This window comes from Sorex fumeus, unplaced genomic scaffold (genome assembly GCF_029834395.1).
Source record: "Sorex fumeus unplaced genomic scaffold, SorFum_2.1 ptg000008l, whole genome shotgun sequence".
Classification (NCBI taxonomy): domain Eukaryota; kingdom Metazoa; phylum Chordata; class Mammalia; order Eulipotyphla; family Soricidae; genus Sorex; species Sorex fumeus.
The window spans coordinates 20,228,836-20,373,014 of record NW_026606065.1 but is presented as its reverse complement, the minus strand read 5'-3'; positions in this window follow the sequence as shown (position 1 = coordinate 20,373,014).

Sequence of the window (144,179 nt, the reverse complement as noted above, 5' to 3'; positions counted from 1 at the left end):
AAGTTTTGTTTGAGTCTATTTAATTTAGAATGATTACATAGTCTCATTGGTAAACTCTCTCTCTCTTTTTTTTTTAATGTAGAAGTACTGCTATTTATTCAGCCATTGATTAAGCTGGTTGAATTGGGCTTGAACCCCACATTACTTTCTTTCTTTATTTTTTTATTGAATCACCATGAGATTCAATTAAAAAAAAGCTTTCATGTTCAAGATTCAGCCGTACAATGATCGAACACCCATCCCTCCACCAGTGCACACTTTCCAACCTCAGTGTCCCCAGCATATCCACTCCCCTCCCCTGCCCCATCCCAGTCCTCACCCTGATTCCATGATGGGCAATTTCCCCAATACTCTCTCTCTACTTTGGACATTATGTTTTGCTCGAATCTTCCCACCACCATTCAAGTCTATCAGCCAGGGTCAGATGCTAGATCATTTATTGTCCATTGCTCATTTTGAATATCATGGGTGCTGTGGCCACGTGCTTCAGGAATCCTAGATTGTAAATGGTTGGGTTCCAGAGACATTTTTTTTCAATTAGTGAATCACCATGGGGTACAGCTACAGACTTACAAACATTCGTGCTTGCATTTCGGTCACACAATGGTCGAGTACCCATCCCCCCACCAGTGCCCATTTTCCACCACCAATGGTCCCAGCATCCCTCCCACCACCACCGCCCTGTCCACCCCACCCCACCCCACCCCACCTCTGTGGCAGGGCATTTCCTTTTGTTCTCTCCAGAGACATTTCTGTAGGGCACTAATCCATTTTGGGATTCAACTGGGCGTCTCTGGACCAGGGCTGTTGGTGTGCAAAGATGGCGTCTGGAGGCACCATACCCCAGGTAGATTTAGATAATTGAATATAATATTTGTTGGTGGCTATGTTAACTCCAGACCCTCAGAACTCCCTATACAAAATGTACGTTTAATTCATAATCTCATTGAATTACTGTTCTAAGAGTGTTGGTCTGGAGGCCAAGGAGATGACTCAAAGAGCTAGATTGCAGGCTTTGCATCTGGGAGGCCAAGATTTGGTCCCCTAAGTGCTACTGAGAGCTTTCACTAAGCCAGGAGTAGTTGCCAAGCACTGCACTGGTTGGCATGTGGACCCAGAAAAAAAACAAACAAACAAAGGGAAAGACTATTGCTATTGGTCTGATTTCTGGACCATGAGAACAAGGTTACAAAACAATATATGTTACAGCACTGATGCCTTTTGAGAGGGCTACAGAGGACAGAGGCTGTTGACAGTATGTGGGGGACGAGGGGGATCAACGGGAGATGGGGAAGGTGGGTTAATGGTCTTAATACTGCCAACACTTCATATTGCCATTTTACATATAATGAAATTGATGCTTCAGAAATTAAACAACACAGCAGAAACTGATTTGCTAGTTATTAAAAGTTTTCCAAGCTCACATTTCTTCTTCTTTTCCCCCTTTTTATCACTTTATTTTATTTATTTATTTTTTATTTTTTAGTGAATCACCGTGAGGTACAGTTACAGACTTACAAACTTTCAGGTTTACGTTTCAGTGATACAATGATCAAGTACCCATCCCTCCAACAGTGCCCGTTCTCCACCACCAATGTTCGAAGTATCCCTTCCCTCCCCCCACCCCGCGTGGCAGACACATTCCCTTTTACTCTCTCTGTCCCTTTGGGTGTTGTGATTTGCAATACAGGTATTAAGTGGCCATCGTGTTCTGTCTATAGTCTACCTTCAGTATGCATCTCCCATCCTGAGCGGGTCCTCCAAGCATCCTTTCCTTGGTGTTCCCTTCTCTATCTGAGCTGCCTTTCTCCGCCTCTCCCCCTCCCCCAACCCGCAGGTGAGGAGGGCTTTCAAGCCAGGGAGCAATCCTCCTTAAGCTCACATTTCTGCTTCTTAGACACAAACTTGCAATCTTTATTTTATTTTTTGCTTTTTGGGTCACACCTGGCAATGCACAGGGGTTACTCCTGGCTCTACACTCAGAAGTTACTCCTGGCAGTGCTCAGGGGACTATATGGATGCTGGGAATCGAACCTGGGTCAGCCACATGCAAGGCAAATGCCCTACCCGCTGTGCTATCTCTCCAGCCCCAAAACTTGCAACCTTTGGGGCCTTTTACTGTGTCTTAGAATGAAGCTGTAATTATTTACATTTTCCCAAGGCTTATCTGATCTGGCTTTTGCTTACCTTTACAACTTCATTCTGTAACACTGACAATGCAGGAGGCGGGGCAGGTCTGAGCTGGTTGATGTGTCCCAGGTTCTTCAGTTGGTTTTCAGTTGGTTCTTCAGCTAGTTTCAGGGATGAAAACACTGAGGAAATAATGGTTCCGGATTTAGAGTTTGAAATGGATAGGAAAGTTTAAGAAAAGCAGAAGAGAAAGAAACTTCCTCCCAGAAGGAACTTAGAGAGCTAAATTAAGAGTACAGGGTCCTTTTTTCCTTTTTAGAAGGGAAATTGGGTCTTTGTGTTTCTTATGAAGTGATGGGGTTCTTACAAAGTATCAGAGAAATTCCATTCCCCTCGCCCCCCAGAGATGTTTGGTTCATTTAGGACCCTTTCATAATGCTAAAACAAGATTAACATTTCCTAGTCCTGCCTAGGCTGCTAGTTTCCTCTGTTCTAATCGACCTTTTGCATTAATGTTACTTATTTGGCTGTTTACCTAGGCAAGATATATCTTCTTTTCAGTTTCCTGAGAGCCAGCTCAAGGCTTAGAACATATTTGTAGCCTTGAAAAACTGGGATCCCAGGGTTTTAAGAAGACCCCTGGGAACTAGCAGGAATGTTTAGGATAGAAGATGATGACTACTAAAATGGAACAAGCTTGGGCAGCTGGCAAGGGAATACTGAGGCCTTCTCTTTCAATCCCATCTCCCATTCGAGGCATTCTGGCTGCTTTTCTCTCCTTGAAATACATAGCATTATATTTCCGTCTCTAAGTTTGGGTTCTGCACAGAGTTCTCCCCTATTCCACCCTCCATCCTACCTCACGGCTAATTCATAGCCTTTCCAGACCATCCTACTGCAATATTCTCTCCCAATAACTTTTCTTTTCTTTTTTTTCTTTTTTTGCTTTTTGGGTCACACCCGCCGTGCTCAGGGGTTACTCTTGGCTTTGCACTCAGGAATCACTCCTGGTGGTGCTCGGGGGAGCATATAGGATGCTGGGAATCGAACCCGGGCAAACGCCCTACCCGCTGTGCTATTGCTCCAGCCCCTCCCAATAACTTTTCAGCTCCTGTTCTCTTTACTTCTTTCTGGTAGATGTTTCCCAACTAATGAGGTCTATACCCCCTTTTCAGAAAAAAAATTATCCCCTGTTCCTCTTTGATATACCTATATTTCTATCTGAGCCCTACGATAGAGTAAAGAAAGATGATGTCAAAATTTGAGATTAGAGAGGGTTATAAACATCAGTCATGGTAACTTTCACATTACACATGGTACATTAGGATAACGAAGGATGATTAATATTAAAAATTATGAACGGTATTGGAAAGAATTCTGAGAAGGATGAACCTGGTGTGCTCCCAATTTTTTGACATGTCAGGACTAGTACTGCAACATGTGCTAATTAAGTCACATCCAAGAGGGAGCCATAGGTGGTTCACACCTCTATCAACTGGCTAATGTTTGGCTCTATTTATTAAAAAATTTTTTTAATCTCAGACTACACTTTTATTTTTATTTATTTATGTATTTGCCATTTCAATCGGAGTATTGGAATTTATGATATTGTTGATTCTACTGCTTATGCATACATTATTCCAATGCCACACTCATCCCTGGAGTGTCAGCTTCTCTTTACCAGTGTCCCAGGGGCCCCTTCCAGTCACTGCGCCTCTCCATGTAAGCTCAGTTCTATAGACAAAAATCTCTAGTTCTAATGACTCCAGTCATTTGTTGTTCCCTGATTATGCTCCTTTATGAGACAGATTTTTTTAAATTGTAGAGGTGGTGACACCTACACACGTAGATGATTAAAGCTAAACTCCTGAAATTCTACAAAATTGTATATAAATTGTAAGTTGAAAAAGATTTGGGTGTGGGAGGTCACACCTGCTCTGCTGTTGCTCTGGCCCCCAGGGACACAGTGACTTATATGGGATAATGATTCATAATTTATCATTGGAGAAGCACAATTTCCATTGCCAGAACCAACTTTTTTGGCACTAATTATGTTATTGGATTAGCATTCATGGCATCAGATATAGAGTAGTTTTGAATAAGATGGCAAAAGGAAATATAAAGTCTTCTTAAAATTGATAAACTGGGCTCTACTTTCCTCAGCATCAGATGTGTGTGTTTGATAGTAATTGTCAAATATGATAATAATTTTTTTCAGGAAATAAGTCTAAAATATATCAACATGTGATTAAAATCAGCTAGTAGTTTTAATTTAGTTTTTCCTTATTTAAATACTTTTTCCATAATTTATCAATTAACACAGATGATTCAATAGATATAAATAAATGTTAATGGTTAGCAGATTTTATGATTCTCCTGTTTTTGTTGGTATTGTAGTAAAAGACTGAATATATTGACTGCTACTAATCGTGTTGTACCAAACACAATTTTATTAGTAGTAAGCACTAGAAAACACAGAAACATATGGTAGGTATGTAATAAAAATGTATAAAAATACTTTATATTCTGTAGTTTTATTGAAATAATAATATAATTTGCTATGTATGGGATACACAACTGGCAAAGATAAAAATCTTAAAATATGAATGAAAAATTTAAATACTTATTACCATTGTTACCTGCTTGTCATACTTTTCAGAACCAGTATTAGAGTCCATGCGTGTCTCTTATTTCCATGCTGTAAACAAGTCAGCACACACTCCTGTAATCCTGCCCCTGTGTGCTGAACATCCCTGCAGTTGCAACACGCTTGCCTGCCAGCACTTGCTTAAGTCCTGCCGACACACTTGAACGCGGATAGGCTAGAGTTTGCACTTTGACATTTATTTGAAAAAGAATCTAATCACTGACTTTATGTGAACACAGGAAAAATGCGCAGATTTTCAAAATTTTCTTCTTTCTTTATACTGCCTCCGCCCCCCATTCCTCCAATTGCACCCATGGATCTTCTCATGCTCCTCCCCCATCACTCCGAAATCCCCCAAGGGGCAGTGTTGTCCACCTCAGAAGATCTACCTCATTGTTATCACTCAATCTATATGTTTCCACTTAATTGGTGTGTGTGTGTGTGTGTGTATGTGTGTGTGTGTGTGTATGTGTGTGTGTGTGCGCACATGTTAATTTCCCCACCTCCATCCATTAGAAAATATCTTCGAAAGTCTTAAGAGACAGATGCAGGGGCTAAAGTGCTTGCCTTGTATGCTGCTAACCCTGGTTCAATTACTGGTCCCCCAGACCTAGAGGTCCCTGAGCATTACTACTGGCACAGAAGGACTGAGCAGTCACCAGTCTTCACATTGAATCAGTGGTCAGGTTGGCTGAGAATCCCTGGAAGTGGACCACAGAGCTTCCTGAACACAGCTTGGAAGGGCTTTCCTTCCACCCCATACCAAATAACTTCTGTGGAGGAAGGTCACTGATGTGTATTATTAATGCTGTATTCCTAACTCTTGGTCCAGAACTAGTAAAAAACTTAATGAATTTCTGAATAATTCATATAGTTACACATTGCTCCAAGGGGAAAAGAAAGGAACAAAGAACATTACAACCAGACTGAAATTCGAGACAAATGACACCCTTGAACCACGGTTTCGTATACTTCATTAAATTTGTCCATCAAATGTATTGGCTTCTTGTCGCTCGGAAATTACAAATATGAGTTTTGATTTATTTTAGGAAAAGGTGGCTCCTAAGCCCCTCTCAAGGGGTCCAAGGCCATCTGGGCCTGGTGGTTCAATGCTTGGGTTCAGTGGTGCAGATTGGCTCAAGGTAGTATATGGGGCCACCAGGGCAACCTCTGAGGTACTCAGGGATCACTAGGGCCATACTGGGACATTCTTTTTTTTTCTCTAACTTTATTTAAACACCATGATTTACAAAGTTGTTTTTTAATACAGTTGTTTTGGGCATTCAGCGGTTCAACTCCAGTTCTCCCACCAGTGTGACTTTCCCTCCACCATTGTCCCGAGTTTCTCACCCACTGGTACTGGAAATTTCTTTTGGGCAGAGGGTCCAGCAGGGCTGTAGTGGTGCTCAGGGAGATCATATGGTGCCAGGGATCAAGTTTAGGTTCCTGTGTATGCAAAGCATTTGCTCCTGACCACAGAGTTACCTCCGTGTCTCTGAGTTTAGTCATATCGTAAGTGGGACTTAATCATATAAAAATGTTCATTAAGCTTGGTAGCTGCAAAAGCAATGGAAGTGTGAAGCTCCAGGTAGAGTCAATCACTTCCTTTCAAGAGCTCAGATTTCTTTGACTGGGGAAATAGAGGAAGCTGAAGGGGGAAAAGCAGACATATTAGGGGTCTATAAGTTTAAGGATGCTACTATTGAATTTCTTGGTAGTTTATGTACCAGTTTATAACTCTAATAAAAGTGAATTGGACCTGGGGTTTTTCTTTCACATTCTAGGTGCACACAACTTGATCTATCTAGTAGAAATTATGATTGTGTGTTCATAGATTCCTACTGGTTATAACTCAATTGGGAGAAAATTGTCTAGAAATAAGAAAAACACAGCCATTGACAAGACCCAGGGGCTTAGTGCTCACTCATTTCTGGCCTGGTTGCTCTCTCATTTTTTTTTAAATAGTTTATTTCTTTATTGAATCACTGTGGGAAAAGTTTCAGAGCCTTCGGGTTTAGGTCTCAGTCACGTAAGTATCAAACACATTTCCCTTTACCAATACTTATTTTTAACCGTGAACCCCAATAGAACCCCACTTCCCACCCCTCCCAATTCCTGTGAGGCAGATGAGTTCTAGTTAATACTCTATCTACTTTGACTAGATACATTGTTTCGATAGAAGTTACACAATTATTGTTTAGAGTTTACGACCCCCCCCCAATCAGATATGCTGAAACAGTGTTGTGAAATGATTTGCTTTCTACAGCTTGGTTTAAGAATAAAATGATGTCGCGCGGCCGCTATTGTGGCTGCGCGGTTTTGGATTTCTGCTGTTTCACTTATTAACCCTGGAAGTATTTCTATTAAAAGTTAGATAGTTAAGAGATTGGTTTCTGTGCTCTGGAGTCGTGGCCGTGCCAGAAAGCCGCTCGTGGGGGGCAGCTGGTGACCTCGGTCGGGCGTGAAGGACGGACCAGAATGACCCCCTTCCCATGAGGTTTTAGTCGACCCCCCGCCCCCGGCTCAAACCTGCTGTCCACAAGGCTCCCGTGCGGCCGCCATCTTTCTTTCCAGAGAGGAGCGGGCGAGCGGGACAACACCCTTTCCCCTCCGGGCAGGCTTGGTGGCGCGGTTTAACACATAGTCCATTTGCTTTTCTGCTCCAAGCGGCTGGTTCTCTGTGCTAAGTCCTTGTGCCTCCGGGGCCGTGGCCATGCTGGAGAGCCGCTCGTGGGGGGCAGCTGGTGACCTCGGTCGGGCGTGAAGGACGGCCCAGAACGCCCCCCTTCCCATGAGGTCCCTGCCGCTCCCGCCAACCCCGGCTCAAACCCGCTGTCCACAAGGCTCCCGTGCGGCCGCCATCTTTCTTTCCAGAGAGGAGCGGGCGAGCGGGACAACACCCTTTCCCCTCCGGGCAGGCTTGGTGGCGCGGTTTAACACATAGTCCATTTGCTTTTCTGCTCCAAGCGGCTGGTTCTCTGTGCTAAGTCTTTGTGCCTCCGGGGCCGTGGCCGTGCCGGAGAGCCGCTCGTGGGGGGCAGCTGGTGACCTCGGTCGGGCGTGAAGGATGGCCCAGAATGCCCCCCTTCCCATGAGGCCCCCGCTGCCCCCCCGCCCCCGGCTCAGACCTGCTGTCCACAAGGCTCCCGTGCGGCCACCATCTTTCTTTCCAGAGAGGCTGGCCTGGTTGCTCTCAGTTCTGTTTTTGTATGTTAAATTAAACTGGTCTTCTGTGTTGTCAAATTGCAAGGTCATTGGCGATAATGATGCATTTTAGTTGACTTTAAGGCTTTTTGAACATTTCTGACCAAAACTTCATTATAAATATTCACTACAAATATAGTTTATAGTTTTAGAGGGGAACTTGATTAAAAAATACTATAGAAAAGTAACTTCTGATTAGGGATATAAAACTATAATTCCAGCTCCCCCAAAAAACTTTTCTCCATGAAACAAACCTGCATTTATGATATAATTTCCTGTAATATTTTTAAAGGAAACAAATTTTGTTTTTAGAGAATAGTACAATAGGACTGTTTTGCATTCAGAATTTCTGATGGGTGACAACTTTTGGGGGCACCTTTTACTTAAGTTTCAAGAATAACTTTATTATCGTTTTATTATGGTTTCAAAAATAATTTTATTGTTGTCTCATATCTATTGATCATCTTTGTGTATAAGCTATTGATATGCTAATGCATACATATACATTAGTATATAAATATATTGATTTGCATAAGTACACATGGACTTTGGATTAATTTCCCCAATTTTCATCTTTTGAGCTTGTAAATGTCAAAAGTCTGACTTGCCCTAGCATAACATCCACAAGCCTTTATCCTATTATTTCTTTGCATTTCTAAAAGTTTTTGCTATGGGATTAATAGACATTCACATTTCTGGTAATTTTTAAAGTATTTTGTTATTCACTAAAGCCAATTTTTCTTAAAATATTTCTAAACTACTTTTGTTATTACAGATATATTAAGTTAAAATTATAATTTTTTATTGGTTTTTGAACCACACTCAATGCTGCTGAGGTTTTACTCCTGGCTCTGTGCTCAGGAATCACTTCTGGCGGTGCTCAGGGCTTGAACCACCAAATGTGGTGCCTGGGATTGAACCTGAATCAGCTACATGAAAGGCAAGTGCCCTAAACACTATACTCTTTCTCTGGCCCAGAAATCATAATAGATTGCATTTATTTATTTTTTAAAAATTTATTTGAGGAGAGTTTGGATCACCTGTTAGTGCTCAGGGTTACTCCCAGCTCTGAGTTCAGGGGTCACTCCTGGTAGTGCTTGTGGACAATATGCAGTGCTAGAGATCAGACTGGCATTGGCCTTATGCAAGACAAGTGCCTGAAGTTCTGTACTATCTCTTTGCCCTTTATATTTATTTACTTATTTTTAACTCTGCACTTTATGATGATTTCTAGAAATTCAATCTCTGTCTCTGTCTCTCTCTCTCTGTCTCTCTGTCTCTCTCTCTCTCTCTCACAAACACACACACACACACACACACACACACACAAAGCTAAAGACATTATCATGAAACAGAATCAGGGAAGCAAGCATCTTTCAGGAAATAATGTCTGAGTTAAGACTGAAGGACTATTAATTGTTAGCTGGGTGTGGCAGGGAAGGTGAGACCATTTTAGATAGAAGTAGTCTGTGTAAAATTCTTATTAGCGGAAAAATTGTGGCATCTTCCAGGAACTAAGAACCACCATTTCTTAATAATCAAGATCTTTCTGTAATGTCATTATGGAATTTTACTGTCAGTACGGAATTTCTTATGGGGATTTCCATCAGCCAGTGACAAAATTTCACCTGATTATTTCATAGTCACATTTTTATGACATAATTAAAAATTGCTAAATCACATCACTAATATTCTAGCTGTTAAAAGTCTCCTATTTACCAAAATTCTGAGTTTGGGAAGCGTTAGACTCCCACAGAATCTCAAAGATATTTAGGATTAAAAATATTTGTGTTTCTGAGCGGGATCGATAGCTCAACAGGCTTTGCTTGTGTGCTTTGCACTTAGAAATCCTGGATCTGATCTCTAGCACAAAGAAGTCCCCCTGAACCAAGAGAGACGCGCAGAGCATCTGAGCCAGGAGTAGCGCCCAAACAATGCTGGGTCTCCTCCCCCCAATCAAACAAAAGTTGTTTACATTTATAAAATTGGTAAAGTAATATGAGAGAGCTTCAATTTGTTCTTGCAATGCATATGCCTGAGGCATTCAATAAAATTTCCAAATTATGCAACTGGCAATAAGCTTTTTTATACTACTTCTATGCAGTTTTAGTTCAATAAACAGTGCAAATAAAATCTAACCCCTTATCTTCAGGGTGGAGGGTAAGACAGGATAGAGAAAAAATAATTATTCAGCATTAGGAAGCCAGCAGATATTAGGGGGCTTTCCTATCCTTCTAGTTTTTTTTTTTTTTTGTCAATCTCTCCAGATTCCCTAACCAGATATTTGTGATATTTAGAATGAGACCAAATATGACCAATTCAAATACAAAGTACTTATTTGGGAACGATGCCTGACAATAAACAGCATATACTTTCCTAATTTTCTTCATAACCCTCCTTTTTGTGTGTGTGTGTGGGAGGGATCAGGGGTGGGGATGGTGACTAGTGAGTTTCAGGTCACTCTGCGCATTCTCAGGGCTTACTCCTGGCTCTGTGCTCAGAGATCACTTCTGGTGGTTCTCAGGAGACCTGTGCGGGTGCCAGGGATTTGAATCCCAGTCAGCTTCATGCAAGGCCAGTGCCTAAACCCCGTGTACTACCACTCTGTTCCCTAAAAAGCTTTCTTTTCAGGAAACCAGCACACTTTCTTAAATAAGACATAAATACTAAATTATTGTTCTAGCATGATTTTTGAATGTGATGTTCGAAATCTACTAAAAAAGCCATTGCTATATTTTGCCAGCAATTCTGTGAGGCCCGTGTTTCCCCCCTTAAAATTGGCAACTGCAGGGGTTAGGAGAAAACAAGTTCGCTTTAAATATAGCCTGGCCTAGGGAACACTCACTGATCAGCCAACAAGGATCACAGAGATTATTCCAGAATGTGGTTAGGGCCCCGGGTCAGAAACCACTGCAGCAGGAAGAGTGTTTTTTTTCTCAGACCTTCCACTCCAGAGACTGACGGGCTGCATCGCAGTCATCTTGGAAAAGTTCAGTATGCCTTGAAGAGGAGGACCCAGTGAATTAGTGAACTGAGAGTGTTCCTGTGAATTAAAGTATGCAACTGTCACGCAGACCTCCTCCTGTTTCCACCCACAGTAGGAAAAGGGCGACTCTTCCTGAGTAGATTCACAAAGAGCTAGTGAGAAATGAAAGGAGACTGCATTAGGAAGAGATCCTGGAGTCCCTGCTCACCCAAAGCTTTTCTCAGTTCTTTCCAAGTGACTTTGCAACTAAGCTAGTAACCGCACGGCTGCAGGCGAGAAGCATCGCGCCAGCAGTACAATTCACTATGTGCACAAAGCAAGACAAGGCAGGCAGGAAAAAAGAAAAACTGAAAAACAAGATTAAAAAAAAAATCTGTGTTTTTTTGGACGCTGGGAGAATCCTCACACATTTCCAGGAGTCGAGATAGTTCTTATTGTCTCCTTCAGGCATATCGCTTGCAAGGACACATTGCATGTCACTCTGTGGAGGAGAGAGGAACAAGGAATACTTTCTGCCAACTTGGAAAAACCTCCATTATTTTAAGGAAACAACAGGAAAGGGCTTTGGGAGATGAAATTAAACATCAAGATGAAAATCGAAGCATTTTAAAAGCTCTGACCACGAAGTAGCTATTTATCACCGAGTATCTCTCTTCTCATTACTTCCCCTTAGCAAATTTTGGAATTAAAAACGCTTTTACAGTGTTTTATAGCCCTTTGTTTAAAGGCATTTTATTGTGAAATCCACCATACACATATAATAAGCATTATATACATTCTCGAGCAAATCGATGAACAACGGGATGACAGTGATGACAGTGATAACATTCTCTTATAGATTGTTATATAAGATATATTTTCTATGAATATGCTTATATGTATACATAGTTTAAAATTAATGATAAAGAGACTACTTTTGAACTGAACACCTCAAAAATATAGGATTTGCAGGACCTGAAAGTCACATGTGAGTCTATCCTGATAAACTCTTACAATTTTTCTAGAAAGCTGGCCACCATCCCATCCATAAATTTGATGCTATCATTCCTAGGTTTTCCTTATAGGTTTGGTCTTACCAATTTTTAAACTCCATATATGCAATAATACCGATTTTGTTCTTTAATAACTGCCTTTTATTCTGGATCATGTTTTTAGGATATTAATGCATGCAGCTGTTGCATTAATTTTCTGTGCTTTGTAGAACTTGGTTAATAAGTGTTCATATTTTTAGGTGATTCAAATTTCAATAATTTATAAATTGTATTATTTTTTACTTAAGAAATTACTAAAGAAAGATTTCTCTACTCTGTGGTAAAAACATGTTACTTTTTACTGTCTTCCAAAGCCATTGTGCTTTTTTCATATACATTTAAGAATTAATACTCTAAAATTATTATTCATGTCTGATACATGCTAGAGATCTAGTTACTGTTTTTTATATGGGTAGCCAGTAGTCTTTTATGTTGTTTTCTTGTTTGTTTTGGTGGGTGGAAGTGTGGACTTGGCTGTTTCAGATTCTGTGCTCAGGTGTGACTCCTGGTGAAGCTCCAGTGATCATAAGTGAAGCCTCGATTAGAATCAAGTTTGTGGCTACCACAGCCCCATGTGATGCACTAGGTACTTTATCTCCTGTATTAACTTTCTGGTCCCCGTCTTTACTTTTTAAATAAAATATTTATTTTATTGCTATTATTTTGTTATTATTTTGGCAAGGATTAAATTCAAGTGCAAGGCAAGCTCTCTTACCACTGAGTCACATTCACACTCACAGCCCCAAGCATTCTTTATTGAATATTTTACCTTTACCTATTGATGAACCATGTCCATTTAGGCATTGACTTGTGTGCCTATTCTCTGTTCTGTTAGTCTCTGGGGCTTCGGCTTGTGCCACTATCACATTGTCTTAATTCATCAGTTTTATAATAGGCCTAGATAACTATCTATAATGGCAAATTCTGTTGCCTCTTTTTTCTTCCCAGGGGTATCTTGATTGGTCTTAGTCCATTTATTTATATATATTCAGATATATATATATATATTTTTTTCTCCCCTCTTTAACAAGTTTCAGTTTCAAGACAGGCAACTTTCTTCGCTTTCTTCTTTTGTTAATTAATTTTTCAGAAGTGAGTTAGCTTTGATTTGCAAGACCGTAAGTGTTTATGGGTACCATGCTACCATACCATGCCCAGAAACAAAATGTCAGTATCCCCACCCCTTACTGTCCATAGGGCCATTTCAGCCCCTTCTTTCCATCTTACATAACCTCAATTCTGTGATCAGAGACTTAGAATTGAGTCAGGTTTTTCTTCCTATTGTGCTTTGTTTCTTTTCATGCCAGATATGAGTGTGATTTATCTATCATCTATCTTCCTCCTTTTGGCTTTACTTAGCATGAGCTCTTCTAGTTCCATATATTTTTCTAACAAAAAAGGCACGATCTTATCTTTCCTTACAGCTGATAGTTTTTATTTGTGTATAGCATATTCAAACTGTCACCAGGCACTGAATGTTATTCCAAATCTTAATATAAGTAGTGCTTCAGTAAAAATAGGTATGCACAGATCTGTTTTTTTATAGTAGTGGTTTCTTTCATCTCTATTAACTTTTTGTTGATTTTTGTTTGATTTTGGGCCACATCTAGCTGTACTTAGGTCTTACTACTGGCTCTGTGCTCTGGTGTCAGTCCTGGTGGTTCTCATATAGTCATATGTGGTGTCCAATAATTATTAAATTAAATGTGATTTGGTGGTGATCAGCCACCACCATGCTGAGACCACTCTCCGCACACATGAAGGTACCAGCAGAGGGACAAAGGCACGCGGGTCCCGGGGCTGAGATCTCCAAGTCTACTCGGATCGGGGCTGAGCATCCTCCACCCAGATCCTCCATCTTCCAGTAGGCAGGGCTCACACCCACCAACTGGCCCCCTGGCACCATATAATCCCATCAACGGCCAAAACTCAGAGACTATAAAACCCAGCTCCCGGAAGCGCGCGTCATCTTATTATCTCATTCCTACTTTGGACAAACTGGCAGGCTACCGAATGTAACCTGCCCACATGGCAGAGTCTGACAAACTCCCCGTGGCGTACCCAATATGCCAAATACCAGTAACAATGAAGGGTCTCATTCTCCTAACTCTGAAAGAGCCTTGAATATGGCACTTTTTAAAAAAATCTCAGGGCTAGGCCGAAGGAGACGTTACTGGGGCCTGCTTGAGGCAATCGACGAATAACAGGATGGTTGTGATTGTGAAATGTGATTTAGTGTCTGCCTAAACACTTTTATGAAGAATATACTTATTAGTTTAATTATTAAAGTCTTATTTGGAAGCCTAATAAAATTTATGCTTCACAAAAATTTATTTTTTTAGCACCTAATTATTTTGGGTGTCTGCTATGGTCATACAGATTGGTCAGTATGTGTAAAGAGTGAGTCTCCTTCCTTCTGAATAAAGTGTCACTGTGTTGTTTGGTGTGAGGAGCAGAACACAGTGGCAAAGACCACAGGCTACAACATCCTGGCACCAGCCTGGAGAAGAACTTGTTATTAATGTCATTAACACATGTTTAATATATTATTGGAGGAGTTCCAGGAGGGATATAAAGAAAAATTTATTTGGAGTTTTATAAAAGACATTTGCTCGAGCAAATGTCTTTTACAGCGGGTAGGGCGTTCGCCTTACAAGCGCCAGCATGGCCGACCCGAGTTCTATTCCTCCGCCCCTCTCGGAGAGCCCGGCAAGCTACCGAGAGTATTCGATATGCCAGACACAGTAACAACAAAGTCTCCAATGGAGACGTTACTGGGCCCGCTCGAGCAAATCGACGATCAACGGGAGGGCCTTTACCTTTACCTTTTAAAAGACATAAGATGTATACATAAAAGGTGACAAATAAAAATAATGAGGATATTGATATTTCATTAAATACGGGATTTTGATAAATCATGATAAAGGGAATGAGTGAGTTAATAGTTGTTTCAAAAAAGGACAGAGAAGTTGTATAAGATTCTCCAAAAGAGAGAAAAACAAAAAGCAGAAATAAAGTGCAACAAAGTTTCACAATTATTTTGCCGATGTTTTAAAGATTAGAAAAAGGATAAGGGTTGGAGAGATAGCACAGCGGGTAGGCCATTTGCCTTGCACGTGGCTGACCCAGGTTCGATTCCCAGCATCCCATATGGTCCCCTGGGCACCGCTAGGAGTAATTCCTGAGTGCAGAGCCAGGAGTAACCCCTGTGCATCGCTGGGTGTGACCCCTAAAGAAAAAAAATGATAATAGAAAAAGGATAAAATATTATTTATTATTTATTTATTTATTTAGGGGCCAAACCTGGAAGTGCTCAGGGCTTATTCCTGCTTTGTGCTCAAGAATAACTCCTGATAATATTTAGAGGACCATATGCGGTGCCAGGGATCAAAATGAGGCCAACTTCACTGTAGCACTGTCCTCCCATTGTTCATCAACTGCATGCAAGGCAAATACTCCACCGGCTGTCCTATTAATCTGGTCCCCAGGAAAAATATTTAAAGACTAGGAGTTCTGTTCTCTGCCACTGCAAAAAAAATAAAATAAGGAAAGAACTTTATTAAAAATGTAATTTTTAACCAGTTTCTTAATCACTTCACTTAATCATTTAACTTCCCGTTAGTCGTCGATTTGCTCGAGCGGGCGCCAGTAACGTCTCCACTTGTCCCTGTCGCGTGCTAGTGTAGCCCAATGGCATCTGTTCCCTCTGGGATCATGAAGAGCCTCAAACCGATTGTTCATGATCTTCACGAAGAAGTCTGACCATCTGGTAGGTGGGCAGCCACGTGGTCTTTTGACATCCCGTGGAATCCAGTCAGTAACAGCTCTAGTCCAGCGGTCGTCTTTAAATCTCATTACGTGACCAGCCCATCTGATTTTTGACACCTTGGCAAATGAGACAGCGTCCCTGATTCAACCAGTTTCTTAAAGGACATAAAACTATTGAAACTTCTTATCAAAGCTTTATATAAAAACAATCCTGATATCATTATATTTTTAAAAAGATGATTGTGCCATCTAGTGGTTCGTTTACATAGTTTAGGGGAAAAAAAAAACCAAAGCCAAGTAAACCCAAAGCAAAGTAAGAACAAAATTAGTTTCATTGCCTTATTGCAGATGTAGTAACAGTAAAATATTTATTTACTTTAAATCACATTAGACATAATAAAATAGATGCCATAAATTTATTTGAAATATAACATTTTATTTATTTATTTATTTATTTATCGAATCACCATGATATGCAGTTACAAAGCTTTCATGACTGAGTTTCAGCCCAGTGTATATTTTCCACGACCAATGTCCCCAGTATCCCTCCACCACCCCCAACTCACCCCATCCCCTGCCTCTATGGCAGATAATTTTCTTCTTATTCTCTACTTTTGGGCATTATGGTTTACAATAAAGATATTGAGAGGCCATCACGTTTGGCCCTTTATCTACTTTCAGCACACATCTCCCATCCCGAATGATCCCTCGAGCCATCACTGACTTAGTGATGCCTTCTCTATCCCAGCTGCCTTCTCCCCTAGCTCATGGGGCAGGCTTCCAACCATGGAGCAATATTCCTGGTCCTGTCTCTACTATCCTTGGGTGTTAGTCAAAATATAACATTTTAAGAAAATAATTTTTACATATTTTCTCTCAAAAATTTTAGATCTGAAGTAGCTATATATGATACATACTGCTTTCTTATATTTAAGTAATTTTTTGTTAAAATAATTTTTGCAAATTTAGATTTTTCTTTTTGTTTTATTCTTTAGCATTCTGTGAAATGTGGCCATTAAGTTCTCAAAGCTTTGTTGCTCTCTACTTAAGGTGATGATATTTTTATAACCCTCGAAATTAATTCATTAGCACTTTTTTTTTTTTTTGCTTTTTGGGTCATGCCCGGTGATGCACAGGGGTTACTCCTGGCTCTGCACTCAGGAATTATCCCTGGCGGTGCTCAGGGGACCATATGGGATGCTGGAATCGAACCCAGGTTGGCCACGTGCAAGGCAAACGCCCTACCCGCTGTGCTATTGCTCCAGCCCCCAGCACTTTTTCTTTTAACGCCATATATACACTTACTGTTATCTGAGGAAGAGTAGATTTTTGTATAGTTATGTTTTCAAGGTAAAGTTTTCATATAGAAGGAAGAAAAAAACAATGAACACAGGTAGAGGCTCATGTATGAGAATATTTATAATTATCTACATGATAGGTGCTTAGCATTAAGTAGTTAAGAATACATAAGGTCCTAGTCCTGGCATCATGAACTTGCTGTATTGGGGAACAAAATAATTATCTGTATATAGATTATTTTAATGAAATATAAGAGGTGTTAAAATGAATCCCATGGCAGCACTGTACACTGTCCTCCCATTGTTCATCGATTTCCTCCAGCGGGCACCAGTAACATCTCCATTGTGAGATTTGTTGTTACTGTTTTTGGCATCTCGAATATGCCACGGGGAGCTTGCCAGGCTCTGCCATGTGGGCGGGATACTCTCCGTAGCTTGCCAGTCTCTCTGAGAGGGATAGAGGAATCGAACCCAGGTTGGCCACATGCAAGGCAAACGCCCTACCCGCTGTGCTATCGCTCCAGCCCAAAATGAATCCTGTGGTAGTTCATAAAGTGGGAACCTAAACTACTTTAGTGTTTTCAGGGAAGGGTTTTGAAGTGAGACTTGTCTACTTGGATTTTTACCGTGATAGTCTATAGAAGATTATTCTGGAAAAATAGAGTGGTGCTCAGGAGTTTTGCATGACAAATTGAAATAGTTTAGTTTTTATGTGATGGATAATTAGGGAGGGGCATGAGTAGTGAGACAGAGTTTCAGAATATTAGTTTTGTATGAATGGAATGTTCCTGGAGTGTAACCACAGCTCTCTAGTGATGTGACTCTGCCTCACTGAGATCTTTGTTTTTTGCCCCTAGATACGTTTTGCAAGTTTTGGCAGCATACAATTGGTTTATGGCTTATAATTTATACAAACTGATGAAATAATTGAACTCTGCTAATGGTTGAAGGCAGCCACTACAGATGATACACGTTCAAACAGGCATGGCTATATTCCAGTAAAATGATGAGAAAGGGTTGGTGGGGCAAGTCTGATGCACAGACCATCGCGTGCAGACCTGCGTATCACATCACTGATTCCCCAGGAACAGAGAGAAGGTCTGTGTTGCTCTCTGTTGTACTCCCAGGGCCTCAAGCAGCTTCTGGAATATTGGGGTTTTCATTGCACAGCTGGGGTCTGTGAATAAATTAGTGAGTAAATGAGAAAGCGAATGGATGTGATGAGAGCTGAACAGGGAAATTGCTTTTAAGGTGGAAAGATGGAAACTGATGAAAGGCATCTGGCACGTGTGCTGATACGGAAGTGGAAAGATGATAGCAATGGCGAACACTCACTAAGGCTTACCATGCATCAAAGGCTGCTAATAACATTATTCTTATTTGATTTTTGAGGGTTTTGTGCCATACCCGGTGATGCTCAATGGGTCTGCTACTAAAATTAAATGAATTAATTTATGAAGGCCTCCCTACAACTCTACTAGAACCACACGATTATCATTTTCATGTTCCAAACCAGGAATTTGAGGGAAAGAGAAATTAAACAAATTATAAAAGCTTGTAATGGAGATGTGAGTCCATATAGGCAAACTATTCTCTGTCTCTCAATTTCTTAGTAATTTTGACATTTCAGGCTTCAGTGACAAAGAAACATAAGACCACATTGTGGCTAGAACATGGGGGTCGTGGGGAGGATAGGGTTTAAAAGGAAGATTAAAAATATATATATATTTTGCTAGACTGAGTGCAGGTGATAAAAATATTTTTATTTTCTTTCATTTGGGGGCACAATTGGAAGTCATTTGGAGCTACTCCTGGATTAGTGCTCAGGGGCCGCTCATCTCAATGTGGTGCTCGGGATCAAACCTGAAGCCTCTAGTATGAAAAGCACGTGCTCCAGCTCTTTGATTATTTCCCCAGCACAGGGTTTTTATTTTTATAGAATCTAACGAGAGAGTTACTTGATGAGAGTTGACGATGCAGATTTGTGAATTATGTAGAACAGAGGACTGAAGCATTTACTGGTTAATGGTTACGAACAGTCAAAAGTTACACTAATTATACATGGAACTATTTCCTTATCTGAAGTCCATTCCCAAAGTATTAGCTGCCTCCAGTTGTGAACACATCAAGCAAAATTTATCTGTTCTTCTGCTTCTTGACATAGAAAATAACACTAAGAAAATGCTAGACACTAGAAATACGAGTTCCAGCTGGTCACACTGGCAATTGTGAGTTGAGTATTAGAGTGTGTTTTTTTCTCTTTACTCATTCAGTAAGTTATTTTAGATCTGTGTACTTAAAATAAAACTTATTTAAATTCCTAAACTGGAGATAAATAGCTTGGCTTTTACTGTCAAACTTATGATGCTGAAACGTCCATAGATTAATTTTTCTTGATTCAGTAGATATTCAACGTGAAGAATTAAATTTTTTTTGTAATTAGGTAATTACTTTTAGAGTTTAAAATGATCATTGTCACTGTCACTGTCCTCCTGTTGTTCATCAATTTTCTCGAGCAGGCCCAGTAACTACTCCATTGTGAGACTTTGTTGTTACTGTGTTTGGTATATCAAATACGTCACGAGAGGGGTGGAGGAATCGAACTCGGGTTGGCCATGTTGGCTGCGTTCAAGGCAAATGCCCTACCGCTGTGCTATCGCTCCAGCCCAAATGATCATTGATATGTAAAAATTAACTAAAAATGAGATCAATCAAGTTTTGATATCACTTATGTATTATTCACTTGTTTGGGAATATTCATCAAGAAAACAGTAATGTACATCACTCTACTTTTTTAAATTTAATTTTTCTTTTTATTGAATCACCTTGAGACGCACAGTTACAAAGTTGTTTATGATTGGGTTTCAGTCATACATTGTTCCAACCCCCTTTCCTTCACCCAACCACTTTATTTTGTTACCAGGATGAATACAAAGCAGAAAACCTGCCCCCAAAGAAGAGAATGTAAATCATTTATAACAATGCTTGTATAGAGTGGGAGAGATAGTCTAGTGGGTAGGCACTTGAGTTGTTTACATTTGCCCCGAGTTCCATCCTGACCACTGCGTACAATCCCCCAAGCACCCTCAGGAGTGATTCCTGAGTGAAGAGCCAAGGGGTCTATCCCTAAACACATATGAGTGTGACCCAAAAAGAAATAAACAAAAAAGTGAAACAAAAAAATTACAGCTTTAAGACACCTCTCCCACATCCATACCAAACTTTAGAGATATGTATCATAAAATTGCCTTCTGCATTTTAGTTACTTTTTTTTAAAATTTCTCCATTATTTGAAGCAAGTTCTATTTATCTCTCTCTACTATAGTATGTTACTCCTGGTTCTGTATTTAGGAATCACTACTGGCAGGCTCAGGGGCCCATATAGGATGCCAGGGATTGAACCCAGATCGACTGCATATAAGGCAAGTGGCCTGCCTGCTGTACTATCACTCCAGCCCCTATAGTAGAAATTTTTATGAAAATTAGGCTCAGACTTCAAGAGATAAAAATCTACTCCAAAATTGTATCTAAAGTTAAGTTTGTATACTTGTATACTGACAACTGAGACCCAGGAGAACTGTTTCTTTTCAATAAAAAATTTCTCCCCCCTGGCTTTTATATTAATTTTAGTTCTAATTAATTTTGTCAAGGATGGAAGAATAGTCATGATTACCCAAAATATTTGTATCCAGAGATATGACAGTTTATGAAGAATATTTTATTTTTAATTTGATTCCTCCACCCCTCTCGGAGAGCCCGGCAAGCTACCAAGAGTAGCTTGCCCGCATGGCAAATCCTGGCAAGCTCCCTGTGACGTATTCTATATGCCAAACACAGTAACAACAAGTCTCAAAATAGATATGTTGCTGGGCCCACTCGAGCAAATCGATGAACAACGGGAGGATAGTGCTACAGTGCTACTATAATACATATCAATAACAGGGCAGACACTTTTAGAAATAATCAAAATAACATTATAAAACTAGACACATTTTATATTCATTTCTTATACTGCCGACTTTGTGTGTTTAGTTAATTATGACTGTTTTTAAACCAAGTTTTGTTCTGTTTTGTTTTTGATAGTTATTGGAATCCTTATGCATAGTTTCTGACTTAAGGATTATTATCTAGTTAAAAATTATTCCTTCCATCATTTCTTTCCAATAATATATATATATATATATATATATATATATATATATATATGTATCACTATCACTCCTGTTGTTCATTGATTTGCTCGAGCAGGCCCAGTAACGTCTCCATTTTGAGACTTGTTACTGTGTTTGGCATATCGAATATGTCACGGGTAGCTTGCCAGGCTTTGCCGTGTGGGCGAGCTACTCTCGGTAGCTTGCCAGGGTCTCTGAGAGGGGTGGAAGAATCGAACCTGGCTCGACCAGGCTGGCTGTGCGCAAGGCAAATGCCCTACCGCTGTGCTATTGCTCCAACCCATATAATATATATATATATATATACATATATATATTAGAATTTTCCACATGTTGTATCTGGCTGTTTATACACTTCAATCATCATATTGTTGTGTCCCTGATCGACAATAATTTTCATAAACTTGTAGATATAGTATCTTTTTATTATTAAAAAACTTGTTTATGTATGTCTCTGTGTATCTATTTTTGTGGTGCTGGGGATTGAACCCATAGTATCATAGACAAAAGGCAAGTTAGAGATATACCACTGACCCACACCCTCAGTCCTCACATACATGTACTTAACTTAAACATTATGTTTTGGCCTAAGATTTTATTTTATTATTATTTTTAAAAATTTTTATATTTTAGGTTAAATGTTTACAATAATGTTAACATTTACAGTTTAAATGTACAGTTACTGTACCTCACCATCACCAAAGTGCCTAATATTCTGCTTCACTGTCCATAGGTTACTTCCTGTCCACAGAATCTTGATTAGATTCACAGTCAGAGTTTTTAGAGATTTATAGAGGATGCTACATAGTTCTCACTAGACCAAACCAGAAGGCATATATGTTTGTTCATCATTTCATTATACAGTGACTAATTAGTTGGCTCAAGTATCTTACCTTGCTTCAACCATCAGATAAATGTTTTATTCAGCAACATTTCATTAAGGTTTAAACACATCTATCTTTCCATTTATCAGATTTCTTAATAAAGAATGATGATACACTAACGACCTACGTAGATTGGCAAATAATTTCCCCCTGAGGATGACGGAATATCATCAAAGCTCTGAGTAATTTCTATTTTGGTATATTTGAATTCATTATAGATATTGTTTGTCGTGATTCATTGTCCCATTTTTGGCTGGTAAGAATCTCTTTAAGCTGTTCCCCAGTCTTCTTTAGATGACCAGTTGTCTTTGATAACTTAATTCATCATAGAAAGACATCCAGGCTCATGCCATACATTTTCTAGCCCAGAACTGAATGTTCAATTCTTTTAGAAGCTCTGATTCATTTTTGGTAGAAAATGGTATTTGAAGATGAGAAATTTGGCAGTAAAGCTATGCGTTACTACTGGGTCATACTTTTTTTCTTACTATATCTCTTTAATGGACACAGCTAGCAACTCAGTTTTCTAGAAAGAGAAAATTAGGTCATAAATTCGCACATTATTTGCAGTTCAAATTAAAGATGAAAAAATTTTACCTTTTTGGTTTTATCTTTCCTTTCTATGATGAAAATTTTACTTTCCTTTATATTACAAATATTAACACACTTGTTCATGTGATTTATAGTCATTTATTTATTAATTCATTCATCTGCTTTACAATCTATTTGTTGTCTATAGTCTCAAAATAATAACATCAATGCTTAACACTAACATCAAGACCATAAAATACTATGGGATGCAATTTAGGATGTTTACACATCAAAAATTTTTTTTTTTTTGCTTTTTGGGTCACACCTGGTGATGCTCAGGGGTTACTCCTGGCTCTAGATTCAGAAATTACTCCTGGGTGTGCTGAGGGTACCATATGGGATGCCAGGGATCGAATCTGGGTTGTCTGTGTGCAAGGCAAACACCCTACCTGCTGTACTATCACTCTGGCCCCCACCATCAAAATAATTTAAAAAATTATTTTAATTAAATCTTTGGGCTGGAGCAATAGCAAGGAGAGCCCGGCAAGCTACCGAGAGTATCTCGCCCACATGGCAAAGCCTGGCAAGCTACCCATGACGTATTCAATATGCCAAACACAGTAACAACAAGTCTCATGATGGAGACGTTACTGGGCCCGCTTGAGCAAATCAATGAACAACGGGAGGACAGTGACAGTGACAATTAAATCTTTACTGCTAAAAAAATCTTTATTGCTTCATTATGCCACTAACCTGAAACACAGTTGATTCACTTATTTCCTTATTCCGCTCTCAACATTTTAGATTATTCTTTTTCTTTTTGATTTATCCATCCTAACTAAAAACAATAAAGTCTATTGCATTTTTAAAAGTTGAGCATTCATTCCTGACCCTTCTTGTTCTTCCCAACATCCAACAGATAATTATTTATATTTTTCCTGTAGTTTTGCATTACTTTTTTATTAGAAAAATATGAGCATGGTTATCCTTATATATTTATTTATATCCTATTTCTACTATATACTTTATTCTATTTTTATATTTAATATGTACTGAAGATCTCTCAATAATAACATATAAATATTCTCTATTTTTAGATTTTATTTTTGGGATCAGACCCACAGTGTTCAGGGGTCGCTCCTGTTGGTGCACAGGGGATTGTACTGTGACCTCCCACATTCAAAGCATCTTTGACAAGGAAAGATGAAGGAACAAAATTTTGAACAGAAATGTGGATAGGAGCAAAGAAACTTATAGGAAGATTCAGTATGGCTCAGGGGAGAGAGAGTTTAGGGAGCAGAACACCACTTTTCTAGGTTGGAGAGATAGCAGAAGAGTTATCACCTTGCATATGATCTGACCCTGGTTTGATTTCTAGTATTGTACATGGTCCCCTTAGCACCACCACGAGTGATCCATGAGTACTGAGCCAGGAGCAGCCCCTGAACTCTGGATATGGCCCACACCTCTGAAAGAAACAAAGCAAAAAATACCAAATTTTATCTAATGTAGCAAAGGAGTAGCACTGTAGCACTGTAGTCCTGTTGTTCATCGATTTCCTCGAGTGGGTACCAGTAAGGTCTCCATTGGGAGACTTGTTGTTACTGTTTTTTTTATATCAAATATGCTACGGGGAGCTTGCCAAGCTCTGCCGTGCAAGTGGAATACTCTTGGTAGCTTGCTGGGCTCTCCAAGAGGGGAGGAGGAATCGAACCTGGGTTGGCCACATGCAAGGCAAATGCCCCACCCACTGTGCTATTGCTCTAGCAAAGAAGAGAATTAAATATTGTTGGATAATGTAAGTAGAAAAGGACAAATTGGACAAAGAATTTTCCCTGTCTCCCCTCTGTCCCTTCCTCCCTCCCTACCTCCCATACCCCACCCCACTCTTTTGGTAGACCACACCCAGTGCTGCTCAGGGCTTACTTCTAGTTCTATGTTCAGGAATCACTCCTGGTAGTGCTGGGAGAATACATAGGGTGCCAGGGATCAAAACTGGGTTGGCAATATACAAGGCAAGTGTCCTACCTACTGTACTATCTCTCCAGCTCCAGACGAAAAATTCTTAATCTGAAGAATTTGTGGAACACTAGATACTCTACGATTAGGTTTTAGGGAATTTGTAAACCTCTATAAATTTAGGCAAATTTTTGTGTCTTAAGTAAGTTCATATTTTCAGGAAAAATATTTTTTAGTTTCTACCTGATTCTTTCTTTCTTTCTTTCTTTCTTTCTTTCTTTCTTTCTTTCTTTCTTTCTTTCTTTCTTTCTTTCTTTCTTTCTCTCTCTCTCTCTCTCTTTCTTTCTTTTCCTCCCTCCCTCCCTCCCTCCCTCCCTCCCTCCCTCCCTCCCTCCCTCCCTTCCTTCCTTCCTTCCTTCCTTCCTTCCTTCCTTCCTTCCTTCCTTCCTTCCTTCCTTTCCTTCTTCATATCCAGTGGTTCTCAGGGACAACTTCTGCTTCTGTGCTTGGGGAGGGATTGAGGCTGGATTTTCCCACATATACTCAGCCCTTTGGGCTATTTCTCTGCCTCTTACCTGCTTTTTTTTTTTTTGCTTGTTTGCTTTTGGACTAGACCCGGCAATGCTCAGGGGTTACTCTTTTCTGGCTCTGAACTCAGATTTTATTTATGGCAGTGCTTGAGGGACCATATTAAATGCCCCGGATCAAACCCAGGCTAGCAAGACAAGAGACTTACCTGGTGTAAGCCCCTCTCACCCAATTCATGAAGGCAGTTGTGAAACAAAAAATGTTTAATTAGAAATCTGGGATCAGCAAGATTTTGTGTTCACCAAGAGACCCATATTATAAGAAAACCTCATTTAAGAACTTAATAAAAAAATCATGACTCATTTCATATTTCACACCTACGTTCACTAAACTCCTACTGCACTTAATGTCTGTACTGTTCATTTTGACATCTAATTCATTTTTAAGTTTTAGTTTTTCTACACTGTTCTTTGGGGTGTGTGTGTGTCGAGGGGGTAGGAGTGCCAGGTATGCAACTTAGGACTTACACATATGAACCCTGAACTCTGCCACTGAGTCAGATTCCAACGGCAGCACAGTATTTAAAATTTTTTTTTTAAAAGTCATCCATCTACCGCATTGCTCTCAGTCACAGACAGTACATGCCTATTAGTCCAAGCAAAATTCAGTTTAATGAAATAAACTCTGCTTTAAGACTTGGACCAATACATAGGGATATAGGGCTAAGTTGGAGCTAAACAGGCTTTCTCTCTCTCTCTCTCTCTCTCTCTCTCTCTCTCTCTCTCTCTCTCTCTCTCTCTTCCTCTCTCTCTCTCTCTTTCTTGGCTACCAACTACCAAGAAATCATCTACTGTTTTTCTGTTGCATCAGAGCACATCCCAGGAGCATAAAGACCTGACGTGAACTCAGCCTTATTACACTCTCATTTGGGAAATTGCATTAGAATACAGCTGGATCTTCTTCTGCTGACGTACTTTGAGCAGGAAAGCTGGGGGTTTGGCAGATTATTGGAGCGCAGTACTCGGTTTCAACCTTATCAGGCCTCACTTCCTCCTTACTTGGCACGGAACTTTCCCTTCTGCACCAAAACAATGGATCACATCCCCAGCTGTGATGCACAGAGCTGCAGAGCATTTCGTTTGGACCCGAAGAACATTGCAAATTCTTTTTTTTTCATTATGCTTTAAAGCTCTGCATTGCTAAGACACTTTAACCAGCTTTCAGGTTTTGCTTATAAAATTGATTCCAGTGTCATAAAATTTGTTTCTTGGGTTGAGACTTGCCTCTTGAGCTTTTTTTTTCCTTTTTGGGTCACACCCGGCAATACACAGGGGCTACTCCTGGCTCTTCACTCAGGAATTACTCCTGGCGGTGCTCAGGGGACCATATGGGATGCTGGGAATCAAACCCAGGTTGGCCGTGTGCAAGGCAAATGCCCTACTAGCTGTGCTATCACTCCAGCCCCTTGCCTCTTGAGTTTAAAAAATTATTGTGTTATTAGTTACTTTTCAGGAATAGATTGAACTTTAACTTGGAGAGATCCATAATGTTACCTGGAGATTCAACTTAATAGTATTCTGCTCCAGGAAAAGTTTAAAATAGGTAGTCGTTGAAAATTAAGAGTTGAGTGTTAGAACAAGAATCAAGAAAAACATTTCAACATTGCTGAAAATGTTTAATAAAATATTAAAAAATTTAATACATGATTGAAAATATAAACTTTTTTTCTTTAAAAAATCATTTGACTGGAGAGAACATTGAAAGGATTGGTGTGTGCATCCTATGGAGGGTTCAGGCTTTCATCCCCTAGAGTCATGAATATTCAGGAGTGGACCCCACCAAAAACCCAAATTCTGATTGGAGAGAGTTCTAGGAATTGGAAAAAGAGACAAGACTCTTCTTCTTCTTCTTCTTCTTCTTCTTCTTCTTCTTCTTCTTCTTCTTCTTCTTCTTCTTCTTCTTCTTCTTCTTCTCCTTCTCCTTCTCCTTCTCCTTCTCCTTCTTCTCCTTCTTCCCCTTCTTCTCCTTCTCCTTCTCCTTCTCCTTCTCCTTCTCCTTCTCCTTCTCCTTCTTCTCCTTCTTCTCCTTCTCCTTCTCCTTCTTCTCCTTCTACTCCTTCTTCTCCTTCTTCTTCTCCTTCTCCTTCTCCTCCTTCTCCTCCTCCTTCTATTTCTCCTTCTCCTCCTTCTCCTTCTTCTTCTTCCTCTCTCTCTACTTTGATCACATTCAATATTTCCGACAACAGTCTCACCATTGTTATCTGGAATTTTCCCCCTACACTCATATCTACTGAAAAGGCAACATTAAACACATTGTATTCAATTGCTGGTTATAAATAACATATGATGTTATGTGATCTTGGAATTCTAAAATTTTAATAATTAAGTCTGGAGATATTTCTACCAAGAGTTGCTCAGTTCCGAGATTCGTTTGTGTGTCTCTGGGATTATGGCTGTTAAGGAGCTTAATAAGTAGCTAGGGGCCATTCGTGGGTGGCATCTCAGGGTCCCATTAGGGTGGGGGAGGAGAAGGACCGGCTCCTCCCCTATCCTGTGAGTCCTAGCGTGTGTTGTCACTGCTGGCCTGTGTTGTCACTGCTGGCCTGGATTTTCCAGTGAATTATGGAAGATGCCAGGTGCCGGGATCACCAGAGAACAGGTGGAGGGATAGCACCCACTCCCATCTGATGTATCCTGGTGAAGTGGCCTAATGCAAAGTCCAGAGGCATTTCTGCCAAGAGCCACTTGGTTCTGAGATTCATTAGTGTGTCTCTGGGATCATGGCAGTTAAGGGGCTTAATAACTAGCTGGGGTTCATTTGTGGGCGGCATCTCCAGCAAGATTCTTTTTAAAGAAACAACTTTAACATGAGCAACTCTGTAGCACAGAAGAAGCAACAGGATGAGGGTGATCTCTGAATTCCTTTTTGCCTGGTATCCTTGAATCCTTCATACTTTGATTGAGATTGAGACTCAGTGAAAGATGGCTGGTTGGAATACTGCTTAACCCACGTATCCTGCTTAACCTTTTGCTACTCCCAGAATTGGATATCCATGAGTGGGAACCTTAATATTATTAAATTGCCTTATTGAGTTATAATTTTGAAACTCTACAAATGACCTCTTTTAAGTTCAGGGAGTCATCATTTTAACTTCATTACGTAATAGTTGCAGGACCTCTTTTGGACTTCTGCAGTAATGCTTCACACAGACAATAGAGTAAATATTTTGTTGTTATGCCAATAAGACTATCTCAAATATTGGTCACAATGTTGAGAAAAACTTTAAAATCCTGGAAGAAAACTTGTCCGAGCTACCATCACCATCATGTGCTATTACTCAAGTCTTTTTGTTATTCTAATCTGGGCTCTCATGTTGGACTCTGTGCTAAAGTTTTCCAACCATACAGGAATTTAGGAAATCCCAAGGGTGTTATGAAGCCAGGTACTTCGAATTTGGAGAAAATTAAAAATACTAATGGACAGTTTTAATAGTTTAAAAAATTAAGAAATAAATAAATAGAGTATATCCAGCAGATAAGGAAGGACTTTCCCCTGATTCTGTGCCCGGGAATTACCCCTGGTGAGGTTTTGGGGATGATACATGCTACCAGGACTCCACGCCCCCATCAGGGCTGCATGCAAGACTAGTAATTTGCCTCCCATACTGTTGCTTTGCTCCCAAATTGTGTTACTTTTGTTAGTTGCTTTTAATTTCATTTATTAATATTTCCATTCTGGAAGGAATTATATGCCTTGTGAAGTAAGGGAAATATTTGGTTCTTATTTTTTGTAAGAAATAGGAATCTCTAATAAGCATCCACTTGCTACCTCCCAATCTTTGTGCACCAGCTCAATACATTATGATTAGCAGCTGTTTGAACTTTGCACTTTACTTTTGATCATTTTTTCAGTGAGGAAGTGGAGGGCAGTTGTTCAGGGAGGGTAAGGATTTTTAAACTTGTGTCTTTTAAACTATACTGTCTTCCATCTCCGTCTGTCAGAAGAGACATAGATATCTCTCATTCTCAGCTGCCTTGAAAATATAACAAATGGTCTTCCGAGCCCTTCCAGGAGTAATCCCTGATCAAGAGTCAGCCCTGAACACTGCCAGGTGTGGTCCCCAAACAAAGCAAAACCCAAACCAAACAAACTCGCCCACCCCTATAATGGATTTTATTTTTAAAAACATTTCCAGAAGTTAAAATTTTTTATGGTGAAGAGGATACAGTTTTGAAAGTTGAAGAATTTACTTTTCAATTTAATTTTCATTGTCATTTTACTGAAATGAGATGCAGCATTTTCAGCATGAATAATTTTTTCTCATTGTAATAGAACTGTTATTATTTTTCCACAGCATAATTTGATTCTCCCTCTAAGTACTGCCACATGAATGCACACACACAAACACACACACACATACACACACTCACACACATACCTACAAACACACATACACTATAAAATGCTGTACTGAATGAAGAAATGAGTGAATGAATTATACTGCTTTATACTGTACAACCAGGTTGTTTATCCAACAAAGAGAGTTTTGTATTTCGTTTGCAGTCCTGTTTGCAGAGTGAAATAAACTCAGCAGATAGAAAGTTTAGGTAGGTGATGGAATTGGTGTCTGTGGTGTGTGTGTGTGTGTGTGTGTGTGTGTGTGTGTGTTGTGTTGTGTGTTTGTGTGTGTGTCTGAATTCAATGACAAATTTTGCCATATAATGGTTAGATGATTCAAACTAAACTGAATACCAATATTTTCACCTTTAAAGGGGACAGAAAAAAGCTACTCCATGTATTAAAAGGAATAAGATAATATCTATAAACTGGTTCACACAATGCCTGGCAATTAACAGTTTTGTATTTTACTCCCTCACTACCACCCACTGCCACACTCAGAAATCCTTTACATCCTTTATATAAAATGTTCTTTTTTAGCAAAAGCTGTGGGATGCTAATATTAGTAGTTTTTATAATCATGTACTCAAAAAAAGCTGTCAAATGACTCAGTGTATTAATATCTGTTCAACTTAAATGTTCAAGTTAAAACTAGTTCTCTGTTGGATATATAAATGAAGTGCTTTTGTTTTGAACAATTCCCAAAACATACTTTTGACCCAAAACATGGCAATAATATATTTTGGAAAAAATAAAGTTAAAACAGAGAGATCCTTTTCCTGTGGGTCTATATGAGCTTCACCCTAAGTGTTTTGAGTCCTTCAACTCACTCTGCATAGGTGGAGAGTAATGGAGAGAAGAAATAAAGAAGAGAGAATACAGTCTACCATTAGTTGTAAGGGTATAGTTAATAACTTCAAATTAGTAGTGATAACATACCCTGAGCAATTATAAAAATAAATTTTTCTACTCTCCTAAAATTAGAGAGTTCAATGCTAATGCTAGGTTATCTCAATTGTTTTGATCTTACCAATTATTAGAACCATTCCATTGTGAAGTTTTACAAAGTTGTAAAGTGCGCACTGAACTTTACTCAGATTTTATTTTAAGTTTTTTTTTTTTTTATCCCAAACTGTTAGTCATTGACTACTCCCTGGTTTGATCAGAACCCTGTGGCATCATGAAAAGCTCTTAGTGCTCAGATAGTTTCTGGTGTATGTCTAATAATACCTAGTTGCACACACACACAGGTGCAGATGGGAGGCTAAAAATCTAATGCACTGGTCTGTAACTGAGAACTGCACAGTAAAATGAAGCTGATAGGCCTCTAGAATTTCCTCACAAAGAGCACGCTTCATGTTCCTTTACATTCTGAGGTGAATCGTGATGACTTCCTGACACTGGGTGACCATAATGGCAGTGTGGTTCACAGTTCCAACCTCAGGTCATAGTGAGTATCAGAAGTTACCTCCTGATCTGAACTTGGAGTCTGCCCAGTTCATCCGAGGAGGTGCTTCCAAATGGGCTAGCTAGAGGTTTCTCTACCATATTGGTGGCTAGAGATAAAATGGTCAAATATCTGCCCTACAGTCTCACTGAGCACAGAACTCTTGCTGAATCTGTGCAACAGAAAAGAATAAATAAGATGCGCAGCCGATGCCCAGGAAGTTCACAGACTAGTTGCAAAGTGAAAAAAAGAGGCAGATGACTAACATACATAAGGTGTAAAAAGTGCAGGAAATGCTTCCCCATAAAAGTTGGTTTTTGAGCATAACTTCAAATCAGTAGTTCAGAAAAAAAGCAGTGTGGTCTACAGAGAAAGAGGATTGGGTACCATAGTTGATTTCCATCATTTGAAAAATGACTCTAGTAGTCATAGAGAGAATGTAGAGGAGAGAGGGACAAGACTGGATGCAGGAGAATCAGCAATCTCCTAGATTTAAATCTGAAAAATTGGTATTTTGATTGAAATGCAAAACCATAACTACTGTATTAATATATCCATGGTAACAGACACCAGCAGAGACACAGAGAATTGAATGGTGAAGCATTTTTTATTACTTCAAACTCCAGATCTTGATAAAATTGTCATGTCCAGTTAATGGGAAATAGCAAAAGACTATCTTAAGAACTGTTAACTGTTAACCCGAAGGAATTCATTCATTTTTTAACAGAATTTCAATTTTTCTCTTTTAAAGGTAGATGATCATAAAAATAAATTTATCATCTTCCCAAGAAGAACTTATTGATCTCAATATCTTGTCAGTTCTATAGAGTTGGCTACACTGAAGACATTCTAGATTTTTTACCTAATGGGGCTGATGATTTTAATGACTTTTGAAATGAGGCATGATTTATACCTGCATGTTTCAAAATATGCTGGGCGAAAAACTAGAAAAAAAATTTTTTTTCTGGTTCCAATAATGTGGATTGTTTTCAGATTGAGTTTGATCAAGATTTTATTTTAATAAAAAAGACATTCATTTGTGTGTGTTTTTAATTTTTACTTATTTCTTAAGTACCAAGTGCCTAGGCTACTTAAGAGCAAAGCAAAGATTCCCAGATGTGTGTGTTGACATTCTAGTTGTACTAAGAAGGAAACAGACAAGAAACATTGAATATGATTGATTATAGAGTAATAGGAAGTAGTAATTCTGTGTGGGAAGTGGAAAAGCAAAACATGAAATGCGGGTATCAAGAGTGTGGTGAATTTTTATGCAAGGCGCTTTTTAGTAGAGGGTAAGCCGCATAGGCCTCATAAAGTCACAATAAAAACTGAATCAGTCTAGCTTTGGAATGTGCTTGATATAAAAGATGAGAGATACACTGTAGCCAGTTCAGCTGCACAAGCATGTGTTATCCTCAGACTGCCACAAGCCAAGAACATTATGCTCAGGCAAGTTATTGGAGATCATATTCCCGTGTCCCTGTGTTCATTAGGAACATAAAATCATACCTTCCCAATAAAGCGGATTCACTGTAAAGACATAAAATAAAGGCATTCCTTGTGTTATCATAACAGTATATTTGGTGAAAATGAGATTTTAGTGGATAATTCCAGAATATTTAATCAGGGGATTGCTCATTTCTCAGGTGTTCTTCCAAACCAGCCTACACTCCATCAGAAGTCAAGGAGAGACCCACTATTGGAACTAAGGAAGATTTTTTTCTATCACTGTATCACTGTCATCCTGTTGTTCATCGATTTCCTCGAGCAGGCACCAGTAACGTCTCCTTCGTCCTAGCCCTGAGATTTTAGAAAGTGTAACATTTGAGGCTCTTTCAGGGTCAGGGGAATGAGACCCATCATTGTTACTGGTTTTTGGCATCTTGAATATGCCACAGGGAGTTTGCCAGACTCTGTGGTACGGGTAGGATAATTTTGGTAGCCTGCTGGGTTCTTCACAGTAAGAACTAGATAATAAGGTGTCGCAGCATCATTTGTGACTGCTTGCTTCCGGGAGCTGGGTTTTTATAGTCTCTGGGTCTTGACTGTTGATGGGATTACATGTTGATGGCAGTTGGTGGGTGTGATGCCTACCTACTAGAAGATGGGGGATCTGGGTGGAGGAGACCTTTCTATGAGAGTCAATATTGTAAGTCTTGTCAGATGGGCAGTACACAGGTGGTGAAGGTGAAGGGCTTTTAGAATTGGTGGTTGCAGAAAGTTTATTCACAGGAAAGAAGAACAAAAATATGACACCAGTTTCTGAACTGTGTGTTTATGGAGCTTAATATTGGTACTTGTAGGCAGGTGGCTGAATTAAGGACATCTACTTGAAGGTAGAATGTCAGCACCCAGAAAATAGGCTCTATTGTTTGGTGGTGGTGATGGTATGGGTGTTGGGACACACCCAATGGTTCTCAGGGCCTATTCTTTGCTCTGTGCTTAGAAGTGACCCTGGGTGGTGTTCAGGGCACCACCACATTCAAACCACGGTCGCTGCAAGCAAGGGAAATGTTTAAGTAGGGATTCAATCATAGGAGAATGAGCAAAAATAAGTTTTTAGATATGAACAAAAATTTATTATGGGTAGTACTCACAACAAATTTCCCGTATGCACTTCCAAAGGCAGTGCCTTGTTTGTTCTCTTGTCCTCTATTATTAGGTTGATTAAGATAAAGGAGAGAGATTTGCAGAACTGAAGGATGGGTTTAGATAGTGTAAGGAGATGGGCTGCTCAAACATGGGGAAGTGCAATTAAGAAACATTATTTGATTTGATAATAATTATATTATTTGATGCCCTGTGGCATCATGAAAATATTTCACATGGATCTGCCACAGGTCTTGAATTACGATATTTCTGGAACCTTCTTGGGTGAGTATTAAAAATCAACAAGGATCAAGAGTCACCGTATTAAGTGCCAAATCACTGACTATCCATACTGGGAATTTACAGTAACCCTTCTCTCTCTCTCTCTCTCTTTCTCTCTCTCTCTCTCTCTCCCCCTCCCTCTTTTTCTCATGACTTCTTCCCATCTGTATTATTGCAGTCATTTAGCTAGGTGGTATATTTAAGATGAAAAAAAATTCCCAGGAGGAAACAAGTTCAGTCAGGCAGTTAGGCAGGAAAAGAAAGCATTACTAAGGGGCTGGAGATTATCTTTCAGACAGTCTATTGTGGTGTAGCAAAAATAGGGAAGGAGAGCTGGAGAAGAACTCATGATGAGAAATTCTTCTATGGAAGGAGAGTGGGGATCCCTCCCAGAAGTTCTAGTGGGCATTTGACTTGTCCGTCAAATTGTTCAGGCTGGGCATAAGTAGATAAGTACAACAGGATATTCCAAACCCTGTTTGATTTTTGGAACTGTATCTCCCTCCATCAGAGTGCAGCTCTGAAGTTCCTGGGATGTGATCTGGGGGTCTCTACCACCTGCAGGTGGCTCAGGTAATGTCAATCCCTGGAGGGTCTGCACAACATCATTTCCTTGAACTCTTGAATGACCCAGCAGCCTGGTTAGCTGAGACTCACTGGTACCTCCTCAAACCAACAAGCAAATAAGCAAATGTCTCAGGCTGTTGGAATGGAGACAGACTTCTGCCAGCTGCACTGTTGGTGGAAGGGCAGGTGTATTTCAGCCATATTTCCCCTTATTTCCTGTTCTGTTATCATTGCTCCTTCCGTGAGTTACTGAGAGTTTATTTTATGCCCAGATTATGAATGTACAAATACATTGAGGGGTGGGGATGAGGAAATCCAGGAGTCTATGAGCTGTCAAGCATATTGTAAGATAACATTGGTTTGTCCTTTCTCCCTTGCCACAGAGAGCTTAGGTTTATTGGGTTACACCCATCACAGTGCTCCCAAGTCACTCCCATTCCTCTGTTTATCTGTAAACTCTTCTGTGTGCTCTTCTCCCCAGCCAGTTAATCACCTTTTCTCCCTAATCAGATTCTGTTAGCTTGTAAGATCAGATTCTTCTAAGGACACTGAAGTTGTATTGTAATTTATGTCTTTTGCATAGTTTACCTTTAAGCAATGTCTTCTCTGTATGGACACAGGGAGACAGTTCATATTATGCTTTATAACTTGGAAGTTGATTGACTCCGAATAATATTTACTCCTGTGCATCTGCTTTCTTGACTCAGTTTACCTTAGTTCCTAGAACCCCCAAAGCAGGGTCCCAACGAGGGACTGAATGGACCCAGGGCAAGTTGTGAGCTACCCTGGCATCGAAATGGGCCAGGCCAAAGCGCTAGGATACTCAACTATAAGTTGAGGGCATGAACATGGACAAATGCATTCATGATCCAAAGTAAGTAACAACGAGACTAGGACCTTGCTGGGGCTAGGAAGACTAATCTGGCTTGAGGATTGCAGAATATATAGTGAGATGTCCTCAGGAAGAACCAAATTGTAAGTTTATCTCTTACTGCTAGAAATATTGGAAGTTAGATTTACTACAACTATTTAAGTAGATTACTATCTGAGGAAAGAACATACCCTTGTTGGGATCCCACCCTTGAGCAGATCTCCTAGTAATCTGGAATAAACTCTTTAGATGAGATTTTATCCTTGAATTAATCTCCTCGAGGAGTGGTTTTACCTCTCTTTGCTGATTTGTTAATGTTCAACCCACCTTTGTGTCACCACCCTACATGATTGCTATATAAACTAAGACTGTAAACTGAGGCTGGGGCTTGGGCTCAAGAGAGCAGAGACTGACGCTCAGGAGACTTGGGCTCGGGCTCAGGAGCTCGGGCTCCAGAGGGCAGAGTCAGAGGTGAGAGTGAAGATTGGAATAAACTACAATTGATACCGACCAGCCTGGCCCTCGTTCCTTCCTTCGCCTACTTCGCCGTCGACCTCCCCAGGGTGGGGGAAGCAACGTGAGTCTACTGAACATGAGACTACTGAATGCGGGCGGCGGGAGAGATAGAGCCCGCCGGGCCTTCTGAAAACACACAGCAGATGATATCATCTTATATACAAATGCTAGGTCCTTCAGGGTTCCTTCCTTTGCCTCTGTTATTCCTTCTACTCTGGACCCTTTCCTTAGGGTTAGATTATGGAATAAATCAGAGAAAGAAAAGCAGTGGACTTCTGGGATTTGTGCTTAGAAAGGAAATCATGTTTCAGGAGCTTGGAATGACTCTAGTATGAAGTTTCCCAACATGGAAGTCCATCATAATCTTCAGGGAGCTTGTCAAAGATACAAATGATAGAAACCACCATTAAATATTTGCATAAAAATCTGTGAGGCTAGGTCCTGGAAACACACATACACTTACACACACACACACACTTAAAGGCTACATCTGTTTCATAAAATTAATTTTATTTTTCATTGAGGTGACATTGGTTCACAAAGCAAATTTTAAAGACACCCTTAAACATGTTTTAGCATCTCTCTCTCTCTCCCCACCGCCCCTTGTTTCTTTAAAATGAAGCTTGCCTGCGAATAACTCTAGATGAGGAAGAGCATGGGAACGGTGCTGTGGCTGCGTTTCAGTTCAAACACCCTGATCTTGGATTAAGGCACTGCTCTTTCATCTGTGAACTGTACTTTGAAAGTGGATTCTGTGGGACAATGGAGCAAGAGCAGGGTCAGGGGTGATATCTGCATGTTTGTTGTTTCTTACTGCTCACTCATACATAATGCTTGTGACATCCCATAAAAGAAGAATTCCCACACTACTGGGAGTCCCAGGAAACTCTAAGCTAAGCATTTTACATCCAACTGCTGAGAAAAGGGGCATGTCAACATCTTTTAGAGGTCATCCTTACTGTTTAAACCAGATCTTGGTTCAAAGGCAATGGTGGCCCGAGAAACATCCGTGCTCAAAGAACTTTACTCAGTCAGTGCCGTGATTTACGGTGGAAAATCCAACAGAGAAGAGGAAAAGAGGAAGAGAAGGAAACCCATAGTTCCTTTTTCTGTCGTCCTGTCATTCGTTCCTTACCCATCAGCAAGGCAGAGACAATGTTCACAGAAAACAATTTTGTGCAGAGATGCTATTGCATTCCAGTCCAAAAGCACTATGACACACATACAAGCTATGAATAGCAATAGTGTACATTTGGTGATTCAAATCTTTTTTTTTTTTTTTTTGCCACAACCAGTGATGCTTAGGGTTTACTCCATGGTGGAGGGATGGGGGATTATATTTGGTGCCAGGATTTGAACCCAGGATGGTTGCATGCAAGGCAAGCTCGCAACCCACTGTATTATTGCCCACAATACTTTTATGTTCGCATTTCATTTTATTTTGGGGGGTTGGTCTGCCAAGAAATGTTCAGGAAGCCCCAGGGCCCCACTGGTGATTCTTAGCCAACTGGATCTGTGGTTCAATGTAAGGTCCCAAGGACACGATGCTGCTCAGGCCTTGTGATACTGGGCTAAAGGCCATCCTGACTGTGCTGGGTGCCTCTTGAGATAAACCTGAATATACTTGGGGCAGGATTTGGTGCCAGGAACTGTGTCAGGTTGGGTGCATGCTAAGCATGTTCTGTAATGACTGTACTATCTCTGGGTCCCTATGTTTGTATCCTACTTTTATTTTTATTTTTTGAAGGAAAATTCGTTTTGGTTAGAGAAATTTATTTAATGAAATTGAGAAAGAGAGAGAGATAGAGAGAGAGAGAGAACTTGAGCTTTTTAAAAGAGGAAAAAGCTGAGAATGCATACCTCAGGTTGAGATGCAGGAAAAGTTCCAATAGAGAATGTGGCATAAAAGATATCAGGTTGAGATGTGGGTGAATCTAAGCTCAAACTGTTATGTTTTTACACTGTAAACTTGCATTGCACATGATAAAAATTCATGCTAATATTTAATAATTTTTCTCAACTTTGATATAAATAGCAAATTAAAGATACCATAAAAAGTTTAGAGATACACTGAAGAAAATGTTTTTAGTTTTTTTCTGGGAAGGGCGAGATGCCCAGGGTTTGCTCCTGACTCTGCACTCAGAGATCACTCCCAACAAGCTTGGGGTACCATATGGGATGCTGGGGATTGAACTCAGGTCGGCTGCATGCAAAGCAAATGCCCTACCTGTTATACTATCATTCAGGTCCACATCCTTTTAGTATTTTAAAGGTACTGAAAAAAAAAATGAATGGTACAGAAAATGACATTTTTTCCTTCTGCTTTTGGAACTCTGCATTTTCTTTTTTTTTTTTTTGCCATAACTTTCACAAATTTGTAGCTATACATTTTCTGCATTTTAAAGAAAACCAGGTTAGAAGAGCAAAATAAAAACTAGACTTACCTGCATATTTGTTGCAGCCGGAAACTTCTGTAGGTAAATGAGACTCTGAAACTTGAGCGACAGGAAGCTGTTTGATGGTTTGTGGAATAATCCTGCTGGTCACATGGGACTCTCCTCAGAGCTGTCAGAGAGCAGACAGGCTGATGCCAGGGCTGTGCTCTTAACCATTCTGTGCGGAGAAAGAAAAGTACATGGCTGACTGGAGATGTGACATTTTTCACCACCAACACCCTCTCCACAATGTTTCCCTTTTCAGAATAAGAGGAATAATAATTCTCTTAAAACAGTTGTAAAGATTAAGTGAGCGTTAATGGTGATTTTCAGTCCACTGCCCACCCAGCATATATATGTTATATGTTTTAATAAATGCACATTTTGTTCCCTTTGCTTTTGACTTTGACCCCATACAAGCTTTTTGCGTCTCACTTTTTTCTTTGATTTATTAGTTGAAAGCTCAGAAAGCAGATCATTCTGGCCATTATGCTGGATTATACACTTGCTTTAACTTAATTTGGGGAGGTCAGGGACAGAAGTAGAATTTTTTTTTTTAGAAGTAGAATTTTTTCCCCTTAAAACTATTGTCCTGATTACTTCAGTGCAGTATTCTTATCACCCCACCCCCACACCAAAAGAAAAAAAAGGGATATTATTGGAGGGCTAAACACTGAGGTCACAGAATGTAGCTTGAAAGCAGGCATGCTTATGAGTCAATTTATATGTCTTATTTTGCTTTCTTACAGTTTGTTATAATGCGAATTTCTTGATAAGCACAATAAAATAAGCAATGTTATATTTCAAACAAACAGTAATGCTTAGACTAACGCTTCATTCTTTTTTGATGATTCTCAGCCAAGCGGGCCTGCAAACCAACAGAGACCCCAAGTACATGATGCTGTCTGGAACCAGAGGTGCTGGGATTTTCCAGGCCATATTCGCCTTGCTTGTAGGTCTCCAGAGTTGCTTCTAGAGATGCTTGTAGTGTCAGAGATAGATTCCATGTTGTCAGCATGAAAGCCATGGTCCTTACCCCTTGTACTATCTTTCTGCCTCCCTTCCAATTTTATTCTTTACATCATTGCTCTTGTAGAACAGTATTCTGTGAGTAGCTTTGAGCAATATATGGGCAATCTGCATTTATACATTTGTCAGTTCATAAGTAGTAGGGGATAGTTGGCATTTATATTATTTTGTGAAGTTTTTTTTTCTTTCCACACAGTTCCTTTCATGAAAATAATTGGAATCAAACTCATTTGTCATGCAGAAACAAAGCCACGGTGAATCTTGATGGAACCAGCTTTTGGAAGAATATTTTCAGACAAAGTAAGGGATACTTGTTAGATATTATTTAGGGGGAACTTAGAGAGATTATAGCATTGCTAAACGGGGGAGGATAAAACGATGAGTGATATTCAATAAATAGCATAAGAATAATACGAACTAGGAAGTAAATCACAATGATTTGAAAATATACAGGGCTCAGTAGAACTTTATCCCTGGACCCTCAGAAAAGAAAAGAAAAAAAAAAAAAAGCACAGAGCAAAGGTCAGACTTGGTCTTTTTTTGGCCTGAAAGAAAAGTCACAGTTCAGTTCCATAAATGCTACTGAGCAGAATGTGCTTTACAGAGGCATGTTTAGCATTAATTCATATTGTTGGTTAGAGGAGATTTCATTGATAGAAATGGTAAGATGCTGTGGTCAGAATAGCATCTGGTCCTATTATAGACCGGGAACAGCAACTTTGCAATGGAAGTCAGGGCTCAGGCTAGGCCAACTGCAGGTTGGTGGCAATGGTATTGATGACAAAATATGGAAACACATTGCCGTGGATTATATGGAAACAATATTGGAGGATAGCTCAGAGTTCAAAGGTCATTCAAAGCTGTCTCATCTGAGGCTTCAGAGTATGTGATGCAGGACCTTTGGGATGATCCTGATGTCACTGTCACTGTCCTCCTGTTGTTCATCGATTTGCTCGAGTGGGCCCAGTAACGTCTCCATTGTGAGACTTGTTACTGTGTTTGGTATGTTGAATACGTCATGGGTAGCTTGTCAGGGTTTGCAGTGTGGGCGAGATATTCTCAGTAGCTTGCCGGGCTCTCCGAGAGGGGCAGAGGAATCGAATCCTGATGGTAATACATTCTAAAAATGTAAACACTTGGGGGGAAGTAAAAGAAAATGTGTCACAAACATCTGAGCATAATTACTTTTATGGCATTTTTTAACAAATTTATTTGTACATGTCAGTAACACTTGTTTGTTAAGGTTTGTATTAAACCTGTTTCGTTACTTTTATTAGTTATTCTCCAATCTTTCTGGGCCTTGTCAATAAAGCCTTTGACTGAACTGACAAATAAGACAAGAATTTATAGGAGGGGGGAGAGTGTCAAAGGTCTTAGACAGCAAGCCCTGGAGAAGTTGTCAAGTGAGCTAGACCTGAAGAGAAATGAGAGCAAGAACAAGAGCAAATGAGAGAGAGTGAGAGCGAGTGAGAGAGAGAGAGTGAGAGAGAGAGAGAAAAAAAAGAGAGAGAAAGAGAGACTGAGTATCTGATCATAGTTTTCAAAACTGTAAGGTTTTTAGATTTCTAAAAATAAATTAAACTGTTGTCAAATATTCTTAACATTGTAGTTCAATGATGCTGATACAGGCACTCGAAGTTAAACAACTTTAATTGTTCACATTCTTAAAAGAAAATATATGTTGTTTAATAAAGAAAACTAGGGGCCAGAGAGAGTAAAGTGGATAGAGTGTTTGCCTTTCCATGGTTGACCCAGGTTCTATCTCATAAGTTTCCCAGAGCCTGCCAGGAGTGATTCATAAGTGTAAAGGCAGGAGTAACCACTGAGCAATCACCATGTGTGATCCCCAAACAAACAAAAACAAAGAAACTAAATTAGTTATGAATATGGAGATGGGTGAAAGATTTTTAGAAAACAATAAAGAATTTTATAGAATTGGATTCAAAACTAAACCAATGTAATGGAAAAATTGACAGAAGACAATACACAAGAAACAAACCCTGATATCACCTATAAATAAAAATACATGTTGGGCTTGGGGAGGTGGTTTTGGAGTCAGAAAGCCACCCCTCATTACTGTCAAAGTGATCTTCGCTCTGCCGGTGTGATTTTGGGTCCTGCAATCAAGGGTGTGAGTCCTGACTCAACGCAACAATCACAGTGGAAAAAGAAGGTGAGAAGTCCACCTGGAAGAGAACAAGATTCTATACACTCAAGCCATCAGTGCTCCATATTCAGTAACAGTTCTGTTTTAGTGGGTGCTAAAAATTAAGAGGACTAATATCCTTTTATGAAGCTTACGAAGTATGTCTATCTTACATTTATAGTTTCTAACAATAGTGGCATATATGTTGTTTTTGGTACTGTTGATATGATCATTAAATGATGGCTATTACAGGGTGTTGAAAGCATAAGAATCAAGTGTCGTGAGCTGGCTTCATTAATAGTTTTTCATTATTTGTTATGGACAGTGGAGGCCATACGGTACCTAAGTCTGGGATTAAATGGTTAAAATGTGGGCAATGTAAACTTGTTATTGTTTGAGGCCAAATAAAAACGATATATTGACTTCCAACTGTGCTGGCAACAGAGAGGAGTATGGATTATAAAGTAATAAAAGAAAATGCCACACAGGAAAATGTGATGAAATAACATTTTCTGGGACTTATGTGTGGACACGTATGGCTTATAGAAACAAAATTGTACCTTGAAGAAAAGGAGCTGATATTAAAAAACCTGGAGTCTGGTTCTGGAAAAACTGGTTCTGTCTTGATGAAACTATGAAAATAAAGAATAGAAGAACAAGCTTGTGGGTGAATTGTATTTCCGTAGCATGGAACTATATATGCTCATTGGAAGTGTAGAACAAGCAGTGAAAATGTTGTCTTGAACTTGACTGAGTGTAGTTGGCTCCTTCTCTGGTTGCCCTTTCAGTGTTATCACACGAGACCAAAGTTGCCCACATTGGACTATAATTACATGAACAATGCCTGATCCACATATATTTTCAAAAGGGAGAAAACACTTTGAAAAATCTACAAAGCATGACTAACTTAAAATTTTTCTAGTACTTGTCCAATATGATAATTTTCATATACTTTTTTCAGCCGGTCAATTGAATTAGTTGAATCTCTTTTTGAACTATCGTAAAACAGAAATTATTTAATCACTTAGACAAACTTTGATATTATCATCAAGAATATTTAATTTCATGGAAACTAAGTTGTCGAGTTGTCAAGGAAGAGATTCTCACGATTTCAAGTCACTATAATGTGATTACAGAAGAAAACAATGAGCATTTTTCTGTTGTAAAAAGTTGAATGTGAGCTCTCATTGTCAGTTATATTGATAAACTGCCTTAGCACTGTAGAATTGGGAGATATGTTATATTAAGGAATTGCCTACAGCCTGTTCTCTCATTCATTAGGCATCTTCCTTCTGCTTGATCTGTACTAAGGCTCTATAAAAAACTGACTGAGCTGATTGGTTTTTGTTTCACTTCTCTCTTCAGTTTTCTTTTTTCTGCCCTGTCTATGACATTTATTTTTTTTCCCCACAGAAAAATATCAAACTCTATTTATGTGGTCTTATTTCTGCTACTATGACTAAGGGCTTGAAGTAAACAGGGAATTATGTGGCATGAAATATGAAGTAACCTTTGATAATCACCCCAGCATAGCAGACCTACATACTGTGACTAATAGAAAGCAATGCATATAAAGCACTTAGTCACAGAGATAAAATATCAAGAGTTATAAATATGGTTTTCTTGAAAAGTTCCATATTTTGCCTTTTTAAATAATGACCAAAGTTGAGATTATAACTTACTCTTCAATGATGTGAACATAAGTGATATACATTGTCGGTCCTCTCTTATTCAGGTTCTAACTTCTTGGTATAATCCTGATCAATCTAAGCCGACACATTATCATTTAGTTAACTTGAGAGCCTCTGTCTACAGAGAGTTTTTTATGTTAGTGAAAGAATCAATAAGCATGTAATTATTGATTTTCACACAGCACTCACCAGGTGAATGATACAGTTAGGGATACGAAAGAAGTCAAAGGCATGGTTTTTGAAAAGGAATTAAAGATCTGTCCTGCTGAGGTTTAAGATGATGGTATTGCTACTATTCGGATCTTTTTAAAACTTTCGTGAAAATGGTAACTTGATACAATTTATTTATTTATTTATTTATTTTAAAATTTATTTATTTATTTATTTATTTATTGAATCACTGTGGGAAAAATGTAGAAAGAGATCAAAGAGGTTGAGTGTTTGCCTGTCGTGTGTGAGTTCCTGAGTCTGATTCCTGGCTCCACCTGGTGCCTCTTTATCTGGCAGCATCAGACAGGGCGCAGATAGACCCCATTAACATAGAGACTGAAAAGCTCCACATTGCTAGGTCACGGTATCAAACATTCAGGCATGGCATCACCACAATACTTCTATGGTACCACTGGGAGCACCCTACTCCTCCTGGCAACCCCCCTTTTCCCCCCGGCAAGTCCATTTATTTTCTGTTTCTCAAAGAGATCCAGATGAAGAATTAGAATAAACTAGAATCATTGTTCTCATTAAAATGCAGGAACATTAATTCTTAAATTTTCTTGGAGGTATTAGGGAGTTCAAAGGAGAATAATCCTTTGATCTGAGGCTTCAGGGGTAGACGAAGAGACAGGCAAGTGATGCATAGTGAGGAGGAAGGTGGGATGGCCTATGTAAGGTACAGAAGTGGGGGGCAGAGTCACGTGGTACAGAGGGGCCACCCTGTTGAGCGCCGGGAAGAATGAAGGAAGAGGAGATTGTGCGAAAGCGTGGGAAATGGATAAACATCTGTGTGTATTTTGCAAAAGATTTGAGGTGGTATCCTATGATGAAACATATAGATTAGCCAAAATCTGTTTGGACTTGTATGTTCAGATGATATACTGCAACAGCCTGTAATAGAGAGGGAGACGGAAATCTGAAAAGGAGGCATTAGTGGTGCAATGGTCTGTGACAGATAAGTTAAGGGCAACAAGCACAAGATAGAATCGTAGCACTGTCGTGGCACCGTTGTCCCCTTGTTCATCGATTTGCTCCAGCGGGCACCAGTAAACGTCACCATTATGAGACTTGTTACTGTTGTTACTTGTTGTTACATATTGAATAGCCACAGGGAGGTTTCCAGGCTCTGCTGTGCAGGCGGGATACTCTCGGTAGCTTGCTGGGCTCTCCGAGAGGGACGGAGGAATTGAACCAGGGTTGGCCGCATGAAAGGCAAATACCCTACCCGCTGTGCTATCACTCCAGTACAAGATAGAATCAAGAAAGAAAAATTAAAAAAAAATGGGTGTGTGAGGAGGGAAGTGGGGTTCATTGGTGGTGGGAAATGAACACCGGGGAGGGATAGGTGTTGGGTCCTTGTATGACTGAAACCTGATCCTGAACAGCTTTCTGTGTATCTCATGGTGACTTAATTAATTAAAATTTTTTTTTTCAAATGGGAAAACAAATACTGTCCTCTCGTTGTTCATCGATTTGCTCGAGCAGGCCCAGTAACATCTCCATTGGAGACTTTTGTTGTTACTGTGTTTTGGCATATCCAATACATCATGGGTAGCTTGCCAGGCTTTGCCATGCGGGTGAGATACTCTCGGTAGCTTGCCAGGCTCAAAAAGTCTTGGAATTTGGTAAAACTTAATCACTTAATCACTTAACTTCCCGTTAGTCGTCGATTTGTTCGAGCGGGCGCCAGTAACGTCTCCATTTGTCCCTGTCGCGTGCTAGTGTAGCCCAATGGCATCTGTTCGCTCCGGGAACACGAAGGGCCTCAAACCGATCGTTCATGATCTTCAGGAAGAAGTCTGACCATCTGGTAGGTGGGCGGCCACGCGGTCTCTTGACATCCCGTGGAATCCAATCAGTAACAGCTCTAGTCCAACGGTCATCTTTAAATCTCATTACGTGACCAGCCCATCTGATTTTCGACACCTTGGCAAATGAGACAGCGTCCCTGATCCTTGATCGTCGACGGATGTCAGAACTCCGGATTCTTTCTCTCATTTGAGTGAAACGTGATATTCCAAGCATAGCTCTTTCTATTCTTCTTTGGGAGACCTGAATGGCGTTCTCATCTTGTTTGCGTAGGGCCCAGGTCTCTGAGGCATATGTTAATGCAGGAAGAACAGTGGAATCAAAGAGATGTGCCCGGAGTCGGAGGTTCTTCGTCCTCTTAGCTATTTCTTCGACGTTCTTGAAGGCGTTCCAAGCCGCTCTCTTCCTCCTGCGCAGCTCAGGTGCCAGGTCATTTGTCATGTTGACCTCTCGACCTAGGTAGACATAGCTGTTGCATTCGGAGATGGTCGTTCCATTGAGAGCGAATGGGGCGTCAGGAACAAGGCTGTTTCTCATAAACATTGTCTTTGTAAGATTCAGCTGTAGTCCTACCTTTCCACACTCACGGTCAAAGTCGGCCAGCATTTGTGCCGCTTGGCTGATGTTTGGTGTTATTAAAACAATATCATCAGCAAAGCGGAGGTGGTGTAATTGCCGACCATCTATCTTCACTCCCATTCCTTCCCATTCCAGTCGTCACATGATGTTCTCGAGGGTGGCACTGAAGAGTTTCGGTGAAATGGTATCACCCTGCCGCACCCCTCTCTTGACATCAACGATCACTTCTTTGTAGAATGGTGAGATCCTGGTAGTGAATCCGCAATACAGCTCACGGAGGATCCTGATGTATTGGGCTTGAATGCCCTGATTGGCTAGGGCTTCAATGACCGCTTCCGTCTCAACAGAATCAAAGGCCAAACATTGGGGTAAAATGGAGGTAAGAGGCCATGGGAGGTACAGTGAGTAAGGTCTGGCATGCAGCTTAGCCAGTTTGAATACCCAGCATCACATATGGTCCCTTAAACATTGCCAGGACTGACCCCTGAACACAAAGCGAGAAGGAAGCCATGAGAACCACTAAGTACCCTAAAAAACCAAACCAAACCAAAACAAAACAACAACTTGGATCATAATTTATTTTATAGAAAATTTCAAATTGTGTGGTTAATATTTATCATACTAAAATGTGTGAAATATATATTTCTTTTACTAATAAATTTATTCTATGTAAGTAGATGAATTCTACTACTATGTACTACCATGGGCAATATTTGATATGTATTTGTCCGTCCCTGTGTTTGGTATAATTTAGTAGGTCCTTAGAAGTTGTAAATGATTTCTTTCAAATATAAGTTATATAAGAAATATTTAAGACATGTAATAAAATTCCCTTTTATACATTTGAGAACTCCCGGGTTTGATTCCTCCGCCCCTCTTGGAGAGCCCGGCAAGCTACGAAGAGTATTTTGCCCGCATGGCAAAGGCTGGCAAGCTACCTGTGATGTATTCGATATGCCAAACACAGTAACAACAAGTCTCACAGTGGAGACATTACTGGGCCCGCTAGAGCAAATCGATGAACAACGGGAGGACAGTGCTACAGTGCTACAGTGTTTTTAACAAGCAGTTCACATAATTCTGATAATTTGAGAAGAAATCCTATTTGTGAAATTTTGCCTTAAAAAGCTCTTGAGTGACTACTGCCATTTTTGAATTGGTGTTCTTGCTCCCTCAGGTGGAACAACTATGGAACTGCATGTTTCTGAGTTGCCATTTCAGAGATTAGGTCTAGAAACCTGCCATTTGGGATAACATGGATGAAAGCTTGAGGTGATTATGCCAAGTAAAATAAGTCAAAAAGAGAAAGACACATGCAATACGATATCACTCACATTTAGGACCTAAAGAAACCAAACTAAGAAATACAACCCTGAATTTTACCCACAAAATGCTAGTTACCAGAGGAAAAGGAATTTGGTTGGTTGTAAGGAATAGGTAGAAAGGGTTGCTTGGATGTTGGTGGAGGCATAATTGGAATTTTGGTAGTGGACATATGGTATATTAACCTATATCTGAAGATGCGTAAATTTGTACTCCTAAAACTTGAACAGTTTAGTAAGCCAATGTTAGGTCAACAAAACAGAAAATAGAGCTCCACGGTTTATAGAGTTGTCATCTAGTCTTTATTAAACCAGGCTGTTAGAATTAGCTCTCATCCCCTTACAGAATAGATGATAAGAGAAGACCATAAAAAGTCACATGTCCACCATCTAAAAGTGCTATGATAAAGACATTACTTCTTTAATGAGATTTCAAAGAAATAGGAGAGTACTGAAGATTTTATCTGCTGGTAATAAATATTTATGCTTTGCTGGGTTTCTTCGTTTGCAAACCAGAATTTAGATCAGATTTAAAACAAAACAGACTTAAGATCTGTGTTGTTCATTTGAATTCTTCATTTGCCAGTTTTTGTTTGTTTGTTCGTTTTTGTTTTTTTGCGAGGTAGGAGTGAAGGTGGGGTGGGAGGAACTTAGGCTAATCAGAAGCATGAAATTGACATACATGATGAAAGTTAAGCAGAATGAAGGGTTAGGGCTAAGAATTCTTTTCCTTCCTCTTTTCCTTTCTGCTTTATGGCAGTCATTAAATAGACATATGTTAAAATGACCTGAGAGAGTCTTGTGAGTGGTAAAGTGATAATTGAGGCATGATTTTTATGAACAAAAAGTGTAATCTATTTATTTACTCTTTAAAAATGGATGGTTGTCTTTTAAATCTGAGTTTGACTCTGGGTAAGCATGTGACTTTTGTCATCATACTTTTGGGCATTTCAAGTATTAGCCAGGCTTTTCTAATTATGCATACTCAGAGAAAATAAAAATGCTGTGCATATTCCAGTTCAGACAAAACTAGGGATACACAGAAGAAAGGTGATGAATTTAATGAGACTGTGCACAGAGCGAAGCTAGTACAGAGTGCAGGGAAAACCATTAGATCTGGGTTTTTGTGTGCCAATGTTAGGTCAATAAAAGAGAAAACAGAACATAAAAATCATGAAATGATTTTGTGTGGGCAACAGAAGGAGAAGGTTAATACTCCAAGCATGAGGGGCCTAAGAGAATAGCCTAGAAGCATCATTGAGAATAAGGACTCTCAACCTTTTCCTGACCGTTGCCCCCTTCAGACTGATTTCCTTCCTGTGTTGCCTCCACACCCTCTCCTGCTAGCTGGATCCTAAATCTTGTGCTATGCTCCTCCCCCCAATTTATACAAGCTTTACCTGTGGCTTTCTTTCACTACGGCCTCCAGTCAAGAATGCTGATTTAGGTAGTAATGTCTGTAGGGCAGGGAAGGCCGTCAGTGGTAAGGGGAAGGGGCAAAGGACCAAAGGAGTGGAAGAAAGTAGCCACAGGGATCACCCAGATGTGAGCATCTGTGTTGGAGATCTCTCAGAACAGCCAGCTTTAAGGCCTTGGAGGCAACTCTGTTGCTATTTGCTCCCGTTCTTCTTTTCTTTTTCTCTTCTCTTCTTTCTTCTTTTCTTTTCTCTTTTCTTTTTCTCTTCTCTTCCCTTCCCTTCCCTTCCCTTCCCTTCCCCTTTCCTTCCCTCCCCTTCCCTTCCCTCCCCTCCCCTTCCCTTCCCTCCCCTTCCCTCCCCTCCCCTTCCCTCCCCTCCCCTCCCCTCCCCTCCCCTTCTCTTCCCTTCCCTTCCCTTCCCTTCCCTTCCCTTCCCTTCCCTTCCCTTCCCTCCCCTCCCCTCCTCTCCTCTCCTCTTCTCTTGTTTTTGGGTTTAAAACAGTTTTTGGCTTTAAGCTTTTAAATGTTTTTAATTGAATCACTGTGAATTACTAGGTTATGCCTTATTGAGTTTCAGACATAGAATGTTCGAGCACACATCCCTTCACTAGTACCGAAGTTCCTAGTTTCCCTCTTGTCTCCCAGCCTGCCTCTTTGGCTGTCACTTCCTTTTTTCCTGTTTTCCCTTTGGGCATTGTGGTTTACACTACTGTTCCTGATAGGGTACATTGCAGGTCACTTCATGTCTTTTTAGCACCCACTTCTTGTCCAGAGTGACCACTTCCCTCTTTTATCATCTACTGATCCTTTTCCTGATCTATCCTCCATCTTTCCCAGTGCAAGCTTTCTACAAAGAAAAAGTTCTCCTACTTTTTTTTAATTGTCTTTGGGTATTAGTTATTTCCCTACAAAGTTTCTTTATATTCTACATCTGAGTGAGATCATTCATTCTGTGTCTATTCAGTATCATGCCGATACTCTCCACAACAATCATGCATCAACAAATTACATGACTTCATTTTTCTTTGGTCTAATAGTATTCCATTGCATATACGTTTAAAAGTTTCTTGAACCAGTCATCTCTTCTTAGGCACCTGGGTTGTGATCTGTTCTATTTTTGGGGGAGGGGGACAATATCTGGGGATGCTCAGCGGTTACTCCTGGCTTTGCACTAAGGAATCACTCCTGGTAGTACTTGGGGGACCATATGGAATGCTGGGGATTGAACAGAGGTTGGTCATGTGCCAAGGCAAATGCACTACCTGCCGTACTATTGCTCTGGCCCTTGGGATCGATTCTTATTGTGGCTCATTAATTCATTCAATTCTTATTAAGAGTCAGAAAGTCTGCAAAGCGTAGTTACAGATACTGGTGGAAGATATCCAGGGTCTCTATTCTAGAGCTTTCACTTCAGTTGTGGGAAGTGATAGGAGATAATCATCTACAATCTACATGTGTATCTGCATCTATAAATAGACACATGTGCATTAGAAATTGAGATTTAGATTTTGGAGGAAGTTAGATGAGGTAGAGAGTAACTTAGATGTCAAAAGATCTACTTTTCTGGGGGTAGGTATCCTTGGGTAAAATACAAATTACCATGGTTATTGAATGCTGTATGCTTTGAAGTGGTTTTTAGGTATTTGTTATGTGACTCCATTGGTGCATGTATTATTTTATTCATGCTCATTGGAGAGGCAAAGAAACTGAGATAAAGAGATGTTTTTGTAGCTTGACATTTACTTAGTAAGTGATAGAGGCTGGAGTCAAGCCTATGCTGCCAGATCACAACCACTCAGAAAGCCATTTCCTGCCAAGGCAGGCAAAAGAGCAACAAGTCCCCGGGGCAGGAAGGCACGTGAGAGTTTAGGCACTGAAGAAGATCTATAGGAGAGAAGTACATCAATGGTGAGAGAGACCTTGTTGATACTAGAGAGGGGGACAGGGGCCAGATCACCAGGTCCGTTTGGGAACTTAGGAGATTTGGATTTCATTTTATTTGAAGTGGAAAGGCACAAGTGGGTGTTAAATAAGGCTCAAAGATGATAGGATATAGAGTTTAAGAACTGTTCTTACTGCAGTGCAGAGAATGAACTGCAGGCAGGAAAAAGAAAGAGACCAGGGGCTGGAGCAATAGCACAGCGGGTAGGGCGTTTGCCTTGAACGTGACCGACCCAGGTTCAATCCCCAGCATCCCATATGGTTCCCTGAGCACCGCCAGGAGTGATTCCTGAGTGCATGAACCAGGAGTAACTCCTGTGCATCGCCAGGTGTGACCCAAAAAAGCCAAAAAAAAAAAAAAAAAAAGAGACCAACTAAGAGGAGGTCTCAAGGTACTGGCAATAGTGGTGGGGAAGAGATTCAAACAGATTTGAGATGAATATGTAGGACTCACATGATCAACTGTCCTCATTTTTTTTTTCCTTTTTTCTTTTTGGAGCACACACAGTGATGCTCAAGTGTTATTCCTGGCTTCGCACTCAGGAATTACTCCTTTTGGTGCTTGGGGGACCATATGAAATGCCAGGGATCAAACCCGGGTTGGCCGAGTGCAAGGCAAACGCCCTGCTCTCTGTACTATCGCTCCAGCCCCCAACTGTCCTCATCTTCACAGAGGTGGTTGGAGGCTGACACACATTTCACTTGGGTGTGGGCTCCTTTTAGACATGTGTTAACAGATACCAACAACCAGTGTTAGAAGCAGTCACTGAAAAGAACAGAAGATGCTAGTTAGTTTATCATATTGGAACTATGATGCTGGAAAGTCTTTCCAGGGTAATGTGCTGACTGCACAGATGAGGTCACTGAGCTCAGAGAGAGAGTCAGGAATTAATCACTTCACTGTTCACTGCTGACCTGGGAGTAAACATGTGTGCTTTTCCTGGAAACCAAGCACTTCTTTAATTTCTTGCACCTTTAATTTGAAATGAAATTTATTTTTGAGAACAACCACCATTTCCATTTCATAACACATTGTGAAGAATGCATTTCCTGACCACTTGCCTCCTTTTCTTATACATGGAAAAAGAGAGGAACCAGAGGAAAGTGCTTCACTTTTCATGTGGTCAACCTCTCTGCCCCTGTGTTTTTGCCTGCAGGAATTCTTGCTGTGGATTATAAGAGGCAACTGGTGTGAACCGGAAAGGTCAGGAGACTGAGGAACACTTTGGACTTCAAGAAAGATACTAGAGGCAGGAAACAGGAGGCACGGCTTCTAGGCAAATATCTCCTCTCTGCATGGCCAATTAGAATGTCCCTGAAGAACCTCTCAAATATTCTTAAAGGCTTTGAGCAAGCCCCAGAGGGTTCAATTAATCTTACCATGACCCTTCAGTCCAATAAAAAAAAAAAAATAAATATTAAGTCATTTTGCAGTGCAGAATGCTGTTTGCCAGCTGAAACTTCAGGTGAAATTCATAATTGAAGCTGATGTCTGGGTTCCATGAAGACGCCAAGAAGCAAACGTAGCCAGAGGTATCCATGCCACTGAGCTGGGGCTGCAGCATATTAATAACTGTGGAAAAATCCAAAGCAAACAGTTAAAAATCAATCAGTACATGGACTTGCAGAAGCGAGGTGATGGAGGCTGATGCATCTGGCCAGATAGTCTGTTTACTATCACATTAATTATACTTAAGTGCCCTTCAGCATTGAGCAACTGAGTGACTCAATAGGGAATTTCAAAACCAAAAAGAAGGAAGTGCAGTGTTTGGAGATCCCTTTCACTTATATAACCTTTCTACATAATGAAAAATTTACTTTCACGGCAAAAACCTATATTTTGAAGATTAATTTTAGAAATAGGAAAGATTACTGGGAGAAAAAGTATTTGTCCAGGTGCTTTGTAAACATGATTTGGCATCAACATACAGGATATGACTGAGAGGAACTCGCAGCTGGGAACAAATTGTGCTTTTCTAATCCGGCACCTTCATATGAGCCAAAGTCATAGGTCAGGAATGGGAAAGTTAGACATGGGTAGGAAACTGGTCAATTTCCATTACTATATTGTGAATGATTAGAAATTTCCTTTAAGTAAAAATCATTGTCTAAAGGAAATGTTTTGGCGGGGGAGATAGCTCGAAGGGTTAGAGTACACACAGGAGTCCAGTTCTGATTTCCAGCATTGCATGATCTCTGAGCCTTACTGCAACAATAATAACTAATTAATAATAAATATAAAATAAAATAAATGTTTATCCTTACTCTTTTGAGATGTTTCTTTAATAATGAAACCATGGTTTTGAAGAGATTTCAAACTGTAGGGAGATTTAGTAGAAACAGGATGTGATACATTCGAACAAACAAATGCACAAGGGCCAGTTTGGACAAAATGATTTAGGACATTCTGCACAAAATTTGGAAAAAAGAAATTTAGCTGAGAGGTCCTAGGAATCAGTGTGCCCCTCTTTTATCCTATCTCTAATCTTCTTGAACCAATTTTTCTCTTCTTGTTCGCTCTTCATAAACAGCCCCAACTACTCTTGATTTTTCCCAAGAGGACCACAGGAAACAGGAGGGGTTTTTGACCCTATCCCTGTTGCTATGGATAATATTTCTAGATGAAAGGGTTTACTGTTTTTATTAGTTTAGGACAGCTTGACAGAGAGGAGTAGAGCTTACTGGAGTATTTTATATTGTTCCTTTCTTCTCAAGAGTTGTTAACTCTTCTAAAAGTTGAAAAATGGGTTTTTACAAGCCTTACATATATTTTCACTCTGATACTTTACATTTGAAATAAAAGAGTTTGCTATATCTGGCTCTAATTCCATACATAGCAAACACTGCACTGTACTGTAGCACTGTCCTCCCATTGCTCATCGATTTGCTCGAGCGGGCACCAGTAATGTCTCCTTTGTGAGACTTGTTGTTACTGTTTTTGGCATATCGAATATGCCACGGGGAGCTTGCTAGGCTCTGCCGTGCGGGTGGGATACTCTCGGTAGCTTGCCAGGTTCTCTGAGAGGGGCAGAGGAATCAAACCCGGGTCGGCTGCGTGCAAGCAAACACCCTACCCACTGTGCTATCACTCCAGCCCAACATAGCAAACAATTTGCTTTCTATTAGGAAAAGTGTTTCTAGTTATCAGAGACCCTTATTTATATTTTAAAAATATCCACAGAGCATTGTGTAGAATAAATTTAATAATTCATTTGATATTTTATTAAAAACTCGTCACTTTATTCCTTGTTAATATAAGACTAGGATAAGGATAACTTTTTTCTTGAAACTCATCAGAATTAGAATTTTGAGACATATAACCTCTTATGCTTATTTTTTTAGGGGACTCCACAGTAGGTGTAAAGGAGGTTCTAAGAGCCCCTCCAAGAGGCCCCTCTTCTTGGCCAAGAGGGCTAGTTGTTCAATGCAGGGGCTTGAGGATGCAATACTGCCTGGGCACGTAGGCTGGGAATGCCTGGGCTACCCTGGCAGTGGCAGTTCTGGAAGTCTACAAGACCATACCCAGCGGTGCTGGGGAGTCTCAAGGGTAGCAGTCAGTGATGCTCAGGGGGACCATATGGTGCCAGGAATTGAGTCCGGGTCAAGCATACACCCTAATCACTATCTGGTCTCCAACCTCTACACTTATTTTTGTCTAATAAAGTAATTTTAATTTGTATTCTAGAAATAGTAAGACCTTCCAGTTAGGGGAGTTCTTTTGTAGCAGTACTGATTTTTTGGTTTGTTTATCTTTTGTCTTTGGACTACACCTGGCAATGTTCAGGGATAACTTCAGACTCTGTATCAGGAATTACTCCTGGCGGTAGTCAGGTAACCACATGGGATGCTTAAGATTGAACCTAAGTTGGTTGCATGCAAGGCAGGTATCCTACCCACTGAACTGTTTCTCCAACCCCTTGCAGTGATACTGTTCATAGGGATGTTGAGGGTAATGAAATGTTCGAGAATAAAAATAAAATAAAAATATCAATAGTGAGGCTGGGGAGTGAGCTCAAAGTGGAGTGCATGCCTTGCATGTGTGAGGTTCTAAGTTTGGTCCCAGATGTGACTAGTCCCCTGAACACACGAGGACATGTTTGGTGGCTTCCAAAACTTCAGTGGTGGTCCCCAACACCCTGGGTTCCAAGAACCGAACTGCAGGACTGAACACCACTTACATTTTCCTGTAAGAAAATGCTGAGAGTCACTGAATATACATAGTATAAATAATGAAGATAGTGTTTAGTTAAACTGTGGGCTGGAGTGATAGCACAGCGGGTAGGGCATTTGCCTTGCACACGACTGACCTGCCCAGCCCAGGTTTGATTCCTCTGCCCCTCTCGGAGAGCCTGGCAAGCTACCGAGAGTATCTTGCTCGCACGGCAAAGCCTGGCAAGCTACCAGTGACATATTCAATATGTCAAACACAGTAACGATTGTCACAATGGAGACATTACTGGGCCCTCTCAAGCAAATTGATGAACAACGAGAGGACAGTGACAGTGACAGTTAAACTGTGTCCTAATATAGGAAGAAGAATGACTTTTTTTTTGTGACATACCTTTCTATTAATAATGTATTTTATCTAAAAGTGCAGCATATTTCATTTCATTTATGTATCTCATATGTGTATACTTCATTGTCAGACCTGTGTTAGCTGCTGGTGATACAAAAATGATGTCTCCCCTCATGGAATATGTGGGGTGGATAAATTTACTCAACAGAACTGGACTGAAAGTTAAGCCTTGACAATTTACGTGGCAGATGAAAGTGAATGTTCCTTTCAGGTAGAAAGAGGAACATGTTTAAGATGAGGAGGCCAAAATGGCACGTCAGACTCAGGAACTCACAGAGTCTGCAAATTTTTGAATGAAGTATAAAAAGGAAGATCAGAGTAAAATAAAACAAGATAGGCAGACAGGGGTCAAATTTTTAAGGGCTTGGTATTTTCTCCATAATCTTTGAGGAGTTAGAGAATGATCAAAGTTGCCTTTTAGAAATATCACTTCAGTGATGAACTGTGAAAGTTGGATTAGACAGAACTTTCAACCTTTGCTCAACAATGAAAGTAATGACTTTGATATTATCAAGAAATTTTGCAATGGGTTAAACTTATACTGAGTTGTAAATATGAATAAATGCATGAGCAACTCACTGAAAATGGTAAAACAGGTGGTATTTATCTAAATATTTAGCAATAAAATGTATTACTGCCAGTATTCAGTCAGACTTAATTAATTCAATCACAATTAAGTTCAGAGTTCTGATTAATTTTATACTACTGAAAATAAGCACCATTTATACTGAAGATTGATGATAACTATGCCCACGAGAATGTATCTGTTATGTGGTTGATATTAGTTCTTAGTCTAAAGGAGCTAAGTTTATTAAATGGAGCAAAGAAAGTCTCTTCAACAAATGGTGTTTGGAAAACTGAACCACATATGTAAAAAATGAAATTAGAAACGCATTTCACACCATTCACAAAAGTAAACTCAAAGTGGATTAACCACCTTGAGATGAGATCAGAATTTATAAAATACATTGAAGAAAACATCGGTAGAACTATCCAGGAAATTGATCACAGAGTACTCTTCAATGAGATTCCTGTAGAGGCAAAAACAACAAACACAGAAATAAACAAGTGGGATTACATCAAATTTAAAAGTCATCTTCTCTGCATGACAAAAGAAATTAAAGCGATAATAAAAAAGACACCATACTGAATTACTGAATGGGAGAAAATATTTCCACAAAACACACCCAGTGAAGAACTCATATTCAAGATCTATAAAGCACTCACAAAACTCAACAACAAAAATTCCAGTGACCCATACAAAAATGAGGAAAGGGGATGAACAGACACTTCCCCAAAGCAGACAAACAGATGGCCAATGGGCATATGAAAAATTGCCCGTTGTCACTCATGATTAGGGAAATGGAAACCAAAACAACACTGAGATGTCATCACATACCAATGAGAATGGCATATATCAAAAAGTCTGGAAATATTTTGTCAGGGTTTGTGGGGTTGTAGTGAGAATAGAACTCTCACCCATTGCTGGCAGGAATGTCATTTGGTATAATCTATATGAAAAGCAATATGTAGATCTCTCTCTCTCTCTCGAAAAAGAATAAAACACACATACGACCCAGTGATACCATTTCTTGGTATCTAGCCCAACATAACAACATGAATTTGGAAGGGAATATGCACACCTATATTCACTGTGGGACTTAGTACAATAGCAATAATATGGAAGCAACCACAATGATACCAAATTGGGATGAGTAGATCTAGAAATTTTAGTATGAGTTTGGAGAAGTAGCTTGCTTTGTATGTGGCAGACCCAGATTTGATCTCCTGTTCCCCAAATGATCCTTTGAGCATTGCAAGGAGTGTTCTCTGAAAGCAAGGTCAGGAGTAAGTCCTGTACTTCCGTTGTTCATCGATTTTGCTCGAGCGGATCCCAGTAACGTCTCCATTTTGAGACTTGTTACTGTATTTGGCATATTGAATACATCACAGGTAGCTTGCTAGGCTTTGCTGTGCGGGTGAGATACTCTTGGTAGCTTGTTGGGCTCTTCGAGAGGGGGCAGAGGAATCGAACCCAGCTCGGCCGGGCTGGCTGTGCGCAAGGCAAACGCCCTACTGTTGTGCCATCGCTCCAGCTAAGAGTAAGTCCTAAGTGCAGAAAAACATTTTTTGTAGTATATATGCACACTAGCATGTAACTTTAATACATGTCAAAATCTTGCAATTTGTGGGGCCATGGATGGAACTAGAGGATATCATGCTAAATGAATTCAGTCAGAGGAAAGGGATAGATACAAAATTACTTAAAGATACAAAGCATGTGGCAATAAAAGACCAAAAGCAACACAATAGGGGATATGGAATTGATATACAGAACTGAATTTGTGGGCGGTTCCAGGTGTTGAAAGGGAGAGTGCTACAGTGCTTTAAAAATTTATTTATTTATTTATTTAAACGGATCACCGTGAGTTACAGTTACAGACTTACAAACTTTTGTACTTATGTTTCAGTCATACAATGATCCCATCCCTCCACCAGTGCCCATTCTCCACCACCAATGTTCCCAGTACGTTCCTTTCAACTCTGTGAAGAGTGACAGCATCATCAATCATTGTACCAAGGCCACTGGAGTTGTCAGTCCTGGCTTGACTCTCGATTCCTCACTTCAGATGTAAACGTGGGCATGTTATTTCACATCTGGATTTTAGTCGATGAATAATGGGATGAACAACGGGAGGACCGTGATTTTAGTTTTACAACTAGAAATTGAAAACAGTAAGAATAACTAGCTAACTTTTTATGCAGATTGGAAAAAGTACATGGCTGAAGGGAATGTACCAGCACGAACCATAGATCTCAAGAGGACAAACCTGCTGAACCAGCCCTATAATCCTACCACACTTTCCCAGCCAAGTAACTTTCCCCCTCTCTTTATTGCACACTTCTCCTTCCTCCTTCAACATGAACATCCTTCTGGGTTAGTGATTTTTCTTCTTGTTTCACTGAGATAAATGGGAACAGAGAACAACTCCTTGCCTGCACTCTCAAATCATTTTACCCTCTGTCTTCCCTCTGGTAACAAGCCTCACTCTGCCTGGCTAATAGACTGACTCTTTATCAGCTCAAGGGCATCACTTTGGCCATGTTTTACTCTCTCCTCAGAGACACCAAATTTGTTTTCTCTACTGATCCCTCCCTTCAACACCAGATATAGTAGGATATCCACTGTCCACTGTTCATTGTTCTCCCGTTGTTCATCGATTTGCTTGAGCGGGCCCAGTAGTGTCTCCATTGTGAGACTTGTTGTTACGGTGTTTAGCATATCAAATATGCCACAGGGAGCTTGCCAGGCTTTGTCTTGTGGGCGAGATACTCTCCATAGCTCTCTGGGCTCTCTGGCAGGGGTGGAGGAATCAAACCCTGGTTGCCCCGATCAGCCGCATGCAAGGCAAACACCCTACCTGCTGTGCTATAGCTCCAACCCATTCAAAACAAAACAAAACAAAAAAACAATCACTGTCCTCCTGTTGTTCATCGATTTCCTCGAGTGGGCCCAGTAATATCTCCATTGTGAGACTTCTTGTTACTGTGTTTGGCATATTGAATATTCTCGGTAGTTTGCCAGGCTCTCCTAGAGGGGCAGAGGAATTGAACCCGGCTCAGCCGGGCTGGCTGCGCGCAAGGCAAATGCCCTATCGCTGTGCTATGGCTGGCTCGCCCAACCCATTCATTACAAAACAAAACAAAACAAAAAGCTTCAGGGCTAGGGATATAACTCAAATGGTAGCTCACATGCCACAGGCCTGTGTGTTCTGTCCCTGCTACTTCATGTTCCTGAACAACACTGAACGACTGAGTGTAGGCCCAGTGACCCGTGCAGCTCTGCCATCTCAGTCGATATCTGAGGATGAATCTTTGTAGTTCTATCCATGGGTACTCCAGGACCCTTCTTCAGCTCTGAAGGGAGTGTGCCTGTTAAAAAGACTGCTTCACTCAACAACATATCTTTCCAAATTGTTTGTTTGTTTTTCTCTTTATAATGAAGTAAGATTCTTCTGAAGAGAATGTGTGCACTCTTTAAAGTTTTTCTATCCATTTTCTCAGTTTCATTCCAATCAGATTATTTTCTCTACGTTTCTCTTGAAATTTCTTATAATAAGATCCCCAGTGGCAATTGTCTTCCTAAATTCACTATCAGTGATCAATTTTCCTCTGACCCAATCAGAGAAAAGAAGTAGTTGGCGCACAGCTGGTCATTTCTTTTCTTTTGAAATGATTTCTTGGTTTGCCTAAGTGGCACTCATTCTACCATAAACATTTCCTCCAACTTCTAATTCGTTTGTCTTCATCTACCATCACACCATTTCACCTTAGATATTGTCTGAAGAATAACTTCACTGTGTCTCTATAGCTATCAGCTGAGAGGTAACAGAACTGATTGGTACTGGTAGTGCCTCTATGATATTGACTTATTGAGCTTATGTGTTTCTGTGCAGCTTTCCCAGATGCCTCTGTGTCCAGAGGGTGAATCTTTGCTGTTTACATCCATGTACACTCTCTAAGGGATTAAGTGTTATTTTCTGTTCCTGCTGGTCTTCTGATAATAACAGGAGATATAAATGCATATAGTGTAAAATATATGCTGAAGACCTCCAGAACCAGCTACCACCATGCTGAGACCACTCTCCACATGCATGAAAGTACCGGCAGAGGAACAAAGGCATGCGGGTCCCGGGGCTGAGATCTCCAAGCCTGCTCTGATCGGGGCTGAGCATCCTCCACCCAGATCCTCCATCTTCCAGTAAGCAGGGGTCACACCCACCAACTGACCCCTAGCACCGTGTAATCCCATCAACGGCCAAGACCCAGAGGCTATAAAACCCGGTTCCCGGATTATCTCACTCTTACTTTGGACCACCTGGCAGGCTACCGAATGTAATCTGCCCAAGCGGCAGAGTCTGGCAAACTCCCCGTAGTGTACCCACTATGCCAAATACCAGTAACAATGATGGGACTCATTCTCCTAACCCTAAAAGAGCCTTGAATGTGGCACTTTTTAAAATCTCAGCGCTAGGGCGAAGGAGACGTTACTGCTTGAGGCAATTGACAAACAACAGGATGATTGTGATTGTGATAGTGTAAAATGTGATGAGCAGAGGAACCAGAGCAATAGTTCAGTGCGTAAGGAGTATGCCTTGCATGCAGCCCTCCCAGGTTCAATCCCCACCATACCATATGGTCCCCCAAGTCCACCAGGAGTAGTAATTTCTGAGTGAAGAGTCAGGAGTAACCCCTGAGCATTGCTGGGTGTGACATCCCCCCCCCCCCCCGCAGCCAAAAATAACAAATACATAAATAAAAATGAATGATTAAAAACAATGTGATGAATAGAGCTGTTGTACAGCTGCTTATGTGGTCATGGGGTTTAGGGTACAAGCAACAAGTGTGGAGTGTGGGTCCGGAGAATGAATGAATAAAAGCAGAGTGTGTGGACGGTGGATGTGGGCTTGTAGGAACAGCAGAAATTTAGTGTGTGGAGGCTACTGGGACCTAGGTTAGGAAAAGGAAATCAGAAATTCATGGTCTTGTTTTAAAATTTTATTATGTGAACTTACTGTCACTGTCCTCCCGTTGTTCATTGATTTGCTCGAACAGGCAACAGAAACATCTCCATTGTGAGACTTGTTGTTACTGTTGTTGGCATATCGAATACATCACGGGTAGCTTGCCAGGCTCTGCCATGTGGGCGGGATACTCTCGGTAGCTTGCTGGGCTCTCCGAGAGGGGCGGAAGAATCAAACCTGGGTCGGCAGCGTGCAAGGCAAACACCCTACCTGCTATGCTATCGCTTCAGCCCTATGTGGACTTAACATTTAAAAAAAATTGTTAAAGATTCTTAAAAACGCACAGTGTTTTCAGGTTAGATTGTTTACCTAAATGTGTTAAAAATACAACTCATTCTTTTTTGGACAAATACAAGAAGGAAAACAATCCCAGACCTGTGGTTGGTTTTCATTAGAATTCTGTCTCCTCTGTAGGCAGAGTGGACACCGGGGAGCTGTGAGCTAGTGAAAATCCAATTGAATTCTTCTTCCTCTATTATGTATTTTAATGAAGCAAGCAGATGGTAGATAGATTTTCCCCTGGAAACCGCTGATTTTGAGACTCCAGTAGGCTACTTTTGCAAACATAGTTTTCAGCAACATAGAGTACCTCCGAATATACATTTCACTCTGCCAGGAAAATTAATATCCTGAGGCACTCAGGTAGATTTGCAAGAAATACAAGTCCGGTGCTGGTCTCTCTGGCTTTCTTTTATGGATTTGAGTATAAACATCTTGCCTTGTTTGGTTTCTAACCTCTTCTTACTCAGATACCAAAAGATTTTACTCAATAGTCTGCTCAAATGTTAATTAGGTTGTAACACCATGAACATAACTATTGTTGTTCCTGTTGCAGAACAAGCTTCTTGTGGAGCATGCATCCACTCTGCTGTGTTCAGCCTGAGCACTTAGGAGTAAAAAAATGGTTACCAGCACCCTTTATTTGGTGCTCCCTTCTCCATCTGAGCTGCCTTTACCCCTAAAGTGTGCGGCTGGCCTCGAAGCCATGGAGTGAACCTCCTGGTATTTATCACAGCTGTTCTTGGGTGTTAGTCTCTTATTTTGTTACTTTATGGTCCCCAGATGAATGCAATCTTTCTATGTCTATCCCTCTCTTTCTGGCTCATTTCGCTCAGCATGATACTTTCCATGTAGAACCACTTGTATGTAAATTTCATGACTGCATCCTTTCTAACAGCTACATAGTACTCCATTATGTAGATGTACCAAAGTTTCTTTAACCAATCATCTGTTCTCGGGCACTCAGGTTTTTTCCAGATTCTAGCTATTGTAAACAGTGCTGCAATGAACAAACAAGTGCAGATGTCACTTCGACTATACTTTTTTTGCCTCTCTGGGGTATATTCCCAGGAGTGGTATTGCTGGGTCAAATGGGAGCTCAATTTCTAATTTTTTTGAGAATTGTCCATACTGTTTTGTATCTCATGGTGTTTCACTAATAAAAAAATGGTTACCTATAAGTGTAATATGGCATTTAAGGGCAACGAAAGAAGCTTCTCCTGAGATGTGATAATAATTGGTGGTGGTGGTTTGTGCAGAAAACAACATACCCTAACCCATTTGTTTCCTGAAATAAGAAAAAGGTATTCAGCACATGAATAAAATCAAGCTCTCTATTCAGATGAACATAAAATATGTGATACACCCACAGATAGAAATGTTAAATAAATATTGGTTAATTTTTTTTATTCCTGTTCATACTGAATCAATTGAACAGCCTTTGTAGATATTGGGGCTGGAGTGATAGTACAGTGGGTGGGTGCTTGCCTTATACACCATCAATTTGTGTTCAATCCCTGGCGCCCTTTATGGTCTCCTGAGCACTGACAAGGAGTAATTTCTGAATGCAGAACCAGGACCACTGAGCACAGAGAGGTGTGGCCCCCAAACAAAACCAAAACAAGATTATGTGTAGAAATAAAATTTCCTACTATTTTTGTTCTTCTAGTTCTCAGAAAGCAGTTAAGAAAAAATAAAATTTTACAACGAGAAAAGCAAACTGACAAAAAATATGTCATTTCCACAGCAAAAGAAATGATAAATGATCAGAATATTGAAGCAATGTTGTTTTTGATGCATAAATCTTAGAAATTAGTGCCATCTTCTGGCTTATCAAAGTACTGCTTTAAATTTAAAAGAAATTTTCACAGTACTTTGAAAAGTCAAAAAAAGAAAAAGTATTCCTGAAATATATGGGCTGACAAAATAATATCACTAGCAGGTTGATGCAAAAAAAACCCTCTAAGAATGATAACTTTTACGTATCTCCATAATTATCATTATATAAATGGCAGGTTTTACAAGATTAAACAATTTTGTAGTTTATTGTAATGATATAAAATTTCCAGATATTATGCATAGAGAATAGTCCAGAAGTGATGTGCTTTGAATAGTTTTAGTTTTCTCTTTCAAAACTCCTTATTTTCCCTGTCAGGGCCTTTTCAGCTAAGAAATTAAGAAATTTTGAGAATGGAATTAAAGCTTAGTGAGAAAAATTTAAAATTTTTAATCTGTTACTTTTACAGGCATAAATCTATGGATGTATTTTATATACTCAAAAATAATAAAATGTAGAAATTATAATGTCTGCCATTTGTAGTTGCTCATCACCCTAGATAAATAATTTTATTTCTCACTCTATTAAGATATCTTATATTCTAATCTTAAAGATGAGAAAACCAAGTAGTTTATATGTGTGTGTATAATGTAAGGTAAAGGTAAAGGCCCTCCCGTTGATCGTCGATTTGCTCGAGCGGGCCCAGTAACGTCTCCATTGGAGACTTTGTTGTTACTGTGTCTGGCATATCGAATACTCTCGGTAGCTTGCCGGGCTCTCCGAGAGGGGCGGTGTATAATGTATATATTATATATAATGTATATATCATATATAATTCTGAAGTGATAGAGCAGTGGGTAGAGCATTTGCCTTGCATGAAGCACACCCGGGTTTTATCCCTGGCATCCGATATGGCTCCCCAAGACTGCCAGGAGTAATCCTGAGTTCAGAGCCAGGAAAAAGCCATGAGCACTGCCAGGTGTGTTCCAAACCCAATTTAAACAATACTGACAAACAAAAAACCAACCATGAGCACTGCCAGGTGTGGTTCCAAACCCAATTTAAACAATACTGACAAACAAAAAACCAACCAACCAAACAAAAAAGATGAGGAAACTGACCTGGAGAGGTATTGCCAAAGAGGTAAATAATTTAGTTTTAGTCTTAGTTTTCAGGCTGGGAATCAAACTTCAGGCCTTACACATGAAGGTGTGAACTCTACCACTTTATCACATGCCCACTCTCAAAAGTCAGGATTTAGAACCTGGATTATTTGACTTCAAAGTCTATGTTCACTCTAGAGATGAGTGAGATAATTGTGTTTTATAATATTAATATTTCTAAGTATCCAAAATTGATTTCCCAGGATCTTGCTCTATTTTATGTCAGCTACTGGCCATGAATTCATGAATACCCAAATATTTCCTCATTCATATAACCTATCATATATCACGGTATATCATGGTCCTCCTGTTGTTCATCGATTTGCTCGAGTGGGCCCAGTAACGTCTCCATCGTGAGACTTGTTGTTACTATGTTTGGCATATTGAATACGTCACGGGTAGCTTGCCAGGCTCTGCAGTGCGGGCGAGATACTCTCCATAGCTTGCTAGGCTCTCTGAGAGGGGCGGAGGAATCGAACTCGGGTCAGCCATGTTGGCCGTTTGTAAGGCAAACGCCCTACCGCTGTGCTATCGCTCCAGCCCATAACCTATCATATTAAGCAGAAATATGAATTCAGATTTTGTACTCAATGTGTTTTTCAGTTAACCAACAAATAGGTTTTGTTTATGTTTTGGGATTGCACCTGACAGTGCTCAGGAGAACATATCTGGTGCCAGGGATTAAATCCAGGTCAGTGGCTTGTGAGGCAAGCACTCTAATCCCTACACTATTTCTCTGGCCCCCAACAAATTGTTTCTAATAGAAACTGTTGCTTTCCATATGAAGAGAATTTAAATGAAAATAGGTGCATAAAAATATTAGTATGTCCTTCAAGGCTTTTAGTGTTTGAATGTTTATGTACACATATATGCATATATACACATTCAAACTTATGCATATAGTTTGAATAGTTTTCATTTTCATTTTTGGTTTTGGTATTGTGTAGCATTGCTTTACAAAAATATCTAACAAGGACCTAGAATAATAAAGTTGACTTATCAAAGCACAGCATGCACTCTTTGAGAAAGCATATGTGTGAGAGGAAGAAAAACATTTTTCACTAGAGATGTTCAGGGAAAACTCTATTTTTAAAACATTTATGGTTTAGCTGTTGAATACTGGAGAAGAGCAACAGAATATTGCAAACTACTAACTCATTTCTTGAGGATGCAACACATAGTTTCCACATATAAAAGAAAGATTTTATGTTCATAAATAGTCCCTGAGAAAGTATTCTATGGCAAGACATTAGTAAAGAAAAACTTAGTTTTTACTTTGTGGGGCTAAAGTTTCATTGGACTCAATTTTAATTAGAAAAAGATCATATTATATAAAATCGCTCCAAAACTTCATTTATGAACAATGAACAGGAACCCAATTTAAACAATACTGACATAGAACAAAACTACAAAAATGACTAAAAGATTAAAAGTTAGAGCTACAGTAGGCAAACAACAATCAAAAATGTCATAAAACAACATTTTATTTGCTTAAGTGAAATAAAATTTTACTTATTAAGGTTCTTGGCTATAGGCACTAAAAACCAGTCATGGCTATTTTAAAGACTGAAGGAATTCATGGACAGATTAGCTCATAGAATGAATAGAAAGAATAAGAGCCAGTAAAAACTGGATGGCAGATAGGAATACAATCTAGGTAGCTCTAATAAAAGCACATTCACATTGTGTGTGAATTGTTGTCTGCATGAGACCAGTGACTGGGGACAGTGATGTGACCACTGAAGCTACAAATAATTGTACTGGATCACTCAATTGTTAGATATTTTCCTTAGTATTTTAATCCCAGGGAGAATATTTCATTGATGTATCTCACATGCATGCACATGTGAACAGAAAGGAAATTCAGGTGCTATAAAGCCAAAATCAAAGCTGAAACATAACACCTAACAGATGTCAATCATAGATCTTTAGTTGTCCAGTGTCAATAAATTCTTTTGCAATTTCAAATGAAAAATTCCTTCTAGCTGGAGAGTTAGTATGGGAGGCAGGGCACTTGTCTTGAATGTGGCTGGCCTGGATTTGAACCCTGGCACCCCTGTAGTACCCTGAGCCTACCAGGAGTGATTTCATGGGCACAGAGCCAGGAGTAAGTTCTGAGCACAGCTAGATGTCTCCCAAAAACCAAACCAACAAACGCAAAAAAGTTCCTTCTGGGGTCAGAGCACAATAAAACGGGAAAGGAATTTGACTTGTTTGTGGATGATCAATCCCTCACCCCCAAAATGGTCTTCTGAGCATGGCCAGGAGTGATCCCTAAACACAAAGTCAGAAATAAATCTTTATCACCATTGGATATGGCCTCAAATCCAAACCAAATCAAACCAAACCAAACCAATCAACAACCAAACACCCCCTCCCCCTGATCGTCTTATAATGTAATGCAATTATATATATATATGTATATATATATATAGCATAATTTTAGAAGTCAGTGGTTTCCAAGGTGGAGTCTTCTTAAGTTTATTCTTTTATTGTATTTTTTGTTTATTTTTATTTTTTAAAATTTTTATTTGTTTATTGGGTTTTGGATCACACCCAACTGTGCTTAGGGCATACTCTAGGCTCTGCACTCAGAGTTCACTGCTAGTTGTGTTGGGGAACACATAAACAGAGTGTCAAGAATCAGATTTGGGCCAGCCATGTGCAAAGCAAGCACCTTACCTACTCTACTATCACCGGGGCCCCCATTTCTATTTTTAAAATTTTAATTATAATAGTTTAGGTCACATGTTTACAAAGGTGTAAACATTTATGGTTTAGATGATATAGTTACCTTACTTCACCATCACCAAAATGCCTAAAATCTGTTATTAGTGATTCCTTACCCCTCCCTGCCCACATCGTCTCCATCCACTGGTAATCTGAGTTCTGTAATCCAAGACCAAGGGTTTGTCAAGTACCTCAGAATCAGCTTAACTAAGAAAGTCAAGGACTTGTGCAAAGAAAACTACAAAACACTACTTCACAACATAAAAGAGGACACGAGAAAATGGAAAGATATCCCCCGCTCATGGATCGGTAGGATCAACATTGTCAAAATGGCAATACTCCTCAAAGCATTGTACAAATTCAATGTGATCCCTATAAAGATACCCATGACATTCTTCAAAGAAATGGAGCAAACACTCCTGAAATTCATATGGAACAATAAACCCCCACAAATAGCTAAAGCAATTCTTGGGAAAAAGATAATGGGAGGGATTACCCTCTCCAATCTCAAACTCTACTACTAAGCAGTAAGAATTAAAACAGCATGGTACTGGAACAAAGGCAGAACCACAGACCGATGGAACAGGGTTGAATATCCTGACACACACACCCCCAAATATATAATCATCTAATCTTTGATAAGGGAACAAGAAATGTGCAGTGGAGCAAGGAAAGCCTCTTTAATAAATGATGCTGGCAAAGCTGGACAGCTACATACAAAAAGTGGGCTCAGACCTCTACCTAACACCATGTACAAAAGTCAGATAAAAATGGATTAAAGACCTTAACATCAGACCAGAATCCATAAGGTACATTGAAGACAAGTTTGGCAAAACCCTCCACGACATTGAAGCTAACGGTATCTTCAAAGATGACATGCCACTAGCCAAGCAAGTGAAAATAGAGATAAACAAATGGGACTGTCTTAAACTAAGAAGCTTCTGCACCTCAAAAGAAACAGTGACCAAAATACAAAGACAGTCTACAGAATGGGAAAGGTTATTCACCCAATACCTATCCGATAAGGGGTTGATATCAAGGATATACAAGGCACTGGTCAAAATCCACAAGAAGAAAACATCCAACCCCATCCAAAAATGAGGCAATGAAATGAACAGAAACTTTCTCAAAGAAGAAATCCAAATGGCTAAAAGGCATATGAAAAAATGCTCTACATCACTAATCATCAGGGAGATGCAGATCAAAACAATAATGAGATACCATCTCACACCACAGAAACTGTCCCACATCCAAAAGAACAAAAGCAACCGGTGTTGGCAGGATGTGGGGAGAAAGCGACTCTCCTTCACTGCTGGTGGGAATGCCGACTGGTTCAACCTTTTTGGAAAACAGTATGGATGATCCTCAAAAAAAAATTAGAAATTGAGCTCCAATTTGACCCAACAATACCACTCCTGAGAATATATCCCGGAGAGGCAAAAAAAAATAAAAGTCGAAATGACATGCCTGGAACAGATGACTTATTAGAGAAACATTGGTACATCTACACAATGGAATACTATGCAACTGTTAGAAAAGATGAAGTCATGAAAGTTGCATACAAGTATCTACATGGAAAGTATCATGCTAAGTGAAATGAGTCAGAAAGTGAGAGACAAACATAGAAAGATTACACTCATCTGTGGAATATAAAGTAACAGAATGGGAGACTAACACCCAAGGATAGTTGAGTAAGTACCAGGAGGTTTGTTCCATAGCTTGGAAGCTTGCAGCACACGCTGGGGGAAAAGGCAGCTTAGATAGAGAAGGAAACACCAAGTAAAGGGAACAGCACACTCAGGATGGGAGATGCTTGCTGAAAGTAGACTATAGACTGAACACAATGGCCACTCAATACCTCTATTGCAAACCACAACACCCTAAAGGAAAAAGAAAGCAAAAGGGAATGCCTTGTCACAGAGGAGGGGGTGGGAAATGGGGTAGGGTTACTGGGATCATTGGTGGTGGAGAATGGGCACTGGTGAGGGATGGGTACTCAATCATTGTATAACTGAAACCCAAGCACAAAAGTTTGTAAGTCTAAAACTGTACCCCATGGTGTTTTGCTAATAAAAATTAAATTAAAAAATAATCCCCCCCAAAAAAGAAAATGAGCAAATTAAATGGTGATAGATGCATAGACTTTTGACGATGAACACAAAATAGTAAATAAAGATGTTATATACTTCTGGGCATTTGAAACCTATATAAAATTATAAAACATCATTTCTTCAATCAAATAAAAATTTGTCAAAGTTCAACTGGGGCTGGTAATTAAAATCCAAATTCATAATTTCTTTAACTTGAAGGATTGCCTGATTCTACCAGAATATCTCTTTGAGTTATACTTGTCTTATCCTTATCCATATGTATGAATAAATTCATACATATGTACAAATTTACATATGTATGAATTTATTCATACATATTTACTTATTTAGTCTTTGATTTTGTTTTTGGTATAATTGGTGGCGTTCAGGGATTACTTCTACCTCTATGTTCAGGGATCATACATGGCAGGACTTGGGGTTCATATGGGGTGTAGGGAAAGTGTCCTGCATAGTGTACTAGTGTACTATCTCTTTGGCCTCGTGTATGCCATAATTTAATGCATATTTATTATGATCTAATTTTTAAAAAATAATGCCTTTGCTCAGTTTTTGAATTCTTGGTGAGAAGTCAGATAGTTTCATTCCTGGGCAGCTAAGTCCACCAAGCATTTATCTTGCTGGACCTTCTTATATTAGACTACTGCCCACAGTCCTAATGGCCTGCTACCAGACTGCAGGGACACTCCTACAACCCTGAGGCCACAGAGTTATTCAAATTGGCCTTTGTGTAGAAATACATGCAAACCTACTAATCTATTCCACTTACCACACATAGCTGCCCTTTGCACCTCTGACTTGCTGTTACCCTGTCCCCGTATAACTGAAATTGTGTCCCTATACAGCAACCTTCTTCTTTGCCATTCACCAACCTGGGTGTGTTGTCCCACTATCTAAAATATCTTTAAGACTTTAAAAATATTTTAAATCACTTAACAGTCACCAAGAAAATCTAATCTATTACCAAGAAAAAAATAAATCTATTTTTTTCCTTTCTTTTGTCCTTCCCAAACAATGTTCAGGAGCCCCAGGGCCTCATTCAGTGATACTTGGCCAACCAGGCCTTTGCCAGATAATGCGAAGATCTGAGAATGTGGCACTGTTTGAATCCTGAGTTGGATGGAGATCCCCTGGGTCACTGATTAATTGGAGGCTTCAGGGCCACACTCAGTGGTACTTCAGTGGCCATGTAGTGCTGAGGGATGTAATAAGGATCAGAGAGCAAATGTATGTGATCCTAATTCCTGTGCTACTTCCCTGGCCCAAAAAATCTTGTAAGTACTGGATTCTTCCCTAGCAATCTTTCTCTCTCTCTCTTTTTCTCTCTCTCTTCTTCTCTCTCTCTCCATCCTTCTTCCCTCCCGCCTCCATATATATATATATATATATATATATATATGTATGTATTTGTTGGCTTGTTTTGTTTTCCCATAGCACTCATTATTGTCCGACAATGTACTAGATTGTCCCATTGCACACTGGGATGAAAGGTTCATGGTGGTCATGTGTTGCCATTTTCGTTTTCTATTGTATCTCAGCACTTGGGTATATTGAAGGCTTTTTATGAGTATTTATTGAATGAATACGTTAGGCTGCTTATGGCATCGCTTGTGATTAGTCACAGGGCACAAGCTGAGCAACCCCTTCTCTACCTTCTCTACTTTAGAAGCCTGAAGTTCTGGTGGTGGTGGTAGTGAGGGGCACAGAGATGATTCGAAAGGCATTGAATACCGGAGTTCTGGTTCCACCTTTGACACTACATGGTCCTTCAAACACATCAGGAACACCTCAAACTTCCATTCCAGCAGAAAAACTCAAATACAGTCTGGTATTGCTCCAACGCCCCTCTAGCCAAAACAACAAAACTAACAGCAACAACAAGAGCAGCAGCAACAAAACAATAACAATCACCTAAAATAGAGGTAACCATCATCATTTCTGGTGCCAAGGGAGCACTATTGAAACTCTTGTTAAGCATTTTTCTCCTTGGTATACAGTCTCTTAAGTCTGCAGAACTCAAAGTGAAAGAAAGAGGAAATGTTAGAGAGTGGGGGTTTGATGGCTAATAAGGAGAGAGATGGCCCTCTGTTACCCTTTAGTTTTGGAATCTCTGAAAGGAGGTAATATGGCATTGTGAATCAGTTACAGTTTCAAAACATATGTAGCCTTTTAAAGGACTATATCATTACTTAAGATGGTGGTGTAGGTGGTGTCAGTGAAGATGTCCTTTTTGCAAAGCCAGCAACTTTTGGATGGTGATTCACAGGACTGGTATCTTCTATTACCTTATTTCTCTGCCTGCAAAGTAAGTCTATGATTAATAGTATGGTGACTTATATTAAGTTCATCTATAAGAGTGCTGCAGGGTAAGTAATGAAGACAATAGGAAAAATTCTTGCACAACCTTGGTGTAATCGTCTCGCCACCTGGGTACTCTCCTTTAAGTCTTGAATCATACTAGGGACCAGGAGTTTGTAGTTTGGGAAAATGAGACTTCAGAAGTCCCATGTTTGCAGAAAATTTTATCTGGGAAAAAAATGCTGAATCCTTGCCTGGACTCATGTTCTTTTATCATACACATTTCCACGTGCTGACAAATTGCATTGAAAATTCCTACATAAAAACGAATGATTTTTTTCACATTCTTTATAATAGGTGTCATTGTTCTTGCTACGTTTTAGTAGTTCATTGAGATTTATTTGCATAGTTATTGATTTAATTACATTTCCCTGATGAATAGGGAGTTTGAACACTTTTTGGGTTGGCTTTCTTTATATATTTTTGGTGGAATATTTGCATATTACCTTTTATTTCTTTTGAGTTTATTTTTATTTTGAAAATTCCCTTTGTTGTTTTTTGTTTGGGGACCTAACCCCAGAAGGTTTGAATTGTGCTTATTTCTTTGTCCAGAGAGATAGTACAGTGGGTAGGGTGCTACCCTTGCTCACGACCAAACTGGTTCAATCCTCAGTATCACATATGGTCCCCCAAGTATCGCCAAGATTGATCCCTGAATTTATTTATTTATTTATTTATTTTTATTGTTGGTTGTTATAAAAGATTTCTTTTTTTTATTATTAGTGAAACACCATGAGGTACAGTTGTAGATTTACAAATTTTTGTGCTTGGATTTCGGTCATACCATGATCAAATACCCATCCCTCCACCAGTGCCCATTTTCCACCACCAGGATAATATCCCTCCCCCCCCATCCTCCCCATCCCCCCCTGCCACTGTGGCAGGGCATTCCCTTTTGTTCTCTCTCTCCCTTTGGGTGTTGTGATCAGCAAAAGAGGCATTGAGTGGCAAACATGTTCAGTCCAGTCTACTTTCAACCTGCATCTCCCCTCCTGGGAGGATCCTCCAAACACCCTCCATTTGGTGTTCCCTTTTCTATCTGAACTGTCCTTTCCCCTAGAATACCCGGCTGGCCTCTAGGCTATGGAGTAATCCTCCTGGTGTTGATCTCAGCTATTCTTGGGTATTAATCTCATATTTTGTTATTTTATATCCCCCAGATGAATGCAATCTTTCTATGTCTATCCCTCTCTTTCTGACTCATTTCGCTTAGCATGATACTTTCCATATTGTACCACTTGTATGTAAAATTCATGACTTCATCTTTTCTAAGAGCTACATAGTACTCCATTGTGTAGATGTACCAAAGTTTCTTTAACCAGTCATTTGTTCTTGGGCATTCAGGTCTCTTCCAGTTTCTGGCTACTGTAAAGAGTGCTGCAATGAGGGCAGCTCAGATAGAGAAGGGAGCACCAAATAAAGGATGTTTGGAGGATCCTCCCAGGAGGGGAGATGCATGTCGAAAGTAGACTATGGACTGAACATGTTTGCCACTCAATGCCTCTTTTGCAGACCACAACACCCAAAAGGAGAGAGAGAACACAGGGGATTGCCCTGCCACAGAGACGGGGGGATGGGGGGATGGGGGTGGGAGGGATATTATCTATGGTGGTGGAAAATGGGCACTGGTGGAGGGATGGGTATCTGATCATTGTATAATTGAAACCAAAGCACAAAAAATTGTAAATCTACAACTTAAAAAAAAAATAAAATAAAGGAAAAAAAAAAGAGTGCTGCAATGAACAAACAAGTGCAGATGTCACTTTGGCTACACATTTTTGCCTCTCTGGGATATATTCCCAGGAGTGGTATTTCTGGGTCAAATGGGAGCTCAATTTCTAATTTTTTGAGGAACGTCTATACTGTTTTCCAAAAGGGCTGAACCAGTCGGCATTCCCACCAACAGTGAAGGAGTGTCCCTTTCTCGCCACATCCGCGCCAGCGTCAGTTGCTTTTGTTCTTTTGAATGTCGGCCAGTCTCTGAGGTGTGAGATGGTATCTCATTGTGGTAATCTTTGATAAAGGTGCAAGAAATGTGAAATGGAGTAAGGAAAGCCTCTTTAACAAATTGTGCTGGCATCACTGGACGGCTACATGCAAAAAAATGGGCTCAGAACTCTGCCTAACACCATGTACAAAGGTAAGATCAAAATGGATTAAAGACCTCAACATCAGACCAGAAACCATAAGGTACATTGAAGACAAAGTTGGCAAAACCCTCCATGACATTGAGGCTAATGGTATTTTCAAAGATGACACGCCACTGGCTGAGCAAGTGAAAACAGAGATAGATAAATGGGACTATCTTAAACTAAGAAGCTTCTGCACCTCCAAAGAAACAGTGACCAAAATACAAAGACAGTCTACAGAATGGGAAAGAATATTCGCCGAATACACATCTGACAAGGGGTTGATATCAAGGATATACAAAATACTGGTTGAACTCCACAAGAAGAAAACATCCAACCCCATCCAAAAATAGGGCAATGAAATGAACAGAAACTTTCTCAAAGAAGAAATCCGAATGGCAAAAAAGCACATGAGAAAATGCTCCACATCATTAATCATCAGGGAGATGCAGATCAAAACCACAATGTGATCCCTGAATTTAGAGCCATGAATTAGCTCTGAACACTGCCAGTTATGGACTAAAATACTAAAACTAAACAAACAAATGAAAAAGCTTATTTTTCTAAATAAGCTCCAAATACTTGAAATATTTTTGGAATTATATTATTTATACACTATATTTAATGAAACTGATATTTTTAGACATTTTATCTTATTCAAGAATATGATTTCTCTAGACTTTCATGCATCACTTATGTCCTTATAACTTTGTAGAAATTACTATGATTATAAAATTTATTCTAAATGTTTTGTGATTTTTTGGGAGTGTATAGCAATTGTGAGTGGAAAAATTTTCTTAGTTCTGTCTCTAGGTGGGCTTTGTAGTGCAATATATATTGAAAGAGGAGTTTCAACTGAAGCACAAAGAAAAGATTGAAAGGAAAGCCTCTTCAATGAATGGTGTGGGGGAAACTGAATAGTCATGTGCCAAAAAGTGAAACTAGGTCACTAACATCTTATACGAAATTTAACAAAAATAAATGGAAGTCTTGCACATAAACCTAAAATCATAAAACTTATATAAGATAACAGGGGCAGCAGATTCCTGAACATTGGCATCAGAGAAGTATTTGTTCACTCAATTCTGTAGTCTGGCAAAACCAAAACAAGAAAAAAAAAACAAATGGAATTTAATTAACCTAAGAAATATTTATGCAGAAAATAGCAACAACTAAACCAAAATTAAGAAGTTAGTATAAATACTATTCAGTAAAAAATATTTGAAATCTTATGCAAATTAGATCCAAATTAGCAAGCAATCCAATCAAAAAACGGGAAAATCCCTGAAGAGAGACACTTTTCCAAAGACATACAAATGGTGCATGTGCATATGAAACAAGGATCAGGAAATTTTTGTTTATTATCAGGAAAGTGCAATGCAATGCAAACCCATGAGCTATCTATCACCTTGCACTGATGATAGTGAGCTATATAAAAATACAGGCAACACCAAATATTGATGAAAATGTTGAGAAAAAGGAACTCTATTATACTGTTGGTAGGAATGTTGATGCATACAGACTCTTTGAACACAATAGAGTTACCTGAAGCTCTTAACATAGAAAATTCATGTGATTTACAAACTCTAGGCATTTTCAAAGGGCATAGAAACACCAATATTTAAGACATACATGCATCCTTATCAACATAACATCATTATTTACAGTAACAAAAACAAGGAATGGACCCAAATGTTCATCATTACTGACAGGATAAAAAATACCTGTGGTATTTATACTCAGTGAAATACCACTTGACTATTAAGAAGAGAAGGACTGGTAGATGGATTCACTAGTGAATTCTTCCAAACCTTTAAAGAAGACCTACTGCCAATCCTTTTCGAGTTTTTCCAGGAAATTAAAAAACACAAACACTCCCAGTTTCTATGAGGCAAGTAGTACAATGATACTAAAAGCAGACAGAGATGCCACCAAAAATAAAGAGAAAGAAAGAAAGAGAGAAAGAAAGAAAGAAAGAAAGAAAATTATAGGCCATATACCCGATGAACACAGATGAAAAGATCCTCAACAAAAATACTAGCAAAGAGAATCCAACAACTCATCTAAAAGGTCATACACCAGAACCAAGTAGGAGTCATCCCGGGGATGCAAGAATAGTTTAAAATTCTTACTCAGTCAACATAATACACCATATCAGTATAAGAAAAAAATAAAAATTATATGATCAGATAAACAGATGCAGAGAAAGCATTTGACAAGATCCAGTACCCATTCGTGATAAAAACTCTCAACAAAATGGTATTTCTTCAATGTGGTCAAGGCCATCTACCACAAGCCCATAGCAAGGATTATCCTCAATGGAGCAAGCATTATCCTCAATGGGGAGAAACTAAAAGCCTTTCATCTAAGATTAGGCACAAGAAAAGGTTTTCCCCTCTCTCCACTCTTAGTGAAAATAGTAGTTGAAGTACTTGCAATAGCAATTAGACAATAAAAGGATATCAAGGACATTCAGATAGGAAAGGAAGAAGTCAAGCTTTCAGTATACGCAGATGGTATACTATACTTGGAAAATTCTAAAGACTACAAAAAAGCTAATAGAAATATATGAATAGCTAAGAGGCTGGATAAAAAATCAATACCCAGTACCCCCAAATTCATAGCTTTCCTATATACAAATAATGAAAGAGAAGAAAGAAATATTTAAAAAAAAATCCTGTTTACAATTATACCTCAGAAAATCAAGTACCTTGGAATTGGTTTAACAAAAGAGTTGAAGGACTATACAACAAAAACTGCAAAACGCTACTTCAAGAGAGAAAATAGGACACAAGGAAATGGAGACACATTCCCACTCATGGATTGGGAGGATTAACATCGTCAAAATGGCAATAATTCCCAAAGCACTATATAGAGCCAATGAAGTCCCTATAAAGATATACCCCCCCCCAAAATAGATCAAACACTCCTAAAATTCATGTAGAACAATAACCCCCTATGAATACCTAAAGAAATCCTTGGGAAAAAAGAAGATGGGAGGCATCACATTCCCCAACTTCAAACTGCATTGCAAAGTGGTATTAATTAAAACAGCATGATATTGAAATAAAGACAGACCTGTAGACCAATGAAATAGAGTTGAGTATCCTGACACAGACCTTCAAATATATGATCATTTAATCTTTGACAAAGGAGCAAGTAATATGAAGTGGAGCAAGGAAACCTCTTCCACAAGTGGTGCTGGGAAAGCTGTGCAGCTACATGCAACAAAATGAACTTAGAACTTTTTCTAATGCCATGTACAAAAATCGGATCAAAACGAACAAAGACTTCATCAAAGAAATATCAATGTCCAAAAGGCATATAAATATGCTCTATATTACTAATCATCAGGGAGATGCAAATCATAAAAACAATTAGATATCATCTCAGACCACAGAGCTTTGCACATCAAAATGAGCAAGAACAAACAGTGCTTGCGTGGATTCGGGGAGAAAGGGACACTCATTCTTTGTTGGTGGGAATTTCAACTGGTCCAGTTTTTTGGGAAAACAACATGAGCATTCCTCAAAAAGCTAGAAATTGAGCTTTTATATGACCCAGAAATACCACTTCCAGGAATATACCCTGGGAGCCCCAAAACACAGCAGAAATGCCATCTGCACTTCTATGTTCATCACAGCACTTCTCAAAATAGCCAGAATCTGGAAACAACCCATATGCCCAAGAACAGACAACTGGATAAAGAAACTATGGTACATCTACACAATGCAATATTATGCAGCCACCAGGAAGAATGAAGTTATGAAATTTAGTTATAAATTCATGGACATGGAGAGTATCATGCTGAGTGAAATGAGTCAGAAGAGGGACAGACTTAGACTGATTGCACTCATTTGTGCATATAAAAAACACAGTATGAGACTGTTAACAAGGGACAATAGAAAAGAGGTCTAGGAGGACTGGCCCATGATAGAAATCTTGTCACAAGTGGGGAGAAATGAAAGAGGACAGTTAGGACTGAGAAGGTACTATGAGGACAATGACAGTGGAAATGATTACTGTGAACAAGAATTGAGTGCTGAAAGTAGATAAAGGGATATACATGATACCCTTACAGTACCTGTATTGCAAGCCACAATGACCAAAAGGAAACACACACACACACACATACAGAGAGAGAGATAGAGAGAAGAAAAAGAGGTTGGGGGGGAGATCTGCTGTAGAGGCATACTGGGGGTGAGGAGTGGAAGGAGGGAAGTTGGGGACACTGGTCGTGGGAAATGTACACTGGTGAAGAAACAGGTCTTGGAACAGTGTATTACTGAAAGCCAATCGTGGACAAATTCGTAACTGTTTATATCACAGTGATTTAATATTTCTTTTTAAATATGGGAAAATAGAGAAGGGCTATGTTGATGAAGAACATCCATGACCATTCACTGTGAGTTCATGGTAACTCACAGTTCCAGAAGGGCAAATCTAAAAGTTGGGCATGTGAGTCTCCCAGTGGATGATTCTACAACGAAATTGACCTCATCATATTCAATCAACGGTTTTGCCTGACCGATATCGCTGTTGTCCCAAAATTCCAAATGGGATCTGACCATTGTCTCCTTCGTGCAAAATTCTACTTCACGGAGCAGGGAGAAAGAGCTGCAAAATTTAAGAAGAGAACGCCCAGAATGACCACCAACTGGGAGCTCTTTGGCACTATTGCAGCAACATGGGAAGATGTGTTGTTGACATCATTGACAAGGAAAATGATTGACTGGTTCAGCACCTCCATGATTGTACGAGGAAAGCTGAGAGGGAGAGATTGCCACAAAAAGATGCCTGTCTTTGAAAACTTTTTTTTTTTTGAGGAAAATATAGCACAGCGGGTAGAGCGTCTGCCTTGCACGCAGCCAACATGGCCAACCCGAGTTCGATTCCTCCACCCCTCTCGGAGAGCCCGGCAAGCTACCGAGAGTATTTGATATGCCAGACACAGTAACAACAAAGTCTCCAATGGAGACGTTACTGGGCCCTCTCAAGCAAATTTTATTTTATTTTTAAAATTTTTATTAGTGAAACACCATGAGGTACAGGTGTAGATTTACTAATTTTTGTGCTTGGGTTTCAATTATACAATGATCAAACACCCATCCCTCCACCAGTGCCCATTTTGAGCTCATTCGCCAACATGGCTTGGCGCAAGCCTCAGGTAACCGCAAGCAAATGTCTGAGCTTGCAAAGCAGTGCAGAGAAGCAATAAAGGAAGACCTCAAAGAGAGAAGAGCAGCAGTGCTGGCAGATGCAGCAGAAGCCAGGATTCACAATGCTCACCTGTCCTTCACCAACTACAAGACCAAGAAGACTGCCCTCCGATGTCCTGATGCATCTATCACATCTTCCAGAAGGTCAGTGAAGAAGATTATCCATGACTTCTACTTGGATCTCTTTGATAGCCACATCCAACTGACCACATACTAAATTCCACAGGATGGATATGTCGTTCCCAATGTTCTCCCTTCCAAAATCCGACATGCCATTTTATTGGTAAAGAACTGAACAGCACCTGGCCCAGACAAGGTCAGACCCAAACACCTGAAGAACCTGCCATCAGTTCTCATCAATACACTGGCTCGGCTCTTCACATGCTACCTGTCTGAATGCAAGGTTCCGTCCCAGTGGAAAATCAGCAGGACTGTACTACTGTACAAGAAGGGAGAAATCCACGACATTGGCAACTATCACTCGATCTGCCTGTTGTCTGTCGTCTACAAGCTGTTCACTCAAGTCATCCTGAATAGGATTGGCAGAACACTAGATGAAGGACAACCATGTGAACAAGCTGGGTTCCGCAAAGGATTCAGCACGATTGACAATATCCACATTGATAACCAAGCACGTTGAGATTTCTCAGGAGTGTAAGATGCTGCTCTGTCTAACATTTACTGATTTAAAGAAGGCCTTTGTTCTGTTGAGACTGAAGCAGTCATCGAAGCCCTCACCAAACAGGGCGTTCAAACTCAATACATCAGGATCCTCTATGAGCTGTATTATGGATTCACTACCAGGATCTCACCATTCTACAAGAAAGTGATCATCCATGTCAAGAGAGGGGTTCGGCAAGGTGATACCATTTCACCGAAACTCTTCAGTGCCACCTTTGAGAATGTCATGAGACGACTGGAATGGAAAGGAATGGGAGTGAAGATAGATGGTTGGCAATTACACCACCTCCGCTTTGCTGATGACATCATTATAATAACACCAAACATTAGCCAAGCGGCACAAATGCTGGCCGACTTCAACCGTGAGTATGGAAAGGTCGGACTACAGCTGAATCTCACGAAGACAAAGTATATGAGAAATAGTCTCGTTCCTGATGTTCCATTCTCTCTCAATGGAACAAACATCTCCGAATGCAACAGTTATGTGTACCTAGGTCGAGAAGTCAACATAATGAATGACTTGGCACCTGAGTTGCACAGGAGGAAGAGGGCGGCTTGGAATTCCTTCAAGAGCGTCAAAGAAATAGCTAAGAGGATGAAGAACCTCTTGCTCCGGGCACATCTCTTTGATTCCACTGTTCTTCCTGCATTAACATATGCCTCAAAGACCTGAGCCCTATGAAAACAGGATGAGAACGCTATTTGGGTCTCCCAAAGAGGAATTGAAAGAGCTATGCTTGAAGTATCACGCTTCATTCAAACGAGAGAAAGAATCCAGAGTTCCGACCTCCATCGATGATCAAGAATCAGGTACACTGTCTTGTTTGCCATGGTGTCGAAAATTAGATGGGCTAGACATGTAATGAGATTTGGAGACAACTGCTGGATTAGAGCCATTACTGACTGGATTCCACGGGATGTCAAAAGATCGAGTGGCCACCCACCTATGAGATGGTCAGACTTCTTCGTCAAGACCCTGAATGATTGTGTTCTGAGAATGAGCAGATGCCATTGGGCTACACTAGCACGCAACAGGGATGAATGGAGACATTACTTACGCCCTTTCAAGCAAATTGATTAGTAACGGGATGTCAAGTGATCAAGTCATCAAGAGAAGGGCTGGACCTTTTGGGAAATCAATATGAACATTTCTTAGAAAACTAGTGCTTCTGTATAACCAAGCAATCCCACTTTTTGGTGGACATTCCAAGGGCCCAAATGTTCTATTAAGAAAAGACATTTGCACTCTTATGTTAATTTTTAGGATTATTCACAGTAGCTCAAACCTGGAAATACCCAAGTGTCAAACAGTAGATGACTGAATAAAAACAAACAAACAAACAAACAAAAACTGATACATTTACAAACTGGAATAGTACTTGACTGTAAGGAAAGATGAAATCTTGCAATTTGTGCTACATAGATCTGAGCGATGATACAGTGGGCAGCCTGGTAGGACTTTTGCTTTGCACGCTGCTCACCCGGGTTTGATCCCTGGCACCCCAAGCAACACCAGGAGTGATCCATGAGTGCAGAGCCAGGAATTAGCCCTGACCATAGCCAGGTGTATCCCACTCTCCCACCTCCCAATCCCCCTCAACCCTCAAAAAGAGAAAAAAAAAGAAAAGAAACATGGTAGGGAAATAAAAAATGTCCAAAGGTAACAGAAACTGCAGATTGGTGTTCAGTAGAAAGCTGAGGTTGGTGGGCTGAAAAGAAGGGAAATGAGGGCGTGGTGCTGGAATGCTTTCTGAATGAAATTACGCCAATAATAGTTTTGTAAGCCACAGTGGCTGAAAAGAAATTAAAACCTTTTTTAAAAAAAATAAAGAAGGGCTGGTCAGATTGTACAGTGATTAAATGATTATCCTGCATGTGGCCAACACCAGCGTAATCCCAGGCACCGCATATGGTTTCCCCAGCTCAGGGAGTGGTCTTTGAAATAAATCAGCTGTCAGCCTTGGATTAGGCCCAAGCCTCTCACCCGCTAGGGAGGGAATGGGTGTCCTTTGTAACTGCATGGATGGATACTGTAGTGTTTCTGAACTGTAGCACTGTCATCGTTTATGCACTGTAGCACATGTTCATTGATTTGCTCGAGTGGGTACCAGTAACGTCTCCATTGTAAGACTTTTTGTTACTGTTTTTGGCATATCGAACACACCACAGGGAGCTTGCCAGGCTCTGCCCTGCAGGTGGGATACTCTCAGTAGCTTGTCGGGCTTTCTAAGAGGGACGGAGGAATCGAACCCGGGTATGCCCGCATGCAAGGCAAATACCCTATCCGCTGTGCTATCACTCCAGCCTGTAGCGTTTATCACTTGATCACTTGACATCCCGCTACTCATAGATTTGCTCAAGCGGGTGCCAGTAACCTCTCCATTAGTGTACCTCAATAACGTTTGCCTGCTCCAGGAACATGAAGAGCCTCAAACCAATCGTTCAAGGGTCTTGATGAAGAAGTCTGACTATCTCGTAGGTGGGCGGCCACGCGATCTTTTGATGTCCCGTGGAATCCAGTTGGTAACGGCTCTAGTCCAGCTGTTGTTCTCCAAATCACATTACGCGTCCAGCCCATCTGATTTTTGACTCCTTGGAAAACGAGACAGTGTCCCTGATTCTTGATCATCGACAGAGGTCAGAACTCTGGATTCTTTCTCTTACTTGAGTGAAGCGTGATACTCCAAGTATAGCTCTATGGATTCCTCTTTGGGAGACCTGCATAGCGTTCTCATCCCGTTTTCGTAGGGCCCAGTTCTCAGTAGTGTTTATACTAAATGAAATAAATTTGGAAGTGAGAACCATCACTGTATGGTTTCACTTATGTGTAGAATATAATAAACAACAACAAACTGACAAGACACAGTGAAACGCACTTTAGGTTTTCTGAAAAATGTGGTTATTAGCAAGGGAAAGGAAGGGGTGGAAGGAATGGTTAGAGGGGGTCATTTGGATAGGGTGAAGGCACCGGAACTTCGGTGATGCAGTCCGTGAGACAGAATAGCTGTACTTCTGAAATTGTGCAATATTGTAAACCAACAGTAAGTCAATGAGATCTGATTTAAGTTAAAAACCAGAAAGAAACAGCACATCAAGGTGAGTGATTACAATGTACTAAGTAGGTGATTAAAAACTACCTGGTGTCTCTTGAATTGGTTCCCTCATTGGGGGTACAGCAGGTTTATGTTTTAGGGCTAAGGAGATAGTTTAAAGGAATGGAGCACGTGCTTTGATGTAGAGGCTCCAGGTTTGATTTCAGAACACATATTCTCTGAGCACTGTTTGCTGTGGTTTTGCAGTGCCTAAGCTTGAGCAGCACAGCATTGCTGAACTGAATACTGGTGTGAGCCCTGAATTTCACACTGGGAGTAATTCTCAAGCCCCAAGGCCTTTCGTTATTGGTTTCCGGGGTTTTAGTAGTTGCTGAAGTTCACATACTAGCTGCATGCCTGCAAATCAATTGTTAATTCACAGAGCCACATTTTTGGACTCTCCCTCTGGTTTTTGTCTCAAATCAAGAGAGAAAGGGGATTTAGGAACACCATTTGAAGAGCTCAATGTATATTCTTAGAGCCTGAGATGAGAACAAAGCAAATTGATTCACGCTTGGGAGTCAAGAGGTAACAGCGGTATTTGGATGTGCTGAGAGACAGAAAAACAAGAATCTGATTCTTGACCAAAACTTGGCAACATTGTCAGAGTTGTCCAGGAATGCATGTTTTTCTTGGGTCTGGTGAGATTCGTGTGTGGGAGAGATAGCTAGGTATATTTTTCTAAGTTCTGAGAATAAGAACCACCTAGGAGGTGAAGAACCCTCAGGAGGAAAGCTGAAGTATTACCAAATTGATTGTTAGAGGTTGAGAAAGGAACAGCCTGCAGGAATAAAGTTGGCTATCTGAGGGCAGAGAAAATTACCTCAAGACTGCCCACAGTGGACCACCAAAAAAATCCACACAAGTATCCCAATGACCCGATTTAGACTTCCGGCAAAATGAGATGTGTGGAGAAAGTCTCCTTTCTCTGTCTTCTTTCCCCTGAGTTTCATACTAAACATTGAGGAAATGTCATTAGCAAAATATATAAGGATGAGTTTGTGTCCTTTTTCTCTGACTTTAGGCTTTTTGTCTCAGCCCCAAATGAGAAATGAAAAAGAACAACGTTCAAAGCAAAGAAATGATCTGCCTAGCATATAAAAATGGATGACCTAATTACTATGTGAGTTGAAAGTTTTGTGACCTACGAATGATCTTGTCTTGCATTTTCACTTCAGGGAAAAATGAAGAACGAACTCCAATGAATACATTTTGCTTTTGTTTTAATAGGGTCACAATCAACAGGGTTTGGTCAGGGCATTACACTTCTGTGGTACTAGGGGTGACACCTGGATGTGCTTTGGGTTGGAGGGTCTGGCAGGGGTTGAAGGTGGGAGTGATGGGATGAGGAGACGGTAGATGAAGGAGTGGGGGTTGTGCTATGCTGAAGATCAAACTCAGGGCCTCTCTGTTTGGCAAGTGAAGGTGCCTCCCGGCATTTGAGCTTTCTTTGCAATCCTCACTGAACAAATTTAAAGGGAGACAAGAAGACAAGTCAAGGTGCTTTCTGCTTATGTATAGTTAAGAAAAGTTATTGCTTCACTTTTTGTCTTGTAACTAGTCACAGCATAAATTTTTCTTATAAAATATATTGATAAAAATAGTATTTTTCCTTTCTAGTGTTAACATTAATTATTTATTTTTTCTCATTTCATTTGTAATTTTCTGCTAGGATCATGAATTATAATAGTAAAGTAGATACCTTGTCAAGTTCGGAATTAAAAATTTAAAAAAAAATTTGGACCACATCCAGTGATATTCAGGGCTTCATTCTGACTCTGTGCTCAGGGATCACTCCTAGAAGTGCTCAGGGAACCATGTGTCAAGGTGGAGGTTGAACCAGGGTCAACCACATGCCTGGCAAAAGACTTCGACCCTTATACTATGTCTTCAAGTTAAGTTCTAATTTTATTGATTTATTTATTTTCAATATTTTATGTATTTTATTTTCATAAAAGTAGCTCACAATAGTTTATTATAGATAATATTCAAACATCAATCCCACCACTGAGCACCTTCCCACCACAGTAAGAGGGAAGTGTGTGAAGGTTGTTGTATTTCATTCTGGAGACATTTAAGCCCATAAATAAGGGAATACAAGCAAGTATGTTAAAAAAAAAACAAATAAATGTGTGCTACTTTTGATAAGTAAGTGAGATAGAGTGTGAGAGGTTGCGGCCGTGTGCTCCAGGAAATTCTGTATTGCTCTCTTCTGGGAGCTTTAGTTTATAGTCTCTGGGTCTTGGCTGTTGATGAGATTACATGGCACTGGGGGCAGTTTGTGGGTGTGACTGCCAAGCTACTGGAAAACTGGGGAATTGCGGGGAGGAAGCCAGTCCTGATTCAAGAGGGGTAGGAGATTTCAGTCACAAGTTCCAATTTTATCTGAGTCCTCCAGTGATAATCTCCTGGTTCTTTCCTGATAAATAAGGAAAAAAAATCATGAATAGATACTTCAATATTTCCTAAGGGCAGATCTCCTGGAACTCAGGTCCCTTCTTTTCATCAATCTGTTTACCAATCTCAGAATTCATGTCATAATTTACAGATTGAAGTTGAAAATAAACTTCAGTTGTTAATTGTCTTCCCTCAATTCTTTCTCCCTCCTATTTACAATATCCATTTAATATACATTAGGTATGTTTACCATTGAAGGGTATAAAATATGTCTTTGGTAAGTAGAGATACTAATCCTCATTTTGAATAGACAGCATACTCTGTTTCCAACAACATATTTTATAAATTCAATGTGATTTAAATCTTTTATTTTTTGATTTAGTTTTGAACCATACCTGGATAGGCTCAGGGAATACTCCTGGCTCTGCACTCAGGCATTACTCCTGAATTATTGGGGTTCATATGAAATGCCAAGGATTAAACCCAGGTTAGTTGCATGCAAGGCAAGTGCCCTACCCACTGTACTATTGTACAATTTTAATCAAATATTAAATTTTAATTAAACTTTAATTAAAATCATCAATTTTAATTAACATAAATGCAAGCATAAATTAAGAATCCAGAATAAGACACAAATAAAAAACTTTTTATTAAGAGAGGTTTTTTAATGACAAAAAGGCATAATATAATCATTACTAAAATAATAGCACTGTCCACTGTCCTCTCGTTGTTCATCGAGTTGCTTGAGTGGGCACCAGTAACATCTCACAACAAATTGTGAGACTTTTTGTTACTGTTTTTGGCATATTGAATACATCACAGGTAGCTTGCCAGGCTTTGCCGTGCGGGCAAGATACTCTCAGTAGCTTGCCGGGCTCTCCGAGAGGGGCAGAGGAATCGAACTCGGCTCGGCCATGTTGACTGCATGCAAGGCAAATGCCCTACCTGCTGTGCTATCGCTCCAGCCCATTAAAATAATAATTAACATAATTTTTTCTTTTTGCATTTGGGTAACATCCAGCTGTGATCAGGACTTACTTCTGGCTCTGAGCTTAGGAATCACTCCTGGCAGTGCTCAGGGGACAAAATGCGTTGCCAGGGATTGGACCAGGCTCTGCTGTCTTCAAGGCAAAAATACCTTAGGTGGTTCTACCTCTTTGGCCCAGAGGAAAGTTTTACTTTTCATAGTATTCCACATTCCCAAATAAATACCAGCTAATTAAAAATAAGTTGAAAAATGAAGTTATAGCACTAGAAATATGAAGCATGGGTCAATATATTTATGATCTCTGCAAATTGGATTTAATAAAAGGAATCAGAGAGAGTGACAAATCTGACTACTTAATATTCATTACCTATTTAATTTTGGGTTTGGGGCCACACCTGCAAGTGCCATGCTCAGTGGCTCTCTGCACTCAGAAAACATTCCTAGAGGGGCTCAGGATCAAACTGGCTTCAGTGACATGCAAGACCAGCTTCTAACAACCTGTACTATTTATTTTGTCCCTGACTACTTAAAAATTAAATTTTTTTGATGCACCAAATGTGTGGGAAAAAGTCAAAGAATAAATGAACTGCATCTTATTGATACATCATATTTTGATAGTCCATTTTTCTTTTGGTGAACATTTGGAATTTAGGTTGCTCCTTCACCTGCCCCTCCCCCTTTTTTTTGCTGTAATGAATAACTATACCACAAACATTCATATACAGAATTTTGTATGGATGTAAGCTTTAAATTTCTCTTGGCTACATATTAGAAATGGAATTGCTAGGTCATACAGTAACTGTTGAATATTTTGATAAGTTGCCAATGTATTTTAGGAACTGGCTGCACAATTTGGACCACACAGCCATGGTACTGATATGTGTTCTGATATATGGTACTAATATGTGTGCATCATGAATGAACTGTAAAACTGTATAGGCCAGCCACGTGACTCAGAGGTAGAGTACATGCCTTGCAAGTATGAGGCTCAATAACAACAGCATCATGGAAGTCTCATATGACATGATTCCATTTATGTTAAATGTTAAGAACAGGCAAATCCAGAGAGACAGAAATAGAGCTGATTGGTAGGTTATAGAGGTGGGAAGAAGGATCTAACGGGGAATGAAACCTAGGAGGAATAGTTTTCTTCTCCGGATTACAAAAATATACTAGAATTATTTAGTGGTGATGACTGCACTTAACTGTACTCTTTAAAAGGTGATGTTTTGGGCTTGAGAAATGGTTTGAGTTGAACCCAATGGTTTGAGTTGAACTTCCTGCTTTGTATGCAAGAAATCCAGGTTTATGCCCCAAGAGTGGTCCCTCTGAGCACTGCTGGGAGTGACACCCAACTCTGAGCACTCAGCCTGGACAGCACTTGAGTACCAGCGGATATGACCCGCAAAGCAAATAAAATAAATCAAGAGGGTATATTTTATGGTAAAGAAAATTACAGTTAATAGAGTTATTACTAGGAGAACAAAAGGACAAATAGAAAACTAGGAAAAACCAATATACATTTAGCCAAAATACATTTTTTTAAAAAATTACACAAATTGCATTCGGAAACATCAAGCAATGATGGATAATCTAAGTAATGCTATGCTAAAAATATTTTGGTCTCTCTCTCCTTTTGGGTGCTGTGGTTTGCAAAAGAGGAATTGAGTGGCAATCATGTTTGGTCAATAGTCTGCTTTCAGCATGCATCTCCCATCCTGGGCGGATCTTCCCAACACCCTTTATTTGGTGCTCCATTCTCTATCTGAGCTGCCTTTACCCCTAGAATGTGTGGCTGGCCTCCAAGCCATGGAGTAAACCTCCTGGTATTTATCTCGGCTATTCTTGGGTGTTAGTCTCCTATTTTGTTATTTTATATTCCCCAGGTGAATGCAATCTTTCTATGTCTGTCCCTCTCTTTCTGGCTCATTTCGCTTAGCATGATACTTTCCATGTAGTACTTCATGGTGTTTCACTAATAAAAATTAAAAAAAAATTTTGGTCTGTTGTTTTAGGGCTGGGCTGGAGTGATGATAGCACAGCGGGTAGGGTGTTTGCCTTGCATGCGGCAAACCCGGGTTCGATTTCTCCATCCCTCTTGGAGAGCCTGGCAAGCTACCTAGAGTATCCTACCCTCAGGGCAGAGCCAGGCAAGCTACCAGTGGTGTACTCGATATGCCAAAAAACAGTAACAACAAGTCTCACAATGGAGATGTTACTGGTGCCTGCTCGAGCAAATTGATGAACAATGGGAGGACATAGCTACAGTGCTACCGTGTTATTGTTTTAGGGCCATATCCAGGGGTGCTCAGGGCTTACTCTTAGGTCCATGCTCAGGGGACCATTATGCAGTGTTGGGGATAGAACTGGGGCCAGCTGCATGGCACGGAAGTGATTTACCCTTATCCTCTAAACTCCCTCACAGGGCTATTTAACAAGCAACTCTAGAGGCAGTGAGGCTTCACTCGGTCAGTACCTTTTCTTTTTAAAGCTTTGGTTAATTTCCTTGTAAGTATTCCTATCATGAATGGTTTCGAACTATTTTCAACTTGTACTTCAGCAAACATCGCATTCAAGTAGAAATGTGTACATAATGTAATGGGAGATTCAAAGAGAAATACAAATCACCAGTAAACATGCTACTCAGCCACATTTACAAATAAGAAATGCAAATTAAACTTGGGGGAGATTAAGTTTTTCTCTCTTATGTGATTATAAACTTTTGAGATAAGTTTCTGAAGAAAAAAGTACTTGAAATACAGTTTGGTAAAAATCTTTCAAAATTCAATATGAATGTATTACTTGACCCATTTGCTAGAAAAATTTCTCCTGCTGATAACCTCCAGGGGAAATAAGAATTCTGTGTGCTCTTGGGAGAACAAAAGATGTAAACATTTTATCTCTCACAAAAAATATGAAATCTTTAATGAAATCTAGGAAGAAAAAATTTCACATGGATGATTGGCAATAACATCGGTTATTATTAGGAGCATGAAGTTTTTTAGAATACACAAGCATTAGTTTAGTGAATGGAAAAGAAGAAAAAAGTGAACAATAATAAATAATGATATACCAGACATTAATACTGTAAAATTGTATTGTTTTAAAAAGTAGAAAGAAAATATCAGATCTACTTATGAATGTACAAAAATTGCATCTATAAGTAGACTATGAACTAAATATGATTGCCACTCAATGCCTCTTTTGCAGACCACAACACCCAAAAGGAGAGAGAGAACAAAAGGGAATGCCCTGCCACAGAAGCAGGGTGGGATGGGGGGGGATGGAGGGCGGGAGGGATACTGGGATCCGTGGTGGTGGGAAAGGGACACTGTTGGAGAGATGGGTATTTGATCATTGTATAATCGAAACCCAAGCACAAAAATTTGTAAATATACAACTGTACCTCATGATGTTTCACTAATAAAAATTAAAAAAAATGCATCTATAATAAATGCATGGGTAAAATAAGAGTATAATAGACTGAGGATTTAAAAAACAGTAACAGAAGGATTAAATTCTTTAGGATTCTTTTTACTTAAAGGATGGTTATAGCTCTCAGTCATAGCACACAGATTTAGTGGCAGTCATTCAAATAGTTCCATTACTAGCACAGTATATGAAACCAGAACCCTAACTCAGGACATGAAAATGAATAAGACATATATTTTTGCTATTACTAGCTCTTGTATCATTCACTGACTATTTTTTTTAAAGAAAAGGAATGTTTTTTCTTCCTCCAGCTCATGCTCAGCTTTCAAAACAACAGAGTTGATGGGTACAGAGAGAGAGAGGGGAGAGAGAGAGCGAGACAGAGACAGAGAGAGACAGAGACAGAGAGAGAAAGAGAGAGAGGAGAGGGAGAGGGAAAGGGGTTAAGGAATGTGTCTTATATGTGTCTAGTCCCAGTTCTATCCCCAGCCCAGGAGTGATCTCTGAGCACAGTGTCAGGAGTAATTTCTGAACACCACAGGGTGTGGCTCCAGGACTTGAAAATCAATAGCAAAACAACAAGCTTGAGACTAAACAGGTATTTGTTTTGTATTTCCCACAGCATTGATACTATGGCATTAAACTTAATATTTGATAAGATTGTCTTATAATGACATAACTTGAACTAAAAAATTAAAGTATAGAAACCTTTTATAAAAAAAGAATGCCATAAAATGGAACTCTGAGCCTGCGCTAGAAGAGTTAGAGCTCTCACAGGGACTAGGTGTCTGTTTTTCCACTGACCTCTCATGCATGCCCTTTAATATTCTCATTCAATAAAATCTCAGTTTGATGGGCATTTCCTCCTCCAAGTGAAGAATTTTATTGCTGTATTTTTTCCTTTCCGTTACATAGACAAGTCTTAGTCATTTCTATACTATGAGGTTCTTGCTTCTATTTACATTTCTTTTAAAATATTTTTCAAGGTTGAAGTGGTGATATGTGTCCAGACCGTATTCTAAACAAAAAGCAAAAATGGCAAAAACCTATACAAACTTAAGTGGTTGATGATAAAGTAACCGAATGGCACTTGAACTTTTTGATTAGGAAAAATAGTAAAGTTAAAGTTGTTAATTTATGTAAATACTTTTGCTTGTATTTAATTGTCTACTGAAGCATAACGGGCTGGAGAGATAGCACCGCGGGTAGGGTGTTTGCTGCGCATGCGGCCGACCCGGGCGACCTGGGTTCGATTCCTCTGCCACTCTCGGAGAGCCCGGCAAGTACCAAGAGTATTTTGCCCGCATGGCCAAGCCTGGCAAGCTACCCGTGATATATTCAATATGCCAAAAACAGTACCAACAAGTCTCACAATGTTATTGGGCCTGCTCGAGCAAATCCAGGACAGTGCTACAGTGCTACTGAAATATAACAAAAATGTATTTAAAGTGGGACTGGAGTGATAGCACAGCGGTAGGGCGTTTACCTTGCGTGCAGCCAGCTTGGCCGAGCCAGGTTCGATTCCTCCACCCCTCTCGGAGAGCCTGACAAGCTAACGTGCCAAACACGGTAACAAGAAGTCTCACAATGGAGACGTTACTGGGCCCGCTCGAGCAAATCGATGAACAACGGGAGGACAGTTTTTTTTTTTTTTAAGTACAATTCATCAAGTGAACTCATTATTTTGGTGCAAAGATCATTCAATTTAATATTTTTTTCCTTTTCCTTTTGATTTTGGGCCATACTTTGTGGTGCTTGCTCAGGGCTCAGTTATGGGAGCCTATGGGACATTATGGAATGACAGGAGTCAAACCCAGGTTCACCACATGTAAGACAACTGACTATCTGCTGTTCTATCACACTGGCCACTTATTTTTGCTTTTTTTAGGATTTTGCACGATATTTTTGACTGGCCTGAAATTTATTTTTCTTCTCGTGTTCCACATCTACAATATATTTGCCTCAAAGAAGAAATGGGAATTTCTCTCTTGTTTTGTTCTCTGGAAGAACTTTTTTTAGAAGTGAAGCAAGGTAGTTTTTATTGGTGGAAACTTACTTAGAAAGATGTGAAGAGAGAGAAAAAGGGCAGTATGTGTTCAAGAGAGAACACAGGCTTCTCCAAAGTGGAAAAAGCAAAGAGACAGAGAGATACACAAATAAAATACATGCTCAAGGAGAACAGGGCTTGTTGGTGGGAATGTCCACTGGTTCAGCCCTTCTGGAAAACAGTATGGACGATTCTCAAAAAATTAGAAATTGAGCTCCCATTTGACCCAGCAATACCACTCCTGGGAATATATCCCAGAGAGGCAAAAATGTATAGTCGAAGTGACATCTGCACTTGTTTGTTCATTGCAGCACTCTTTACAATAGCCAGAAACTGGAAGAAACCTGAATGCCCAAGAACAGATGACTGCTTAAAGAAACTTTGGTACATCTACACAATGGAGTACTATGTAGCTCTTAGAAAAGATGAAGTCATGAAATTTACATACAAGTGGTACAATATGGAAAGTATCATGCTAAGCGAAATGAGTCAGAAAGAGAGGGATAGACATAGAAAGATTGCATTCATCTGGGGGATATAAAGTAACAAAGTATGAGATTAATACCCAAGAATAGCTGAGATCAGCACCAGGAGGATTACTCCATAACTTAGAGGCCAGCCGGGTATCCTAGAGGAAAGGGCAGTTCAGATAGAGAAGGGAGCACCAAATAAAGGATGTTTGGAGGATCCTCCCAGGAGGGGAGATGCATGTCGAAAGTAGACTATGGACTGAACATGTTTGCCACTCAATGCCTCTTTTGCAGACCGCGACACCCAAAAGGAGAGAGAGAACACAGGGGATTGCCCTGCCACAGAGACAGGGGGGATGGGGGGATGGGGGTGGGAGGGATATTATCCATGGTGGTGGAAAATGGACACTGGTGGAGGGATGGGTATCTGATCATTGTATAATTGAAACCAAAGCACAAAAAATTGTAAATCTACAACTTTAAAAAAAAAAAAGCCACTGGGTTTCAAAAAAAAAAAAAAAAAAGAAAAGCAAGACTGTTCTCTACAAGATTTTAAGTAGAACAAGATCTATTCCATTTTCTTTCTTTCTCCACCAATTTCCACCTATTTTAGGGTATAGGGACTCCCCAGTACAGTTCATGGGCCACTCAGACAAGGCTCAACTGTGCAGGCTTGGTGTTTTGGTGCTCAGACTCGGCTCTGGTGCTGCTTGGACTTTTCAGTGCTGGGGTGAGCAGGGGAATCAGGGCTACCTTGGCATTGCTGGAGGGCCTCCAGAGCCAACCTAGTGGTACTCAAGGGAACAGGAAATACTGGGGATAAAACTCAGGGCCAGAAATTACAGTGATAGTACAGCAGGTAGGATGTTTGCTTTGCATGTGGCTGACTCAGGTTTGATCCCCAGCATCTCCTATGGTCCTCCAAACATCACTAGGTGTGATTACTGAGTGCAGAGCCAGGAGGAACTTCTGAGCACTGCCAGGTGGGTCCCAAAGAAACCAGAATAAAAGGAAAGCAAATCCTCAGGGCCAAAACTCTGCTCAGAAAAGATATTTGCACTCGTGTTCATTGCAATAGTACTCACGATAGCCCAAATCTGGAAATAACTCAAATGTTCAAGAACAGATGATTAGCTAAGGAAACGACAGTACCTGTACATGATGAAATAGTGCTTAGTTTTAAGAAAAGATGAAATCATGCAATTTGCTGCTATGAGAATGGATCTGGCGAGTAAAGTTAATTAGAACGAGAGGGACAGACACAGAAAGTCTCTCATTTGTGGGTCACATAAAGACATAGTAGAGGGGCTGGAGCAATAGCACAGCGGGTAGGGCATTTGCCTTGCATGCAGTCGACCTAGGTTCGATTCCCAGCATCCCATATGGTCCCCCGAGCACCGCCAAGAGTAATTCCTGAGTGCATGAACCTGGTGTAACTCCTGTGCATAGCCGGGTATGACCAAAAAAGCAAAATAAAAAATAAATAAATAAATAAATCAAAACATAGTAGAGGGATATCAAATTTTCAAAGGCAGCAGAAACTGAGAACTGGTCTTGCCACAGGGGGTGTTGGAGTGGAATGGGATTGGGGAGGAGGTCGGCACTGGAACAGTCATGGGGAGTGGACTCTGGTGGGGTAGGGTATGGTGCTAGACTATAATGTGCATGAAATTCTACTATCAACAGCATTGTAAACCAGGGTGCCTAAAATAAAAACAACAAACAAACAAAACACCAAATTCAATGTTTCACATAAACAAGACATGAAATCTATCTAGTTATTTACACCATTTCCCTGTTCCCCGATTTCTTCCTTATATATTCCAAAGAGTTCACCAGTGAAAACATGTTTTTAATTTTCTTAGTAGGAAGGCTTTTAGTTAGGAAGTTCATTAGGACCATTCATGTTTTCATTTCTTTTTAAGTCAGTTTAATTAGTTGTGTTTTACTAAGAATTTTGCAGCTTTTCTAGTTTTCAAATGTGTTTGCGTGATTTGTTCTTCATATTTGTCTGACTCTAAATGATCAAATAAGGCTTTAAAAATCCTGTCTGGTAACTCAAAGATCTGTGTCATATCTGAGTCTGCTTTTGATGCTTGCTTCACATTATTTTCTTTTCCCTTTTTGTCTTATAATATGCCCTTTTGCATGCTTTGTAGTCATGCCAACATTTGTTGAAAGCCGAACATGATAGGAACTAAAGTAAAATTCCATGTTAATCTAGGTAGGTGCTGGGCTTTATACATTGTTTGCTGAAGAGGCTTGAAATTTCATTATTATCCAAGGTTTTTACTTCTTTGTAGATTTTGGGTTTTTTTTTTAATAATACATCTGGTGCTTTTCAACTGTAATCCACTATTATTGTATTGGCGTCCTATACACATGATGTTTTTAGCAAAAAGCTGTGTTCCCGAGCTAAGCTTTCACAAATAGTTTTCAGCTTCCCCCCCCCCCCCCCCCTTAGGTGAGACAGAAAGGCTTGAGACACTGGAGAGGAAAGCATGCCCACATTCCTGATGGGACGGCTTTCTGGGGAGTATTTTCTCATGGGAAGTAGCCTTCTCTTGGCTTTTATACCTTATTCTGTGGTGTTTCTGTGCTCTTTCTAACCATATTTTCACAGTCTCCATTTCTTTCCTCTTTCCCTGCCCCCCACTTGAATTCTAAATGCAGCTTCCACAACAAAGCTTTCTCTACATTCCCTGCAAAAACAATTTCATCTATTTCTTGTTTAAGCTATCTGTAGGCTGACGACTCCCAACTTTCTACCTTTAGGCCAAACCTCTCATGTTAATAATGCCAAGATAAAAGATCTAATGAATCTAATGACTTATTTGGCATTTTCACTTACGAGCCTATCACAGGCATATGAAGCAAAGCTAAACTTCTATTCCACCCCCAAGCTTACTTTTCTCAATTTTTATTTAAAGAAAACATTCTTTATTCTAAATTCTCAGTATAAAAATCTGGAAGCCATTTTGGGTTTCATGTTTTCCTCCTTATCAAAATTTCAGTAAATCTTTTTATCATCTACAGCTAAATAAAATTGCAGGTCTAGTCAATTCTTACTTTGCTCAGACATCATTTCTTACTGAATTATCTTTCCCTTTTATATTAAAACCTTTTAAATTAGAAATTGAAGTGATATTTCATGAACAAATTACTTCCCTCTTTAAATGTATGGCTTAGGGGCTAGGGAGATAGTACAGGGGTTAAGACGCTTGCTTGACATCCCACCAGACCCAGTTCAGAATCTCCACCCACCACATCAGGTTTCCCCAGCACTTTTAGGGATTACTCCTGAGTACAGAGTAGAAAAGTCCTTTGGCACTACCCCACAAATCAGTCAGTCAACTAAATAACTTATATCTTATCAATGGTTAGTATAGAAAATCCAATGTCATTACTACAGCTGAGTAATTTGGTCTTACCTTTTTTTCTCAGAAGTCACTTATGCTATTTTTTTTTCTTTTTGGGTCACACTCGGAAATGCACAGGGGTTACTCCTGGCTCACTCAGGAATTACCCCTGACAGTGCTCAGAGGACCATATGGGATGCTGGGAATCAAACCTGGGTTGGCCGTGTGCAAAGCAAACACCCTACCCATTGTGCTATTGCTCCAGACCCCACTTATGCTAGTTTTGTCTTATTATTTCTACTTAAATTTTGTTGGTTTCCTTAGAAAATCTCTCCCTGACTTCTTTCTGTTATCTGTCATAATATTATCAAATTATTTTTTCTACACACCAATCTCAACTTGGAATTTCATTTTAATTTATTTATTTGGCCTGTATCCTTTGTAGATTTTAAGCCTCTCTAAGGAAAGAAGATTTAGTTACCAAGTTGCCATTTGTTTTAGTTACCAAGTTGGACTAAGTATCTAGGACAGATCAGGCACATAATAAATTCTTTACTTGTGTTTGTTAAAAGAATAAATGATAGAATAAGTTTTCTAATGATTGAATTGACTAATGAAAGCTGGGTCAGAGATAGTATGGAAGGTAGGAAGCTTTCCTTGTACATTGTTGACCTGGGTTTGACCAGCACCACATAGAGTCGCCTGACTACCAAAAGGCGTGATTCCTGAGCACGAAGTCAGGAGTGAGTCCTAAGATGAGTCCTAAGTACTACTCGGCATGATCCAAAAACCATTTTAAAAAGATAAATTAAACCATATTTATCACTCATTTGCCTAATAATTTCTAATACTAGAAGAAATAAAACACTGATTTAAAATTTACAAGTTTCTGTGCCACTGAATTAAATCAGAATGAATAATTTTCACACCTTCCCAAGTACCTAGATTTGTTTATATAATATGTTTATCACAAGGTAAGACCTGATCGATGATTCATAATTTTATACTTGAATTATTTTCAAGAAGAAAATTATTAGTTTATGTTATTCAATGATCACTTCCCTGATGAGATTTTAATTTTTTAAATATTTTTCCTTAAATTTTTATTAGTGAAACACCATGAAGTACAGTTGTATACTTATAAATATTTGTGCTTGGGTTTCAGTTATACAATGATCAAATACCCATCCCTCCACCAGTGCTCATTCTCCACCACCACTGATCCCAATATCCCTCCCACCCCCCCATCTCCCCCATCCCACCCTACCTCAGTGGCAGGGCATTCCCTTTTTGAGATTTTATTTTAAAAGCGACATAAGAATCTATGTAATTGAGATACATCTGTGGAATTCAGAGTAACATAAATGTGAAGCACAAAGGCTCCATCAGCAGAAGTTAAGGGTTCTGCTTTATAACTCTGTTACTAATTAGTCATTTCTCATACTAGTTATTTACCTTCTTAAATTTTCAATGTTCTCATTTCTATATCTCATAAGCCCTCTGTACTCTCTTATGTCTTAAATGAGATATTTACAGAAAATTCTTAGAATCATGCTTGGTTTGCCAGCACTCCAATTCTTGTTAACTTTGATTAGTCATTTTGTAATAAACAACAATGACCTATAATAAAGGCACTACAAAACTAAACAGCATTTGAATCAGTAGGATACCATCATGATTTTATTTTTTCCCTATTGTCAACCTAATTCTTCTGATTGGAACTAAAAAAAATTGAAGGATATAGTTATTGTAACTGTTCATATCTGTTGAATAAAGTGAAGTGCTCGGAGGTAAAGGGACTAGTTGGAGATTACACACTTGGTTGCTAGATTCAGCTCTGTTCTACAGTGGTAGGGTCTTCCCACAATACAACAGTTATAGTTTAACACTGCCAGCTTCAATTTTGTTGACTATACAGCAATCTGAGGATTTGCTGGTTAATAATACAAAATCTATTTGACTTTGCTTCAATAGTGAAGTCATTAGCAGCTTGCAGATGTTACAGGAATAAAGAGTTGATGAAGATATAGCACCCACTCTGCTCTAGAGAATGAAGGGCGAAATAAAAAGGTGTAAATCTTTTGATTTCTATATCTAAGAAAGATTTGAGTAACACTTCTTTTCAATTTTACCAAGTGGCACACTTGAAATTTAATCACTTCTAAGTTTGTTCTTACAAAGACTGCTTCTCTGGAAATTGGCTTTTGTCAAGCTTTTTTTTTTTTATCAAGTGATAATTAGACTTTACTTAATGTACTCATAAATTTGCAGTCCTTTGTGTATTGCACAGGTGTTCTGATATTCTTTTATTCAACAGGGTAAGTGTTGAATAATCAAAAAAGCTTTTAGATGTTGGCAGAGAAACATCTTAAGTTCTTTGATTTTCTGGATGAGAAATGGTATAATTCCTTAATTATCATAACATGTGGGAGAAATGATAGTTGCGCCTTTTCATTCTTCTTTTGTTAGATTGATTTGACTAAAATTCAGTAACTCAAAATCCATATCCTAAGGACGAGCTTTTGTCAAAATTGTGTCTTACAATAAGCCATAGAGGAGAGATATAATGAAACAAGAAGACGGCAACTCAGTAAATAGGATTTTACCATCACAAAAGAGACCTTTGAAATATGTATTTCTTAAGTGATTTACAAAGTTTACATGGGCAGTCAGACTTAAAATGCAGCAGGTACTGCTACCTCAGGAAAAAATCAGCTCCACCTTGGTTAAGAGAGTAACCTGACAAGTATATTCAGTAAGGCAGCCAGAGAGCTATTCCTTTGGGAAAGCTCCCTTTGGAGCTGCCTGTCCATAAGGTGTATATAAGTCATGTATTTGGAGACTGACAACCATGCACTCCACTAAGCAGAATCATCAGCCATTCACCCTGATGACAGCTTTTCTTTCTCTAGAGTTTTAAGGCTTGGGGCAGAAAAAAAAATCTCACTCTAACAATTTCAAGTTGATTTAATACCTGAGAACAAAAAAAGATGAGATTCAACCATACCTCTGGCCCCTTTCAAATGGCAAAGTGAATTACAAAATGTCATTTTTGAGACTGAATCATTAGGTGTAATATTGAGCTTTGGCCTCTGGAAAAGATTGCATGTTCCCTTCCAGGTGTTAAGTCATGGATGCAAATCGAAATGGGCAGTGAAATGCTGACTTTCAAAGAGCTGTATTAACTTCACAGCTACTAACACACCCATTAGGGCCTAACGTGGCTGGCTGACAGCTGAGGTAGGAAAGAGTTAATTATTTCTAGTGAACCTCTATTCAGGACAAACATGCCATCATTGCCTCAAGGAATTAGAGATACATTGATTTTTGTCTAAGTTTTTTCATAAAACAGATTAATAAGTGAACTTTTCCAAGTTATTCTTGTATGCTTTATAAATGTTTTCATTTCCTGGGCAAGAGATATAGCTTAATAGGCTGGGTGCATGCTTTATTTGCAGAAAGTTCTACTTTTTTTTTCTTTTTGGGTCACACCCCTGGTGATGCACAGGGGTTACTCCTGGCTCTGCACTCAGGAATTACTCTTGGCAGTGCTCGAGGTACCATATGGGTTGCTGGGAATCGAACCTGGGTCAGCCACGTGCAAGGCAAACGCCCTACCCGCTGTGCTATTGCTCCGGCCCCAGAAGCCCTACTTTGATCCTAGGAATATCAGAGCTGGAACAGCTCTTGAGCATTGCTGACTCCAAACTATAAAAGAATAAATTAATAAAATAAATACAAATAAAAATTTTAGAAATAAATACAAAGTACAATTGTTATTAAGTCCTATAGGACATATTCCTCAGGAAAATAAGGACACTACTAGTCTCATAGAAACCATTGTTCCCATTAAGTAATTCACACATTTGAGACAAGATTTATACTTTTGAGAGTTGGTGTTTATTACTCCCTTTTGCAGCACACATATGAATTTGAGTTTCACAATATTATCATTTGAGCCAGTTTGGGATCATGATCTGATTATCTAAAACTTCCTATTCTTATCTTTGTTTTATCTTTTATTTCTAAAAGATATGAAAAAGTCAAGGGAAGACATATGCAATAATCAGTATTGTGAAGAATAAGGAAATGTTGGAAACATTTGGTAATATTGTAGGAAATAATATGTTGACATTTTAGGCCAGGATTTGATTGTAGAAAGTAGATAATATTTGGGAATATTCTCTTTTCTCTTCTCCATTCTTTCTTATTGCCCAATTTAATCTTTGTCTCACAAATGTAACATGATAGGGATAGTAGGCCTCATTGGCCTAGTAATTTAATTTTTTGACATAATCCACGGGCTTACTAGAGTAATCATTTTATTTATTTATTGTTTTTTTTGGGGGGGTTCGGGGGAGTGCTTGAGCTGCACTGGTATGCTTTGGGCTTACTCCCACCTGTGTGCTCTGGGAATACCCCTAGCAGTGAGTTGCTGGGGATCAAAATTAAGCTGACTGGGTACAAAGCAAGCTCCTAACCCACTTTACTATCTCTGTGGATCCTAGAGTTACCATTTTAATAGTTATTGTTGTGTGTGTGTGTGTGTGTGTGTGTGTGCCCGCGCGTGCTGCCAAGACTTAAGCAGAGGGTCTTATACAAGCCAGTCTTGTTCTTTACCAGTGAGCCATATCCCTGGCACTTACTTGTTTATTTAGTTTTATTGAAGTATAATGATTTATAATGGTATTATATTGATGATTTTGGCATGCAATATTATTGCATCACACCTAACACCAGAGTACCAAGGTTTTCTCACTACTATCCTGTTCATTGTTTTAAATAATTAATTTTACAATACTTTGTACATTTTCTAAAAATACTTCATTTCTTTTTTTTTTCTTTTTTAAAAAAATTTTTATTAGAGAGACACCATGAGGTACAGTTGTAGACTTACAAATTTTTGTGCTTGAGTTTCAATTATACAATGATCAAATACCCATCCCTCCACCAGTGTGAAGTGTTACTTTTTTTTTCCCCCTTTATTTTATTTTATTTTTTTTAAAGTTGTAGATTTACAATTTTTTGTGCGTTGGTTTCAATTATACAATGATCAGATACCCATCCCTCCACCAGTGCCCATTTTCCACCACCATGGATAATATCCCTCCCACCCCCATCCCCCCATCCCCCCTGTCTCTGTGGCAGGGCAATCCCCTGTGTTCTCTCTCTCCTTTTGGGTGTTGTGGTCTGCAAAAGAGGCACTGAGTGGCAAACATGTTCAGTCCATAGTCTACTTTCGACATGCATCTCCCCTCCTGGGAGGATCCTCCAAACATCCTTTATTTGGTGCTCCCTTCTCTATCTGAACTGCCCTTTCCTCTAGGATACCCGGCTGGCCTCTAAGTTATGGAGTAATCCTCCTGGTGCTGATCTCAGCTATTCTTGGGTATTAATCTCATACTTTGTTACTTTATATCCCCCAGATGAATGCAATCTTTCTATGTCTATCCCTCTCTTTCTGACTCATTTCGCTTAGCATGATACTTTCCATATTGTACCACTTGTATGTAAATTTCATGACTTCATCTTTTCTAAGAGCTACATAGTACTCCATTGTGTAGATGTACCAAAGTTTCTTTAACCAGTCATCTGTTCTTGGGCATTCAGGTTTCTTCCAGTTTCTGGCTATTGTAAAGAGTGCTGCAATGAACAAACAAGTGCAGATGTCACTTCGACTACACATTTTTGCCTCTCTGGGATATATTCCCAGGAGTGGTATTGCTGGGTCAAATGGGAGCTCAATTTCTAATTTTTTGAGAATCGTCCATACTGTTTTCCAGAAGGGCTGAACCAGTCGACATTCCCACCAACAGTGAAGGAGTGTCCCTTTCTCGCCACATCCGCGCCAGCATCGGTTGCTTTTGTTCTTTTGAATGTGGGCCAGTCTCTGAGGTGTGAGATGGTATCTCATTGTGGTTTTGATCTGCATCTCCCTGATGATTAATGATGTAGAGCATTTTCTCATGTGCTTTTTTGCCATTCGGATTTCTTCTTTGAGAAAGTTTCTGTTCATTTCATTGCCCCATTTTTGGATGGGGTTGGATGTTTTCTTCTTGTGGAGTTTAACCAGTAAAATACTTCATTTCTAGCTTAATGATTTCTCTAAGAAATTGTTTGAGTTGAAAATGTGGCTCCTACACCAAATAAAGGGTGTTGGGAGGATTCTCCCAGGATGGGAGAAGCGTGCTGAAAGTAGACTCTAGACCAAACATGATTGTCACCCATTGCCTCTTTCGCAAACTACAACACCCAAAAGGAGAGAGAGAACGAAAGGGAATGCCCTGCCACAGAGGCAGGGTGGGATGGGGGGGACGGGGTTTGGGAGGGATACTTGGATCAGTGGTGGTGGAGAGTGGGCACTGGTGGAGGGATGGGGGGAAGGGGGGTGGGAGGGATACTGGGACCCGTGGTGGTGGGAAATGGGCACTGGTGGAGGGATGGGTACTCGATCATTGTATAATCGAAACCCAAGCACAAAAATTTCTAAGTCTACAACTGTATCTCATGGTGTCTCACTAATGAAAATTTTTAAAAAAACACCCTAAAAATTATATACAAATGAAATTTATGTAATGTTGCAATATAAAATGATTTTTTAATGCAAGAAAAAAAAGAAAATGTGGCTCCTAAAAGTATAAATCTTTCAGGTTTTTTTTTATCAACTATGTGAATTATATTTAAACCTATACTTGTGCCTATTCTTGCATATACCCAATTTCATTAGTTGGGATTCAGAGTAAATAATCATATAATTCTTTTTCAAATTTTGAGTACTTCTCAGGACATTCAAAATACCACAGAGTCTGAAGGGTCATTATTTGATAAAAGAAGAAAAAAGAGAGAAAGGATTCAATCACTTGACTTTTCGAGGAGTAGCAAAATTAAAACCTAAGTGATAAATACACAATTTAATTTTTGATTTTTGTTTTTGGCCACATCCGGTGGTGCTCAGGGCTTACTCCTTATTCAATACTCAGGAATCACTCCTGGTGGTGCATGGGGGAACCATATGAGATGTCAGGGATCAAACCTTGGTCAACTGTGTGCACGGCAAGCTCATTGGTTTGATGCTGTGTTAGTTTAGGACTTGTCTGAGCCTCACTGTCCTACCACAGCCCTACTAATTCCTGAAAGGTGACTAGAATTACATAGGATGCTATGTGATATTTTTGTTATGCTTTAAAAAAGTCAGTTGACTCTGGATTTCAGATTTATCTATCACTCATGCACTGTATAATTTTTGACTTGGTATTTAAATTCTCTAAGCCCTAGTTTATCTCTCTGTGAAATGGAAATAAAGATATACCTTATTTTGGTATTTTAATAGATTATTTTACATTATTTTTGTCTTGAGTAACACTCAAGACATGTATGTTACTCTCATACCACCTTGTTGCACTCATGTGCTATATAAACGCACTTTTTTTTTTTAACTTTTAGACTAGTCATTCACTATTAAATTAGTTTGCTCTTTCAGTTTGACAATGTTGGGGTGTGGCCACGTCAAATTCACACATCTCTTGAGCATTTTTATCTTCAAGAAAATAAAAGACCAGCGTTTGCCTTGAACACGACTGACCCTGGTTCAATCCCTAGCATCTCATCTTCCCATCTGGTCCCTCCAGCACTGTCAGGAGTAATTCCTGAGATCAGAGCCAGGAGCAACTCCTGAGCACTGCCAGTGTGAGCCCAAAAGCAAAAAAAAAAAAAAAAAAAAAAAAGAAGAAGAAGAAAATAATAGACCATTTTTTTTTAGAGGTTTAGCAATTTCTTTTTTTATGTAGGAGTACTGCTATTTATTCAGCCACTGATTAGCTGATTGAATAGAGGTTTAACAATTTTTTTTAGTTCACAATATTTGTTCACAATATTTGTTGGGCTGGAGCGATAGCACAGCGGGTAGGGCGTTTGCCTTACAAGCGGCCAACATGGCCGACCCGAGTTCGATTCCTCCGCCCCTCTCGGAGAGCCCGGCAAGCTACCGAGAGTATTCGATATGCCAGACACAGTAACAACAAAGTCTCCAATGGAGACGTTACTGGGCCCGCTCGAGCAAATCGACGATCAACGGGAGGGCCTTTACTTTTACTTTACTTTAATATTTAATATTTGTTTACATTTAATGTTCATACACTAATCCCACCACCATTATACCTTCCCACCATTATATTTCAGATGCTTCCAGCCCAAATCCCAAGTCATGCCCCAAAGCAGAACCGAAATTATTTTGTATTCGATAGCATAGCGGGTAGGGCGGGCGTTTGCCTTGCATGCAGCTGACCCGGGTTCAATTCCTCTGCCACTCTCGGAAAGCCCGGCAATCTACTGAGAGTATCCCGCTCACACGGCAAAGCCCGGCAAGCTCCCCGTGGTGTATTCAATGTGCCAAAAACAGTAACAAGTCTCACAATGGAGACGTTACTGGTGCCCACTTGAGCAAATCGATGAACAACGGGAGGACAGTGCAGGACAGTGCAGTGCTACAGTGTTATGAATAAACTGCTGAAAATGATCCAAAAAAGTTTTCTTAGAGAAAAGTGTGTGAACGTAGTTGTATTTCACCCAGGGGCCATTAAGCCCATCAATAATAAATTATTAACATGTTTTTAAAGGTTAAGCCTTGTGTGCTTATATATGTAAAAATAAATTTTCCTCTAAGATTGATTTCCTGCTACTTTAAACTCCATCAAATGTGGTGTGCTATTCTTGTAATATCAGTGTGAGGTATAAGATGTTGCGAGACTGAGAATTTATGGATGTGCAGTCCAGGAATAGGTTCTCTCATGTCCAAGCATGTGGAAAGTGGCCATGACATGGTGGTGGTTGAGTTCTGGAGGTTTTTGGGTGCCAGGTCTGGGTCTCCTGGGATAGGGAGGGGCCTGACTTGGCCCCCTGCCCCGGGTTGCCCCAAATGAAATAACCTGGTGTGGGGTCCAGCAGCATGGCTATGGCGAGTCATTTTGTGCTCTCTTCTGAGAGATTACTAATGAGTCTTCGGATCATGGCTGTAGAGATTATACGGCACCAGCCAGAGGTGGCTTGTGGGTGTGACTGCCAAATTGTTGGAAATGGAGAGATGAGGGGAGGTCACCCATTCCCAGTTCCTTTGAACCTGGAGTTTTCAGAATAGACCATTTTTAAGCTCACAGTCTTATTAGGAAAAATATTAGAAGACACAGGGAACATACCAGTGGATATAAGCAAACCACAAACTCAAAACCTTCACCTTCAATAGCTGTTATATGGAATGGTAGACAATTCACATTGTACACAGGCGATTCTCTATCACTGTTTATTTCACAGGGGATTCTCCATCACTATTTATTACATTTCTAACAATCAATAAGTTTCATTGGCTCCTCATAAAATATTGAATTAATAGGTTTTTACGTAGCCTATACTTACTCAGATTCCAATCAGTTTTCCATTTCCATAAAGGAATTTTTCTAATATACAACAAATATGCTTGTGCTCTAAAAGTGCTGGCTAACTGGTGGGTACCTCACATTAGCATAGCTCTTAAACTGACCAAGCATAACCTGATAGGTGGAGTAGGATCTGACAGCATTTATTTTACACACACACACACACACACACACACACACACACACACACACACACATACACACACACACAAATCCACTTTTGTGGAGGGCCAGGACTGACAGTTCTGAAAAGTTCAATTCTCCAGTGAACTGCAAGGTAAGCTGCAGAAGTTTACATTACTACTCATACTCTACAAAATCTATACAATCAATTTGCCATAAATTTATTCTGGAGAAGCAATTCTGTCCTTGTGCATAGTCTATCCATTTTCAAGACAATTTTAATAAGCAGGAAATGCTGGTGTTGAGAAAAAGTATACGGAAAGGTTTCTAAACAGTGGCAAAGTGTGGGAATAAACTAAAGAACAATAATTTGGCCATTAGAGTTTAATGATGCTCTGACAGTATTTCAGAGGCAAACAGTAAGAGTTTGATAGTGAAAGTTCTTTGTTATCTTTTCAAAGGCAGACAATAATAGATACTGGGTGCTCAGAAATTGAGTTACAAAAATATTTGGACTGATTTGATTTTTCTTTTGGTGTGACTATCAGAACCTGCCTCTGGGGGTAATTTTAATATAAAAGATAATGACTTAGAAGAAATATAAAATTTACTTCACTGCTACTTTTTTAATTTTGAAAATAGAGTTCTTCATTTTTATGCACTTATTTTCTAATTTTGAAATAATATTCGTACCTGACTTTCATGGGGTTACAAAATATATTTTATAAACTTATGACTTATTGAATTTTATAAAGTAAAATAAGATAAAATAATACTTTACCTGCGAGAAGGATTCTGTTTATGAACAAAATCATAGATATGTTGAGAAACCATATCAAGATAAAAAGTTCAGAGACATCTTCATACTATAGGTAAAGATTAGGTGAAACTACCTGCAGCAAAATAAAAGAGGCTAAGATAAAATATGTTTTATTTCTCAGTTACAGAAAATCTATTAGTGGGAAACCCTTCAAAGATATTCAGTTCTATAATTATAAGAAATTTAAACTTTTTTGATATATTTGATTGACTATCTTCCATGTTAAGTTTATTGTATCCAAAATAAATTCTGGTATTAAAGTCATATTATTTCCATTCCAGGCTTGAGAAAGAGTGGTTTAGGAATTATGCTTAGTGTTTTTCCAGGTGCCAGTATAAGACTCTAAAATTTTCTTTTATGTCTGATTGTCCATATTGTAGTCCTACGACCATGCTCAGTGCTAGTGAGGCTGGGACATGTTAGTTGGAGACATTATTACTTTAAATAAAACCAGAGTATAAAAATAAAAAAGGAGAGAATATCTCTTTCAAACAACAAGTAGACTCTTAGAACAGATATAATTTTCCAAGACAAAATTTATCTTGGGCTGGAGAGTTAGCAAGTTGGTTAAGACATTTGCCTTGCATGTGGCTAACCCCAGTTTGATTTCTGGCACACATAGGGTTGGCCAAATACTGCCAGAAGTGACCCCTGGACAAAGAGCCAGGAGTCTTCCCTGAGCACTGCCAGGTGTGGCCCTAAAGCCCAAAAAACAAAAACAAAAGCAAAGCACAAAAAACCCTGCCTGTCCTTGTTTTTAATAGGTGTGTATATATATATACATATATATTTAGTTTTGTATATATATGTATATATATACATATAACTAAATTCAACCCCAGTAGCTGATAAAATCATAATGCTTTTAGAGAAACATTATAACACTAAATATAGACACAAGCAACTTAAAGACCTAATACAAGTCTTTGTTTAAAAATATTTCCATATATATACATGATGTATGTGTTTCTATATAAAACTGCGTGTGTATAAATACCAATTTGCTTAGTAACACAATACTGGTTATATTTATTATACAGTTATTGTTCCAATGACTAGCTTAGCTCTGCTGGGACTAAAAATTGCATAAATAAAAAAGATACTAAATACGCCAATGAATTGGATTATAGGAGTCCATCAGGCAATTTTTTCATGAACATTTCAATGTACGTATATATATATTTAAGAGTTGATTTTTAATATGTGCCAATCAAATCTTTTCTCTTTACAGACACTGACATTAAAAAAAGAAAGGCATGAGGTGTGCACCTTGCCAGTGACCAAAAAGAAAAGCAATTCACTCAGTTCTCAGGGATTAAAAAAAAATACAGACTACTCAAACCTTCCCTTCAACCCAGAGCAAGAGAAATCACTTTCTTGAATGCTTTCTTGTGTGGCCACAGTCACCCTATCTTGCTCCTCTCTTGAATTGGACTTGATCTTTTAGCACTTCCTTACACCCAAGAGTTGAAAAATACAGGATTCAACCATGGTGGGAAATGAAGGATATTGAGACAAGTTGAACAGCAGGGTAATCAGACAGCTGTTGAGTTGGAGAGAAAAAACTGGATCGTATCAGAGTAGAGATAATATCAAAGAGTTACGAGCTTACATGACAGAAAATTACATGTACTTGAAATATGCCATTATAAAATGCCAGCCTGACATTAAGCTGCTTTATAGAGGTATCCTGTCCTTAAATAGCCTGCTGATTATTTGTGTCCCTGGAGTACTGCTTGCCTCCCTGATTTTGTAATACCCTGGCTTGTCTTTAATCATTGTAAAGAGTGGCACCAACATAGATGAATTCTTAAAAGGAAACTAATTTTGATTTTCTTTGCCATCCCTAAAGGATTTTCTTTTTAGCTGGCATAGAACATGCTTTCTACAATGGCACAGTGTGAAACTCACAATGAGTGTCTTGGTCTGATCACCTTTGAAAAGAAATAGCATTTCCTGTAGGCAGTATATGATAATCACTTTACATAAATCATTTCATGTCATCCTCATGTAATGATACTTTAGATTCACTGGAGTACAGAGAGGTCAACTGACTTACCCAAGATCCCTTTCCTAGCTAGTGCAGAGTAGAACAGGAAATTGAAACCAGCAAGATTGATTCCAGGATCTAGAGTCTTAATCAGCGTATAATCTTGCTATCCCCAAAGACTGTGTTCTATTTAAAGTCCAAGTTTTGTGGGGGTAAGGCAAATTAATTAAGAAATATTTATAGAGGTACCTGGATATAGCCCAAAGGGCTGGACCACTTAGCTTGCAAACTCAAGGCCTCAAGTTCAACTCCAAGTGCCTTGCCACCTCCTTCCTCATCCCTAGTATCGTGGGTTCATGAAGCACCACATCCTTGGACCAGAGGACCTTTAAGCCCAGATATCTGGAAATGCATCACTGTGGATGTTCTCTGCCCCCCAGCATTGCTGGGGAGATCTCCTTCTCTTCCACAAAAAATATGGACAGGAAACTAACAAGGCAAAAGACAAAACCCCTCAGCAATGCTCCCCGAGACCCCCCAACATCCCTTTCCTCTTCCGAAGAAAAGAAGAGGTATCTGGCAATGTGACTGATGAGCACAGTTATGGAAAGTTAAACTCTTTATAAAAGAAGGCTGCAGCACATTTTCCATTTGCAACATTTGGTTCATCCCCAGTCATCACTGCCATTACCGCCCCAGAACGAATTCCCTGAGGAAATTTCAGCAAGGCAGGGAATGTTATAATTATATTTTCTATTATCCCCCAAAGAATTTATAAGGATGATAGATCATGGATATAATCTGAGAGAAAAGGTTTATGTAGCAAACACAATTGCTGATTTAAATGAAACGAGTTGCTTTTGCCCCCTCACATAGTAACAAAAAAACAAAGACCAAAACAGAATCCCAGATGTTATTCTGTGCCTGTTATCATGCAGTTGGGAGCAACTATTCTTATTAATGGATGTGGAAGGAACGATTTGGTAGAGTTCCTCCTCCTTGTTGGTAGAATATAGAAAGCATTGATACCTGCAGAATTGAGGGTAGATGATTCTGGAATGGGCAGTTCTTGAGTATTATGAAACACAGATATGTTAGATTCACCTTGCTTGATCTCCAGCTACTTTGATACTACTGGCTTGAGATGGTTGCAAGAGCTGATATTCTTGCCAGTCTTGCCTGATAATTTAGAAGTGTGGGAAAGTAATTGTCTTAGAGAGCAAGTCTCAATTAAAAGGCAGTATTAAATCAATGGCTAAAGGCTTCATCTTTTGTCCCTAGGGGAGACAAATCTCAGACTTTGTTCTGTGTTTCCTTAGATGATCTCACAAAGCCAAGTTTCACCTTAGATAACTTCTTATCAAGTCCCAGTAGGATCAAGCACAATTGTCCTCAGTGAGGTTCAACTCCATAAGGTGTCATTGCACTGACTTTCTCTCTAACCCCCTTCTTGTTCACCCTTGGCATTGACTCCATTTCAGGTTCTTGGAGTCTTGTCCAACATAAAAGATTGGAATATAATCCTTTATCCAGGCTTTGCTTCAATGGGAACCCAGGCTAAGACAAAGTGACTCACAAGGGAGGGCAATACATATGAGCTGAAATTTGATAGGGGGTTTTGCCTGGGAATACTTGTCACTTGTCATCCCATTGATCATCGGTTTGCTCGAGCAGGAGCCAGTAATGACTCCATTTGTCCCTGTCGCGTGCTAGCATAGCCCAATGGCGTATTGGGGCTCTCTAAGGGTCAGGGGAATGAGGCCCGTTATTGTTACTATTTTTGGCATATCGAATACACCATGGGTAGCTTGCCAGGTTCTGCGTGCTGGAGGATACTCTTGGTAGCTTGCCAGGCTCTCTGAGAGGGATGGAGGCATTTGGGGTGGCCTCTAATCGCTTTTAACAGTGTTTCCAGTCTACCAAATGCAAGCTTTTTGGTTGACTGGCTGGCTGCACACTCCAGAAAAAACTGCGTGCTTTCTTCCAGGAGCTTTGGTTTATAGTCTCTGGATCTTGGCCGTTGAAGAGATTACATGGCATCGGGGGCAGTTTGTGGGTTTGACTGCCATGCTACTGGAAAACTGGGGGTCTGGGTGGAGGAGGCCCAGACCTGATACGAGTAGGCTTGGAGATCTCAACCACGGGTTCTGCATATCTGAGTTCCTCTGCCAGTTCCTTCACACATGAGGCTAGTCTGAGCATGTGGAGAGTGGCATTGAGCGTGGCTGTGGCTGGGTTCTAGAGGTTTTTGGCTGCTGAGGCTCTACTTGGGGCGGGGGGGTGGGGAACTCAACCCACCCCCCTCTGAAGGGGCCCCGGTGAGGACAGCCAGGCTCTGGGACAGGAGATTCGGCATTGTTCTCTTCTGGGAAATTGGTTTTATAGTCTCTGGATCTTGGCTGTTGGTGGGATTACATGGCGCTGGGGGAAGTTGGTAGGTGTAATTGTCTAGCTACTGGAAGATGGGGGATGTGGGTGGAGGAGGCCCAGTTCTGATCCAAGCAGGCTTGGAGATCTCAGCCTGGGTCCCAAACACCTGGGTTCCTCTGCCAGTTCCTTCATGCGTGAGGCTCATCCAAGCATGTGGAGAGTGACCTTGAGCATGTCTGTGGCTGGGTTCTGGAGGATTTTGGCTGCCGGGGCTCTGTTTGGGGCGGGGAGGGAAACTCAACCTGACCCACTCCGAGGGGGCTCTAGTGAAGACAGCTTGGTATGGGGGCAGGAGATTCTGCTTGGGGATACTAATAGTAGGTAATATGACTTTCTTTCCTCTCTCAGATCCCTAAATCTGGAATTCTGAAAGACTTGATCCTGAGCCCTTTTCTCATCCACAGCTATACTTTCTCCTTAGAAGATCTCTGGCTTCGTGGATTTAACCACTACCTTTGTTTGGATGGTTTTCAAAATTTTCTCTTCCCCTCATACCAGAACAGTAGCAACATTAATACGAATCCCGACATATTGTTTAGTTTTGGTTTCTTACAGGTTTCTTTTGCTTCAACTATAAAAAACACAACTCTTATTTACTTTCTAAAAATGTTCTAAAAAAAACCCACCCCATGATACTCCCAAACCTTACCACCTACCTATAGTTAAAACAAAAACTTTAAAAATAATCTTGATTTTATTGCTAATTCAGTTTTTCTCTCACACTTCCCAGCAGGTTATGTCAACTCCATTTTCTTGAGAATGGAGTTTTATATCCATCCACCTATTTCCATCTTCACTGCCATCACCCAGAGCTTAGGCATAATTATCTTTGGCCAGGTCCTCTGAGAGTAGAGTCTTCTTGAATTCATCTGTGTTGCTGTCAGACTGGTTTGACAAATTCATATAATCTACCCATCCCTTTCAAATCTTCATGGTCACCTAAGGCACTTAGAAATGAAAGTATAGAACTTTCCCCCATTTCCAAGGCCATATATGATCTAAGCTCTGTTAAGATCCAATACAATTTTTTCCCCTTGTTCCATTATACTCTAGTCATAAAAAACACATTTATTTTTTCAAAAAACTCCAGGTTCTGAGTCTCTCAGGGTCTCAGAGCTCTCTCCCAGAAAGTTGCTTTTGCTGCTTTCTCTATGGCACATGCCTTCACCATCAAGTCTCAGCACAAGCATTTTTTCATCAATCATTCTGTCATGAGCAGCTACCTATTTAGATGGGCACTCTCTTGCATTCAGTCTACCACGCTTTATTGATTTTCTTCATATTTCTTCTCATAAACTTTATGTTAGACTTGGAGCCATTTAAAATTTCTTTTTAGCTTCTCAATTAGAGGGTGAGTTCTATAAAATGGATCTGGCACATTTGTGCAATATCATAGTGGATAGGTTAATTATTTTGAAATATACTTTGGATGGAGGCACGTAGAAATTTCTCATTAATTACATTGAGGCAAACTAAGAAAAATTGTCTAATATTTCCAGTGTTAATAATCCGTAGATCTTTGCACCTTTGGAATCCTAATGAAATAGATATGAGCGAACAAAATACTTTTGGGTAAATATTTGAAGAAGTTATTATTCTAAACCTTCACTTCTCATTTCACATGGCCAGTCGTGTTTGAAGAAGGAAGTGGAATTGATGATACACCCTTTAGAAATCAAATGTATTATGTTCAATTGCATTTTTCAGTAGCTGTAATCCAAATAGAATAATTATGTCCAAGAAGCATGAGGACTTTATAGGAAAGGACAGTACTTTAATTCCAGCTACTTTTTTTGAGGCCTTTTCTTACTATAAAGATGATTTGGCTGATTTCTACTATAATCGCACACAGAAAGAAATCATTGGTACTTTTTACCATTCCCTATTCAGTTACACATAAATCCATGGTCTCAATTACCTTCAATGACATGCATATCAAAACTTAGTGCTCTCTAGCTCGAGATTCTTTTACAGTTAATATTCCTACTTCTTCCATCAAGATGTGGTGTCCAGCTGGTTGGATGTGTAGCTTCATGCACTTGGGGCATAGGACCATGTGTTCTTGAATTCTTATTAAAATTTTGGTCACAAGTACCACTTTGTTGTGCGAATGGGGTAAACTTTGTTTTAATTTCTATGGTGAAAATAAAGTTGAGTACACTCAACCTGGTACACTCAATCTGTATCAGATTGATTCAGTGTTATTATTTTCACTTATTATTTCTGAAAATGGTTACAGACATTTCTTTCTGTATCATAAAGCTAACATTACATTCTTAGGCAATTTACATTTGTAATTTTAACAATAATTTATAAGCCTTCATATCAGGTTGTGCTAAAGAGAGGCAAGTATTTCTTTTTGTTTTTTTGAGCAATAGAAATCTGTTCATGATTGGATTTCAGTCATATACTTTCCCAACACCCATCCCTCCACCAGTGCAATTTCCCAGCACCAATATCCCCAGTTCTCCTCCCACCCCCATCATATCCTCCCCACTTTAGCCTGTCTCTATGGCAGGCATATCTCATCTCATCTCTCTCTCCTCCCTCTCTCTCATTTTAGGGATTATGGTTTGCAATATAAATGCTGAGAGCTTATCATGTATATCCCTTTACCTACTTTCAATGTTAAGCCTGGGATTCTGGGTTCCCAAGCGGCGAGATGGACAGAAACACTAACTCGATAATGCAAAAGCAGAAGGAATTTTATTCCAGTATACTGGGGTCAACTATCTCCCCCACGGAGTGGTCTCTTGATAGCGACCCTGACTTCAGGCAGCAAGCAGTTTATACAGGATTTGATTACATAAGCAGTACATGCCTTATTGTTTCAAAAAGAATTTTAGTTACCAAACAAAGGTGTTTTGGCAAGTGTCTAGGGTAACAGTGGTTATGCAACAATTAAACAATAATTTCCAGTAATGGTACCGATTTTAAGATTACATAGACATCTCGTTCTTTTAGGGTTAACAAAAAGCAACTTCTGGGGCATTGTGAGAATTGATTGATTGAGCCCAGTTGCTGAGCCCGGGAACTTTCCCAGGTGGGTTCAGGTTGGCTAGTTACGCATCATTTTATTGCTGGGAAACTGAATCTGTTTCAGTTCCAGGAACTGAACCTGAGGCCTACTTGATTTTTGTCATTTCTGTCACCTGTCATGGTGCCAGTTTCACCCTTATATCAACACTCAGTTTTTGTCCAGAGTGATAATTTTCAATTGTTACTGTCTTACTGGACCCTCCTCTGTCTTAACTACCCTCCACCCCACACATCCTTGTGGTAATTTCCAACTATTGACAGTCCTCCAGGCACCTGTTTTCCCTAGTCTTGGATATTAGTCTCACACGATTTTTTTTAATATCCCGCAAGTGACAATTATTTGCAGTTCTGTTCCTTTACTCTGTAATAACCGAGTCATGGATTTTGTTATCTTCAAGTAAAAACAATTGTTTTCTAATATATAGACTTGTTAACATTAAATCTAAATTTGTCAAAATGACAAAGTCATTTGACGTTATCTGCTGCTCCCGATCTGATCTCCCCTGTTCCTTGTCTGGCGTTAGAATGACTTTGAGATTTTATGATAGAGACATTTTCCGTAGTCTAACCTCAGGGGAAATTCATTTCCTCCTTTGTAATTACTAGATGGGCATGAGAAATATCTGTCCAGTGATCAGTCTCATTAATGGATCTTGTCTCTACTGACTTGAAAAGAACTAAGAAAATTTATTTGTTCAGGCAGGGGCTGTCCTTGATTCCTCAGAATCATTTGTGCTCTTTTTTTGGCTTCCTCCCTGTACTCTATGCAAAATAATCAAACACTTTCATCTCAGGACAGAGGGTCCACACCTCTCAAAGGGGCCAAGCAGACACTCACAGGTATAGGAACATACATAGGTGACACCGTTTCCACATGGGTGGATCTCTTAAGTTAAAACAGGCACAGCTTGCCGGCGTACATCTTTGAGCACTCACAAAACTAGTTTCCACTATTACTGACAAGGGGAAAGGAATGACAAAATCAATTAGGAAACAACTGATCTATATATAGACACAAATAAATTACAGTCACATCTTGTCTAACAAATGAGGTTTTCCTCCTCCCTGGCTCCTTTTTTTTTAACTGTTTTTTTTTTTTTTTTACCCCTCCCCGCTCCAGGCTGGTTACTTTGTATTAAAAACTTTCGGCAATAGCTTTTGAGATTGTCTGAAGTCACGAATTCTATTTTAAGCCAGCTATTTTTATTTTTGATTTATCTCATCTTTTATTTCACACCAGGGTGCCTTTTCAGAGCTTCATTATGTATGTGCGACACTGCCTCGATAACGTGTCTCAAATGTCTATTAGGGAAAAAAATATATATTTTTAGGCTCAAAGCTCAGGGGAGAATTTCAAGCTGGTGATAATCTTTCTCCAAGGCCTCCAGGAGCCGCCCTTGTGGTAATTCCTAAAGAAAAGCGCAGTGGGGAGCTGTAATGCCTGCACAAACACAGCAGCCTACAATAAGGTTTGGTGGCCAGGAGCAGAGAGGGAAACGCAAGAAAAAAACGCTTCTTTTCGCCTGCTGGCAGAGCACTTGGAAGCACTGGTTTCTGCCTTCTGACCGAACACGCCCCCTTTTAAAGGAACAGTGCCTTCAGTGTGCCTTTGCGGCCCACCCCTCAGCAATTATCTGCCCAAATGGTTGGGAGGCACAGCCTCACTCAGTGTCAGTCACAGAGGTTAGGAAAGGATGGGTAAGGGACCAAACCTGGCCCACTGAGCTTGCTGTTGGGGCTGCTGTACTGGTACTTGCTGGGGGGCATCTGACTATTCAGTGGGGAGAAAGCCCAGCTGAAAATCAAGAATGTCTAGCAATGAAAGTATAAGACTAGAGAAATGAGATCCTGATGATATTTCTGTGGCATTCAACTAGCCACGACCCTGTAATTATAGGACACAATGTATTTTGAGGTTTTTATTTTTGTCATTTACAGTTAGATAAATTCATTAATTATTGATATTCTTTTTTTTTGACTCATTTTCCCCCCCTTTATCCTTATTATCTTAGTTCACACTATTTATTTTTCCTGACATCTTTCGTTCTAAACATATCATTAGCTCTTAAAATAGGAAGTAGTGCTACCCCACACATGAGAAAGCTAGCATATTTTGTGTTTTCAGGTTCTCAATCTAGTGAATCTTGCCATAACATAAAATTATCTTTCTGTGCCTCATCTTTCTGGTCTTCTATCACCGTCTTTATATGTTTTAATTCCCACTGGCTAAAATAAATTTGTTTTCATGAAAGCATCAAGTTCTTTCATGAAAACAAATATTTAAATTTGAAATTCTGAAAAGTTTTTTCTGTTCGAAAAAATGTCTATAGCCTATATAGATTTCAATGTTAATGGGACAATGCATAGGAGAAAGTTTATGAGTAATAAAGCTAGATTTGGCAGGATGTGGAGCTTTTAATAAGATTCAGATTTTGCTGATTCATAAGACTGATACCATAAGTGGTCAGTCATTTACTCATTTTATAACCTTCACAGAAACTTACATAGAGCTTTATACACAGTAAAAAAATACAAAATCTCCTAGGTTTTCAGATGTGGGGGGCAAAATTAAAGCTCTCTATCATTAAGATAATTCATTACAGACAACCCCAAGCAAACTCTTCTGTCACTTGACTGCAAAATCATGATTGGATGACTTGGGTCCATCTCAGAAGAATATAAAAGCACAGCCAGACAAACTGACAGGCACAAAGAGAGATATTTTTGTGTGACTTAAGTGTAACTTGGGCTGGAGCGATAGCACAGCGGGTAGGGCGTCTGCCTTGCACGCAGCCAACATGGCCGACCCGAGTTCGATTCCTCCGCCCCTCTCGGAGAGCCCGGCAAGCTACCGAGAGTATTCGATATGCCAGACACAGTAACAACAAAGTCTCCAATGGAGACGTTACTGGGCCCGCTCGAGCAAATCGACGATCAACGGGAGGGCCTTTACCTTTACCTTTACCTTTTAAGTGTAACTTAGAAATATAATATAGTCTGGGGCTATGGGTAATGTAACTTTGCTTCCATTCATACAACTTGGAGTTGAAAGCTCAGTATTAAGCTTTTATATTCTGGGATCAAATCTGGGAGGGCCACACTGTTCAAACAGCATTCAAAAAGTACCACATTATTTTTTTTCATAATAAATAAGAGTGCTACATACATAAAAGTCAAACTAATGCAAATATTAATTGACTTAAGAGCTTTCATCATAAAAGACCTAGTAGGATTGGAGATACAGGAAAGATGTTTGTATGTGAAAAAATCAAGAAAATCACCAATTTTAGAAGTATGTCTTTAATTATTTACCTATTGTATTTTTCTTTTTTAGACTGGATCACTATGAGATAACCTCCCCTGCACCCCTCCCCCATGAGTTTCAAAAGAAAGCGCTGTCACATGTGGGACTCTAGTGTTCAGTGGTGGGGAATCGTTCCCCTGGCTGGCTCACAGCAGTGAAGGGACAAAGGGCAGGGAACCAGAGAAACAGGGCCCCAGGCTGGTTGGTAGTCTGTTTATTTCTCTCTCCTCCCTAATGTAGTCCCATGTCTCCCTTACAGCACAATTGTTGTGATAGTTTTGGTCATAGTCCCAGTTATGTCCCTCAACCTCATGGTGCTTATTGTAGTTCTAGTGATTGTCTTCTTCGTCTAGTCCAGTCTTTCTAGTTTCATCTTTCCCCTTACAGCATAGTTATATAGAAATCATGAAGGGTGGGGTACACATTAGATGGGGTGGACCATTGTTATAACAACAAACAGAGGTAAAGCCACTCCTTCAGGGGAAAGTTCTAGGAGATTAACTCAAAGACAAAATCTCACCTGATGGTTCAGTACTCCAGATGACTAGGAGATCCACTCAAGGGTGAGATTATATCTAGCTGTATTGCTTTCTCCTTTTCTCAGCTAGTAAACCATTTAAACAATTTTAGTAAACTTCTTTAATATTTCTAGTCATTTTGTATGAACACAGTAAGAGATATATTAAGTTTAAAGTCTGGCTCTTCCTGGGGACATCTCGCTATATATTCCTGAATATGGTCCCCAGGTCAGGTTAGTCTTTCCTAACCCGAGCAAGGTCCTTATTCAGTTAATTCTTCTTGGGTTATTGGCAGTTTGTTCCATGACCATGCTCTTAACTCATTATTCTTCTTATGGCATTTAGCTTATCCCTTTCCAATGTCAGGGTAGCTTACAGCTTGCCCTGGGCCCATCCAGTCCCTTTGTTAGGATCCTCCTTTTGGGAGTGTTAGGAAGTAAAGGCAACTGAGGCTTAAGCCAGGTGAATATGATGGATGCCCAGGAGTAAATATTATTTGGAGTCAATTGACTTGCATGTTACAAAAGCGTAGCATCAACTGTCTTCCTGTGTCTATACAAAAAGGACATTGCTAAACCATGCAAATGACATAAAGAAAAGAGAAAAGCAAAATAGGATTATTAGTGGTCAATGGAATTGGGTGTGCTTCAGGAGCACTGTTGTGGGAGTAACTCAATAAACCTAAGCTCCTTGCAGGAAGAGCAAAAACAATTCAATATTATCTAACATCCCCTCCCCCTAAAAAAAAAGATGAAGAAAAGAGCTTTGATTTGATTTTTAAGGGACAACCTACCCTAAATTAGAACTATGGATTTCTGATCAATGTTTTTAATCTTATCACCCATTGTTCATTCTTTTGATAAATATCTCCACAAGCCAAAAAAAAAAAAAGAAAAAGCACCAATTTTAATAATATTTTATTGATTAAAATTAAGTCTTATTTCCTGTTTGCTTTTGTCAGGTGTTAGAAGTTGGCTATATAAATTCATGCAGAGATGATGACCCACGGGCAACATATACCAACAGGCAACAAAAATAGAGAAAAAAAATTAAATAGAAAAATACTCCAAGGTGGAGACCTGAACAATTGTATAGTCAGGAGGGCACTTGACTTTCATGCAGCTGACCCGGGTTCCTTGTGCAGCAATCCACGTGTTTTCCCAAATTTAGGAGTGACCCCAAGGGAAGAGTCAGATGTAAGCCCTGAGCACTGTTGGGTGTGACTCCCAAACAAACAAACAAAACCAAACAAATAAAAAGAAAGAAGAAAAAGATTTAAGAAAAAAAGGAAAATACTTCAAGGAAAGGGAAAAATCACTTTATTCATTTAATTTTTGCTTTTTTTGTTACACCCGGCGATGCTCAAGGGTTACTCCTGGCTCATGCACTCAGGAATTACTCCTGGCGGTGCTTGGGGGACCATATGGGATGCTGGGAATCGAACTTGGGTCAGCTGTGTTGGCTGCGTGCAAGGCAAACTCCCTATCCATTGTGCTATTGCTCCAGCCCCAGAAAGAGAAAAATCACTTTAATCTGGCTAAGCAAGGACAAGTGGCCAGAGCCCTTTGGCCATCTTAATATCCCATTAGCAAGCACACTTTAATAAGAGTCAGCTTTAACCAACTGAAGGTTTGTCAGATGATGATGCCCTATATAAGTCATTTAAAATTGATCCTTCAAGTTCCAGAAGATTTCCTGGAGTGCCTAATATTTTACCAATTCTTTAATTTACATAATTATTTATTTATTTAGATTTTTGGGATTATGCCAGGCGATGTTCAGGTATTACCCCTCGCTCTGAACTCAGGAACGACTCCTGACGGTGCTTGAGGGACCATATGGGACGCCAGGGATTGAACTCGGATCAGCCTTATGCAAGGCAAATAACTTACCCTTTCCACTACCGTGCTGGGCCATATTGCAGCAATTCTGTTTTAATAAACTCTGTCTTTGCTACCACTGTGTTATAGCTGGATTTAAAGGTTTCAGCTATTCAGATTTGGCCAAAGGTCTCCTTATTAAATCCTCACATCTTTAAGATAGTGAACAGGAGCCGGAGAGATTAATACATTGTGTAGGTTACTTGTCCTACATGTGGCTGATCTGGATTCAATTCCAGGCACCACACGATGGACCTATGAGCCAGATTGCCAAGGGTGATAGAAGTGATTCCATAGTGGAGAGTCATAAATAAGCCCTGAGCACTGCCAGACATGAGAACAACAACAAGAACAAGAACAAAAGACAGTGTACCATCTGGGTTTTGCTACCATTCAACTCACTTTAACACTTTTTTTTTTACACTAATACAAACAGCAAGTTCACAGGGAAAGTATGTGCTCTGAATTTAAAGAATTTATATATATTTCAGTCAATTTTTGGAAATGGTGTTTAAAACTATCACTACCTTTATTAAGGTTATTATTTTTTTAATTGTTTTTGATTGGGGGCCATACCAAGTGTGATCAGGGTTAGGTGCAGTATATTGGTAGGGATGTATGACTGGCAGTGCTCTGGGGATCATGCAGGATTATACCTGCACCTTCCTTGTGCAAAGCACGCACGCAAGTCCTTTGAGTTATCTCCACTGCCCCTTGATTCCTTTAAATGTTATGACACTTCTGAGAATATATATGTACTGTTTAATTACTATGGGAAAACATGTTGGAATAATTCTTTGTTTTTTCACTTAAGAAGTTTAAGGGGCTGAGTGATGGATGAGTGGGCTGAGCATGTGTGTTGTACACTGGAGTCCCAAGATTGATTCCTGGCACCACATAGAGTCTGTTCAGCACCAAGACAGGAACACCCATGAGTGTCTTTCGGTGTGACCCAAAAACAAAACAAAACCAAACAAAGAGAAGAAAGTTTTAAAATGCTTACCCTTTGCAGTCCTGAAAACCATAAGGAAAACTGTTTTATAACTCTTTTGAAGAGTCAAGGCACTGAACTAAAATAAAGGATGACTTATTAAAGAACAGAGACTGACAAAATTTTCACCTGTGCCAGATTACACTGCTTATTGCTGTCAACTACTATTGGCTATGCAGCTATGTCATGGACAGAGCCATGTGCTATGGGATAAATAAAACTCTTTTCTTGGGGGGACACAAAGTAAGTGTGTTTAACTAATCTCTTTAAGTCATAGTATATGAATGTGGCAAGGGAATTCAGAAGGTGACAGGGATTTGAAGGCTTAGCTCTGTAATATGTGGAACGAGAGCTCAATAGCTGATGGTCTGTAAAAGGGCACCACAGAGCAATCTCAGGCATCTCCCAGGAACTTTTAGTATGTAGAATTCTTATATTTCTCTTTCTCTCTGTGCTTCTGAATTAGGACGTCTGTACAAAGCCCAAGATTCTTCATTTAAAAGTTGTCATCATACACTAAAAGGAAACCACAGCCTGATCAGGTATATGTAACGGACATAAAATTCTTGAGTTACTTTGACTGCTTTGGTATCTCAGTCACTTTTATGATATTCAGTTTTCAAGTTCCTAAGATAAACTTTCTTTTCTTTTCTTTTTTTTTTTTTTTTGCTTTTTGGGTCACACCCGGTGATGCACAGGGGTTATTCCTGGCTCATGCACTCAGGAATTACTCCTGGTGGTGCTCGGAGGACCATATGGGATGCTGGGAATCGAACCCAGGTCGGCTGAGTGCAAGGCAAACGCCCTACCCGCTGTGCTATCACTCCAGCCCCATAAGATAAACTTTCTAGTCAGCAAATATCATGTTTTTAAAAACATTTAAATTATATAGCCAGTACTATGTAATTTTATGTATTGTGTCTTTTGCAATAATCTGGATTTCTTTCAAGAATTTGATGATTCTCTTACTGATTGTTACAGATGTAATCTTCAGTTAAAATGTTGAATATTCAAAGTCAAATGTAATGCAAAATTCCTTAATTAAAAATGTAATTTATAAAAAAAATACTTCTTTAAAAAGTAAAAAAAAAGTTGCCTTCATAGGAAACTTGTCACTGGGGGAACCGGTGATATAGATCAGGGAATGGACCACTAGGTTAGGGAAGGGACAATGACATAGGTTGGTCACTCTGTGGTGAGGACTTGGTATAATGACATAAGGTATAATGTCTTGGTATAATGACATAAGGGACAATGACATAGGGTGGTCTCTCTGTGGTGAGGAAGTGGTCACTCTGGATGAGGACTTGGTATTGAAAGGAGCTAACTAGTACTTTGACTAGTTATAATACTGTTACTACCAGTAGCAGTACTTAAAAAGAAAAAGAAAAAAATCATCTCTCATAATGCAGGTTGGGTGACAGGAGGGAAATTGGGGACATTGGTGGACGAAGTAGACACTGGTAAAGGGACTGGTGTTAGGGCGTTGTATACCTGAAAGCTAATCATGAATAACTTTTTCACTGGAATTCATGGTGATTCAAAAAATAATGTTGTTATCAGGTGATACTCTGGCTTAGCTGACTTTGAGCTTAAATCAGCAGCATGGATAAAAATGTTCTCACTACAGTAAAAGCCTTGATGGGCATTGGATACTAAAGTACTCTTAGCAGGATACCAGGATATTTTAATTTTCCTTCTTTTTGGAGCTATGTTTTGACTTTGTACTAACTTGAAAGCTCATTATTTCTTTATCAAAGTACAAAGATTCTACTTTACTCGTGCCATATGCGGTCTACTGCATGTGCATTACGTTTAACAACATGAAGTAGAAAAAAAATTACTCAGTCATTTTAAGGCTTATGTTTAAAAAAAAAAGCTCAAAAAAGCTCACCTATCTAAGTGTATGCAAACATCTGTGCATTTGGCACTGTAACCAGACGGCATACTGAATTACAAATTACAATATGGTTAGCATATAAAATGACTGTCATTAAGCTTCTATGGGTATTAAAAATTATCTTTAGAAAGATTTAGCTGATTAAATAAATCAAAGATGCTGGCTTGAAAAGGATGCTCCCTATTTACATAACACAGCCAGATGCATGAAAACCTTCTAGAACAAAAAGGACTTCAGCATGTATTAACTTAAAAAATAAAATAACTTTTCCTGTACTCTTTGTATCTAAAGATCATTAGTGGATTTCAAAGTTGGCCACCCACGGTGTCAAGAGAGGGAGCATCTCTGCAGGAAAGTGCAGAAATGAATCCTTATGAATAATGTCTCCAGATACTTGGAAAAACAATAAAATTACTACGGGCAGAAATAACCCATCTCTATGTATAGGTTCTTCTATTTATAGCACCACAGTGCAGGCTTAAGAATGCAAATGAGATCCCAAGTAGCTGTGGTTGAAGTAGAACTTCTATTCTGTCTTCATGAGTTTCTCCCCATAGAGGGAATCTGCTGATTACAAAGCAAGACCTTCCTCACTTCTCCCAAGTTTCCTCAAAAAATTTGAATTCCTTTCAAATGAGTTGTTAGCTGTGCATGGAGCCTGCATGCTGCAGGGCTGCAGAGAAAGATGCCTTCAAGGATTTTTTTTCATTTATTTATTTTTATTTTTACTTCTATTATTTTTTTTATTAGTGAGACATCATGAGGTACAGTTGCAGACTTACAAATTTTTGTACTTGGGCTTCAATCATACAATGATCAAGGATATTTTTTTGCAGTAAGACACACCATCATCTCCGACATTTTACATCTTTTTTTTTAAAGTAGCCAGACTTGGAAATTGTAGGAAATATATGCAAACCAAAATCCTATTCGGTGGTCCAGAAAGTGAACTTGTGGAAATAGTTTGTATAATATGTTCATGAGCAGTTCCCTAAGGGGAAAAATTCTCCTTTAGAAACCCTTTCCTTCATATGAAAGAATTTTATCAATGGCAGAAACAGGAAGATGAAAAAAGGATCAGAGTAACAATAATACTCATAAAATTATGAGTGAGGAAATAATGCATTAGACAAGGGTATTTCATAGAAAATATAAAAATATTTGTTTCTTTTGGGACTTGTATTGGTGCAATTCAACCTTAAGGCAAAATAAAATTTGTGTTATAATTTCTCTGTTTCTCCCTCCACCCCTCCCTCTTTTTCTCTTTAAGCCATGGTTTATTTTCCAAAAACAGTTCATTGGCAAAGAAAAATGATCAGAATTTCCTTCCCAGAAAGAGACTTTTTTGGGGGGCTTTATTTTGTCTCTAGAAATGAAGTTAAAGTTTTGCTTCCTTGAAGTGGGGTAGGGGTGGGGTATTTCAGAAAATATCAAATGCCAAACAAAGTTCTGACAGTGTCCATAACCTAAATAAATTAAATGAAAAATGCATGAGCGTTCCTACAGTAGCTGGTATTGATGTTAGGAAAAGATGATGGGAAAAATTGATTACACGTTTAGTTAGTGGAGTCTGTGACAGTTAATGATGGGATAAAGGCAATAGAATGGAATATATCAAGAAGAGGGTTAGACTGGAGAAAAAGGATAAAGTGAAGGATACCGGGAGTGATAGCACAGAGGTAGGGCATTTGTCTTGTGCACAGCCAGCCTGGCCGAGCCAGGTTCGATTTCTCTGCCCCTCTCGGAGAGCCTGGCAAGCTACTGAGGGTATTCAATATGCCAAACACAGTAACAAGAAGTCTCACAATGGAGACGTTACTGGGCCTGCATCGAGCAAATCGATGAACAACGGGAGGACCGAGAGACAAAATAATGTGATATAATAATTAGGGCTTCAGTTTCTTCCACCTCTGATCTCCTTCTACTTGAAATTTTTTACACATCCTCATAAATATATACATAAAAATATACATAAAATGCATATGTGAGTCAAACATTTGCTAAAAAATAGTAGGGCTGGAGTGATAGCACAGCTGTAAGGCGTTTGCCTTGTGTGCAGCCAGCCCGGCCGAGCCAGGTTCAATTTCTCCGCCCCTCTCGGAGAGCCCAGCAAGCTACCGAGAGTATCTCTCCTGCAGGGCAAAGCCTGGCAAACTACCCGTGATGTATTTGATATGCCAAACACAGTAACAAGTCTCACAATGATGGAGACATTACTGGGCCCGCTCGAGCAAATCAATGATCAACGGGAGGACAAATCTTAGTGAAACTGATTTTAAAACAGATATAAAAATATTTACAGCTTAAGATGCTAGAGTGTCAATAATTGATGTGTGAACACATTATTTCAATGTCTAAAATCATCTCTACTGCTAAAAAATGAATTTCAGGATTTTTATCCAAACTGTATCTAAACAACAATTTCATAATGGATTTTCTTACTCTGTATTCATGCAAAATTAGCCAGGCTCCAATCCCTTGCACTGTAAGGGCAATTTGGGCAGGATTTAATAGCACAGAATCAGAAAATGTACTGCTTATGTGGCTCTAGAGCTCTCAGATAATTTCCCATAAAGATAATATGCCTATTTGGAAGCTATTTAAGGCTAGAAGAGTTGGTATAAGCTTTTAAAATGCTATTTTAACTCCTACTAAAAAGAAACAAATTCTCTTAAAACATATAAGCCCACAAAGAACTATTTCAACTATCCATTCCTTTGACCTCACATCCTCATTGTACATTGTACCTCCCTGCTTCCGTGATATTCATCTTATGTCAGGAAGGCAGAAATATGACACACAATGTTGATGCTTGTACTTTTCTGATATTAAGAACCTTTTAGAAAATTGCCGTAGGGAGACATTTATTCCTCATGATCATAAATAATAGCAAAAGGCAATTCTCCAGAAAGAAGTGCATTTAGGGAAATTTAAATAACTTTTGTGAACGTTGCTGCATCCCTTCACTGAATATAGGACCATAAGAAATTCAATTGTATGCAATTTATCACTAGCTTCGGGTGCCCTTTTTTGTCAAGTGAGTTTTTGTTTCGTTCGGTTTTTGGGAACGAAAACCCAATATGGTGGTGCTCAGGAATATTCCTGGCTCTCTGCTCAGGGGTCACTCCTGGTAGTTGTTAGGGATGCATTGGGGTGCAAGGGTCTCAAATTCCTGTTGACCATTTGCCAGACAAATGCCTTACCCAAGATACTATCTCTTTAGGTTTTATTTTGGGTAGAAATAAGGGAAGAAAGTTAGGGTATTTTTGTTCTAAATGTATTAATTCATCATATCCGCTATTAAATTAGCCCGCGTCTGCCTGTTAGGACAAAGAGGTAACAACTGTTAATCCATCAAATCTTTTGACACAGAGTCAATTTCCTGAACCTAATATAGACTGATACTACTGAGTAGCAAGCCATTTAACTAATGTCTACCTCCTGAATTACACGACATCTTTAGATTATAATTTTGAAGCTCAAACACAAAAAAATGACATCAAATTTGAGAGTCAGTATTTAATCGCTTTTCGAACAAGGTCTAGTTCAGAATTTTATCCCACGCATTTTTCTGTAGCATTTGCCTTGAGCGCGGCCGACCCAGGTTTGATTCCTCTGTCCTTCTTGGAGAGCCCAGCAAGCTACTGAGAGTATCCCGCCTGCATGGCAGAGCCTGGCAAGCTCCCCGTGGCGTATTCAATATGCCAAAAACAGTAACAACAAGTCTCAGAATGGAGACATTACTGGTGCCTGCTTGAACAAATTGATGAACAATGATAGGAGCTGAAGTGCAGCTTTAGATCAGTTCAAGTAACAGTTTTTTTTTGGGGGGGGAAGGGGATGGAGAGTAGCTGGAACTACTTAATGCCCAGTCATCAATGCTCAGTGACTGTTCCTGGCTTTGTGCTCAAGGTTTACTTCTGGTGATGCTTGGCAATATACAGTACTGGGGATCTTAATGGGACTGGCCATTTGCAAGGCAAGTCTCTTACCCACTGTATCTTGTCCCATATCAAATACCATTTTCTACTTATTTGGCAAAATATTTGCACTATCTGTGGCTTTGACACCTTTCCTTCTTTCATAAAATTCTTTAAATCTTTCCCAGTCTTTGAGCTCTGTCCTACAATCACCTAGGATGATCATTTCTTTCCAGATAGCTATACTTGTAGTTGTCAGCATCTGAGCTTTGTTTCCTGTAACAGGTCTTATTGCTCTCATTTCTCCATCCTTCTCTTCTTTTACTCGAGCGGGCCCAGTAACGTCTCCATTGGAGACTTTGTTGTTACTGTGTCTGGCATATCGAATACTCTCGGTAGCTTGCCGGGCTCTCTGAGAGGGGCGGAGGAATCGAACTCGGGTCGGCCATGTTGGCCGCTTGTAAGGCGAACGCCCTACCCGCTGTGCTATCGCTCCAGCCCGTCCCATTGAAGAGTTTTAGGAAAGGAAATTATAATATTTTTGATTTGTCTTATCATACAATTTTTTAAATTCAATATATTTCCAACATTTATATTTATAGCTTAAAAATTTTCTGGAACTATGTGTTAGCACCATACTAGAGGAACAATTTTTTTTTTTTTTTTTTACCTCTGGTATCCTTTCCTCTTTTCTTATTTGGGTTGAGGACATGTGTAGACAACTCAGTATGGCTCACCCCTCCGCACGTCTTTGGGGATTCTCTCTTCAGCTTTTTTTCCCAGTTAGCTCCCCAGTGAGGATCAGATGTCCTCATGGGTATATTTCCAGCGAGTTTCAGCTGGACCAGCTAGTGAGATTTCTCAGTCTTCTAATGTGTGCTTTTGTTGTTTCATAGGCTCAATGGACAGCGTTCTAGGAAGTTCAGCATGGGTACTGCAGGTGGTTCCTTAGTAACCCAGTGTACTACTTTCTAATAAAGTCTAGCAACATTCAGCAGATTTACTAGTTTTCTTCTTCAGCTCCCTAGTTAATAGTCATTTTCCAATCTGGATCGTGGCTCCTCAGTGAAGTTTCCAATATATACTGATCATATAATTTCCAGGTTTATTTGCTGAGTTCTCAGTTAAGAGGTGGGGATTGCTTCCTACATTCACTCTCCCTAAACTTGTCAATATACTTTTTATTATTTATGAGTTAATCATTGATTACTAGCTGATACTTCTTATTTAACCCTTTAAAACTTAAAAAACATTGTTTGGTGTCTACACTGGCTGTGGGCAGATTTTAGTCTGATTTTGTGTCAGAGATCATTCCTGCTGGGACTCTGAAGACCAAATGTAGTACCAGAGATAAAACCTGGGAAATGTGCAGTCTTCTTACCGTTTTATCTGTGGTTAGCACACATACCTACTGATTTATTTACATTGCTTTATTTTGCCAGTTCACTCTTATTTTTGTTTGTTTGGGTAATGTATAATAAGCCTCTTATATATGCCTTAAACCTACCTTCTTCCAAGAACTCCTTTTTATTTTTTAAATTTTTTGAACCCCAATAAAACCCCACCCCCCACCCCTCCCCGTCCCTGTGAGGCAGATGAATTCTAGTTAACACTCTATCTGCTTTGATTAGATTCATTGTTTCAATAAAAGATTCACCACTATTATTTAGAGTTTACCCCCCCCCCCCCAAATCAGACATGCTGAAAAAGCATTGTGAAGTGATTTGCTTTCTACAGCTGGGTTCAAGAATTAAATGTTGGTTTTGGATTTCTGCTATTTTACCTATTGACCCTGGAAGTATTTCTACTGAAAGTCAGATAGTTAAGAAATTGATTTCTGTGTTCTGGAGTTGTGGCCGTGCTGGAGAGCCGCTCGCGGGGGGCAACCGGTGGCCTCGGTAGGGCGTGAAGGGCGGAGCGAAACGCCCCCCTTCCCATGAGGTTTTAGTCGCCCCCACACTCCCGGCTCATACCTGCTGTCCACAAGGCTCCCATGTGGCCGCCATCTTTCTTTCCAGAGAGGAGAGGGCGAATGGGGCAACACCCTTTCCCCTCCGGCAGATTTGATGGGCTGGATCAACGCATAGTCCGTTCACTTTTCTGCTCCAAGCTGCTGGGTTCTGCATTAAGTCCTTGTGCTTCTGGGGCCATGGCCGTGCTGGAGAGCCGCTCGCGGGGGGCGACTGGTGACTTCGGTAGGGCGTGAAGGACGGACCGGAACGCCCCCCGACCCATGAGGTTTTAGTCGCCCCCACTCCCCCGGCTCATACCTGCTGTCCACAAGGCTCCCATGTGGCCGCCATCTTTCTTTCCAGAGGGAGGAGGGCGGAAGGGAGCAACACCCTTTCCCCTCTGGGCAGAAATGATTGCCTGGATTAATGCATAGTCCTTTCACTTTTCTGCTCCAAGCTGCTGGGTTCTGCATTAGGTCATTGTGCTTCTGGGGCTGTGGCCGTGCTGGAGAGCCGCTCGTGGGGGCAACTGGTGGCCTCGGTAGGGCGTGAAGGGCGGACCTAAACGCCCCCCTTCCCATGAGGTTTTAGTCGCCCCCACACTCCCGGCTCATACCTGCTGTCCACAAGGCTCCCATGTGGCCGCCATCTTTCTTTCCAGAGAGGAGAGGGCGAATGGGGCAACACCCTTTCCCCTCCGGCAGACTTGATGGCCTGGGTCAACGCATAGTCCGTTCACTTTTCTGCTCCAAGCTGCTGGGTTCTGCATTAAGTCCATGTGCTTCTGGGGCCATGGCTGTGCTGGAGAGCCGCTCGTGGGGGGTGACTGGTGACCTCGGTAGGGCGTGAAGGACGGACTGGAACGCCCCCCTTCCCATGAGGTTTTAGTCGCCCCCACACCCCCGGCTCATACCTGCTGTCCACAAGGCTCCCATGTGGCCACCATCTTTCTTTCCAGAGGGAGGAGGGTGGAAGGGAGCAACACCCTTTCCCCTCTGGGCAGAAATGATGGCCTGGGTTAACTCATCGTACGTTCACTTTTCTGCTCTAAGCTGCTGGTTTCTGCATTAAGTCCTTGTGTTTCTGGGGCTGTGGTCGTGCTCCAAACTTAACTCTGATTTTCAGGGAGAAAGATTGGGTGGTTTACTTCTCATTGATCACTTTGTATATGGAGCGATGTCGCGAGGTCGCATAAGCGGCCGCGCGGTTTTGAGAAAAAGTCCTCGTTCCCGCATACTCGAGCTGTGTTTGTAGAGGCTTCTGGTCACCGGGGTTCCATCTGGGGGAGGCGGGATGCGGCACCTACTCCATCTGGAACTTGCCGGAGATCTCGGCTCTTTTTGGAACCTGTTTTTTCTTTTTTTTTTCCTCCGGGATCCCGCACCCTCCATGTGTTCCTTCTCTTATCCAAGAACTCCTTTTTTTAAAAAAATTTTTTTTTTACTAGTGAAACACCATGAGGTACAGTTGTAGATTTATAATTTTTTGTGCTTGGGTTTCGATTATACAATGATCAGATACCCATCCCTCCACCAGTGCCCATTTTCCACCACCATGGATAATATCCCCCCCCACCCCCATCCCCCCATCCCCCTCTGCCTTTGTGGAAGGACAATCCCCTGTGTTCTCTCTCTCCTTTTGGGTGTTGTGGTCTGCAAAAGAGGCACTGAGTGGCAAACATGTTCAGTCCATAGTCTACTTTCGACATGCGTCTCCCCTCCTGGGAGGATCCTCCAAACACCCTTTATTTGGTGCTCCCTTCTCTATCTGAGCTGCCCTTTCCTCTAGAATGCCCAGCTGGCCACTAAGCTATGGAATAATCTTCCTGGTGCTGATCTCAGCTATTCTTGGGTATTAATCTCATATTTTGTTACTTTATATCCCCCAGATGAATGCAATCTTTCTATGTCTATCCCTCTCTTTCTGACTCATTTCGCTTAGCATGATACTTTCCATGTTGTACCACTTGTATGTAAATTTCATGACTTCATCTTTTTTAACAGCTATGTAGTACTCCATTGCATAGATGTACCAAAGTTTCTTTAACCAGTCATCTGTTATTGGGCACTCATGTTTCTTCCAGGTTCTGGCTATTGTAAAGAGTGCTGCAATGAACAAACAAGTGCAGATGTCACTTCGACTATACATTTTTGCCTCTCTGGGATATATTCCCAGGAGTGGTATTGCTGGGTCAAATGGGAGCTCAATTTCTAATTTTTTGAGAATCGTCCATACTGTTTTCCAGAAGGGCTGAACCAGTGGACATTCCCACCAACAGTGAAGGAGTGTCCCTTTCTCGCCACATCCGCGCCAGCGTCAGTTGCTTTTGTTCTTTTGAATGTGGGCCAGTCTCTGAGGTGTGAGATGGTATCTCATTGTGGTTTTGATCTGCATCTCCCTGATGATTAATGATGTAGAGCATTTTCTCATGTGCTTTTTTGCCATTCGGATTTCTTCTTTGAGAAAGTTTCTGTTCATTTCATTGCCCCATTTTTGGATGGAGTTGGATGTTTTTTTCTTGTGGAGTTTAACCAGTATTTTGTATATCCTGGATATCAACCCCTTGTCAGATGTGTATTTGGCGAATATCTTTTCCCATTCTGTAGACTGTCTTTGTATTTTGGTCACTGTTTCTTTGGAGGTGCAGAAGCTTCTTAGTTTAAGATAGTCCCATTTATCTACCTCTGTTTTCACTTGCTAGGCCAGTGGCGTGGCATCTTTGAAGATACCATTAGCTTCAATGTCATGGAGGGTTTTGCCAACTTTGTCTTCAATGTACCTTATGGTTTCTGGTCTGATGTTGAGGTCTTTAATCCATTTTTATCTGACTTTTGTACATGGTGTTAGGCAGAGTTCTGAGCCCATTTTTTTGCATGTAGCCATCCAGTTCTGCCAGCACACTTTGTTAAAGAGGCTTTCCTTACTCCATTTCACATTACTTGCACCTTTATAAAAGATTAGATGATCATATGATTGAGGGGAGATGTCAGTGTATTCAACCCTATTCCACTGGTCTGCAGAAGAACTCCTTTCTAGTGCAGTAATTTCCTCTGTTTATGTTACTTCACTGTAGCATTTGACAGACTTTACTTTCTGCCCTAATAAACTACAACTAGGCATGACTATTCTCTCATGCCTGCCATCTAATAAAAATACTGTTAGTGACATTAAAAAATACCTGGGTCAACTGCATGCAATGCAGATTATTTTCTCCCTGTACTATTTCTTTTTTCCTCCTCCTCCTCCTCCTCCTCCTCCTCCTCCTTTTCCTCCTCCTCCTCCTCCTCCTCTTCCTCTTCCTCTTCCTCTTCCTCTTCCTCTTCCTCTTCCTCTTCCTCTTCCTCTTCCTCTTCCTCTTCCTCTTCTTCTTCTTCTTCTTCTTCTTCTTCTTCTTCTTCTTCTTCTTCTTCTTCTTCTTCTTCTTCTTTCTTCTTCTCTCTCCTCCTCCTCCTCCTCCTCCTCCTCCTTCTCCTCCTCCTTCTTCTCCTCCTCCTCTTCCTCCTCCTTCTCCTTCTCCCCCTCCTCTTCCTCCTTGCCACACCTGGCAGTGCTCAGGGAATTACTCCTGGCTCTGCACTCAGAGATAACTCCTGGAAATCTCAGGGAACTATATGTGGTGCTGGAGATCAAACCTGGCTCATCTGTGTACATGACAAGTGCCTAATGAACTGCACTATCTCTCAGACCTCTGTATTATTTCTTGACCCCTTCTTCTTTAAATTTATTTTATGTCACTTAAGCAGACTTGAGTTTTATATAGAGAAGCAATCTGAAAGGAAGTTATGGAAGACATCCAAATGAAGTGTAGATCAAACCCAAAGTACATGGGGATGGAGAGAAACTAATTGATAGATGCTTGGAGGAAAAACACTTCTCTTACTCTATGATTGATTTTCAGTTTGGGCAATTGATTCGATTTTAATGTCATTTCTGTAACTGAAGAATATAGATCTGGACAGGAAGGTGAGGAGATAAATGAACTCATTTTTATTCATATGTTATTTGAGGCATCCAGAGATACTCTAGTAAATATATTAAGCAATCTTGAAATAAGCTAATAAATGTAAAAATAATTTGGCTTTGATTAAAAATTATGGGAACCTATGAATCACAATGCTAGTTTAGACTAATGGAGGGACAGCTGAGGGGAAAAATAATTGGACTCAAATCCCTAATAAATTTAAAGTTCTGGTCCAAAAAGAATTAAGATTAAGAATTAATATTATCCATAAAAGAAAGTTTGCGATAATGGTATTCATTTTGCTTTTTGTAGCTTTGTATGAAAAAAGACTAATGTGCATGGAAACACAATCGAAAAATCATTTTCATGCTTAAATAAGCACCTAGACTTTCTTTTATAAATACAATCTCTATTTATGAAACAGCTGTTCTTCATGAACAGAATTTGTTTAGTTTCTTGGAGATGGTTGTGAAGATGAAAGTTATGTTCATATGGGAGATCTCATTGAACAGAAAAAAACTAAGTCATTTTTATAATAGTGATAGTTGATAATGATGGTAATTCATTAAAAAATTATACATCTGCCCTAGAAAGTAAACTGGATAGGATGATCAGTACAACTGGGACTATCCCAAGCAAATTGGGCTGATGAAAAATATTCCCTCATTAGCCTGCTGTTATACTGAATGTAGTATTTAAATATTGAGTCACCACCTTAAATGTATTTTGATGTAAGAAATCTAATTTTATTTGTAAAGTTCTTATATCTGGAAATTCTATTAGGATTTGAATATATGTATATTTAAGATGTGATCATTGTGTGACATTCTGTACTACATTGAAAAAACTGAGATTCAGAGTCCTAAGAACAGAAAATAGCTTTTTCTGGGAAAATAAAAAGAACTACTGATAATAAATTTCTACTTGCTACCTGTAAAATAAGGGTGCTATTTTTTCTTTAATCCCAAAAGGGGTAATTTGAGTTTTAAATACAAGAGGTTGAAAGTAGCTTCAGGCTTTTTCAATTAAAAGTCGAAGATTCCAACTTCTTTGCACCAGAAAAGACTAAATCTCTTCTTGGAATCAGTTGACATGATGTTAAAATGGCCGGTGCTGTTTCTTTGAAAACCACGTACAATGGCCAGTCTTCATCAAAAGGTGTTTCAGCTGGAGGCAAGCTTCTCAGTTCAGTGACCTTATAGATGGCAAAGGACAGTTTTAAAAGGCATTTCTACCTAGTTAACACTTTTTTTTGGACACTCTATTAGATGTGACAATTTTCTTTTACATTAAAAGGATAAAAAAGGAATAGTCAACTTTCCCTGCTGTTTCAATAGTTTCAATTAGTTTCTTTCCCCTCAATTGCTCTATCAGATGGGCTAGATAAGATTTCACTATTTGGGGGATCATTTTAAGCCTCTTTTCCAGCAGTTTGTTATTTTTAAAGCTCCAATGATTCACCATAAAATGCATCTCCATCTGCAGGAAGCAATTCCTAAATTGCTTCACTCAACAAATCCAAAACTGCTAGTCTCACTATAGTGCAGAAATAGAACTGGTTTGGAAAGGGATTACCTATTAGGTTCAGAAAAACTTCTTGTGAGACAGGCTATGGTGTGGAGTAGATCTCTAAATTCCAGAGGCAATTTTCATTTTTATTTTCACTTTGAGTAAAAGTCATCTGAAGTTTGGTTTCATTGATTTGAAATATTTCCCAGGGGAAAAATATGTGCTTTCTCGTAACTGACATATATGAGTGATTAGTTGTAAAATCTCCCATTAATTTAAGTTGAATGAAAGCTTCTCTGTGACTTTAAATGGGTATTTGAAGAGATATACATTAAATGTATTATCTTTCAATTTTTAAATGTTTAAACTGAATACATTTATGTATTAATTTCTTTAAAATTTAGTCCCTCTCCTCACAACCTCTCCAGAGCAAAATATTAGTCTTCAACACAGACAAGTTATCTATCTCATCTAGTAGAATTGAATTTTTGAACTAAATTTTATCTATGCAGTATAAAATGGGTTAGAAATTATTGATTTATTCGTGTTGTTTTAAGTCCAATTAAAGTAGGCCTAGAAACAAAGAATTGCTAGCAAGTTTATCACATATATGACAGCATTGATATTCTTAGGACTTGGGTTGAAATTACAGGATTTTAAAAGAAATGACACAGTTTTTCTTTTTTTCTTTTTTTTCCCCTTTGCTTTTTAGGTCACACCCAGTGATGCACGGGGGTTACTCCTGACTCATGAACTCAGAAACTATTCCTGGTGGTGTGGTGGTGCTCTGGGGACCATATGGGATCTTGGGAATCGAACCCAGGTTGGCCACATGCAAGGCAAACACCCTATCCTCTGTGTTGTTGCTCCAGCCCCAGGATATGGTAGTACTTTTCCAAAATTCATTTGGCTCTTTGAACTAGAAAGAAGGAACCCATTAGAGTTTCTTACTGAAAAGTCACACAGCTACTTTCAAACTTTGATAGCCAAAATTAAGTTTTCTCTTTCTATATAAAGGACAAAGAACTAATCTGGAAATTGTTCAGGAGACATTATCATCAAATGTTCTGTTAGTGACTACCCCAGTTCCTTCAGAAAACATCTAGGTACAAAGGTATATCAATATATATATAGTTGACTGATTTAAGGAATATTGGTTTATTTCAGTGAATTCTTCAATACATACTAACGTTTCACAGTTGAATATTTTGCCTAATTCAAAACTGTTGTATTTTGTTTGTTTTTGTACTAAAGCTCTTTGAAGGTGTCCTGAAAAACAGCCTGAGGAGTAAAAGGGCAGGCTTTTTACACACTATGAGGTACTTTAACAAGAGCCAGATTATTTATTTATTTATTTTAAATTTTTATTAGTGAAAAACCATGAGGTAGAGTTGTAGATTTACAAATTTTTGTGCTTGGGTTTCAATTATACAATGGTCAAACACCCATCCCTCCACCAGTGCCTAGTTTTTAATCTTAAATCATTTGTTCACTCATGCAACAAACATTTATGTATTTACTAGAGAACATGTATGCCGGGCTGAAGCAATAGCACAGCTGGTAGGGCGTTCGCCTTGCACGCAGCCAACATGGCCGACCCGAGTTCGATTCCTCTGCCCCTCTTGGAGAGCCCGGCGAGCTACCGAGAGTATCTCGTCCCCACGGCAGAGCCTGGCAAGCTCCCCGTGGTGTATCCGATATGCCAAACACAGTAACAACAAAGTCTCACGATGGAGACGTTACTGGGCCCACTCGAGCAAATCGATGAACAATGGGAGGACAGTGACAGTGACATGTATGCCAGCCATTATCAGGCACATTGCCATTGTAATGATGCTTCTTGTTTTGTACTTATTTTTAAATAAGTGAAGTAATAGATTTTAAGCAATTGAGTATAAAATTCCAAATCCATTCCAAAATTCCATTTTATTAATATAAAATGTTAATAAAGAATATCACAGAGTGCTCAGGAGAGGACAGCTGCAGGCTTCTTTTTAGATATATGGTCAGAGCAGAATTCAGTGGAAATAATAATCAAACTGAAATACAAAGAAAAGAGTTGTGCGAGGTAAGTGCGGGGAGCAATTCAGACAGTGAACAATTTCTACAAAGGCTAAAGTATGAGAGAAAGCCTGATACATTGCAGGACTTGAAAATAGCCATTCTATTTTATTTTTCATCTACATTTTGAGAAAAGAGAAGGAGCTTTGAAGAATTTGGCAGAGCTAAATCATGAAAGGATGTCTGTCTTTGGTTTTCTATTAAAATAAAGTCCACACTGAACTTGTGATGAGTGTGTTTTTTTCCTCCCAATAGTTGATGAGGCGATGCACTCTAAAATATTCCCATCATATACACTGCTCAGTGCTCACTTCCCTTTTTTTAAAGGCACAACATTATTATTATTATTATTATTATTATTTATTGACTTTTTGGATCACACGTGGCAGCTCTGCAGTCAGGAATTACTCCAGGAGTTGCTCAGGTGACCATATAGGACGGTGAGGATTGAACCCGTGTTAGCCGCATGCAAGGCAAATGCCCAACCCTACGTACTATTGCTCCAGCCCCACATTTCCCATTTTTAAAAGTAGAACTGGTCTCTAGTATACAGATTTAAGGAAACTAGACTTCTAGCGGAACAAGACGAACTATATATAAATGTAAATTTATAAGAGGGTTTAACTTTCTTTGTTCAACGAAGTCCTTTAGTCCAGAACCAGTCACCACTTTTCACATCTTTGAAATCTATAATGTCCTATTAAATTTGGAATAAAATCCTACTTTAGTTTTGTCAGTACCCATAGGGTTCGCATAATTTTGTACCATTTCTTCTCTGACTTACTTTTTCCCCCCACTCACTGTTCTGTGTCCCCGACGCAATTTATCGTGTACCATACTAAATCCCTGTGGCTCGATTGATTTTATATGTGGCTCAGTTAGACTATGGGAACTTAAGATTCACTGTACTATGACAATATCTCACCATGAGAAGGGTACAAACATTTTTGCTTTGGACCCAGAAATCCCACAAGTCCCTTCCACTCTTGTTCAAACACGGGTTAGAGGAATGGGGTTGACCCAGATACCTCTCCACAAATGGTGATTGGAAAGAAATGAAATAAGGCTTCTGTCTTTTGTCCTTGAGGCAAACACTTCTTTCAGAACTTTTGTAAGTTCCTCAGGAGATCCAGCAAAACTGAACCCCCATCGCTCGAGAGTGGTCTCTTGGTGTGATTTTTCTTTCTCTTCGTTTTCTCTGTCTACCTCCGTGTCCCCACTCCTTCCCTTGTTCCTTGTCATCACCTCCAGTAAGTTGTTTGCATCTAAGTCTGTGTCAAACCTCTGCTCTTTCCGGAAATTTATGGATGGTTCTGATCTTTCTGTTTTGTACGTGTTCTACATTTATTTATTTGTTTATTTATTTTTTATTGAATCGCCATGAGTTACAGTCACGAAACTTTCATGTTTGAGTGTTAGTCATACAATAATCAAACACCCATCCCTCCGCCAGTGTACATTTTTCCACCACTCATGTCCCAAGTGTCCCTCCCCTTGCCCCTGTCCCACCCCTCCCCCTACCTCTGTGGCAGACAGTTTCCTTCTTATTCTCTACTTAAAGGTTTTATGATTTCACTACAGATAATGAGAGGTCACCATGTTTGGTCCTTTATCTACTTTGAGCACATGTCTCCTATCCCAAGCGATTTCTCCAGCCACCATTGATTTAATGATCCCTTCTTTATCCTCAGCTGCCTTCTCCCCTTGCTCTAAGGCATGCTTCCAACCATGGAGCAATCTTCCTGGCCCAGCTTCTACTGTTCTTGGGGGTTAGTTTCAGATGATATTTTCTATTCCAGAGATGAATGCAGTCATTCCATGTCTGTCCTCTCTTTTTGATTCATTTCAGTTAGTATAATACTCTCCATGACCATCCACTTACAAGCAAATTTCATGACTTCATCTTTCCTAACAGCTGCATAATATTTCATTGTGTAGATGTACCAAAGTTTCTTTAACCAGTTGTCTGTTCTCGGGCACTCAGGTTGTTTCTAGATTTTGGCTATTGTGAACAGTGCTGCAATGAACGTATAGGTGCAGATGTCATTTCACCTGTGCTTTTTTCACCCTTGGGATATATTCCCAAAATGGGAAAGTATATTCACCCAGTGCCCTTCTAATAAGGGGTTGATATTAAGGACATACAAGGTGCTTGTTGAACTCTACAAGAAGAAAACACCCAATTCCATCAGAAAATGGGGCAATGAAATGAATAGAAACTTTCTCAAAGAAGAAATTCAGATAGCCAAAAGGCACATGAAAAATATGCTCTTCATCACTACACATCATGGAGATGCAGATCAAAAGAACAATGAGATATCATCTCACACCACAGAGACTGACACACATCCAAAAAAACAAAAGCAACCGGTGTTGACATGGGTGTGAAAAGAAAAGGACTTTTCATCATTGTTTGTGGGAATGCTGACTGGTCCAGCCTGTTTGGAAAACAATATGGACATTTCTCAAAAAACTAGAAATTGAGTTCCCATTTGACCCTGTTTAGACTCCTTATGGTCTGTCTGACCCTCTTCCAATTTTGCATTGCTGGTGCCTTCTCATCATTATGTTTCAGCCTAAGTTCTTTTTTTGGGGGTGGGGAGTTTGGTCCACATCCAATGATGCTCATAGACTATTCCTGGTTTTGAGCTCAGACGTCGCTACTGATGATTTCAGGGGATCCAGTGCTGGGGAGGGATTGAACCAGCATAGTTGTACGTAAGACAAGTACCTTAACCCATATACTATCTCTTTGGTTTCCTAATGTTCTCTTTTATTTTTTATGAAGGCAATAGGTTATTTTTAATTAAAAATTAAAGCAAAAAATATAAATGCATGCTGTCTTTTTTTTAAGTTTTTAATCAATGAACACAGTTTTTTATATATAAAGTGATAAAATTTCAGTTATACAAGTCATATAAAACTAAATGTTTTCTATGTCTTTCTTTCTTTCTTTCTTTCTTTCTTTCTTTCTTTCTTTCTTTCTTTCCCTTTCTTCTTTTTCTTTTACTCTTCCATTTTCTTTTTGTCCTTTCATTTTTTCATTCTTTTTTCTGTTATCTTTCTTCTTTTACTTTCTTTCTTTCTCTCCCACTCTTTTCTTTTCCCTCCCTCCCTCCCTCCCTCCCTTCCTTCCTTCCTTCCTTCCTTCCAGTTACACATGTACTTTGACTTACTTTGGAAGACTAGAACTCTAATAATAATATTGAAAAACAAGAACAGAGATGGGATGGGCAGGAGTTTCCTGCAAGATTCATAGAAAGCTCTTCATGTTCAACTTATATTTTAAAGGAAAATGCTTGGAAATTTGTTTGGAGTGGAGAAGATAACTATAGATGAAGGAACTATATGCTTTAAATTTATATGCTTTAAATTTTTACTTTATTAAAGAACAGTGAATTGCTGTTATTCATAGTTGGGTCTTTAACATACAATATTCTATCACCAATTCTACCACCATTATCAACTTCCCCTCAGGTTTCTTGTCCCTCTGCTGTATTTATTACACCTGACTGTATATGCAATGTGCATATTTCACTTTTTCAATTAACCTATTTGAGTACTCATTTATTTTGTACTACTAATATGTATGTTGACAAAAGCAAATTTTTAAATGTTATGAAGAACTGTGTTTTCAGAGTCTAGAACAATGACTGACAAATAATAGTTATCCAATAAACAAATGCAGATGGAAGTAAAAGTGAAAGTGTATGTGTTTTCAAGGAAAGAAAATAAATTATAACATGTAATATTTTAATATTTAGAGCATAAGCCTAAATGATCACCTAAAGTATTTTTGCAAAAGTGAAGCTTCTATCAAGTATGAAAAAAGACAAAAAAATTTAGAGGTTTTTTTTTTTTTTAGCTTTTTGGGTTATACCCAGCGATGTACAGGGGTTACTCCTGGCTCTGCACTCAGGAATCACTCCCTGTGGTGCTCGGGGGACCATATGGGATGCTGGGAATTGAACCTTGGTTGGCCGCATGCAAGGCAAACGCCCTACCCACTGTACTATCGCTCCAGCCCCTGGTTTTATTTTCTAACTGACACTTCTATCACTAATTTTATTGAAATTTCTTTACAAGTTGACAATTACATTATGAGAGAGAACATGAACTGGAAATCTTGGCCTCTGGGGATGCTATATACCTGAATTTATGTTGTAATACATGGCATTACATATGTGAGTACATATGAGCAGTACACTGAGTGTAATGTGTTTAACTGCATGCAATTTCTATGAATTTTATATACATATATAGTATCTACTGCATATATATATAAACCCACCTTGATTCTTGGTAGCAAAAACATAAACGTTTTGGACTTTTAAAGAAAATAACATCTTTTATGTCTATTTGGATTTTCTGATAGTCATTATATTTTTTGAAGTTTTATATGAGTTAATAGAGAATACCTTGAACACGCTTTTACATTTAATTAATCAAATTTATGTTATTAATTTTCATATAGCAAAATATCAATCTATGCTACACATTGTATCAAAGAGGATAAGTCTTTCTTGCTTGGGGTTATTATTATTATTGTTTTTATTATTGTTGTTGAATGCAAAAATTTTATCAGTGGAGATGACTAATTTCGATTACTTTATAAATTGTTGGACTGGAGCAAAAGCACAGCAGGTAGGACATTTGCCTTGTACATGGCCCACTCAGGTTCAATTCCTCCATCCCTCTCCAAGAGCCCAGCAAGCTACTGAGCAGAGCCCTCACAGCAGAGCCAGGCAAGCTTTCATATTCAATATGCCAAAAACACTAACAACAAGTTTCACAATGGAGACATTACTGGTGCCCACTCGAGCAAATTGATGAACAACGGGAGGACAGTGCTATAGTACTATAGTGCTATAAATTGTTACAAACATGATGCACCTTAAGTTTCTTCACATTGGCCTTGTGATTAAATACTCTATCGACTATATGGAGCACTTCCACATTAACCACATTAATTAAATTTGTATTTGCCTATGCTTTCCATTTGGTTCTCAAACTAAATTACATGACTAAATTAAACCAATTTAAATGTAATTTCTAAATGGAATTCTAATATCCTCTAATATTTTAATCAGAAAGTATATGTTTTGTAACTAGAAAATGGGCTTCTTTTTCCTGGTAGTACCATATGTATGTATACATATGTGTGTGTGCATATATACGTATATATACATATATACATATATATCCCATGTAATACACATCTCCTATGAGGCACTGAAAGCCTATGAGTGTCTTGGTAGCATTAGGGCAGACTTGAGTTTCTGGCCAAGTAGACTACTGCTTTCGTGGTGGTGTGAATTAAAGATTGGATGCTCGCCAACCCTAAAATATCTATCTGTCTATTGTCCTGTGACTCTCTCTGAAAATCTATTTTTGAGTGCTTCATTCATTTTAAATAGACTTCTGGGCCCCCTGTTCAACGGTGAGTTTTTCTTTTCTTTGACACATTGGTGTCATTTTTTTTTATCCATTCAGAGGTTTAATAAAATAATTTTGGAGTCCTAACATAGATCAAGGAAAGCATAGCCTTGAGTCTAGAAAGATACATACATAACACAACCATCAGGACCATACTGTACCAACATTTTGAGCTAGGTTAGTAGCTCTTAAATTTAGTTTCGCGGTAGTATTGCTATGCAAATTTTCAAAAGTAAAAACTCATAAACTCTACCATAAATCTTGGAAGTAGAACATTTGAGCATAGAAATCAGGTTTTTGTGTATATATACATAAATATATAAATCACTGTATCACTGTATCATCCCGTTATTCATCGATTTGCTCAAGTGGGCACCAATAATGTCTGCATTCGTCCTAGCCCTGAGATTTTAGCAGGCTTTCCTTACTTGTCCCTCCCGGTGCCACATTGGAGGCTTTTTAAGGGTCAGAGAAATGGTACACATCATTGTTACTGTTTTTGCATATAAAATATGCCATGGGAGTTTGCCAGGCTCTGCCGTGCAGTCAGGATACTTGGTAGCTGGCCAGTTTCTCCGAGAAGGAGAACTAGACTATAAGAGGTCGCACAGCCACATCTGCTATGAAACTCAACTCACCCTTGGAAGGGGGCAGGTTGCATATCCCTCTTCGCCCTGAGGAAAGCCCCAGCAGCCAAAGACCTCTGGTACCCAGCTACAGCCATGCTCAAGGTCACTCTCCACACGCTTGGACAGACCTCATGCATGAAGGAACTGGCAGAGGAACCCAGGTGCATGGGTCTGGGGCTGAGATCTCCAAGCCTGCTCAGATTAGGACTGGGCCTCCTCCACTAACATCCCCCATTTTCCAGTAGCTAGGCAGTTATACCCACAAATATATGAATGTATAATATATATTATATATATTACACACACACACACACATATGTATAGACCGAGAGTATCCTGCCCGAACGGCAGAGCCTGGCAAGCTATCCGTGGCGTATTCAATATGCCAAAACCAGTAAATAAATGAGTCTCATTCCTTTGACCCTGAAAGAGCCACCAACATGACAGCGTTAAGAAGGATGAGGAATGAGAGGCTCATAAAATCTCAAAGCTGAACTAGGCTGCCAAAACGAAGAAAGACAAAAATGACTGTCTGTACTTTCAATGCACGTATGCTGGCATTGGATGCATCCATTGAGGACCTGATGGTACAAGCGTGAAAGATCAAGTATGATATCATTGGCCTGACCGAGACGATAAGGCATCAATCACATCATGCCATTTTTGACACTGGAGAAGAACCGTTCCTCGGAACATGTGACAAAAGAGGAGTCTGAGGTGCCTGTGTCCTTGTCAACATGAACTTGGCCATGAGCATTGATTCATTCAAATGCCTAACAACCCGAATTGGACAATTACACTTGATTAGATGTGGCTCACTGCTGGCAGATTCAATTTTTGTTGTCTACGCACCAACATCCAATTATGATGAAGGAGAAATTGAGAAATTCTACATGGAGCTGGAGAAGATCTATAAAGAAGACCACACCTTCTACAAGATCATTGTTGGTGATTTTAATGCCAAGATAGGGCCGAGTAGATCAGCTGAAGAACTCAACATCGGGACCCATGGCCTAGAAAGGAACAAACAAGTTGAGAGACTGTCTGAGTTCATCATGTTGACCAAGACCATCCATGGGAACTCACAGTTCCAGAAGGTCAAATCTAAACGTTGGGCATAGGAGTCTCCGGGTAGACAGTTGCACAAAGAAATTGACCACATCATATTCAATGGATGGTTTTGCCTGACCGATGTTGCTGTTGTCCCAAAATTCCACATGGGATGGGACCACCATTTCCTTCGTGCAAAATTCTAATTCACAGAGCTGGGAAAAGGGCTGCAAAGTTTAAGAAGAGAACTCCCAGAATGACCACCAACTGGGAGCTCTTTGGCACTATTGTGGCAACATGGGAAGATGCCATCATTGACTACATTGACGAGGAATGTGATTGGCTGGTTCAGCACCTCCATGATTGTGTGAGGAACGCCGAGAGAGAGATAGCCACAAAAAGACGCCTGTCTTCGAAAACTCTTGAGCTTATTTGCCAGAGTTGAACTTATTGGCTCAAGCCTCAGGCAACTACAAACGAATGTCTGAGCTTGCAAAGCAGTGCAGAGAAGCAACAAAGAAAGATCTCAAAGAGAGAAGAGCAGCAGTGCTGTCAGATGCAGCAGAAGCTGGGAAGAGCATTCGCAATGCCCGCTTGTCCTTCACCAACTACAAGACCAAGACGACTGCCCTCCGATGTCCTGATGGATCTATCACATCTTCCAGAAGGGCAATGGAGAAGATTATTCACGACTTTTACTCGGATCTCTTCGATAGCCATGTCGACCCTGTCCACATACCAAATTCTGCAGGATGGATATGTCGTTCCCAATGTTCTCCCTTCCGAAATCTGACATGCCATTTCGTTGGTAAAGAAGTGAACAGCACCTGGCCCAGACAAGGAAGGTCAGACCCAAACACCTAAGAATCTGCCGTCGGTACTCATCAATACACTGGCTCGACTCTTCACATGCTACCTGTCTGAATGCAAGTTTCCAACCCAATGGAAAACCAGCAGGATTGTACTACTGTACAAGAAGGGAGACATCCACAACATTGGCAACTATTGCCCAATCTGCCTGTTGTCTGTCATCTACAATCTGTTCACTCAAGTCATCCTGAACAGGATTGGCAGAACACTAGATGAAGGACAACCACGCAAGCAAGCTGGGTTCCACAAAGAATTCAGCACGATAGACCATATCCAAATGATAACCAAACTCATTAAGGTTTCTTGGGAGTTCAAGATGCCGCTCTGTCTAATGTTCATTGATTTAAAGAAGGCCTTTGATTCTGTTAAGACGGAAGTAGACATCGAAGCCCTAGCCAAACAGGGAGTTCAAACTCAATACATCAGGATCCTTCATGAGCTGTATTATGGATTCACTTTTAGGATCTCATCATTCTACAAGAAAGTGATCATCCATGTCAAGAGAGGGGTTAGACAGGGTGATACCATTTCATCAAAACTCTTCAGTGCCACCTTTGAGAATGTCATGTGATGACTGGAATGGGAAGGAATGAGAGTGAAGATAGACAGTTGGCAACTACACCACCTTCGCTTTGCTGATGACATCGTTCTAATCACTGTCACTGTTCTCCTGATTTGCTTGAGCGGGCCCAGTAACGTCTCCATTGTGACTATTGTTACTGTGTTTGACATATCAAATACATCATGGGTAGCTTGCCAGGCTCTGCCGTGTGGGCGAGATACTCTTGGTAGCTTGCCAGGCTCTCGGAGAGGGATGGAGGAATCGAACTTTAGTTGGCCATGTTGGCCACTTGCAAGGCAAACGCCCTACCCCCTGTGCTATCGCTCCAGCCCATCATTCTAATAATACCAAATATTAGCCAAACGGCACAAATGCTGGCCAACTTCGACCTTGAGTGTGGAAAGGTCGGACTACAGCTGAATCTTACAAAGATAATGTTTATGAGAAACAGTCTCATTCCTGATGTTCCATTTGCTCTCAGTGGAACATCTCTGAATGCAACAGTTATGTGTACCTAGGTCGAGAAGTCAACATGATGAATGACCTGGCACCTGAGTTGCACAGGAGGAAGAGTGTCTTGGAACGCTTTCAAGAGTGTCGAAGAAGTAGCTAAGAGGACGAAGAACCTCCGATTCCGGGCACATCTCTTTTATTCCACTGTTCATCCTGCATTAACACACGCTTCAGAGACCTGGGCCGTATGAAAACAGGATGAGAACACTATTTGGGTCTCCCAAAGAGGAAATGAAGGAGCTATGCTTGGAGTATCACGCTTCACTCAAATGAGAGAAAGAATCTGGAGTTCAGTTCTCCATCATTGGTCAAGAATCAGGGACGTGGTTTCATTTGCCAAAGCGTCGAAAATCAGATGGACTGGACACATAATGAGATTTGCAGACAATCGCTGGACTAGAGCCATTACCGACTGGATTCTACGGGATGTCAAAAGATTGTGTGGCCGCCCACCTATGAGATGGTCAGACTTCTTCATCAAGACCCTGAATGATTGGTTTGAGGTTTTTCATG